The sequence below is a fragment of the Notothenia rossii genome, assembly GCF_949606895.1.
Source record: "Notothenia rossii genome assembly, chromosome: 5".
Lineage (NCBI taxonomy): Eukaryota > Metazoa > Chordata > Actinopteri > Perciformes > Nototheniidae > Notothenia > Notothenia rossii.
In genome coordinates, this window is record NC_136903.1 from 50781639 (window position 1) to 50925817 (window position 144179).

The following is a 144179-nucleotide window of genomic DNA, read 5'->3' on the forward strand; positions in this document are numbered from 1 at the left end:
AACTGGTATTACAATTTTGGGGACTGATTGGAAAGTGGGGCGTAGTGTGTTGGAGGAGCCTGTAGTGGAGTGGTAGGGCAAGGTATAGTATAGTTTGCCAATTGACTGATATACACAGTCAGTGTGAATACAGGGCTAGTTCGCACCTTTTCCGTGACAAAGGCGACAATGTTTTAGAAGAGTCTCTTGATTGGAGCTTGCAAATCTGCAAAATCTGCACTGCATGTGATCCAGCCCTGAAACACAAGAAAAACATATAGGACATTCAGTTCAGTCAGCACTCGCTGAGATATCATTTTTGAAACTTTTAATTTGTTAGTTTTCATCCTTATATATTTAGTAGGACTTAACAAAAAAACGATTTAAAACTCAGTTAATGGGGTTAATTTTTAAATTGCTTCAGTTTATCATCGTAACAGATCAAAACGTTCGGATTCATTTTAAAATAAATCAATAAATGGTATTCTTCTACAAACAAAAAACAAAACAATGAATACATTTAAACAAACCACTAATAGTATATTAACTACTAGGGCTGCACGATATTGAAAAAAACTGACATTGCGATATTTTTTTCCCCTGCGATATATATTGCGTTTTTTTTAACTATATTTAACCGGATGAAGGATTTTAGTCACGGACGTCTGGATCTTAACTGGTTGACTCATCATACCTTAAGTCATGATCTAACACGTCATGATAATGCATGTTGCTTACCCTCAAATAAGGGGGTTCATCTGTGAATGAAGAGAAGAACCTTTTTGTATCCAAAATAGTTCCAGATGGCAGATGTTGCTTTTCTTTTTGGAAGTAAATCTTCATTCTCGCCGGTATTGTCCTCCTGTTCCTCGCTAATTTGTTACCGGTGTTTTGATGGCCTGCTGTGATCTGATCAAGGATGATTGTGATTGGTGGTTTGCTGTGCATGCAGAGCCTGCAATTTCACTCACTCAAGTACCCCTGACATGAGAGCCGCGCAAGTTTTCCTTTTGTAGCAAGCAGCAAAATAATCGTAACATGATATTTTCGAGTTCATTTACCTACTTAATATCACACGTCCTAAAAAAATAAATAATAATAATAATAAAATCGCACGTCCCTGCGATGTGAATATCGCGCATGCGCAAATCGTGGTTATCGCCATGACACGATATATCGTTCAGCCCTATTAACTACGTTATTCAAAATTATTAATACAAATTAACTTTAGATAATAACACTGGTATAATAAACGGAGCGCTCTCTTTTCCTCTCTCTCCCTCTCCTGACAGCCCGTCAGTATCTCATGCAGCTCGCTACTCCAGTAATGAGTGACCCGACAGTGAAGAATAAACAAATGTATAACTAGTTTAGCTAGTTCCAGAGGTAGATAAAATAGCTACGTGTGTTTGGTCTAACTTGAAACGTGTGTTTTGCTCCGCTCACCGGTCCGTTACAGCGGCTGAGCTTCAGGTGATCAGGGAGCTGGGTTACCTAAACAATAAGTGTTGCTTGGCAACGGGGTGTGGCGGCAAAGTATATATTTTTTCTCTCAAGTTTGAGATGTTTTTTACCCTCAACCAAACAACAAGACCTGTAACACAACGTCAGAGTCACCGGCGGCCGGCTACCCCAATAAACAGACGTTACTAACCGCTTAACAACAATGCCCACCCCCCCCCCCCCCCATTCCGTGTATCCACACAGATACACAAGTTCTTTATAAATCATACGAACACGGCTCACAGCGAAAATGTATAACACATACATTTCCGCCATGGTCTACATGCACTTGCACGTCGCCGCCATGTTTCAACGGGGAAATCGCATTCAACCCAACATCGGACAAGGCTGCCGCTGGCCTGTAAAAATACATGTCAAGGCTAAGTTTCAACACAGCAGCAACGTTGTCATATCCCAATCAATGCTGTGTGTAAAGTTATAGCGTTATACGTCTGGCTCGGTTTACTATAACACCGGTCGTCTCACCATCAATATGCATTATAAACTAAGGTGACCAGATTTTCAAAATTAAAACCGGGGACATTTTGAGTTTTGCGGTCAATATATCATTAACATATCCAATTTTCTTCACTGTTAAAGAAAAAAGGGGGACAATTCTGGTTTAATGTAATTCGAACATTTGAACTGTTGGATACAAACAGAAGGACGATAGCTCATATATGAGACTTCAAAGGTCTTTTATTTTAAAACTGAACATCAGATTGTCCTGATTCTCTCTGAGTGACTAGATGGGGTGTCCTGCTATCACCCTGAAGTGAAATAAGTATTTGATTGACTTTGAATGACTCTTTGATTATGGACGGTTTCCATTACATAATAATCAAAATATAGGTGGACAATAGATCTAATTTGAGATTTTAAACAGCATACATTTTAAATTGTGCTTCAGAAAGTAATGTTATTTTAGGAGTGTTGTGAGATGGTGTCAACATCAATTGAAATTAGTCACCCAGTGGAAATGTCCGATGTCTTCATAACTGTATCCTTACATTTTACATTCACCCAGTTATAATGTGGTAGTTACATAGTTTTAATTATTATTGATCACATTATATAGTACATATTTCTTAATTTAAGCTCCAGTATATATGAAATGAATATATTTGTTGTGTTTTTTAAACAGTAAACGCTTTTATTTTGAAGGCAGTTTTTACAGGCCTCTATCTATCTATTCGCGCACCGCAATACAACGTGCGGGCTGGCTTGACTGTGTTTTCCGAAGTTGGGGCTGGCTAAACCAGTCTGTTTACCCAGTGTTTCCTGACATGAAACGTTTTATTTCACTTTGCTATGTGTTTTTAACGTATATTAAAAAACAGGGAAATTTCCGGGGGCAAGTTTCAACCGGGGACAGGCCAATACAAACGGGGACTGTCCCCGGAAAACGGGGACGTCTGGTCATCCTATTATAAACGCCTTCACGCGCTTGAACATATAAATTTGACGCCATTTGTAGCTAAGCTAGCAAAGCTAACTGTGGCGGGTAGTTGAACTCATCTATCTTTTGGTTTAAATAGTACAGTGCACTTTACTGTTAACATTCCTTGTTAGGTAAAACACACACTTACCTGATTATGCAAACGAGGCAGACAAATGCTCCAAGAATCCCCAACTTCACATCCAAATTCGGCCACATGTCAATGTTTCTGTCCGCAAAATGTCCGACAAATTCGCTCAACCACAACCAAAAATAAACAATTTAACCAAAATCCAATGTTGAATTAATGTCTTTTGCTATCTGGATACTGTAGTGATCTCTACAATAAAACTGTTTAGTGCAGGACGTCCAAAGATATTAACAGGAGGATGTCCAAAACAGACAAACTAATAAGGCTTTATTTAAACATTAAAGAATACTTTAAGTTAAGGTCTTCTTTTGAAAAATAAAAAAACGTTGGGATTCCTGCCTTTTTCTGTAGCTAAATTGTATCATTCTGGTGTCTGTGGTTATTTAAACATTCCCTGCTACACATTATTCAGCGTCAATAAATGAGTGCTAATCCCAGTGTGCTCAGTGTACAACATCACATGTCATTTCACCTTGGTTCAAGGTTTGAAATCGTATGATTCCGCCAGATGCTAAATGCTAACCAGAAGTGACGAATTTTCAGAATAAAAGTGTTAAGCTAATAGTGAGAACTTCCGGTTTTTCAGAATAAAACTGATTTAAATCAAATAGTGTATTTAATTCAAATTACGCCATATCAAGATTGATTTGAATTTCTAACAATCCCTCCTTACATACCATTTAAGGTATGTAAATAATATTGAAATCAATGAGTTCTTCATCCGAACATTGCATGGTACATAACTCATAAAAGTAAAAAATACAAATAAGAATACATATTCATCATAAATATGAAGTATTTCATTTGTGCATAACTTCTATCTTAAACCTTTAATGTCACTTCGCAAAATAGCAGCAATTAGCTTGGTATGGAAAACGTCTAACGCCCTCCTTTCACATCATAAATCATCTTCATACTGTATCTGGTGTAAAGGCACTTGTTCTTTTACAAAGTATAAGAAGGATTAAACTATCTAAAAATAGCTAAATATTACTCTTTATTTAAACAAGTCTAGCGCCATTCTATCGGTCTGTTTTTATCAAAGTGTTTGTGTCATCCTTTTATTGTGTCTCTGGTGCAATTTACGAATCTCTGCTGGCTCCAGTAGATATAGTTCTCCCCATCCACATTCTTGTTGGTTGTGGGACAGAGGAATAATAATTCAGAACCTGCTGATACTTGAATCTTACTACTTGGCATATGTTACAAAACAAAAAACATCTTCATGGTGAACTAAATAAAATCCTTGTAATCTTTCTCAAATCTAATATAACAATTAACTATTCCTGTTTGTGGTAAAAACACACTAACGTTATGTAATACAATTTCCTTATGATTAAAAAACAACTAAAGTCATGATGATGTCAGAGTGAATGATTTCCTGAGTGTGTCTTTCCTGTAAGGTACTTCATTCTCTGCTTGGATCGTGTGCAGAAATCCCATCGATTGCACCTGGCAATACTGCTTCTACCTATCTATTATCAAGCTGAAAAATGAATACAGACATCCAACATACTGTCATCAAATGTCTTTCTATTATGAATTTAAATGAAATGTATATCCCCATAATGACCTAAACAATAAAGTCTATGGCCTTTACTTCTTTTACCAGGCTAGTTACAAGATGTTGTCTAAATTAAATTCCGTCTCCTTACATTACTATGTTTTAGCTTAACTGTAATATGTTCTTTCTACATTTCAAACCTCAGGTACTTTAATATCTGTTGAAATATTACAAAATTGTTTCATTATCACAGGTCAACTTCTTCTGCATTCCATTCTGGAATTACATCTCTCACAGTAGCCCCTTGGCCACTGATTCTGCATCTGTGTTACCGGTTATAACTCAATCAATATTAGAAACATGTCAACATTCACCAAACAGTACATTATCCCTAGATATGGAGCAGGTTAATCCTAAAACTATCTTCAATGCTCAGTTTGAACATCTGGGTTGGGGCGGAAAGTTTCTTTCAATCCTTAAAAGAACATTTTTATTTGTGAATTTTACAACCATGTTGACATTTTATAAATTATACACACTCCCCCCTTTTTACACATGAACTCATGTGTAATAAAATCCTGTAATGGGGAGGGGAAACAACCTTCAGGTAAATATTGGTTAGGGACATAGCGAACATTCACAATTTGACATCCATTATTGTCATTTCCAAAGTAAACACTTCAGTGAAAATAAGTGTTTCTCTCCGTCTTTCAGTCCCAAAAGAAACAGAATCTTCAGATTTTAGTTTGAGTTTTACATTTGCAAACCGCCAACTCCTGTGGGAGTAAAATATCATCAAGTAGATTAGAAACGGGTAACATGTCCGGTTTCCCCTTTTTAAGGAATTTTTAGGAAATCTCTCGTTTCCCTTGGAGCTCCAAAATAATATGTTAGTCCAAAAACATGCTTGGTTAGTTATTGTTTTAGAATCATGCAGTTACACTGATCACATGCCGGCATTCATTCACACTCACACTGTCTGGTTGTCACGTCAGGTTTGGTCAGGTACACCCCAGAGTTAGTCATTGACAGTGCTTTTGTCACACTGTCAGTCAGGGTCAAAGGTAATTTGGTCTCGGTCTTTTGGCCATGTCGTGCTCTGCAGAGTCTTTTCAGAGGTATTTCAGCAAAGGCGGGTTCCCTTTATCTACAAAAATGTCATATGTGGAGCGCCATTCCTTATTCATTCACGATTTCAACTATGATTTTCAATATGGTTCTAACTTTCCATTTGGACTTCTGCCTCCCATCTTTCCTGAAACTTGGTACAAAACTCACTTCCTTATAGTACTACTACTACAGCAATTCATTTACACCTAATTAGTATTACAATGTCTAATAGATCTAATTCAGAAACTTGTGTACATAACTATTATCTTGAGTCAAACCATTACTAGGATCTGTGTAGCTCTGCTATGTATTTCATAGCTCATCTATCTTCAATTCTGGTCTACTTAAAAAACAATGTTAAACTCTTTAGCTGTGTGTGGAACCTTGGGTGTCCGAACATGTAACAATTACTCCCTCCTTTATCAAGGATTTTAAAACAGAAGTCATTTCATATTTCTATCTGAAAGCCCTCCTATGGTAATAACTATGCTACAATGGAGAAATCAATACTTTAGATTGGAATACTATATTTGGCTTGGCACTAGCTCTCCCTTTAACATTATCCATACAAATAAAGATTTGTCTTATAGAGTGGTTCCTAAAACTATCCTTTTAATGGTGATCAATATTGTAACAAATGAGATCACTACTTTATTCAGACGTGAATATAAATCTCTTAAAGAATGATTTGTTAACATGATGACAAGATTGAAGAATATGGTTCTACTCTGTCATGTCTCCCCCTTTATCCCTTAGTTTGTTTTAGGATGATTTTCTCATTTTACTTTAATAGTTTCCTCTTTACTGCTATTTTAATTTACCAATTGATTAATTCATGGTTAATAAATCTTTCTGTCTTTACATATTTATGAAGTTAATTCAAGTTCTTTAAATGTGCGTTTTGTGAATAAGCGTGTTTATGTGTAAACTCACTCATTCCCGTTTTCCTTTTCTCCTCTCCTGGTTGTCTGAAGCCGTGACCCCGGCCTCCTCACTTCTAATCGACCATGCCAACTCCTCTGATTCTGTCTTCTCTTCAGTCCATCAGCTCTTGAATCCATCCGCTGTAACTGTTTTAGGCAGCCTTTGGCCCAGTCACATCTGCAGCCCACATCATGCCACTGTTCTTGTACTGCTTTGCATTTCATCTCTTCCTTTACAGTCTCTTCGCTGTTATATGGAGGGCGGATTCTGCTCTCATGTCCCAAAACTCTGCTCTTGTGCCAAATCTCGTGGCTCAGCTTGGAACTTCATGTCCTGTCTGAGGGACTGATGAGAGCATCTCTGTGTATGTCAGCAAGTTGTTTGGTTCTGGATGCCACAGGTGGAGCTTGTTGTTGTTGTTGTTGTTGTTTCAGCTCTGGTTCTCTGTCTGTTCGATGGAGAAGGAGGAGTCTCCTGTTGGGTTAGGTCTTTTGTCTGCTTGGAGGGACGGGATCGTAGCATTTCTGACTCAGAGGAGAAGTCCAGGTCTCGGGACGCATTATCTATAAGAAATCTTTCGTTTAGGCCCAGCCAAAAACTCCAGCAGTGAGTCTGTAGCCTGTCCTCCCTTTGTGCAGCCTGGTGTGATGCTAGTTAGCTTGGTCCACCCAGGGACGCCAAATTGAAAGCAATTCTAGAACCCTGAAGGCAGGAGAGACTGAAAAGAGTCAAGGGAAGCTTATAAAAGTTAACAGCATTTAATTACACAAAAGATGCGGTGGTGTACAAAATGAAATGTGCGAGTGGAGGCGCTCTCCACATCCAACGACCGGTCAGTACGGGTCAGGGGATAGAAGAGGTCAATTCTTGGCTTGCTCTTCCTGTTGTCATCTGAGGTCTTCTCCTATTGGCCGGTGTCGTCGGGGGGCGGGTCCAATGCAATTCCTGCCTTTTTCTGTAGCTAAATTGTATCATTCTGGTGTCTGTGGTTATTTAAACATTCCCTGCGACACATTATTCAGCGTCAATAAATGAGTGCTAATCCCAGTGTGCTCAGTGTACAACATCACATGTCATTTCACCTTGGTTCAAGGTTTGAAATCGTATGATTCCGCCAGATGCTAAATGCTAATCGGAAGTGACGAATTTTCAGAATAAAAGTGTTAAGCTAATAGTGAGAACTTCCGGTTTTTCAGAATAAAACTGATTTAAATCAAATAGTGTATTTAATTCAAATTACGCCATATCAACATTGATTTTCATTTCTAACACTACATGACCGTATGATCGCCCATATTGAAGCACCTAATTCTTAAACTTCTAACAGATACAACATAAACCGATCCTTCAGCCTCATATGAGCTCTCAGACACGTTCAAAATTAAACCGTTTTTCGCTGTCTGAGCTTGCTGCTGTGTGCGCCATCGTGCGTTTACATCAGGTTTACATGCAGATGCTGGGATCCTCAACGGTGCAGCTGGAGCGCTGTGCCCGCAATGACGTCACACATAATTTGGCGGGACTTGAAGAATCCCAGAGAAGATCCAGAAAATGGTCAACATTGAAGGGCAGATTAATGGTTATTAAAGTACAAATATCCAAAACAGTTCAGTAACGGTTTTCAAGGAGACAATATTTACTCAAATTGATGGGTTTGGATGATGGGGGAAACTCGTGTCACAGGCTCTTTAACGTCCAATATATTGCATAGTTTATTTCGGCACTTGACAATCACCTTCCCTGAATTTGACTCATGTGTAACTAAAGTCTGATTTAAGGGTTGTTTATATTTCACATCATTAATCAGAATCTGCAAAGTAAGAAAAATAAATGTAGCGGAGTAAAAATACCAGGTTAACCTCTGAATTGTAGTGGAGTAATGCTTCTCAAACTTTTTTCAGTAATGTACACACTTTGAAACATTTTCTCAGCCAAGTACCCCCTGACTGACCCCAAACATTTTTGATCGAAAAAGCCTATATACATAATTACAATATAGTGATGTTCCCTCAGTGTGTGATGTATTAACTCCTTCGTGATATGCAATACAACAAACTAAGGATATTTTCATCTTCATGCATGAAAAAAAATAACATAACACTTTTATAAAACAGATTTTTCCAAGGAGTTTTTCAATTTAAGTAATATGTTATCATGAAGAACTATAAAATACAATACACACATTTGACATGTTTATATGAGGACCCCCTTGGTGGTTCTAGGAATGTTTTATATAAAATTGTGTTTTCTATTTAACTTATTGTACTAAGATTACTTTTTTTAATCATGCATGGTATTTTTCTTAATTAACCTTTTCTTTTTTTTAAATCTCACGTACCCCCTGCAGTACCCCAACGTACCCCCAGAGGTCCGCGTACCCCCATTTGAGAATTAATGGAGTAGAACAAAGTAGTATTTAACAAAAACATTTCCCAACTTGGGATCAATAAAGTATATCTTATCTTATCTTATCTTAAGATGATCGATGGCTACTGCCATATTTACAAAATGTGCCTCTGAACCTTGGCAAGTGCATGTTTCAGGCTTATCAATGAACAACAGGAGGGGTCACATACATAAGACCAGCTGTTAAATAAAGCTCTTCTGACCTTAGGTGTCATGTGGGTATATTAATTCACCCATTTATTAATTATATGTAGGGCCGGGACTCGATTAAAAAAATTAATCTAATTAATTAGAGGCTTTGTAATTAATTAATCGCAATTAATCGCATTTTTAATCACATATAAATATTTAACCTGAGAACAGTGAGAAGCAATTTTTTTCACATGGATTTTAGTATACCATTGAATAATGACTGAATACATAAGCTTAAGCAACAAAACATTGTTTATTTTTCTCAAGGTGGTACTTAACCAAGACCAACAGAAAAGTGCAATATTTGCCATAAAGTGTAGCAATAGCATATTTAGGAATATAGTACATTTCAGAGATTCAGGTAGCCTATAGGTAGGTAGACCTTCTGTGCCAGTTGCACCAACAACATAATAAATAGTTCAACATAAAGTGTACCATTTAAAATAAAATAAAAAAGTGCCAGTGATTGACCTCAATCCCTCCTATTCTTCCAATATCCTGATGAAAAATAAAATCTCTCTGTTGCATAGGCCACTGTTTGATCAACGCGAATTGGGTGTGGGTCCTTGTACTCCGAGTCGGGCTAACGTCCACGCTAGCTTCTACGCTAGCTGCTATATGTTTTGCATTGAGGTGATACTTGAGGCTTGATGTGCTGCGGTGATATGCGAATTCCTTTTTGCATAATTTGCAAACAACCGTGCTCTTATCGACGCTTCCATCCGTCCGTTTTTTAAAACAAAATGTCCCATCCACGGGGCCAACCAAAGCGGTCTCATCAGCTTCTTCGTTCATGTTTGACTATTGTTCACTGTGGTCTGTTGTTGTCTGAAGTCATGAACGTTAGTTGCTGCTCCAGTATAATCGGTACCCCTGAAACTCATCCAGTGAAAAACGTTCCGTGGTGCAAAAATAAGTGCGATTAAAATGCGTGAATTTTTTTAACGCGTTAATTTTTGTGTAATTAATTCATCTTAATTAACGCGTTAAAGTCCCGGCCCTAATTATATGTTTTCAATTTGATAACACCACTGTGTTTCGTATCCCCTAAACCACAGTTTAATACTGGCAACTTCTAATTGTGGGAAATACGAAAACGTCTTATGAAGAGACGTGCCATACAGTAGAACATGTTGCAAAACACACAATAGAGCTGTGCGACGCTCAGCTTAAGCTTGTCGCACTGCCACTCCAACATCCAATCACAGGGCTTGATGATTAATCACGGGGTTTGTAAAGCAAGGCGGATGTTGTAGTCCCAAACGATAGCTGGGGATTCTGGGTAGTGTAGTGTCTTCGGAAACTATAGTGTTTAAACTCAGAAAAAACTATTTGTTTCTCTGAATCGAAGGTTAAAAACACAAAAGCATTGTACACAATTTAAACAAATCAATATTGTGTAATTAACAAGAATAAACTGATGTTTTTTAGTGGATGAGTAATGCAGATATCACTGTGTAATCATTTGACAGTGAGGGGAATATATCCGGTTTTATTATGAAAACTTTGAGACCGGAAAAACTGTTTTAACCCACGCTAACTTTACATGGAAGCTGCATATACGTTATCCTGGCGAGACCTCAAATCATCTTCGTAATATCTATCAAACTATAGATCCTACACATCGACTGGACGTGGATTCTAAGAGTACAATATACACTTCTCGCCAGAAATCAAATCAAAAAGCATTTTAATGGCCAAACTATTCCACAATTTAGGATTTTCCAGAGAGGGTTATTTGTGAATAAACGTCCCTCCGGAGCGTTTGCAATGAACGGGCCGGGAGCATGTTGTTTCTTAAGGCCCAGATACACCGGCCCGAAATCGGCAGTAAATGGGAGTCAGGCCGAACATGAGCGTGGGCACGCCCTATTCGGAGTGGTGTGCGCCGCACCGTCGGGTCTTTTCTGCCGACCTGATGCCTTTTCTTGCCGATTCAACATGTTGAATCGGCGTCGAGAACACCACCGGAAGTCGGACAAAGGGATAACACTGATTGGCTGTTTAGCTAGCGAATAAGTGCATGAGAAGCGTTAACGGAAGTGAGGGAGGTAAACAAATGATTTAACCATAGGATTTAACACAAGCGTGAGTCCAAGGGCTGCTAGCTCCAGTACCTCCCGTTCGTCCTGCTCCTGTTCGTTCATGTTTTCAATGGACGAGAGTGAAAATGGAAAGAAAAATGCTGTTTGTTTATATCACGGAGTCTGTTCTTCTTCTCTGTCTTCCGGTTGTTCTGGTTGTTGCCTCTTTTGAATGATGAATACACACTACCGCCGCCTGCTGGTAAGGAGAGTTATTGCCACTCACGCATGCGCAATTCATACGTGCTCGGCTCGGATTTGCGGTGTGTTCCAGTGCGCGAAGTTGGCAAATATGCAGGAGAGTCCGGCGACGCAACAGTCAGTGTCGGCATCGGCGACTTCTCGGGTGACTGGCCGGTGTATCTGGGCCTTTACACGACCACTAGAGCACCTCTAGTGGTCGTGTAAGAAACAACATACACTTTAAAGCGTGTCTCTGGGACGTAATAAGGGCATGAACAATCGGCCTATATGGTCGTTTTTTGTAGGAGGACAGGCTGTTCTGAAGAACAGCCAACCTGCCAAAAGGTACAGTGAGGAGCCCTCTGTCTGAAGAACAGGGACTGAACAGGTATGAGAAGCCTGTGCTCTATCTGGAGCTTGAGAAAATGAATAAGATTATGATTATTCCTTTATTTTGAGCATGTTTTAAATATATAACTTTAAAATACATTTTTAAAACAACTTCAGCAGCCCAACCTTAATCTGCTCCATCGATTCCAAAGTGATATTCTCGTCTCTTATTACTTGCCTTTGGGTATAATGAAGTTGTATTGAATTGATTATGTATTTTAGGTCTATCAAAGTTTTATATTTTTCCTTTTATTTATTTGATTATGATCCTTCTTTTTTTCTATAATTAAGCAAGAAGAGCTTCTTACATCAGCCTGCCATTCATTTCAGTAATGCTCCTGAATAAGGTGTCTGTGTTTATTATCTTACCTAATCTTGACACATTTCTGACCGATTATATAAATATTTTAGACTGTAAGTCATTAAGGTTAGAGTGGTTTGGTTTTAAGGTTTTTTGGTTAGTGTGGGTTGTGTTTTCAGGTTGTATTTTTCTCTGTATTATACATGAACACATTCAATTTCTGATGTATTAATAATATGTAGTGTACATACTTTTTGTTTATTGTCTGGGCCCCTATTCTCAAGCTTCCTTTTGCTTATTTCCCATGTCTCTAGTATGTGTTATTGTACTTGTATTTCATTTAGACTTGTGAACAAATGAATTGAATGTTGTTCTGTAGAAACATGACACCCACCTAACAACCGCAATGATCCCAGGAACACCAGAACTCAGTGTTAACGCAGTCTGACAAAAATCAATGCAAGACAATGTCCCACTGTAGAAGGAAATGGAGCTAATTTGATGCTGCTGTCATCGTAGTGTGACGCCTCACCCTGCATTATGCCCCCCCCCCCCCCCCTCCCCTCCCTCCGGCCCTCTCTCGGGGCTTACACAGTGACTCTTTAATGAGCTGCATGAAGACACAGCAGCCAGACGCCAGAGGAGAGCCATTAGCTCATATCACAGCCCCCCCCGCAAAAAACATTTCACCCATAACCATCACCCCCTCCTCCCTCCACTGTCTCAGTATCTGGAATAAAATGATGGATTTGAAAAAGCAATGAACAATAACCAATAATATATTTATTTCATTCCTCTGATCAGACTTCAGTGTGCGCTGCAGGATCCAAACCGTCCTCATCATTAAGAGCTGACATCACTACTGTGACTGAGATTTATTTCCTTAACATATAAAACCAAATAGGAGTTAAATGTAGCACACGCCTAAAACAAACAGGTCAGTCAGTGGGACATGAAGCGGCCTCAGTGGACCCTCAGGGGCCCTGGAGGCAATTCTGGGGGTCTGATAAATAAGTAAATAAATGATAAATAATTAAGTTTTACAACACCTTGATTCCTCTGAAATGATCCCATCTGGGATATAATATAATCACAAGGCTTCACTCTCATCAGTCAAAACTCCAAAAACAATGTAGATACTGCATTTTTAACACTATGATTACTAACACTGTAAAAACATTTATATTTGGATCAAATCTGATGAAAGGCTGTTTGTTGCCTAATAACTATTAATTATAGGTGTGACTACATTAAATGTTGTGAAACGTGACAAACCCAAAAAACAGCCCTTAAAGGCCCCTACGCACCAATCTGACACCAAATAACACGTCCCGACGGACCCGACTGTTGTGTCGCCTCACGTCTCCTGCGTCTTCGCCAACAGTTGCACTGGAACACACAGCAAAGACTTCAGCCGACAGCCGAGTAGCACGTAGGAACTGCGCATGCGTGAGTGGCAATAACTCTCCTTACCAGCAGGCGGCGGTAGTGTGCATTCGTCATTCAAAAGAGGCAACAACCGGAAGACAGACTGTGTGATACACCGTTTGATACACATCTCAGATTTGCCTTCTTAATCGTTTGTTTGGGTCCCTCACTTCCGTTTCGCTTCTCATGCACTGATTCGCTAAGCTGAACAGCCAATCCGAGTGATTTCTTTAGCCGACGAAAAGACACAACGGGGTGGGACACACCAATCTGAGTAGGGCGACAGGACGCTCATCGACGGCCCGACATCTACCGACATCTATTGACGGCCAAAATCGGCTTGGTGTGTAAGGACCTTCAAATGTAAAATAAAGGCTTGATTTGCTGATTAATGATTACAGATTCAACTGTATTGTCTTTGTGGAGAGTACTGAGACAATAAAATGAAATTAGCTTATCACCAGAAGAGCAAAAGAGGCAGTGTAAAGTGTCAATGAAACAATCCGTCCTTTGCAATTCAAAAAAGAAACTTAAAGAAAACACATAAAACAAAGAAGAAAATATCTCAAGCATGTTCAAATGAAACAGACGTGTGGTTGCAGTTTAAGCTGCAGGTCGTCAGTCTTGCTGTTGCGCTTTAAACACAAACATGTGGCGCTCAAAAGCTCCCAACTAAAAGAAAGCAAGAACAACTAAAACAAATAAAAACGAACAAATCATAAAGTCAATTTCAGTCAGATAAAGTGGCAGTGCCTAGGTTAGTGACATACACTCACTACATTTGTAAGGTATTTACATGTTCCTTTATACACACCAGTGCATGACATTAAGTATTTTGGGAGATGGCCCTGTGGGCCATCTAAGCTAATTTACAGATGGCCCTGAGCCCAATAGAGATTGCCCTGAAAAATGCGCGCGGACGAAATGACACACGAAGGGTTTGGGTGGCCTCCCCCTAGAACATTTAGATTTTTGCAGGCCTTAGATGCTGTCTGGTGCATTCTCTAGACTGAATTATAAGATGAACCACCACAATATTATATTGTACAATTTCAATGTTATTCTTCATTTCACTTTTTGTTTGCTCTTGTTTGTGTTTGCTCTTTTGCATGTCCTGCATAGCTATAAGAAATACTTAAGTTGTTGGTCAAGACACTTTCCATCTGATGAAGGCAAATGCCTTCCCAGATGTAAAAAAGTAGAAAACATTACATTCAGTTGTAACTGCCAAAACAAACAATATTTACACTATTATGGCCCCTGTTAAAAATGTTTGTAATGTTATCTACTGTAAGTTGGTCGAACGAATGCCTCCTCATCCGGAAGCTGACCGAGCAGACCCGAGCCGCAGTCGAGAGGAGCCGAGCGCATCCGCGAAGCACACAAAATGGCGACGTCAGAGTTCCAGTTAGCCGGCAAATCTAAATCTCTTCGGTCAAAATAATTTCCCTTTAGCGCAATACCGCTTCAGTTGCGCCACTTATGTGACAGACAAGAATAGTCAATTCTAGTGTCTAACACTTAATGTGGAGAAAGAGATGTGCTGTATGGGTTGATTGTGCGTTGATCTGTTGGTAATGCCTCGGGGTTCCGGTGGGCATGTAAACAAATGCTGCGCTATACTGTGTGGCCTCACCCAGTTGCATAGCGACGCTTATTGTTTAGGTGTCTTTTAATAAGCAGGTAGTCCTATCATTAGCTAGAACTAGCTTGATCTGATCGATATGGACATAAACGCGAGTGAAGTCTAATCTGACGGGAGAGAGAGTCAGCTGCTGCTGACGAGTCGACACGCAGCTCTGCATGATCACATGCAGCGGTGAGCGGACAAAACACACACTTCAGGTTAGAATATCACACGTAGCTATTTTAATTACCTCTCAAACTACCGTAACTAGTTATAAATATGTTTAGTTTCACTGTCGGGTCACTCATTACTGGATCCGCAAGCTGCATGACACTGGCATAATAGATTGCCCGATCGGGCAACCAGCAGGTGAGGCTTCATTGCCCGGGCTAAATACTAGATGGCCCCGGGCCATCGGGCAGCCCTTAATGTCGAGCCCTGCACACATACTGTATTTTATTTTGACTCACAGAATATAGTTCCCAACAAATACATCATATCAAATTGTTTTCATAGGTAAAGCCTCAGTGACCGGCTGCTTTATGAAATGACTCCGGCTTTAGAAGAAAGGAACATATACTTGTAAGCTGTTTATTTCAATCTTCCACAGGATCTGATGGGATTTGGGCTGAGAGCCACAGACCATTGTTGAGGTATACTAAAATAGAAAAATAGTGTGCAATTTTCCAAACTCACATTGGTTTCGCATACAGCATCTCTGTAAAGTCTGTGTATTCAGCAGTATTCACTTTCTCCACTAAACGGCTCGCTGCAGCTCCTCCCCCCCCCCTCCGTGATTTCCTTGTATAGCGATACACAGCCAAACTCAACCTGAACACACACAAAGACACAGCCGAAATAAAAACAATAAGTGTGGCTTGATATTGAGTAAGAAAAAGGTTTATAGGTTGATAAACGCTGTGAGAACTGTCTGTTATCAGCCTGCAGCACGGAGCAGAAATCAGCAGGGCTGCCTGCACTGAGTGTGTGTGTGGATTGTTCAATTTGGACCAATCAGCGGGGGCTTAACGTAACGGCTCCGCGGACGTAACGTAACGGCTCCACGGATTGGCCCATTTAGTTCCGGGTACGTGCTTTCGTAAGCACGTACCCGGAAGAATCAAATGGATGATCAGGTCATGATGACGTTTCACCAACGAGGCGTTATGGGGAGGTATTTTCTGTGTTAGAGTTTTACTCGCTACAGGGTGTACTTTGAGGGTTTTGACTCTGCACACCGTTTACATGCAGAAAAACCTTCATAACGCACAAGGGGAAATAACCGGAATAGCATGACATGTGACCTTTAAAGTCAAATCACTCCACTCTGCTCCTTGTTGGAGATTTGGAGGATGTTTAAAACCAACCTCGTCTCCGCGTGTCGTTTGATAAGCTGGGTAAATTCGTAAAAAGGAAGGGATTAAGAAACACCAGAATGCAAGTGAAACAATAATCTTGTTGTAATGATACAAGGTAACAAAACAAATACAAAGGAATCACGAAGCACTCTGCAGAGTACTCCGGGCTCAGGTTCTACCACGTGTGAGACAGGTCTCAGGAACGGCCGGTCAAAAACAAGAGCGCGAACCAAAGGAAAACACAGGCTTTCATACTAAAACACAGGAGGAGGAGGTGTACGTGCTTTCCCCCAGAGGTCATCTTATTGGCAGAGACCAACACATGGCCTGTCGCACCCAATCAGTGCGACACAGCAGAAGAAACCCGGAAACAAAAAGTCTCTTTCAGTTTGACGAAGACCAGACACCTTTTGGTGTCTGGTACGAACCTGCTCTCAACAACAAGTTTCCTTATCTTATTTCACATCTTGTAGCCAGCACACACACATCCCCTTTATGGCCCTTTGTCCCTGAGTCCATCTTCCCGCCTCAGGCTGCCACACACAAGTTAAAAGTATGTTTTAAGATATAGTTGTTATAGTTGGCTAAATATACGTAATACATGTTAATTACTTTCATATCAATAATAACGAGGAACACATTACCTGTGCTCTTAAGTAGTATTAGAGATGCTTTTCAAATAGTCAAACTTCACACAGGCCTAATATAGAGAACACACTCATTTGTCCTACAGCCCTTCCATTTGTTTGAGCTATCGTTCACATCTTTACTTCAAATAAAAGGTTTCACATTGCATATTTCCAGCTTCCTTTACACATACTGTTATTATTAATACAAAGTAATTAACCACACACATCTATTGAAAACAAGTAGATTTCCCTGATAATTGACATGCTGAAAATGCTCTCTCGTCCCTATCATAAAAAACTGCTTCCATTTCATAGAGTAATAAAACATGTTTAAGCTAATTTCTCCACAATGTTTGTAGCCATTTAGTACCCACACATGAAAGAATAAGAACAGAGGTATAGTTGAACAGTAATCATGTAGCACATATATTTACTGCAATGAAAACACACACACATTTGCCCTAAGCATGTGTAACGCACACTCTTCTCTTATGAGGGAAACATTCCAGAGTTTTGGAGCTATCCCCAAATTAGGATGTCCCCTGCTTGCATCCCTCTCTAAACACAAAGACTTCACCTCAATATATTGGGGAGGGAAAATATACTTTGTCCCTTCAAATTTAACACACATTCTATATAAGGTGACATTAAAATGAATATACCAGATTTAACTTTCCTGCCATAACACGTTACTTTAATACTTCAAATAATTCAAATAATCCTTCAATTCCCCCTTTTTGGTCTCGCCTCACGAGACCAACACACATACGACATTTGAAACAAACTACTGTCATTCTTTGATACTGTGTCTGTCCCCCTTCATTAAACCCTTGAGAACAGAAAACAACCTCCAATGACAGTGAAGAAACTATCAGAGTGAGAGCCTGAGTGCCAGAAAGCAGCATCCTTGCGTGTTGTTGAATCATCAGGGCCCCCCCCCCCCCCTCAGCGGAATACGCCAACAAGGGCAGCTGATAGGGAGGGGGAGATGCGGCCTTTCCTTCAAAGGTGGAACTGATTAATCTGATCAGAGAGAAGTAGACTCCTCTGCTGCCTCGAAAAGTCCCCCAGCCCGCTGACGCCTCCTTCCAAGTCGTCTGCTGTAGGGATGTCCGCGAGGTCCTTCTCCTCCAGTCCGCTGATGCCTGCTTCCAAGTCGTCTGCTATAGGGATGTCCGCGTTGACGATAGCCAGGTCCATCCTGATGTCCTTCAAGATCCTAGCCGGAGTGTTCCTCGCCGCACACTGGCTCCAGTAGTACCAGATGTCCCCCTTTGCTCCTCGGCGGACGGCATGAGATGTCCTCTGGGTCACTCTGTAGAGGCCGGAGAACCTGGGGTTGAGTCACGTAGGCCTGACGACCTTCAGCCAGACGAACTCCGCTGTGTCGGCCTCCTGCTCCTCGGGTCCCCCTTTTGGCGTCAGCAACCTGTGTGGAGAAATCTGATACCCACCCCTCAAATCTACGCTCAGGGCTTCTGGGCCCTCAGGTGTTTGACCCACCACTGGTAGGCCACTTCAGAATTCTAATACTTGGCCTGTGTCAACAAAATAAACCCCAACATCTTCAGGTGAACTAAATAACATATCTCAATAGCTCTGAATTCCTGACAAGCATCTGTGTTATTATAAATGAAATCCTTGAGATCCCATTTAAAATCTAAATATAATATGAACTGCTAATGTCTCTGGTAATGGAACACACTAATGTTATGGATTAAAAACAACTAAAATCATGATACTGACAAAGTGAATAATTTCCAGGCGAGACTGCTTCTACCTGTCACTGCTTGGATATTATCAAGCTGAAAAATGAATACAGAAATTCAACATACTGTCATCAAATGTCTTTCTATTATGACTTTAAATTAAATGTACATCCCCATAATGATCTAAACAGTCTATGGCTTTTACTTCTTTACCAGGCTAGTTACAAGATGTTGTCTAAATTAAATTCTATCTCATTACATTACTATGTTTTAACTTAGCTGTAATATGTTCTTTCTACATTTCAAACCTCAGTTACTTTAATACCTGTTGAAATATTACAAAATTGTTTTCATTATCACAGTTCACCTTCTCATTCTCATTCTGGAATTACCTCTCTCTCAGTAGCCCCTTGGCCACTGATTCTGCATCTGTGTTACCTGTTATAACTCAATCAATATTAGGAACATGTCAACATTCATCAAACAGTATCTTATCCCCAGATATGGAGCAGGTTAAATCTAAAACTGTCAATCAATGGTCAGATTGAACATCTGAGTTGGGGCGGCAGGTTTCTTCCAGTCCCTAAATGAAAATATCCCACACTCCCCCTTTTTACACATGTATACATGTGTAACAAAATCCTGTATGGGAAGAAAACCTTCAGGTAACCAGTGGTTATAAGAAAATAACAAACATCATTCACAAAAGTATATCCATCATCTTTCACAGTAAACACTCCAGGGAAAATAAGTGTTCATTTCCAGCTGGCAGTCCTAAAAGAAACAGAATCTTTAGATTTTAGTTTGAGTTTTACATTTGCAAACCGCCAACTCCTGTGGGAATTAGAAACGGGTCACATGTGCGTTTTTCCAAATGTGTGGAATTGTAGGAAACCTGTGTTTCCCATGGAGCTCCAAAATAATGTATTAGTCCAAAGACATGCTCGGTTAGTTATTGTTTTAGAATCATGCAGTTACACTGATCACATGCAGAAATTCATTCACACCCACACTGTCAGGTTTTAAAGTCAAGTTTGGTCAGCCCCAGAGTCAGTCATTGACAGTGCTTTTCTCAAGTCACACTGTCAGTCAGGGTCAAAGGTCATTTGTTCTCAGTTTCATTGGCCATGTGTCGTGCTCTGCAGAGACTTTGATATTTCAGCAAAGGCCAGTATCCTTTGTCTACAAAAATCAGTCATATATGGAGCGCCATCATTTATCAATTCACGATTACCACCTTAAGTCAGATATCTCTAACTTGTCATCGGGACGGCTGCTTCCCACATTTCCTGCAACTTGGTACAAAACTCACTTCATAATAGTACTACTACTACTGCAATTTATTTACAACTAAGTAGTATTAAAATGTCTAATAAATCTAATTCAGAAACTTGTGTACATAACTATTATCTTAAGTCAAAACATCACTAGGATCTGTGTAGCTCTGCATTTCATAGCTCATTATACTAATTTATCTTCAATTCTGGTCTACTTAAAAACAATGTTAAACTCTTTAGCAGTGTGTGGAACCTTGGGTGTCCGAACATGCAACCATCACCCTTTACTTTATCAAGGATTAAAAACAGTTTCCATCCTAAAGCCCTCCTATGGTAATAACTATGCCACAATGGTGAAATCAATATTGTAACAAATGAGATCACTGCTTTATTCACACATGAATAAAAATCTCTTGAAGAATAATTTATTAATATGATGGAAAGATTGAAGAATATGGTTCTACACTGTGCTACTCCAAAACACCCCCTGCTTAAAGTGTAGTGCATATTTCCCTCATGTCTCCCCCTTTAACCCTCAGTGTGTTTTTAGGATGATTTTCTCATTTTACCTTAATAGTTTCCTCTTTACTGCTATTTTGAATTTACCAATCGATTAATTCATGGTTAATACCTCCTTTTATCTTTATTTATTTATCAAGTCAATTCAAGTTCTTTAAATGTGGTGTCTTCTATGTGCGTTTTGTGAATAAGTGTGTTTATGTGTAAACTCACTCATTCCCGTTTTCCTTTTCTCCTCCCCTGGTTGTCTCAAGCCGTGACCCCGACCTCCTCACTTCAAATCGACGATGCCAACTCCTCTGATTCTGTCTTCTCTTCAGTCCATCAGCTCTTGAATCCATCCGCTGTAACTGTTTTAGGCAGCCTTTGGCCCAGTCACATCTGCAGCCCACATCATGCCACTGTTCTTGCACTGCTTTGCATTTCATCTCCTCCTTTACAGTCTCTCTGCTGCTTCATGGAGGGCGGATTCTGCTCTCATGTCCCCCACTCTGCTCCTGTGCCAAATCTCGTGGCTCAGCTTCATGCCCTGTCTGAGGGACTGATGAGAGTATTTCTGTATGTCAGCAAGCGGTTTGGTTCTGGATGCCTCAGGTGGAGACGGTTCAGCTCCGGTTCTCTGTCTGTTTGATGGAGAAGGAGGAGCCTCCTGCTGGGTTAGGTCTTTTGTCTGCTTGGAGGGACGGGGTCGTAGCCTTTCTAACTCAGAGGGGGAGTCCAGGTCCCGGGACGCATTATCCATAAGAAGTCTAGCACACTGAGATTGAATCAATCCAACCCTTTCCACTCTGTCTCTTTCTAATCATACTATCTGTCTTAGTTGCTAAATGCCATCTAAACAACACCATTAATGTATACTAATGATATTACAAAAACTCCCTCTATAAATCGTTTCATCCATTGTTACATATCTACCCAACCTGACTCTTTCAGGAAACCATTTTCTTCCATAAATTGAAATACCTGTTTCAAGCATCACATATTTCACACACTACGAAAGAACATCTCCATACTTTCTCCAATATTTTAAATCCCACTGTTACTTAGAACAATAGTAAACCTGCAGAGCAGACTGATCAGATCACAGTAATATAATTTGACTCAAGTGTAGGCCCATGTCTACTTTCCATTTTACTTATTACTTTTGGTGAATATTTATTTATATTGTCTAAATTCGTTGTCTATGATGTGCAAAAAGTTAGAGTGTAAAAATGTGTTTTTCTCAATGTATTTACACTCCACGGATTCTTGAGTTTACTCATCTCCTAGTGTTGTCGTTCCTAAAAATGTTAGCAAACACAAAACTCCCACTACAACATTTATAGATAAATTGATCTAGCAAAATGAACTCTTTTCTAATTCAAAATGTGACAAAAGAACAATGATTTGTCTTTCACAAGATGGTGGTCTAACAGAATGACTCTTGACCTCATGGGGTCAAATAGATTTAGCCCTGAGGCGGCTGACTTTAAAATGAACTGGGACAAAGAAACCACATGCATGTGAGTACATTATAGTCTAGAAATATAACACAAAACAACACTACTTAAAAATAATAACAATTCAAATGACTTCTGGTGAAAAGCATGAAGAACAAAACAACTTAATCTACTCTCAATGTTCATGTACACCATCACTGTGTATTTAATCAGTAGTTACCGGTTGTATCCTTAATCAAACTATTTCACCATCTTCACTTATTTTAGGTTACTCATTCAACAATATGACATTCTCCCGAATAGTAGTTAACTTTATATAACTTTTACTCTCTATATTTTAGCAACAACCTTACTTTTCTCTCTCTCTCTGTCTACTTTCCAAAACATCTCATTTCTCCTGACCACAAGTTTCTCATAAATCACCCCTTTGTGTAACCGTGTGAGATGGCTGGAGCAAAACCTCGTGCAGGACCTCTGTCATGCTTAAACATTAACAGATTCCCTCTGACAAACTTACAAAAACCTTCTCTTTACTTTCTACTATTTTGTTCCTGTATTTAATATAATTTTCCCCTTGGAATATAATTAAGTACAATCCTTAGTTAATGACAAATACCATGAAATTCACAACGCAATGCAACGGTATCAATCAGTTCTCAAAGACTATATTTAAATAGCAGCAAATCATTGTTTCTTATTTATTTCAATATATCTACCACTTCAAACCACACCTTGATCTGTTAATTTTCTATGTATTTCACTCCAACTTCAGATCACTAGAGAAAAAAGCAAGCAGACACGCTCCCGGCTGCTGCTGCTGCTCTCGAGAGGAAAAAGGGTGGGGGAACTCTCACAGACAAATACTGACACACCCTTCTCTTTCCCCCGCTGTAGCTCTCAGCCTCCTTTGGAAAAGGGGGGCTTCTTTCAACAATTAACACTTCTGCTATCCTTTTATTCAATTTTTCTGCTTGAACCCACTGTCCTCGTAAGCTCTTAACTCACGCTCCTCTCGTTGAAATTCTCCCTTCATTATGACTTCGTATCTATTCATCTGACTTAGGATGTTTCTGTTACCAGTAAATATTCACAGACTTCATATCTATTGATCTGACTTACTGTCCTTGTTACCAGTAAATATTCACAACACACCAAAGGATATAGTGAGGCCCGGTCACTTCAGAATGACTTTCTGAAGTTTGCGTTACTCTCCTTTGGATCACTTATAAAAAATAACTCATCTCCAGCCCCGTCGAGCTGTGGATTCGTTATTTTGAGTCAGTCTTATATGGAGACTTAATACAACCAACTGACTACTCTAGACAGTCTAACTGTGGGGACTCAATACCTCCACTTTTCAAGCCAGGGACTTTAATACCCTTCTGGCCTGTCGGAACTCAATATCCGATTTTAACTGTGGGGACTCTTATACCTCCACTTTTCAAGCCCGGGACTTCAATACCCTTCTGGCCTGTCGGAACTCAATATCCGATTTTAACTGTGGGGACTCAATACCTCCACTTTTCAAGCCCGGGACTTCAATACCCTTCTGGCCTGTCGGAACTCAATATCCGATTTTAACAACTAAAACACGCATTTGCATTGTTACTATAAAAAACACTGTGAACTTCATCTGACAACCCTAACATTTGGAATATGGTCAAATCACAGGTTTCGAATTAAATCGTGTCTGCTCACCTGGTAGCCTATCGTACAGAGCTCTGTTTTTAGTTGTCAGAAGAGGCCGAGATGTTTAGCCCTGGACTATTCCGTCCGCTTGCTGCTGGTGGTCTCTTCCCCGAAAACACCCCACTCAGACACGTCGGGTCACCACTTGTTGGAGATTTGGAGGATGTTTAAAACCAACCTCGTCTCCGCGTGTCGTTTGATAAGCTGGGTAAATTCGTAAAAAGGAAGGGATTAAGAAACACCAGAATACAAGTGAAACAATAATCTTGCTTTAATGATAAAAAGTAACAATACAAATACAAAGGAATCACGAAGCACTCTGCAGAGTACTCCGGGCTCAGGTTCTACCACGTGTGAGACAGGTCTCAGGAACGGCCGGTCAAAAACAAGAGCGCGAACCAAAGGAAAACACAGGCTTTCATACTAAAAGACAGGAGGAGGAGGTGTACGTGCTTTCCCCCAGAGGTCATCTTATTGGCAGAGACCAACACATGGCCTGTCGCACCCAATCAGTGCGACACAGCAGAAGAAACCCGGAAACAAAAAGTCTCTTTCAGTTTGACGAAGACCAGACACCTTTTGGTACGAACCTGCTCTCAACAACAAGTTTCCTTATCTTATTTCACATCTTGTAGCCAGCACACACACATCCCCTTTATGGCCCTTTGTCCCTGTGTCCATCTTCCCGCCTCAGGCTGCCACACACAAGTTAAAAGTATGTTTTAAGATATAGTTGTTATAGTTGGCTAAATATACGTAATACATGTTAATTACTTTCATATCAATAATAACGAGGAACACATTACCTGTGCTCTTAAGTAGTATTAGAGATGCTTTTCAAATAGTCAAACTTCACACAGGCCTAATATAGAGAACACACTCATTTGTCCTACAGCCCTTCCATTTGTTTGAGCTATCGTTCACATCTTTACTTCAAATAAAAGGTTTCACATTGCATATTTCCAGCTTCCTTTACACATACTGTTATTATTAATACAAAGTAATTAACCACACACATCTATTGAAAACAAGTAGATTTCCCTGATAATTGACATGCTGAAAATGCTCTCTCGTCCCTATCATAAAAAACTGCTTCCATTTCATATAGAGTAATAAAACATGTTTAAGCTAATTTCTCCACAATGTTTGTAGCCATTTAGTACCCACACATGAAAGAATAAGAACAGAGGTATAGTTGAACAGTAATCATGTAGCACATATATTTACTGCAATGAAAACACACACACATTTGCCCTAAGCATGTGTAACGCACACTCTTCTCTTATGAGGGAAACATTCCAGAGTTTTGGAGCTATCCCCAAATTAGGATGTCCCCTGCTTGCATCCCTCTCTAAACACAAAGACTTCACCTCAATATATTGGGGAGGGAAAATATACTTTGTCCCTTCAAATTTAACACACATTCTATATAAGGTGACATTAAAATGAATATACCAGATTTAACTTTCCTGCCATAACACGTTACTTTAATACTTCAAATAATTCAAATAATCCTTCATCCTCCATCCCATTCTTCCCCCATCCCACTTCCAAATCGCTCCCCCCCAACCCCTCCTCCACCTCTCTGTGGAGCTCCTCATGCCGCATGGTTAGCAGACCCCAGCCCAAACACTGGGTCCCAGCTGTGAATAGTGCTGAGTTCTGGCTATGTGTCTGGGACAGGGTGGAGTGGCTGGAGGAGAGCGGAGCAGCATGGGTGCAGGTTAAAACAACCCCATCTTTTATTAATTGGGGGGGGAACCTTAAGTGATCTTCATTAATCATTCACATACGTTTAGTTACTGCCGCTCTCCCCTCCCCTCACTCTGTGGCTTGATTTAAACAGGGCATCAGGGTTATGTTTTTAGCTTTCATTAAAGCATTGAATGGTTTAGGGCCAAAACACATTTCTGATCTCCTACTACTTTTTAAATCATCCAGAACTCTCAGGTCCTTTAGGACGGTCTGTCTGTCCCCAGAGTCAGAAATAAACATGGAGAAGTTCAGTTATTATGCTCCAAATATCTGGAACAAAGTCCCAGAAACTTGCAGGTCCGCTGCAACTCTGACTACTTTTAAATCCAGACTGAAGACTTTTCTTTTTGCCGCTGCTTTTAATTGAACAAATCATATCTTACACTAAATTGTAAATTGTATTCATGTTTTATATACCTGTGTTATTCTTGTTTTATGTTTAATTTATTATCTTTGCTTTTTAATGACTGTTTTTAAATGCCATTTTATAATGTGTTTCCACTGCACTATTACTTAATATAGACCCTCCAGAAAAACGCGGGCTAAAATCCTTGATTATGCGGGCAAAAATCCTTGATTATGCGATTGAACATGCAGGGTTTTTATGTGATTTTATGCGGTGAAATTGCGGGAAGTTGCGAAATATGCGGAAAGTTGCGAAAAAGAATAGATTTTTTTTTAAATATTGGGTTGTCTTATTTATTCTCTCTCACACAAAACCTGCCACTAACGTTAAACCCCTTTCCTATTCAATTAAACACATTCAATGTTTATTTATTGTAAAAGCAATTGGGCTATTTTAATCTCTCTCTCTCTCTCTCTCTCTCTCTCTCTCTCTCTCTCTCTCTCTCTCTCTCTCTCTCTCTCTCTCTCTCTCTCTCTCTCTCTCAATTCAATTCAAAGGGGCTTTATTGGCATGAAAGTTAAATTAAACAATGTTGCCAAAGCATTACAAGACAAAATAATTAACAACATTAACATACATTTCAAATGTTTACATATTATTGATGATATATATATATATATATATATATATATATATATACAGTGATACAATTACATTTCAACACGTGTGTGTGTGTGTGTGTGTGTGTGTGTGTGTGTGTGTGTGTGTGTGTGTGTGTGTGTGTGTGTGTGTGTGTGTGTGTGTGTGTGTGTGTGTGTGTGTGTGTGTGTGTGTGTGTGTGTGTGTGTGCAGGGCTCGACATTAAGGGCTGCCCGATGGCCCGGGGCCATCTAGTATTTAGCCCGGGCAATGAAGCCTCACCTGCTGGTTGCCCGATCGGGCAATCTATTATGCCAGTGTCATGCAGCTTGCGGATCCAGTAATGAGTGACCCGACAGTGAAACTAAACATATCTATAACTAGTTACGGTAGTTTGAGAGGTAATTAAAATAGCTACGTGTGATATTCTAACCTGAAGTGTGTGTTTTGTCCGCTCACCGCTGCATTTGATCATGCAGAGCTGCGTGTCGACTCGTCAGCAGCAGCTGACTCTCTCTCCCGTCAGATTAGACTTCACTCGCGTTTATGTCCATATCGATCAGATCAAGCTAGTTCTAGCTAATGATAGGACTACCTGCTTATTAAAAGACACCTAAACAATAAGCGTCGCTATGCAACTGGGTGAGGCCACACAGTATAGCGCAGCATTTGTTTACATGCCCACCGGAACCCCGAGGCATTACCAACAGATCAACGCACAATCAACCCATACAGCACATCTCTTTCTCCACATTAAGTGTTAGACATTAGAATTGACTATTCTTGTCTGTCACATAAGTGGCGCAACTGAAGCGGTATTGCGCTAAAGGGAAATTATTTTGACCGAAGAGATTTAGATTTGCCGGCTAACTGGAACTCTGACGTCGCCATTTTGTGTGCTTCGCGGATGCGCTCGGCTCCTCTCGACTGCTGCTCGGGTCTGCTCGGTCAGCTTCCGGATGAGGAGGCATTCGTTCGACCAACTTACAGTAGATAACATTACAAACATTTTTAACAGGGGCCATAATAGTGTAAATATTGTTTGTTTTGGCAGTTACAACTGAATGTAATGTTTTCTACTTTTTTACATCTGGGAAGGCATTTGCCTTCATCAGATGGAAAGTGTCTTGACCAACAACTTAAGTATTTCTTATAGCTATGCAGGACATGCAAAAGAGCAAACACAAACAAGAGCAAACAAAAAGTGAAATGAAGAATAACATTGAAATTGTACAATATAATATTGTGGTGGTTCATCTTATAATTCAGTCTAGAGAATGCACCAGACAGCATCTAAGGCCTGCAAAAATCTAAATGTTCTAGGGGGAGGCCCCCCAAACCCTTCGTGTGTCATTTCGTCCGCGCGCATTTTTCAGGGCAATCTCTATTGGGCTCAGGGCCATCTGTAAATTAGCTTAGATGGCCCACAGGGCCATCTCCCAAAATACTTAATGTCATGCACTGGTGTGTGTGTGTGTGTGTGTGTGTGTGTGTGTGTGTGTGTGTGTGTGTGTGTGTGTGTGTGTGTGTGTGTGTGTGTGTGTGTGTGTGTGTGTGTGTGTGTGTGTGTGTGTGTGTGTGTGTGTGTGTGTGTGTGTGTGTGTGTGTGTGTGTGTGTGTGTGTGTGTGTGTGTGTGTGTGTGTGTGTGTGTGTGTGTGTGTGTGTGTGTGTGTGTGTGTGTGTGTGTGTGTGTGTGTGTGTGTGTGTGTGTGCGCGTGCGTAGCCAGCCAACCAGGTAGAACATGGCAGAAAAAAGAAAAAATCATGTATTCAACCCAGTTCAGTGTATTCATACGTGTATTGCTCTCCTGTGTAGAATGATGTGGTGGTGACAGTGCAGACTCAGGGAGGAGGCAGAGAAGGAGAGAAAGAGACACAAGAGTTAGAGGTAATGGAAATATCAGTCAGCTTAAAGTGTAGGATAACATAACAAATTAAGACACAAATACTTGGATAATATATTCCCCCCTCTCTCCCTTTCTTTACAGAGTAGCATAAAGATTGTGTATTCAAACCAGTTCAGTGTACTCATAAGTGTATTGCTCTCCTTAATGTAGAATGATGTGGTAACTGTGCAGACTCAGGGAGGAGACAGAGGAAGTGAGAAAGAGACCCAAGAGTTACAGGTAATGGGATATCAGACAGCTTAGTGTAGGATAACATCCCTAGTCAAAAATGCTATAGGAATCTCTATACGTTTTTGGAACCATATTGGAATCCTTTAGGATCCCATAGGATTTTGAGACAGTTCTGTGCTCTATTGCAGGAAATTGCACGTACAGGTGTTCATTAAATTAAAAAAAATCTGCCATGGAGGTGGTCGTGCCCGACCCACTCCAAACCACCCCTTGCCTGCCAGTTACTAATCTTGCACCCCCACTTTCAACTATAACTAGGCTGCACAGCAGCGCACCAGCAGCTTGCAGCTTGAACAGACTAGAAGGAAAATGTCCTCTACAGCTCATGAATCAGGAGCTCAGAAACGAAAGAAAAAAGGTCAGCAAGAGGAAAATAATAAAAGAGGTCGACAGCTAGTCACCAAGTATTTTCACAAGAAAGGTATTTATTCACAGAACTTGTTTTGAAGTAAACAACAGCTTGGCCAACATTTTGTGGCTGACGTTAGTTACCTGTTGCTATTAAAAATTAGATGAGTATAGATGAGCCCAGTGAATTTGTATCCAGCAGCTATGCCCTTTGGCTATGGCTAGCTAACCTAACCTGTATAATGTTACATGCTAATCACATCTGCTCTAATGCACAGATGCGGCTTCAGGATCAGTACCCCTTCCCTCAGTCCAGCTCCCAGTTGAAGGAGAGGGAGGTAAAGCAGCAGGGCTTAGGGTTAACAAACAGATTTTAAATATGCTTACCATGCATTGAATACAACTTTAGGTAATATTCAAATTTAGTTACTCTAGTTCAGTGGTCACCAACCTTTTTAAGCCCAAGATCACCGACATCGGCCTAGGTGAAAGGCGAGATCTACCTATTGCAGAATTGAGTGTAAAAGACGGCCCAGACAGTGCTTCCAATTTGAGGCCTTTTATATAGGCTAATTGCATCCGAATTACTGTTACAATGAAGGCTCCATAATCAGCTCACGGCGTATAGGCAGGGGTAAAGGGCTATTGGGGGGCGGACCTCACCTCCTCAAGGGGGGTCCGGGGGGATGCTCCCCCGGGAATATTGAAGTTGAAAGCATCCATCTGGTGCACTTTGAGAGCAACATGAAGAGATCTATGGATACCTCTCTCAGCACCCATATGAAACAGAACTGTAAACAGATTTTCTTTTTCTTTATGGATATTTTACAAATCACATTAAACTGTATTCTTGTTTTACTGCCATATAGTAGGCTATTTCATACCTGTTTTTCATTTATTCTCTTATTGTTTGTATAACTATAATGATCATATAAAGGTGTGCCGCGGAAATAATCTTTTGAATAATTTGTGACAAAACTGTTCAAAACACTCAAGAGTCCTTTAGCTCACCTGAGCTCCTCAGTCTGACAGGAGAGGACTCTCCTCCAGCTTGTTGTGGAAACAGCTCCTTATGTCCATTAGTGCAGCTAGCTAACCAGATGCTAACATCACTGTCCCCGCTAGCACCGGTCCCTCTCTCTCCCTCACTCCCTCTCTCCCTCTCTATCACACTAAATACGCTATCGCCACACACACACACAGAGCCGAGTTTGAATGACACAAGCACACGTGTATTTCCATGCAACTCTCTGATTGGTCTGGTGTGTTGCCACTGTTGCGTTCAGTGAACACGGGAAATTACAGTCCTGCCGTCGTCTCTTGTGTCATGATGAGGTTCACGTAAAGCACGGTTAATGTATTATATTATTGAGGTGTCTCAAATATACGTCAATCAAGTGGTGGATGATAGGTTTACATCTAAAAACGTATTTTTCAAACATTATTATTTTAATTTTCTTTTTTCTTTCTTTTGTTACTTTTTTTTTAACGGTCCGCTATCTACCCGCACCACACTCGATCGCGATCGACTGGTTGGCGACCACTGCTCTAGTTCTTCCAGTAATTGCAATACCATTGACCACTGGCACATTAAATTGAGGTTGTTACAGTAGCTATAGCTAGATTTGAGCAATTGGAAAATATCTATAAAAATGATTATTATTATTATTATTATTATTATTATTATTATTATTATTATTATAACAATTAAGAGATAGCTCGAGCTGTACTGTGTTATTACTATTATAGGGCATTTTATAAATTATGTACACTATGGATACTCTAGAGCCAGGGCCCTCGAGCAAGGCAGCCAATGAGGAGAGCAGAGGTGAAGAGGCAGAAGTACCAGTACAAGAAGAGGTCGGGGTCCATGAAAGCAGCACAGATGAGGAGGAAGCAGCTATGGACAGTCAATGTCAGGGACAAAGTGAGGCTCCGACACAGGATGCCACAGATACTGAGCCACCTGTAGTGGTGTCTGAGGTAGAAGATCTGCTATCACTTGACCCAGGGTTGTTCCCAGCTAGGATGAGTGACAAGGACAAGGCAACTATTGTAAAGAAAATAGCAATGCGAGAAACAGATCAAGAATTTCCACATGATTCAAAGGGAAAGAGATTTCCAGATTACTTGAAATACACCAAAGCAGATAAGGGTAGGGGAAAAGTGAAAAGGGACTGGTTGATTCACAGTGAAAGTGCAAATGCACTATTCTGCATACCATGTGTTCTTTTCTCCAAGGAGCAAAAAATACCCTCTCTTAGTGCTTTGAGTAGTGACCAGGGATACAAGATGTGTGACGTCGAGTGGCGTCGCATGTATGATAAATTCCCAAGCCATGAAACAAGTAGGAATCACAGGGACTGTTGTTTGCGATGGAAACACCTACAGTGTTCGGTTATGACTGCATGTGGCGTTGATTATCAGTTGCAGAGAGAGCTACAGTCTGAAATTAAGAAAAACAAAGCTATCTTGCAGAGACTCCTTGATGCCACTCTGCACTTGGCAACGAGGAATTTAGCTTTCCGAGGTAAAACGCATGCTTTGGGCGATGTCCACAATGGAAATGTTGTAGGTACGCTAGAACTTTTGTCACGATATGATCCACTCTTGAAAGACCACTTAGACAAAATCAGGACATCCAAAAAAGGAAGCCAGCTAACTCATTATCTGAGCCCAGACCTCCAGAACAAGTTTATTGAATTGTGTGGGGGAAAGGTTTTAAAAACCATTCTGACGGAAAGGCCATATAATATGGAATGATTTGTGATGCAACGCCTGATATTTCCCACACCGAGCAAAATGTTGTGCTCATAAGATATGTACATTATAATGAAGACACAGGCAAATCGGAGATCAGTGAAAGATTTATTGAATTCAAAGATTTCAACGGAAAAACAGGATCTGAAATAGCAGGCATGATGGAGAGTGTGTTTCTGGATCTAGGGATAGACATTAGTGATTGCAGGGGGCAAGGGTATGATAATGGGGCGAATATGTCAGGGGAAATCAAGGGAGTCCAAGCCCAAATACTGAAAAAGAATAATCTTGCTACTTTCTCACCTTGTGCCTCCCACACGTTGAATCTGGTAGGTGTGCATGCTGCAGAATCGAGCCCTGAAGTGTCCAACTTTTTTGGTTACATTAACCACCTCTACACATTTGTAAGTGCCAGTCCATGTCGTTGGTTTATATACAAAAAGAAAACAGGTTGCTCTGTACATACGCTATCTGACACTCGCTGGAGTGCGAGAATTGATGCTGTGAAACCTGTAGCAAAGAACCTACCTGGTGTCATTGAAGCCCTTGCTACCATACTGAGCTCATGCAGTCTCACAGGTTAGGCCAGATCTGAAGGTGTTGGTCTGAGGAACTACCATGTCATTTGATGTCCTTCTCACCATTTGGGTGAAAGTATTGCAATCTATTGATGACAGAAATGTGATACTCCAGTCAGGGAAAATCTCAATAGAGGTGGAGGCAGGTAATGTTGCTGCACTAAGAGATGAGCTGCAGACTCTCAGAAATGGATGGGATGCTATTCTGTCTGAGGCATCAATGGTAGCTAAGGAAATGGAGGTTCCATCTCATTTCAAAAAATAACTTTGCCGTGAGAGGAGGAGGAAGAGGTTTCATGATGAAACTGCTGAAGGAACAAGTCAGGAGGATAGGCCAGAAACAACATTCCGTAACACTGTGTTTTTCGCTGCCATCGACCAGATCATGAGTGACTTGGACACTCGGCTCCAAACAACCGCAAATATTGTTGAAGAATTTGCTGCCATACTTAAAATTGGGAAGTTGAATGACAGTGTCATGGCTTCTGTGTGTCAGCCACTGTGGGAGAAATACTCACAGGATCTCACAGATAAGTTTGAGAGTGAGATAAGGCATCTCAATAAAATATTTTCTGCCACTTTCCCCCCTGATTGTAGCTCTCTTGATCTACGGAATGCAATATACAAGATGGAACTCCAGAGCATTTTTTGAGACGTTTGCATTGCCCTCAGAATTTTCTTGACGCTCTCAGTTACCGTAGCTGGTGGTGAAAGATCATTTAGTAAGTTGAAACTTATCAAGAGCTATTTAAGATCTACCATGTCGCAAGAGAGGTTGAACAGCCTTGCAATGTTATCGTTTGAAAGCAAGCTGGCTCTGTCACTTGATTTCAAAGAGCTCGTAAAAGATTTGGCCTCCAAGAAGGTCCGGCGATTGGCGTTGGGGATTTAGGGATAAAAATCCAGTCTATGACAGGATTGTGGGATGTTTCCCTATAGTAAGCTGACAGGCTACAGCCCACATTGTGAACAATTACTATCTGATGCATAGTCCTCAAGCACTAGATTTTTCATTGCTTGCTGTAAGTGTGTTCATGTCCTGAGAGTTTATTGTTTTATAATTGTGTTCAAATCTTCAGTTAATTTATACTTTTGTCTTTGTGTTGTTCAAATCTTTTTTTGTTTGTTCATTCCTGTATTGGGTGTAATTTTCAATTAAATAGACAGAAGATAAAGTTGATAGTCAGTGCATGTTGATTTCTTGCAGTCCATTACAGTTCATTAACTTCAAAAGGGTTTTCGAGGTTCGGTTTCATCGTGTCGTTTAGGGGGTGGACGCAAGGTCATGACCCCACCAGTATCCAAGAATCCTAAATTGTCCCCACCAATAGCTCAACACTTGTCACTCGCGCCTCCTCGAATTACTTGCGCGTGTAACAGGTAGGGCTTTAGCACTCTGCTGAGAAAGGCAGCAACCCGGCCGCTACAGCAAAAAAGCTAGTGCTTTGCCCGCGACAGTTCAAAATCTGCTTCGTAAAAGGTATATCGAAGCAGGGAACGATTGTATACTTCAGAGCACATCAAAATGTAAGTGTCTGTCAACCTAATAGTGTGCTTGAGTAGACTATTTGTGTTGGATATGGGATTACAGAAAGACAGGACAAGTAACAGCTTTTGTATGTTGAGTATCAGAAAACATTGTCACAAGAATAGGGGAAAATATGCCTAGCTAGTGCGACTCAAGGTTTTTTGGTAGACTATTGTATTGAAGATGAACGCAATGCGACATCCTTTACTAGGCTCACCCACCAACAGTTCAGGTGCTGAACTGCTGATCCGAATGTATAGGTAAAAACCATAGTATGTGTTTTCATCAGTAAATAAATGGCCACATTTTTTTTAGTGTGCGCACTGACGCGCACTCGCATGGATTGGGGGCCCACAAATAGATACTTTCATGGGGCCCAGAATTTCCAGCTACGCCCCTGCACACACACACACACACACACACACACACACACACACACACACACACACACACACACACACACACACACACACACACACACACACACACACACACACACACACACACACACACACACACACACACACACACACACTTCTCCGCCTCATTCTATTTTAATTTACTCGTTCGTTATCTGACCAGCTTCAATCTTGTAGGCTACTCACTTCGTTTCTTGTAGCCCTCGAAAGGGTTTTGGAGGTTGATGCCTCGGTGAACGTGAGTTGGATTTCTTGTCCGCAGCAGCAGAAAGCATTTTCGAATGTTTGAATGAATCAAAGTGGGTTGTCACCGTCGATTTTCTCTAAGAAAGCTTAGGAAGCTAAGGAAGCTCCAACACACAGTTGCACGGGGTGCAGAATAGTTTCCCCCCACTTTCGTGAAAGACATCGGGGTACTGCTTTGCCCGGTCTTTAGCAGAAATGTTCGTCGTTAAATTAGATGGATCAGATATTTTCATCTTGGTGTTTTCTCTCGTGTGAGTTCCACACGTTCACTCTACGGTGTTGTTTACCTTCTATGATGCGCGAGCTGAGGACGTCACGTCATCATCATCACTACTTCACGTCAATACGAGAGTTAACTTTTTTTTTTCTCAACTTTGTATGGAAAAATGCTGGGATTATGCATTCTTTTGTTAAATATGCGGCCTTTTAAAAATCTGCGCCATTTTGCTGATTATGCGGTAAATTCTGCGATCACAGAATCGCGTTTTTCTGGAGGGTCTAGCTCTTAATGTCTTTCATTTTTGTAAAGCACTTTCAATTGCCTTGTGTTGAAAGGTGCTATTTAAAAACGTGCCTTGCCTTCGTTATTTGGACCATGGAATGCTTTGTTTGTAGTTTATTTTCTACAATTATTGAAACAAAGATCTACAGATCTTTAACATCTGTGGCAAAATTCACACACTTCATTTTACCTGTATGATATTTCATATTATTGTTGCTACATGGTGGAGCAGGCTTGTCATTAACACTGAATACTTCTAGCTGATGACCTGACAAAAAAGAACATAAACGGTTGTGTAAAGTGGCCATTACTTCCCCAGAAAACAGCTGGTTAAATTGATTTAAAATGTTTGCAACCCACAACACGAATTATTACCCTGATACCAAATCCTGCCAATTTTCTTTTTCAGCCCAAGCAGTGGTTAGCCCTTACACATTGTGATAGGAGTGCAGGCCACAAGCGGGCTAGTAACTGTCACAACATCAATGAGAGAGACCATTGTTTAAACTAAGTAATTTATTTAAGGAAAATTCACTCGAATACTACAACATAAAAACATAGGTATACACATATATACACTGCACACTAGAAAAATGTGCAAATTAGTAGTTTTAAAAAAGGCAATTAGTGTGAGTTCAAAGGGCAAAGAACAGCCTGCAGGGGATCCGCTGTGAAATATGTGTCATGTCCGTGACAAAATCAGACAACATTCAATGTTGCCATGAATGTCCAGTCCAAGATCTCCTCTACGACCAGCAAGAGGATCAAACTGTGCGGTGACTTGCTCCATGTCCTCATCGCTTAGCAGGTGCTGATTTCGAGGTACGGTGAACCTCTCTGGCCAGTCCAATGCAACATCCCCTGCATCAGCTCCACCCTCTCTTTCTGGCTCCTCCTGAGCATCTCCTTGTCCTTCACCAAATAGGCTCTGCATGGCAGAAGTGGTCTGGCCCTGCCATTCCAGGCAACCTTGGACAAAAAGTTGTATGGGACTCTGGTGTCTTTCGGTCCTCAACCTATGATTGTTCCACTGGTCCAAAAAACCCTGTAGGTCATGGTTTATGCGTGGGAGATAGACATAATGCAGGGCCCACATGTGCATTTCATTGTCTACGTCTATTATGCCTTCACTTGTTGAAGAGGTCCTAATAGACATTGCTCACACCTCGCCACAGGTCACCCCAGAGCCGTTCTATTCTCTGGTTGTGAGTGCTTCTACCCAGGAGAGCACTGCCTCTGTGAGAGCCTCTGAAGATGTTCATAATTAGGCAGACAGCGTTGTTTTCGCCCGCATGGTCGGTTCTGACCCTCGAGGGCACACCATACTTGGCCACCGCGTCCATGAAGCTCGCCATCACGGTAGTGCTCCTGTTGTTGTCTGAGGCCCGGAGGAAGATGACCAGGCAGCTATACCCATCAATACCCCCATGAATGACAATTACACTTATTAATTTATTAATATTTTTAATAAATTCTGGCTAGGACAACCACACAAACGGCAGCAACTTTCCCTCTGCTTCATTATTTTCTCCTGTTCAACAGGCTTATTATCTGACCAGCTCTGATTCACTTAGAAATTATATCCGTTTTCTTCACAATCAGAATCTGTGTATTCACACTTCCTTTCTAAAACGGAACAAAGAACACAGTGCCCCTTTCACACCAACGCGGTTCCCGTTCTAGCTCCGTGCTAGTGCTCTTTTGGTTCGGAACCGGTTCTTCTTTTCAGCCCCCAGTTCCATCCCCTGAAGAAAAGGCATGTGTCATAGTAGAAATGTGCAGCCCAATGAAAGAAGGAAGCATAAAGCTTGTCAATTTCTATAACCCGTGTAAAGATCTTCACATTGAAACTTGACAGACAATAGCAGGGACGGCTCACAGAAGGGAAGTATGGCGTGGTGACTTTAATGCTCACAACAGCCTATGGGGAAGCAGTCAAACAGACAGTAATGGGGATGTTGTAGAAGAAAAAGGAAAGATCATTGTTTTTGCCTTAATGATGGACAAAAAACAAGAATAGAAGTGAATAGGGGGACACAATCATGTTTGGACCTCACACTTGTGACGGATAGTTTAGCTAAATCGTGTGAATGGTATGTAAAAAGTGACTGTACCATAGGAAGTGATCGTTACCCAGTTTTCACTATCATCAACACAAATAGGAAGTGAGTATATTTTCCAGGTGGTGCTTTGGTAAAGCAGACTGTGAGAAATGTAGACTTTGCCGTAAGGATTCAGCACAATTGTTAGCATTAGAAGGAAGTATAGAGGAGTGCTCAAATCAAATCACAATGCACATTAAAGAAGCAGCAAATAAAACTATACCAAAAAGAACAACAGAGGGTAGGAGGAAAGTGGTGCAGTGGTGGAATGAGGAATGTTTGCAGTTCATAAAGTCACCACTAGGAGTGCTAATGGTATTGTTATCTTGAAGTTTGCCGTTCTTAGCCTCACTTCCGGTTTACGGTATCGCCACTTCCGGTTTAGCGTTAGAGAAACGGCATGGTCCGAGAGAAGAAGAAGAAGAAGACGACAGACACATGGCAGCAGCTTTCCCTCTGCTTCATTCATTTATCCTGTTCAACAGGTTAGTAGTGTGTACTGTGTACACAGATTATGTCATATTTCGATCTAAGAAGTGTCTTTGAAACTGTTTTATGTGTAGTTTAATGTCATGCTGTGAGCTACGCCATTAGCGTGTGGCTAATGGCGTCCGCTAGCTTCTTTAACACAGGCTGTTGCTCCCTGAATAATGTAGCTCTACTATGTTACTATGTGTATCAGTCCTGTGCACTAGTCTGGCTTACATTTCAAGTTTATTCTGTTTTTATAAATATGTGAAATGCTGGTCTGAGGTCATAATTTTTCATATTATTTAAATGCTAAAGCACTAGTGCTATGCTAATATTGTGCCTGTACAACAGCCATGTTAAAGTGAGTACAGTCATGTACTGTGTGTGTTATCTGTTATCACTGTATTATACTGTAAATGAAAAAGGCTTTAATCCTTCATGAAAGTCATAATATGGCATGTGGATTTATGTCCATTTTTGATTAGAAAACGAAATATGTCAGACATACAGTTATTTTGATTGGCTAAATGTATTTTTACATTCTCAGTTAGCTTCAGGCCTCACTGAGGAGAAGTATTGAGGTAGAAAGCTGGTGAAGCCATTTCCTTATATTCTGTTTGCACAGATAATAAACCTGGTTGGCAAGAAGGAAGTCATATTAAGTGCTTTGAGCACCAGGAAAAGTGCTTTATAAATGTAATGTATTATTATTATATTCATTCGACCACACAACACAATGCAGAGATACATGTGGCGTCAAACCAGAGAATGATTAGATAAATAGAGAAAACGGATATAATTTGTAAGTGAATTTATTAATGTGTTTAATAAATTCTGCCTAGGACAACCACACAAACGGCAGCAACTTTCCCTCTGCTTCATTCTTTTCTCCTGTTCAACAGGCTTATTATCTGATTACCAGCTCTGCACAGCGGACTTGTAACACTAGCAGCAGTGGAGATGGAGCATCAGAACCTGGAGAATACAGCAACAACAACAAGGATCCATTTGAAGATAGGTAAATGTAAATATTACAGTAATAGTGTACTTTCATTGTGTGGGTGTAACATACAGGGATGCAAACTTGTCACCTTTCCTGTATCGGTTCCTGTGACAGCGGAGCTGCAGCAGTCTGTTGGAAAAGGAGCTCCTGTCTTTCCAGGTGGGGGGGGGTTTATCTGTCTGTCCAGCTGCAAGTGGAGAGGATGGGTGGGGTTACCCATGATGGAACCAGAATAAGGTTTTTTTGGCTTACACGCCTTTCATCGTAGTGGAAAATGTTGTCATATGCAATATGTTTGGATAGTTTCACCATTGAAATGCGTTTGATAACACTAGGTGCTCTAGTGCCAAAGTTGTGGCCCTAAAAAAATATCAACTATTCATTTGTATGGCATCCAGAGCTTCCACATTTTAGGGAATATGTTTTTTGATTTAAAATATCATCAATGTCATAAGCAATGGTTCAGGGCTCGACATTAAGGGCTGCCCGATGGCCCGGGGCCATCTAGTATTTAGCTCGGGCAATGAAGCCTCACCTGCTGGTTGCCCGATCGGGCAATCTATTATGCCAATGTCATGCAGCTTGCGGATCCAGTAATGAGTGACCCGACAGTGAAACTAAACATACCTATAACTAGTTAGGGTAGTTTGAGAGGTAATTAAAATAGCTACGAGTGATATTCTAACCTGAAGTGTGTGTTTTGTCCGCTCACCGCTGCATGTGATCATGCAGAGCTGCGTGTCGACTCGTCAGCAGCAGCTGACTCTCTCTCCCGTCAGATTAGACTTCACTCGCGTTTATGTCCATATCGATGAGATCCAGCTAGTTCTAGCATTGCATGACATCAAGGATTTTGGGAGATGGCCCTTTGGGCCATCTAAGCTAATTTACAGATGGCCCTGAGCCCAATAGAGATTGCCCTGAAAAATGCGCGCGGACGAAATGGCACGAAGGGTTTGGGGGGCCTCGCACTAGAACATTTAGATTTTTCCAGGTCTTACTGTAGATGCTGTCTGGTGCATTCTCTAGACTGAATTATAAGATGAACCACCACAATATTATATCGTACAATTTCAATTTTATTCTTCATTTAACTTGTTTGTTTGCTCTTGTTTGCTCGCTTGCATGCCCTGCATAGCTATAAGAAATACTTAAGTTGTTGGTCAAGACACTTTCCATCTGATGAAGGCAAATGCCTTTCCAGATGTAAAAAAGTAGAAAACATTACATTCAGTTATAACTGTCAAAACAAACATTGTTTACACTATTATGGCCCCTGTTAAAAATGTTTGTAATGTTATCTACTACTGTTGGTCGAATGAATGCTTCCTCATCCGGAAGCTGACCGAGCAGACCCGAGCAGCAGTCGAGAGGAGCCGAGCGCATCCGCGAAGCACACAACATGGTGACGTCGGAGTTCCCGTTAGCCGGCAAATCTAAATCTCTTCGGTCAAAATAATTTCCCTTTAGCGCAATACCGCTTCAGTTGCGCCACTTATGTGACAGACAAGAGGAGTATGTGACAGACAATAATAGTCAATTCTAATGTCGAACACGTAATGTGGAGAAAGAGATGTCCTGTCTGGGTTGATTGCGCGTTGATCTGTTGGTAATGCCTCGGGGTTCCGGTGGGCATGTAAACAAATGCATAATGCTGCGCTATACTTTGTGGCCTCACCCGGTTGCATAGCGACATTTATTGTTTAGGTGTCTTTTAATAAGCAGGTAGTCATATCATTAGCTAGAACTAGCTGGATCTTATCGATATGGACATAAACGCGAGTGAAGTCTAATCTGACGGGAGAGAGAGATCAGCTGCTGCTGACGCAACCCAGTCTCATGGCATTTCGTGTTCACCAACACGATTTTTTATCTATTGATTCGTGTTCACGAACACGATTTTCTCCTTTTTTTCGTGTTGCACAGCACGATTTTAAAAGCAATGTATTTCTACTGGTAATGTGTTTCGTACCTGCAGCACGTCTTTTTCTCCGGTCGGGTCGTGGAAGACCGGAAGCTGTGTGGTTCATAAAAACATGTTCTTACTCAATATCAAGCCACATTATTGCTTTGATTTTAAATCGTATAATTTCTGACTTTTGTTTCCGTCTGTGAGGAAAATAAATGGGGCTCAGAGCCTCAGAATACTGAAATCTGTATTTTTAAATCTTTTTTTCCTTCTAATTTGTTATTCTTTTCAAAATAACACACTGTTATTTACTCACCAATAACACACAATTATCCTTGCTTTTATTTATTGGTTTAATTCCATAATCTCGGGCTTTGTTGGCGTCCTTGAGGAACTGAATTTCAAAATAAAAATAACCGGAAACAGACGTAGGCATTTCGAGCGCTTACCCAAGATCCTCAGCTATGATTTAAGCTCGCTGATTGGATGTTTTAGCCCCAATGCATGCTGGGATTTGGTGTTTATATGATATGAAATCCGGAAAACATTTTAAAAGAATAAAATAATACTTAATTTCCGAGTGTTCTTGCTTTTCTCTTTGAAAGTCATCACATAACGGCATTGTAATACACGGTCCGGCTGCATTACATATTACAGATCTGCCGTAGTTCTTTATTTATAGAGCCCTGATGAGAAGACCTTTGGAAAAACTGGAAGAAATGCCGCCGAAACTGAATACTTAACGTGGATCATAAATATATCAACAATTAAACAACATCTTCAATTTCTCTTCACACAATACGTCTCGCAATACGTATCAACCTTAATTCGGCTGACTTTTATATTTGATCTAATTCGTAGATAGGTTATATTTACACCATAACGGTGCACAGCTGATATAAAAGGACTTTGATTTTCTTTGAATATAAGAATGTAAATACTGAGTCTGAAATAGTATAGCAATATGCTATAAAATTATGTGAAAACATGAATAAAACTACACATCTTCAGATGTTGTACATACATAAGTGTCCTACACTGATAATACGAAGTTATTATAGCTGTATGTACCTTGTGTGCACCGCCTAGTGGTTAAAGCACGTTATTGGATTATTGTTTTTATGTGTTATATTTGATTAAAAGAATATTAAGAGTACATACTTTCATAGGGGGAAAGTAGAAGGTCTGTGATAGAAATATAAAAACTGAAGAAGATACTGTAAGTGATCTCTACAATAAAACAGTTTAGTGCCAGATGTACAAAGATATTAATAGGAGGATGTGCAAAACAGAAAACTGAATTAACCTTTATTTAAACGTTAAATAATACTTTAGATTAAGGTCCTCTTTTAAATAAGAAAAAAACTTTGGGGGTATCTACAGATAAATATTAAGCCTGACAAAGTACTTAACGTCTAATATATTGCTTTCCTGCAATGTTAACTATGTTGAAGCACTTATTTTAACTGTTATTATACATATGAATTATACTCTTATGTATGTAGATAGTATAAGAAATGTGCAGAATATGACAGTTTAATGGTGGAGGTACAAACCCATGTTGATAGATGTCTTGTAATGTGCTGTTGAGGAACCTGTGACCCAAGATTTTCATTCATTGCATACACCGTAGTTTTGTATATGATATGTCAATAACCTTTGAAAATCTTGAAATCTTGAAAGGGATGTGCAAAATAGCCATTATACAGTCTTTAATTAACTATTAGTAGAGAATAACGAGTAATGAATATACTTTATTACTCGTTTCCATTCATGTCAATTGCAGATAAATGTTTAGTGTTCTCAAGCACCAACTATCAAATATCTCTCCTGATTGTTGGCACTTGGCAATCAGGTTAACCTCTGAATTGTGGAGTAGAATTACAAAGTAACAATGAGCTGTCATGTGGGTATATATTAATGCTGCGCATTATGGACACAAGCGATTTTCACCCATTTATTAATTATATGTTTTACATTTGATAACACCAATGTGTTTAATACTGGCAACTTCTAATTGTGGGAAAAACGAAAACGTTCAGTAGAGACGTCCCATGGAACATTTTGCGAAACACAATAGCCAGCATGTGTAGTTCTGGGGGGGGCGTTCGAGTTTTGGATAGTCTGGCGTGGTTTTGTTCCATTTCAAACAGCTGTTTGACGCTCGGCGTAACCTTGGCGCACTGCCACTCCAACATCCAATCCCAGCGCTTGAAGATTAATCACGGGGACTGTAGTCCTAAACGATAGCTTGGGATTTTGGTTAGTTTAGTGTCTTCGGCCATCCTAAACTCCTAGAGGCCTACGTCTGTTTCCGGTTATTTTTATTTTGAAATTCAGTTCCTTACGGACACCAAAAAAGCCAGAGATTATGGAATTAAACCAATAAATAAAAGCAAGGATAATTGTGTGTTATTGGTGAATAAATAACAGTGTGTTATTTTGAAAAGAATAACAAATTAGAAGGAAAAAAAGATTTAAAAATAAAGATTTCAGTATTCTGAGGCTCTGAGCCCCATTTGATTTCCTCACAGACGGAAACAAAAGTCAGAAATTATACGATTTAAAATAAAAGCAATCATTGTGGCTTGATATTGAGTAAGAACATGTTTTTATGAACCACAAAGCTTCCGGTCTTCCACGACCCGACCGGAGAAAGAGACATGCTGCAGGCACGAAACACATTACCAGTAGAAATACATTGCTTTTAAAATCGTGCTGTGCAACACGAAAACAAGGGGGAAATCGTGTTGGTGAACATGAATCAATAGATTAAAAATCGTGTTGGTGAACACGAAATGCCATGAGACTGGGTTGGCTGACGAGTCGACACGCAGCTCTGCATGATCACGTGCAGCGGTGAGCGGACAAAACACACACTTCAGGTTAGAATATCACTCGTAGCTATTTTAATTACCTCTCAAACTACCTAAACTAGTTATAGATATGTTTAGTTTTACTGTCGGGTCACTCATTAGTGGATCCGCGAGCTGCATGATACTGGCATAATAGATTGCCCGATCGGGCAACCAGCAGGTGAGGCTTCATTGCCCGAGCTAAATACTAGATGGCCCCGGGCCATCGGGCAGTCCTTAATGTCGAGCCCTGTCTAGCTAATGATATGACTACCTGCTTATTAAAAGACACCTAAACAATAAGCATCGCTATGCAACTGGGTGAGGCCACACAGTATAGCGCAGGATTATGCATTTGTTTACATGCCCACCGGAACCCCGAGGGATTAACAACAGATCAACGCACAATCAACCCATACAGCACATCTCTTTCTCCACATTAAGTGTTGGACATTAGAATTGACTATTCTTGTCTGTCACATAAGTGGCGCAACTGAAGCGGTATTGCGCTTATGGGAAATTATTTTGACCGAAGAGATTTAGATTTGCCGGCTAACGGGAACTCTTCTCCACATTAAGTGTTAGACATTAGAATTGACTATTCTTGTCTGTCACATAAGTGGCGCAACTGAAGCGGTATTGCGCTAAAGGGAAATTATTTTGACCGAAGAGATTTAGATTTGCCGGCTAACGGGAACTCTGACGTCGCCGTTTTGTGTGCTTTGCGGATGCGCTCGGCTCCTCTCGACTGCTGCTCGGGTCTGCTCGGTCAGCTTCCGGATGAGGAGGCATTCGTTCCACCAACTTACAGTAGATAACATTACAAACATTTTTAACAGGGGCCATAATAGTGTAAATAATGTTTGTTTTGGCAGTTACAACTGAATGTAATGTTTTCTACTTTTTTACATCTGGGAAGGCATTTGCCTTCATCAGATGGAAAGTGTCTTGACCAACAACTTAAGTATTTCTTATAGCTATGCAGGACATGCAAGAGAGCAAACACAAACAAGAACAAACAAACAAGTTAAATGAAGAATAACATTGAAATTGTACAATATAATATTGTCGTGGTTCATCTTATAATTCAGTCTAGAGAATGCACCAGACAGCATCTAAGGCCTGCAAAAATCTAAATGTTCTAGGGGGAGGCCCTCCAAACCCTTCGTGTGTCATTTCGTCCGTGCACATCTTTCAGGGCAATCTCTATTGGGCTCAGGGCCATCTGTAAATTAGCTTAGATGGCCCATAGGGCCATCTCCCAAAATCCTTAATATCATGCACTGATGGTTGCATTAAAACCCTCCTATTGTATTCGTTTCCCCCCCTTACTTTGGTGTTTGCGGTCAAATTTGACCGGTCCTGTTTTAACTGCTATAAGATTAACACAAAAACCATGAATCATCACCAAATTTCATTAATTTCATCAACATTGTATGTTGAGTTGGCACCTCAGCTCAAAACATACAAAAACACAGAAGAATAGAAAGTTAACCCATTGAAATGATATGAGAGCAGTGCTACAAACTATAATTCCCATTAGATACGCGCCCAACAATCGTTACGAAGTACACAGAGCTGACATATTTGTAGTTCTTCCGGCGTGTGTGCGTGGACTCGTTCGACTTGTCTTGCGTTGACGGCCGTATAGGCTCCATTCCCTTTCAGAAATCCGTCAATCGGGCACGATCCGAAACCAAACCCTGTGTTTAAAAAAATATAAAATACAAATTTGCACTTTTGCCTCCTTAGCAACGGCAGTATCGTTTGGGTGGCGATCTGAGTTCGGGTACCGTATCTGTGACGTGACAACGTGGTGATGAGATGTGGATAACTTTCCAGATAAAGACCATCCTGATACTCGAGTTGTGGTTTTCAATAAGTGAAAAAGAAAATTCAAAGTTATCACTACCATTTTAATATCTCAAGCATTTGTCCCCAAAAGCTTTCAAATGTAGTAGCAAAACCAGTGATCCAGATCAGGATCATTTTAATTAGGCCTATAATTAAATGATATAATAATACATTTTATTTTTAGAGCGCTTTTCTGAAACCCAAGACGCTTTATATGCAAGCCTACCTCCAAAGCGTTATACTTCGGAAGTTAACCAAATTAGATAAGGCAGTGGATGGCAAAGTACCAGATTTCACACATGAATATGCTTAAAATAGGTTATGGTGTTCCTATCCCTGACAATGAATTCATGTAGTATTTCAACTGTAATTTCCTAAAAAGTCAAATGCATTTTGGTGGAGGTTTTCATCTTATTTCTAATAGAAACATATTAAATATGACTCAAATGGAGCATATAAACAAGAGAACTAACGTGCAAAAACAAAACTGGTGTTCAAATAACAGATTTTATTTGTATGCATTATCCCGGAGAATTCTTCGGCTGCCAGGAATGAGCGCACTCCTTGCCACTGAAAACAGAATGGAATAATGTTAGTTACAGTTACTGGTTTCGTCTTTCCGAAAAGCATAAACCATGTGTGAAGCAAACATCTTATAACTCAATTTATATATGTAAATGTTTCATTTACCATTTAGAAAAAGTGAACATAGAAATGAAAACAAATGTTCTAACAAACAATAAAAACAAACTAAAACACATACATTAACAACAATGAAGTTAAACAATCATTTGTTCCTACACTACTTCAGCTGCTTCAGAATTACAGCAGTGAAATATATAAGAGGACTGGTGGTAGATTTGGATGTTTTGCATTTGTTAAATATCATGTGTTTGTTCTCCAACATGGGACTACATCAGATGACATGAAGCCAAGTAACTGGAAGATATATACCATACTGGACAGGGCTCCCACTCACCAACATTTCTGCTTTTCCCTATCAAGAGAAGAAAACAAATCTCTAATTTCGGAAAGACCAAACGCATATTAGCTATTTAGCAAACAATTGTGTTGGAAGTTTGTAAATCATAAAGCACACCCTATGCATTACTTTTATTCCCGTCTAACCTTTCTCATTCTTTCTTTTATTACACTCCTGATGGGGAAAGTTTCTAGGCGAGTGTGGTAGGAGCAATCTGTGAACATCAAAGCAGGTTCCACATACAGTATTAGTCATATTAGAAATAAAATAAATACAACAATGAACACTTAAGTAGCAACCAGACTTGCACGATGAAAAGTGACCACACTGTTATCACTGGTCAAAAGTTACTGTATACATCATTGAAATGGAACCAAGCTGCTCTCAGTCCTAACATGGGATGCTTGTTTGAATGACCATACCACTGCTGAGCCTGAGATGACCAAAGAAAATACTGCACTGCTGCTTCCTTTACTGCCTAGCATTCTCATCATCACCTTATCAACTATGACTGTATGTATTTTAGTCTAATTAGACAATTAAAGCCCTTTGGATTTTTGGATAATGTATCAGTTATAGTTATTAGTCACAATATAGCATTGTTAACTCACTGAAGAAGCATCAATCACTGCGTTTACATGCACTTTGCTAAAGTACATGTCGATAGATTTATTAGAATACCAATCAATTCGACTCATGCAAATGTTTATAATCAGTCAAAATACTTAATACTGTTAATATACCTGACTTTTTCTTTTTGCGTCTAGGACCAAGTACTGTGTCCCTCACGGACCCTGTCCTGACAGCTGTGGGTTGAAGAAGAAATATTACTATATACATACAGTACACCAAGTTGAGCTTAAACTCAAGTTTCAAAATACATCCCACAAATGCAGCATCACATGATGCAATAGGTGTTAGGTACAGATATTTTTTTGTTATTGCGATTTAATTGAGGTTGATCTATGAAGTCTAGGTGTTTTGTTGTCTTGCCTATATAATTGACTCCATACTTTATGTGTAAGGAATAGTTTGATAAATATTAACATGTTGTGCTGTAACGTTAAATGAATTTAACTTTGATTCAAAAACCTACGTTTATTCCCCGTATGTTCATTATGGGACAGTGTCGTATCTGAATGCAGTTCTTGAGTATAAAGTTTAAATATGCTGCATGACGTTGTTGCATGAATTGCTTCGAAGTTTACCCCTATGGTCAGGGATTGCTTTAGGTAGACCACAATATTAATGATATCAACCTCTCGTACAATATATGGACATGACCCAAATCATTTTGATGTAATCGACCTACTGCCCAATGCTACAATTTAAGACCCTTTCTGTGTGTAAACCAAATCACATAGGAGTTTTATTTTGTGATTTATCAAATGTAAAGTAAGCCTGCTGTTGCTTTGCATTTTTGTGTGAAACAGGTATAACCATATAATAATAATAATAATAATAATAATACATAATATTTATATAGCGCCTTTCACGAAACCCAAGGTCGCTTCACAAGTCGGGCAGGGGGGGGGGGGGAGTAGGGGAAAAGAGGCAGACAGGTCAGGGAGGGGGGGGCAAGCAAGTAGCGGAAAAAAATAAATAAAATAAAATAAACCTATCAAACTAACTATATAGTGGGGAAAGCCTTGGTGAAAAGGTGCGTTTTGAGGGCTTTTTTGAAAGCTATATAGTAACCACATGTCTGTTCAGGAATGAAAGACTGTATTTTTCTAAACGTTTAATATTTATTTATATCCGAGTACCTAAGGATATACACATACCCAAGTATTGTTAGGATTATGTTTTAAACAGGACCCAGGCGCAGGCAATGACTGAAGATGTTTAAATGGTTTATTGTTTCGGAGACTCAGGCAGGTTTGGTGATTATGGAGGTCCGGAGTGGAGGTAGGCAGTGAGAGGCTGGACTGATTACCAGGCAGGCAGGTAGGATGCAGGAAGAAGCAGGCAGGTTGGCTGGAAGCTCTGGTGGATGATGGCCGAGGGATTGCACTGGAAACACAAGAGAAACTAGTTACAAAGAGTACGGATTTACACGCAGACAGGATAACTGAATGGGCAGCCAGGAGGATGTAATACCACTGGTGTAGAAAACAATCTGGTGGTGAGTTGCTGGGAGACTGGAGTAGATAAGCTGTGTCCTGATTAGATTATGAGGGACAGCTGAGTCGGACGGCCAGGTGAGAGCAATCAGGCTGCTGCCTGCAAGGGACACCACACCCTCTCCACACACACACACACACACACACACACACACACACACACACACACACACACACACAGGGGAACAAACAGGGACACAGTTTGGACTGTGACAAGTATCCCATTTTCCTTTCATATTTATGAAGTTGTAGGTGAAAAAATTGTTATTTAGATTAAGCTATTGTTATTATTATTTACCTATTGGAACAATCATTATTCCCAAAAATGCAAGAAGTGCAATTAGGTGTTTTGAGATATTGTAGAAGCATGACTTGTCAACAAGTTACCTACAATAATTTTTTAGGAAAATATCGGAAAACACTCTTGACTTTTATAAATATAAAAGCTGCAAATCTTAGAGAACAAATGTCACTGTGTGTGCTGTGTGCTCTGCATGTGTGACCATTAAAGAGGGTTTCATCCCTCAGATTCTATCTATCTATTTTATTACCTGGCCCCTCCGTGGTGGTAGCCTGTCTCACATCATCCCGCTGGGGCTGCTCCTCCTGCCCCACCTCTATGATGGTGCACTGCTTCACGAGGGTTGTCTTCAGCACCTCCACCTGCACGGTGCTTGTCTCTGGCACCTGGCTCTCTGTGGTCCCTGCCTCCTGCCAGTTGTTTTCTGGTTCAGATGGGTCACAGGGTGTGAGGTTCAGCGTGACTGTCTCTTCCTCAGGATCTTCCGCAACCCCCTGGCCAGTGGAGTCCTGTGTCCAACCTGTGCAAGTTAAACAAATGTTGGTCTTGACTTGCTTAAGACAAAGAGGTTAACTCATATATCTAGAAATAAGAAATACAGCGTGCTTAAGGTATGTTTCCAGACAGGGTCAAAAATATACTCGTCATGTCATAGGACTGTGTGCAGTCAAAGTTAATAGCAGAGAAATAGTGGTATTTATCCAGTCAACCATTTATGGTTTTGTTTTTGCAATATTATTCTTTAGATTTGTGTCTACATTCCATGTGATGTGACATGTCAATTTGTCGGTAGACAACATATAGACGTGTGCATGTATGTTCCCTTACATTATTTACATCCACACATTTTGTTCAGAATTTATGAGACTGACGCAAATGTGTTTTGCATAAGTGCAATCAAATAAGTAGCAAGTCGCTTTGGATAAAAACATAAATGTAATTTAAAGGGACCTCTGGATGCACCGGATAACTGCTTTTTTTTTACAACCCGAGAAACATGAGCTTAATACAGAACTGCCAAACTGAATATGTGGTCAACTGGGATCGTCTTCATGTATTGTGCTCTTACCATTAACCTCAAAATATTTCTCCCTTTTGGGCGTTGATAAAGGAAACCGTTTAGGAACGGTTTGCTAAAAGGAAATTGCTTAAGAGATGGCTCAAGCCTAAACATACATTTCAGTCATCAAACCTAACTACCTTGACATTAACAACTTTACAACTTTCAATTTGTATACAATGAATGCGCAAGTGGTAGCACAATACCCCAAAATGTTTTTTCAAATTCACGTAAACTTGCCTAACTATTTCCTGATAAATAACAGTTAAATGTCCACAAGTCCCCTCTGCAGAGTAAGCCATGTCTCATTAGGCTACATACTAAGTGTTTAAAAATGTATTTATTGTATGTAGTTTGCTAAAATAATAAACAGTCAAACGTTGTCCATAACCCTAAATATTAATTACTTTCAACTTTTGTAATACTTTGCAGCTAAAAATAGTGACAGTTAACAGGTAGAAAGGATGTGTGTTAGTTGTCTCACAGAAATATAGTTTGCCAAACCCAAATAAATGGCTCGAATGACTGCTTTCTGGCTGTATCAAAGGATAAATACTGGATCAAGTTGTTGTCCCACAAGATTTGGATGGATTGAAAACAGTCGCTGTAAGTTGTTGTTAACTTAACTGACTTTAATAAATGAGTTGATCCAAACTCATTCCATATAACTGTGTTGGTTATAAGGAAATGTTAAGCTCTCCATTGATACAAACATTTTGTGGACACAATACTGTGCACTGTGAAGATATACAGGACTGTCTCAGAAAATTAGAATATTGTGATAAAGTTCTTTATTTTCTGTAATGCAATTTAAAAAAAAAGAAATAAAAAAAAAAAAAAAAAAAAAAAGTCATACATTCTGGATTCATTACAAATCAACTGAAATATTGCAAGCCTTTTATTATTTTAATATTGCTGATTATGGCATACAGCTTAAGAAAACTCAAAAATCCTATCTCAAAAAATTAGAATAGTTCCTCAGACCAAGTAAAAAAAAAAGATTTATAACAGCAAAACACAATCAAACATTTGAAAATGTCCATTAATGCACTCAGTACTTGGTTGGGAATCCTTTTGCACGGATTACTGCATCAATGCGGCGTGGCATGGAGGCAATCAGCCTGTGGCATTGCTGAGGTGTTATGGATGCCCAGGATGCTTCAATAGCGGCCTTTAGCTCATTAGCATTGTTGGGTCTGGTGTCTTTCAGCTTCTTCTTCACAATACCCCACATATTCTCTATGGGGTTCAGGTCAGGGGAATTTGCAGGCCAATCGAGGACAGTAATGCCATGGTCAGTACACCAGTTACTGGTGGTTTTGGCACTGTGGGCAGGTGCCAGATCATGCTGGAAAATGAATTCCTCATCTCCATAGAGCTTTTCAGCAGACGGAAGCATGTAGTGCTCTAAAATCTCTTGGTACACAGCTGCATTTACTTTGGGCTTGATGAAACACAGTGGACCAACACCAGCAGCTGACATGGCTCCCCAAACCATCGCTGACTGTGGGAACTTCACACTGGATTTCAAGCAACTTGGATTTTGCTCCTCTCCAGCCTTTCTCCAGACTCTGGCGCCTTGACTTCCAAATGAAATACAAAACTTGCTTTCGTCTGAAAAGAGGACTTTGGACCACTGTGCAACTGTCCAGTGCTTCTTTTCCTTAGCCCAAGTCAGACGCCTCTTCCGTTGTCTTGAGTTCAGAAGTGGCTTGACCATGGGAATACGGCTATTGTAGCCCATTTCCCGGACACGTCTGTGAACAGTGACTTTTGATACCTGGACTCCAGCTTCAGTCCACTGTCTTTGAAGCTCCCCCAAATTCTGGAAGCGACTCTTCTTCACAATGCTGTTAAGGCTGCGGTCATCTCTCTTGGTTGTGCAGCGTTTCCTGCCACATTTCCCCCTTCCAACAGACTTTTTGTGGATGTGCTTTGAAACTGCACTCTGTGAACAGCTTGCTCTTTGAGAAATTTCTTTTTGTGTCTTACCCTCCTGATGGAGGGTGTCAATGACGGTCCTCTGGACAGCAGTCAGATCAGCAGTCTTCCCCATACTTGTGATTTAGTTTACTGAACCAAGCTGAGTGTTTTTCAAGGCTCAGGAAACCCTTGCAGGTGTTTCGAGTTAATTAGACGATTCAAGTGATTCGTTGAACACCCTACTAGTATACTTTTTCATGATATTCTAATATTTAGAGATAGGATATTTGAGTTTTCTTAAGCTGTATGCCATAATCAGCAATATTAAAATAATAAAAGGCTTGCAATATTTCAGTTGATTTGTAATGAATCCAGAATGTATGACATTTTTGTTTTTTTAATTGCATTACAGAAAATAAAGAACTTTATCACAATATTCTAATTTTCTGAGACAGTCCTGTAGTGCAAGCATCTCACCTTCACAAAGGTACTCATAAAAAGTGCCTATCTTGTCAAGGTAATCCTGGGCATAGGCGGTCAGTGTGCAGCGAGGGGTTAGGATTTCACATTTGACGTCCTTCTTCCTGGTCTCCTTGCCAAGAAGCAGCACTGGTTTAAAGCCAATGGCATGGAGTTTCTCAAGCTATAATGACAAAATAATATATTTACTGTTTAAAGAAATGGAAAGGAAACATCAACAATAACTATATAACTACAACTATAACATTACTGATGACAGCATCTAGTTGTATGTCATTCATAAACCTAGATGCTGAGTTAAGCTTTTGCAGAATCATGTATTTACCAGGAAGGGTTACACAGTAGAAGCAGAAAATATTTTATAGACAAACACAAAATACAAATAAATCAGTATCCTGAGTCCCAGTTCAAACCCTGATAATCTTAAAATTAAAGTACAATAAGATACAAATGTGTGACCACTCAACAATTAACACTTAACACTTACAATGACTATTGCATTATTAAAAATGTAACACAATCCAAGCATAGCTTGACACTGTTGAAATTGAAATTGCGTGCTACGATGTAAAACGTTCCCGTATGTTGTGGCTGCAGTCGTAAGAGTAATATAGAGTGGTAACATACAATTATGTAGTCTTATTAAAGGTGGGGTAGGTAAGTTTGAGAAACCGGCTCGAGATACACATTTTGTTATATTCCATGGAATGCTCTTAACATCCCGATAGCAATTAATATCTTAAGTGCTTTGACAAAAAATCCATAAAAAAATGTCATCTGTGGAAGCCGTAATACTGTAAAAAGCACGACCAATCATCTGAGCCGGCCCGGCTAAAGTAACTGGATCGCCTACCTGCCTGTCAGCCTTCCATCTGTGCACAAACTTATCTCGTGCCCTCATTGGTCATGTGCGCGTTCGTGTGTGTTGGAGGAGGGGCTCTATAAGGAAGTGGCAGATTTTCTCCGGTTGCGTATTTTCAAATTTTAGCGATCTCGAGCCGGTTTGTCAAACTTACATACCCTACCTTTAAGGTCTAAAAGTGCAGTGTTTCCCCTACCATTGTCTTGGCGGGGCGCTGCGCCCTGCCAACGGAGCCCCGCGCCCTGCCTGAAATTCAAGGTGTTTTTATTTTGTTTTTTATTTAAAAAAAAAAAATATATATAGCACCAAATTTCTACTGAAGTCATCTATCTACGGTCACTTTTCCCATTGAACATGTGCTCTTTTATTAAATAAACTAAACGCCATGTTATTTATCCAATGTGTTCATGTTTCAGTGTACACTGCTTTGCGTATTCACATTCTCCCTCCGCTCTGTTTCTGAAGGGCGGGGCTCACACACACACACACACACACACACACACACACACACACACACACACACGAATGCACACACTCGCGCTCACAATCAGAGACAAGAGCGGAGGAAAGGAAGAGAACAACAAAGTGTAAAAAAGTCAAACAAATCTGCTTTATTGGCACGAGCTCTGCTGTCTGCCCGTTTGTGTCCCCCCCAAGTTTCAAATTCGTTTATTATTCTTTTTTAACCGCAAGCCGTTATCGTCACGGGAGAAGGACACACACAGCCTGCCCAGGTGGACGCGCGCGAACGCATTCTAAAAATAGCTCACAGATGGAGCAGGTAACCCGGTTTTGAACTACAGTATTGAGATGTGAGTTGGTTTATTCAGTAAATTAACTCAGGATAATTGGATGTTCTGTCTACACCTGTTGATGTGAGGCTAATGCAGGACTTGCTAGCTTGATGCTACCGGCATTTAGCGGCAGTGACTCAACAAATTGCCACTTAAAATGTATCGTCAGCAATGTATGACAAGTAGACTGCTTGTTTAATGTTACACTAACACCAATAGCTCAATATGATCATAACACGATTGCTTTCATATCAGAGATCAGACGAGGTGGAGCTGCCTCCAGCAATAGAGGATGAGGCAGAGAGAAGCAGCAGCAGCACAGGGTTGCAGCAGGTATGTTATATGCTGTAGTCAGGTGATTTAAATGTATCAATGAAAGGAAGAAGTGTAGACAACATGATAAGAAGGGAATACAGTTTAAATTAAAGTAATACAGTATAGTGTAACACTGTACTGTATTACTTTTTAATGTCCAAATACATTTGTTACTGTACGATATCGATAACAATAATTCACAGCTCCTCTCTGCTCCAGAGGATAACAAAAATGTGGGCGCCCCGACATTTGTTTTCGAGCAGCACCCTGCCAAGGCAGTAAACCTAGGGGAAACACTGAAGTGTGTACATAAGCAAGAATGGAACACAACATGGAAGTGAAGGAAGTGCTCTGTTTATTTAAATGTGTAGTTAAATTAAAATAGTGTCCCTTGGCTGTGAAAGTTAAGATAAGAGTAGTTTTAAAATTGAAAGAAAAGAGAATATTAAATAATACCTTTGCAATAATATCTATATTTGAAGTTGATATCAAAGTGTATATTGGTTAATAAGATACAAACATCATTAAAAAATAAAAGTATATAAAAACAACATTCAACTTGATCCTGGCCCAATATATTGGCAAACAGTCAGGGTCGTCTGTGTCGGTTCTTTGGTGTCAGCTTGGTGTGTCCGGGCCTTAACATACAGTAAAAAGTGTACATACCAAGACAATGGCTTCATCCTTGATGGAAGCAATGTTGTGGTTCTTCTTCCGCCCTGACACCCAACCCCCTCGCTTCTCATCAAACCTCTTGAGCTTCTTCTCAAGGCGCGGCTTTTTTGGCTGCTCCTTAAGGCAATGTCCACAGATCTTCTGTGCACAAAATAAAATGTTCTGACAGAAGGGACATGTCTTTTTTGTAGACCCACCTGGCATGATTAACACGGGATTACAAACAAACAGACAGACTGACAAACACAGGAAAGTAGAGAAGTACACAGCATAGATAGAAGGGTGAATAAAGAAATAGATGATAGATATAAGAGAGCTAGATAGGGAGATAGGTTGAGTTTGGCTCTTAAAAGTGCCGTTGGTTTTATGATGGTGTAGATCATTGTATGGGTTTGTGGTGTGGGTACAGGAGCTGCAGGAGAGAACAGAAAAAGTGAATTATGTAGTGAAACTAACTTTTTAAAATGCAAATTGTGACGGTTTAACTACTTTAGACAGACTGAGTTCATTTACGTGTTAAGTAAAGGCTTAAAAAAAAGCCCTGATTATTAAATCTAAGCAAAACATGTATCAGACTTTAGTGACCCAACTTACTTTGTCAGAGGATGGATCGCAATGCTGGTGGCAGCGTCTTTGGCCAATAGGTGGTGCTCTGAATGATGTAATTTCCTGTACCGATTATACAATAAAATATTAATACATTTCCTATATTTTGACACGATAACTCTTTAATAACCAAAGTAGCCTACGGACAAAAACAAAGAAGTATATATTGCCTTATAAAATGCAGAAAAGCTTAAATATCTAACATAATAATAATAAATAAAAAATAATGATATCTTAAACCAAAATAAATCAAATGGAAAATTAACGGACAACAACAATTTAACATAAATAAAACAAGGATTAAAACAAGGATAAGTTTGACTCAATGTTGTGTAAAGTACCCGTTATGGTTAAAACAACTTTTTTAATTTTTTAATGTTTTGAAAATAATACAGCTTCCCGAGACACGAAGAGGAGACACAAACAATTCTTCCACTTGAAATGCGTTTAAACTGTGTCAGAGAGATGTTTAATCGGTTCATTTTAATTGGTTAATAATTGGTGTTTAATACTGACAACTTCTAATTGTTGGGGGGGGGCGACGTTCGATCCAGTTTCGATTCCGTAACCTTGGCGCACTGCCACTCCAACATCCAATCCCGACTTGAAGTTTAATCACGGGGACTGTAGTCCTAAACGATAGCTGGGGATTATGGGTAGTGTAGTGTCTTCGGCCATCCTAAACTCGATGATGCTCGAAATGTCCCTTATAGGCCTACGTCTGTTTCCGATTATCTTTATTTTCAAATTCAGTTCCTGAAGGACGGCAAAAAAGCCAGAGATTATAGAATTAAACAAATAAATAAAAACAAGGATAATTGTGTGTTATTGTTGACTAAATAACAGTGTGTTATTTTGAAAAGAATAACAAATTAGAAGGAAAAATGAGCCCCATTTATTTTCCTCACAGACAGCAACAAAAGTCCGAAATGATACGATTTTAAATAAAAGCAATAATCGTGGCTTGATATTGAGTAAGAACATGTTTTTATGAACCACACAGCTCCCGGTCTTCCTATAACACCTAATGCCGTGAGACTACCAACAGAAATACATTGCTTTTAAAATCGTGCTGTGCAACACGAAAAAAAAGTGGAAAGACTACCAATAGAAATACATTGCTTTTAAAATCGTGCTGTGCAACACGAAAAAAAGGGGAAAATCGAGTTGGTGAACACGAATCAATAGATTAAAAATCGTGTTGGTGAACACGAAATGCCGTGAGACTGGGTTGAAATCTCATGACATTTGTGCCTATGATTAAGTCGTCTCGTTGGCCAGGCACCACAAGGACAGGTACGATACAGCTCTCCCCATACAGTTTCATTTCCACTTCGTACATACACTTGGGTTTGCTAAGTGTCCCTCCACAGCCTATTAGCACAATCTCTTGAGTCAAAGGAATGTATTCTGAGAGCTCACTCAACATCTTCTGCACTGCCTGCTCGATGAGAGTACAAGCCATGGAACCAGAGTAAAGCATCCCCTGCACCTGAAATGTGTTGTTAATGCTAACAGGGGTGTAAAACAACTAATCAAAAGGGCCCACTCTCTGTGTATTTTGCACTATTACCTTAGCATCAGCTGGTGCTGCTGCGCATGCTTTTATATAATGAGTTTCAATATCACCACTGTTGAGGGTTTCTTCTCTGTTTCCCACACATTCCCTCACTAAAAGCGGGCCAGTTAGTTTAAAGGTTGAGAATTCTGTGGCGGGAAAGCCGGAGAACCTCGGCCAGCCTGACGGTTAGGACAGTTCTTCTTGATGTGGTTTGGCTCGAAGCATGCTAAGCAGAGGCGTTTCTGCCTGAAGTGTGCAAGGGTGGAATGATCTAGAGCAGTGGTTCTCAAACTTTTTTCAATAATGTACCCCCTTTGAAAAAAAAAAGCAGCCAAGTACCCCCTGAGCAGCGCAAAAACAATTTGTTAGGGACAAAATGCCTATATAAAGAGGTACAACGCTGCACCATCAGTGTCTGATTTATTGAAACAACAACCTTGTAACTGAGAAACACTTAAATGCTACATTTCAAATGTTTGAAACCCATCTCTGAATTCATGGCAAACCAATTTCAACATCATGCAATAACACTAAGACGACATTAGTTGCATTGAACTGATCTTTTTAATAAGTTGTACTTACAATTTAGTGAGAAATACGGGCTTGTGCTTCACTGAGGTCCTTTGTCATTCTGACATGAGGCAACTGCAGTTATTACACTTCGCGTTTTGAAATATGTGTAACTCTATTAACATAAAACCCACACTGCTCAAACTTTGTTACTTTTCCTAAAATTGGTATATTTATTTATTTTTGGGGCGTGGGGAATGAAGAGAAAAAAATATGAGGATTTTATGAGCATGGGATTTTGACCCCTCATATAAACCGGATATGGTTTCTATATAGTCTATGATATAAACATAGGCCTAGATGCATAATGCATGAGCTATACTTTGCGGCCACACGCCGTTGCTAAGCAACACTTATTGTTTAGGTAATTTGATAAGCAGGCAGTCATATCATTAACTATAACTAGCTAGATCTGATAGATTTGGACATAAACGCGAGTGAAGTATAACCGGACGCGAGAGAGAGATCAGAGATCAGATCAGCTGCTGCTGACAGAGAACACGCAGCTCTGCATGATCAGCTCCCCCGCTGTGACGGACCGTTGAGCAGAGCAAAATACACAAGAGTTAGACCTAACACACTTAGCTAGTTTATCTACTCTGGAACTAGCTTAACTAGCTGTAAATATGTTTATTCTATACTGTCGGGTCACTTATTACAGGTTCAGCGAGCTGCACGAGACTGACGGGCTGTCAGGAGAGGGAGAGGAAAAGAGAGCACCCCATTTACTTTTTCCATTTTATTATCCAGAATTACTGTAAACTTTTGAATGAAGTAGTTAATCTACTAAGTAGTTTGTTTAAATGCATTAATTATGGTTTTTTTTTCATTAACATAAAATAAATCTCACGTACCCCATGCAGTACTCCAACGTACCCCTAGGGGTCCGCGTACCCCCATTTGAGAACCACTGATCTAGAGATTGGCAGACCCTGCAGGCTTTCTGTTGAAATGGATCAGAGGGGAGTGGTTTGTGTGTAACCTGGTTGTTCTGTGACAATGCTCTGTCAAATAAACTGACTAACATTTTCAAACAGTCATCATTACAAGAGGGCTTGGATGCTGTACTGTTCTCACCTTGCATAGATGACTCCCGTGGGTGACATACTGTCTCTGGAACGTCAGGTGCGGAAACCTGGACATGAACTGTCACTGGTTTAACTCAATTTGATTTGGAAAGCACCTGCTCTTTCATTTCAGTTTGGTAGCGATCAATATGCTCTTGGATTTCACTAGCTGTCCACTTATCTGGTGCCTTAAACTTGAAAACAGCAGCAAGGGTGGGATCTGGGCAGTATTTGACAAACATCATTGCTACTTCTTGACAAGAATCCTCCATCTTCCGCCCTAGCCTCTTCAAGCCCTCCTCTGCTGCATCAACTGCCTTGTTTAGCCGAAGCCAGTACTCTACGGGGGACTCTCCTGCCGCCGGAACTGTACTGTAGAAATCAGCCATGGGCATACATGAATAGGTCACATCACTAAAGTGTTGTCAGAGGATGTCATAGATCAATTGTGGGTTATCTTAAGGCTTCATGGATGGGCAGCTCCTCAGAGTTATCCTCACTATGTCTTTAGCCTTGCCCATTAACTTAGACATTATCTCAATGTGCTGTTGACTCAGAGGTGTGGCTCGTTTCCTGAAATACACTCCCATTAACTCTTCCCACTCACAGACTGTGTTCTTGTCAGATCCATCTCCTCTGAAGACTGGAGGCTCTCTCACATCTGACTGCAACACTAACTTTGCACCAGTCAAGTTGAGGTAAGTGTGGTCACTGGGTAACTGGCCAACACTGCTCAACACCCCTTTCTTCACATTCCCCCCCTTAACTGATCTCTTATAGTCCGTTCTACCTGCTGAGCAATGTGTGTTATCAGGTTATTTAAAGCTGCATCATTTGTATCTGGAAGGCTTGAATGTGAATCCTCCTCCCTCATGCTACATGACCTGGTATGCAAGTAGAACAAAAAGCTGGTGAATCTACATTAGCTTTACCTCTGACTGGGATAAAAGGGTACCCGCTGATGGGTTTCCCTCTTCCAAAACCGAAACTAAGACCATCAGTTAGAACATTGTCCTCATCCATTTTACCAGTAACATATGTCAATTTTAACTCTGTATACCAAACTTCAAAATTCAGTATACAATAAAATACAGAAATGACAAATGTACTCTCTAAACAATGAATGTAAAATGATTACAGAGAGAAAAAAGAAAAAGAAAATGTAATTCCTTTTCTTCAATACATGAAAGTAAGTGTAAGGCGTGTAGCAACCTCTGGTGACGAAGCTGGTGTTGATCCACAGCCTCAGGAACGACGGTAGAACAGTCTGAAGCACTGTGAATCCGGGTCACGGCACCACTGTAACCGGTCACCACATGTGATCTCTGCGTTGTGTTGTGTTGTGTGAATGCAAACAACTTCTTTCTTTCCAACCAGGATTTATTCTTTCTCCTCAGTGGGGCCTGAAGCTAACTCAAGAAAGTATATAGAGTTCTAAATAATACAATTCAGGGGTAGACATTAAGGGTAAAAGGCCACTGGCCCTCCGGGCCGGTGGAATTGTATTATCACTGGCCCCACCATTGTAACCACTGGCCCGGAGCATTCGTCCAAAAAAAATCGACTTATAATGAAAAAGATTAACACATTTGTTGCAATAGTAATTTATGCACTAACTACATTACTACTTGTACTACAACATTTGAATCATCAGTTCTTCCTCATTTTCCTCAATTGTTCATATTTGGTTTATTAAAATAATGATATATTGACATTGTTAAAAAATGTCTGCTATTATTATTATTTGTATAATGCGCTTTCTGCCTTCCTGTCATTAGGAGTTAGAAATGTAATGGCTATGTAATAGATTAGATTAGAACCTTCATTATCCTAAACTGCTGGGACATTTCCCTATAGCCAATACCTTTATATTTTCTACTCTTCACTTACTTGTCAGCATAGGTCGGCATTGATGTACAGAGCCGACAGAAGACCTTGTTTACATTGGCATCATATTGAGAGTTGCAGTGACGCGTCATAAAACCAGGGAGTAAGCTGCTGGTTCCCTCCAACCACAGAGCCGACAGAAGACCTTGTTTACATTGGCATCATACTGAGAGGTGCAGTGACGCGTCATAAAACCAGGGAGTAAGCTGCTGGTTCCCTCCAAGCGGCAAACTCTGGGGAAGAGCCGGGACGCCAATGCGGAAGTGCCTCAAACTGCAGTTCATCTAGTGGCCAGTAGGAGCAGTCTGCAGAAGGGAGCCATTTCCATAGACCCCAATGTTAAAATGCCCAACTTTAGAGCAGAATTAAACATGTTTACATCGTGGTTCAAAAAACCATATTCTCTGTATAGTTAGATCCCCCCTTCATGAATATGGATTGGGGGGGTGAATTTTTTCTCAAGTCTATGGTTCCCTCGACAAAAAGCAATGGGATTTCTCCACAGGGTTTTGGAAAATAGCTGGAAATAAGCCTGTGGAAAACAAACCTGTTTGATAAATGCACGTTTTGTTCAGCCGGATAATCTCCACATTTTGTTACCCTACTTTTATAATTTTCAAATTATAAATCTAATCGATAGATCATAAAAGGGTTTTAGGACGCGTTACAGTGTGGCTAAAACCTTCTCTCCCTCTTCTTCTCATACTCCCTGTCACTCTCCTTTAACTCCTCTGGTGACTTTCTTTTATTTGAAGATTGTTTTTTGCCCGGCACTTGGCCGGTTACCGCTGTTATTCAAAACCTTTAGGCGAATGGTTAGGTGGCGCGATAGTCTGTAGTGAAGAAGGAGCGCGCTCCCGCTCACGGGAGCCTGCTCGCGCTGCGCTCCGCAGCAAACAGCTGTTTGCTTTTCACCCAACAACGACAACCGCCTCACGAAACGCTATGTTGTAGCATTAATAAACGAAACAATTTAACTAAATTGCTTGTCAAAATACCAATACCACAGGACCATTTTTTTTTTTTAAAGCAATATTTTTAGTGGCCCGAGCGGGCAAGTGGAAAGTACGTTATGCTGGCCCGGGGTGTCTAAATAGTGCTTCCGGGCCAGCGGGCCATTTACAATGTCGAGCTCTGCAATTAACAGATATACATTTATCCATGGTGGCAAACCGGTTTTTCTTTGTAAATTAACATATTCAAATATAACCATTAATTTACACTTACATAACAAACAATACAATTTACAGTTACAAAACAGAAAGATAATACCCACATACCTGTGCAAAACAGAATATAATAATTAAAGCAGGAAATGGCTTCATCAGCTTTCTAACTTCACACAGTGGAAGAAAACACCCACATGTTAGGTTAGCATATAGCTAAACTTTAGAAAGTTGCCAAACATTGTTTGAAGCGCTGCACATTATATAAACTACAGTCACTGTCGTGGTAAGCGTAAAGTAATACAGATGGTTTAGAGCAGGGGTCCCCAAACTTTTTTCTCTGGGGGCCACATTATCGTTCCTGACTGTGATGAGGGGCCGGGATCGATCATGTGGGCTGTATACTAGGCCACTGCCTGTTATAGCCATAATTTCTAGCACAAAATAGTTCATCATTACAAGTGATTTGCAAAAGAAGTGAGTACTTCACATGTTTTTCAATTTGAAATACCACAGGTATTCCTTTTATTTTCTAATAACAACCATGTCAAAATAGCAAGGAAAGGTTAGAAAAACATGGTGATTGACAGTTTATGAGTGATACAATATAAATGGTAGGCCTATATTACAGTGAGATGAGAAATCATCAAGACAAGAAACTTGGTGAACAATATATCAACTAACCAACTCTTATTTGTATATTCAGGTGAGATTTTTTTTGTTCAAGGTGAAAATGCAATGAGCACCCAAACACTTTTACAGCACAATTATCATCCCTTTGAAATAGGAGATTGAGATGAGGGGCAGTGCATAAAGAGGAGAAAGAGAGGAGAGAGAGAGAGGGAGAGAGAGAGACAACGATGGAGAGGCAGATGCTGAGAGAAGAGATTGGGAGGAGAGACTGAGCAGTAAACCCTCGGCAGGTTAAACTAGAAGAGAGTAACAGAATGGGAAGTCAGCAATATGTGCAGTAGGTGAACTGAATTGGTACTTGTAGCCAGGGTGGAAGGAAGGATGGATGGGCAGTGATCTTTGAGGTCAGCAGTTGCAGTCCCCTCTCTTGCTGCCTGGAAACCTGGCATAAAGGGATGACATTGGACACATTCAGTAAATTACATAAATATGCTGCCTGTTGTTCCTTGTGATGTGATTTTACAAATACAGTGTAGCATTATTCATTAAAATTCATTAAAAACATTAATCATATTTCATCAAAAAATCATAGTTCATGTTTACAGCCATATAAAATTGTAATAGTTAAAATCAGTATATTTACCATATCAGTGTGAACTGTGTGCTTGCTTCTGGCTGGTGAGAAGTCCGATGTCTGGGTGTAGCCTAGTGGTTGCCAGTCTCAAAGTTTGATGCAAATGTTCATCTGAGAGTCTGTTCCTCGTTGGATTTTTTATTTGCTTCATGCGGGAAAACGTCTGCTCGCAGGTGTAGGTGCTGCCAAAAACGGTACACATCTTCAGAGCATGTTGTTTAATGTTTGGGTAAGTGCCCTCTGGTAGCTCAGCATAGAACTCAAGGAGGTGGTCAGGCTTGAATGCGTCTTTAAGGACATCACAATTCTGCAGCTCGGCTAGTTCAAACTGAAGAGAGGGAAGTGCGTCGTCAATGTCAGCAGCAAAGGGGTTCTGGAACAGACTTATGTCTTTGTTGTTGACATGAAGCTCGCGGAAGCGCACACTGAACTCTCGCTGCAGCATCTCCAGGGCATCTTTGCACTTCGCGACTGGGAAAGGGGCGGCTGGTTTCTCGGCGCAGTAGCTTTGGGTGGCAGGGAGATGTGTGAAGTCCAGCTTTTAAACCTGTCGCACAAGGAGCTGCAGTTTGACCTCGAATGCTTTTATGTGGGAATACATGTCGCTGATGAGATTCCCTTTGCCTTGGAGCTGTAGGTTGAGGTGGTTCAACAGTTCAGTCACATCAGTTAAAAACGCGAAGTCCCATTTCCACTCCGGGTCGGTCAGCTCCCGTACCGTTTCACCTTTAGACTGGAGGAAGGTGTTGATTTCGGGCAGCAGGTCGTAGACACGGCGCAATACTTTGCCTCAACTTAACCACCGGATTTCGGTGTAGTACAGCACATCCTGGTGAGCAGACCCCAGCTCGGAGAGAAAGGCCTGGAACTGCCTGTGTTTCAGCCCATTTTTCCGGATGTAGTTGACACAGTGCACAACCACCTTCATCACAGACGCCCACTTCAAAACTTTGCAGCACAGCGCTTGCTGGTGAATCAGGCAGTGGACTTGAATCGGTGGGGCGAGACCTCGTTCCTCGAACTCGCCGTTCAAGCGCCCTACTAGACCCCTCGTAGATCCGACCATGCTAGGCGCACCATCTGTAGTGACACTGGCAAAATTAGCCCATTGCAGACCAAGTTCGCCCATTGTTTTGCACACTTCGACAAAAAGGTCTTCTCCAGTTGTTGTGCCTTTTAGGCTTCTCAGTGATGCCAGCTCCTCTGACACTTCAAAACGTGTGTTGACTCCACGAATAAAAATCAACAGTTGTGCCGTGTCCTGTACGTCATTACTTTCATCCATGGCTAAAGCAAAACACTTGAATTCTGCGGCTCTCTCTCTCAGTTTGTCAAACACGTTTCCCCCCATCTCCTCAATTCGTCTCGTCATCGTTTGTGCTGAGAGACTCACCCCACGGAAGGCATCTGTCTTCTCGGGACACACCTCCTCGGCATAGGCGGAGTATGACATTTGCGCTTGGGGGGGCAAACCTTTTTTACTGACGTCACTCAGTACACAGTCCCAACTATTTTGTGCTCACCGCACTGAGTATGACTTTTCCACATACGAACACAACTCGTCCCGTCATGCACGCCTCATGCCCGCCGTACACACACACTCGTATGGAAGGGGCGGTCTCTCCCCCCAACAACAGTGCATTACATAACTGTAAAAAACGTATCAAAACTGTGCATATCTTATACTTATTTGATAACTACTATATCCCTTGGTGTCCTACCTTAGTTCAGAAGTAGACGCCGTTTTTTACGTTCCGCATATACGTCCACTATCCCCTCAGGTGACAGCTGTGCGGTTATGTTGTCCTCAATGTGAAGAACCGCAAGTGAGGAAAATCTTGTTCCTCCCATCGTTGACCGCAGCCAGTTCCGAATTCTCCTCATTGCAGAAAAACTTCTCTCAGAGGTGGCAGATCCGATAGGCAGAGTCAGTGCCAACTGGAGCATCTTGTATAGATTTGGATAGCTCTCCTTTTTAACAGTCTTTCGGAGATGCACAAGTGCAACAGGTGCGACAGCAGAGGCTTTAACAAGGTCCATCTCTGCTCCAAGAAGGAGAGGGTGAATTTTGAGCAGCTGTGCGTATTTTTGTACGAGAGGTTCAATTCCTTTTTTCTCACATTTAAACACTGCTCCACATGCTCGTGCCAGCTCTATGGACTCTCCCGTGAATCGTCTGTCTAGTTCGTTGATGAGGGTGTCCAGCACAGGGAGATAGAGGTGCTGCTGAAATCCAGCTGTATCACTCTGTGACATTTGTGCGCCACTTTCATCAGTTTCTCTTTGGCCCAAAGTAGTTGTAACCAGGAAACTGTCGAGGGAGGTCGGGGGTTTTGTAACCCGTTTTCTTTTGGGTGCAAGGGGACCCGGAGTCTGACACTCAACATCTGCATCCCCAGGTACTGGCACGTTGTTGTCCCGGCAGAACTGTTTCACTGATCCCCACATATTGCTCCACGTATCTGCTTGTCTCTGAGATTTGAAGTGCGCCTTCAGGTTGTCGGTAAGCGCTGCAGCTTCGGAGAGTGTGCAGCTGGAGGACTGTAGGGCCTTGTGCGTGACATGAATCACACGCAGTATGTCTTCCAATACAATAACACATGTAATGAAAGACATTCTGGTCATGTGGGCATAAAGGCCACTGGCCTCCACAGACCACTTGTCTCCCTCGTCACTCATTTCTCTCAGGCACCCTATAATTGCAGAGTAGTGAGTTTTAACGGAATTCACAGATCGCCACTTGTACGCCCATCTTGTCTCACTTGGCTGTATTATTTCAGTTTGTTTCAGATTCAGTGATTTCTGCATTTCAATGAATCGATGATGGTTTGACGGCTCTGCAAATACAGAGTAGAGTTTGTCAATGACGTTCAGGAATGTTTTCACGCTGCGGTTGACAGCACAACACTCCACAAGCACCAGATTTAGTTTGTGTGCCATGCAGTGCACGTACACTGCGTATGGGTGGGTCTCTTTGATGCGCTGCTGCACACCAGAATCGTGACCAGAAATGACGGAGGCACCATCGTAACTCTGGGCAACAATTGGGATATGTTTCAGTCCACACATCTCAAGTCCTTTTGTTTATTGCTTCCACAATCCCAGCCGCGTTGCGAGATGCTGAGCAATCAATAAAACACAAAAAACGCTCCTTGATTTCAAGCTGCTCTGCATATCTGATACATACTGATAATTGTTCCGTTTTGCAAGACCTGGCCTCATCTGCAATTATAGAAAAAAATCCAGTATCCTGCACTTTCTCTTCAATTTCTGCACGAACTAAGTTAGCGCATATGTCAATGACTTCGTTCTGGAAATCCGGGCTAGTAGCATTGAAATAGTTGGACTGCATGTTTTTAAAAGCAGAATCATACTTGGAGAAAAATCCACAAACCTCAAGAAAATTCCATCGCGACTCTGACTCGCTTCCCTCCCGATGCCCACGAAAAGGCAATCCGAGTTTGGACAACAGCCTCACAATATCAACAATTTTGCACAAATAAGATCTGTTCTTCTCAACAGAATCTTTGTGGCTTCGGGAAAGTTTCGCTGCAATAGATCCAGAAGATGCAGTCACTTATAGTTATCCCATTTAACCATGCAGTTCAGATAGGCCTGGGATTGTGCATGTTTCTCCAGTTTGCTGCTTAGTTTTTTCCAGTCACTCAGGCCCTTTCTAAAGGAATCCTCCACACCGCTGTCAGTCTGGAAGTGGCGGCATGAAAAACAGAAGACGGCATCAATTCGTACTGAATATTCCAGCCAGGGATAGTTCTTGTAATAGTACGTGGAAAATGATCGTTTCGTTTCCCAAACATTTTTGACGGGAAATCGGATAAAGTAGGCTGCTTGGGACAGCTGTGCTTTTCCCCAAGATCATCATGACCCACTGACGGCCCCGGTGCCGGTGGTCTCCCTCCTGTGGGGTTAATGTTAGCTGGTCCTGCTAATCCAGAGCTCTCCGCTGTGGGGCTAACGTTAGCTAATCCAGAGCTACTCGTTTGCGTGTCTGCCACTTGACATTGTGACGGCTGCTGGTTGGTAAAGTTAGGCTCAGTCGGTGGCTCTTCTGTTGTTGAAGCTGAAGACGAAATTGGACGTTTTAAAAATCGCCGAATAGCCATTACTGCTAATACAATAGCTGAATCACTTGGATACAAAAAAAAGCGAGGGAACTTTTGTCCTTAACCTCACACGTCACACACACACACACACACGTCACAACCCTTTATATATACGGTCTATGGTCACAACATGCGACTGCTCAAAAATGAAATTATTTCAAACAAAACATGATATTATTCAGATTTGTATTGTAACAATCATTTTATTACATCTATTAAAATATTTATATATACAAAATATTTGTATTGGAACAGTTTTAGACTTAGTAATGCTATAACATATTATGCCCCCCCTGCCCCCCCGCAAAATCCGCCTATGCTCCTCGGCCACAGCCAGCATCATGGCCTTCCCGAATTCTCCGTCTGTGAACGGCTTGCCGTGGGTAGCCAGTAGGTTAGCTACTTTGTAGCTAGCTCGGACAGCAGCCAGGTTGACCCGGGATTGACGAAGGAAGGCATCCTGTTGAACAGCTAGTCCGCCTTTCAGACGCCGAACCTTATCATCTCTCGCTAGCCCGCTCAAGCTAGCATACTCTCTGTGCCGGGTTTCGTGATGGCGGCGAAGGTTGAATTCTTTAAACACGGCCACATTTTCTTTACATATAATACAAATGGCACGGTCCTTCCATGGAACAAAAAAATAATCCTTGGTCCATTGTTCTTTAAAAACCCAACACTCTCTGTCAATTTTCCTCACTTTACTGCACGCCATTACACTGCTGTTCAACTGTAGCATCATATTTTCTGCGCATGACTTCGATCAGCTTGTAAGGTGGCGGAAATTCGGTCATAAACATACGTCATATAAATAATACAGACACACATATTAAATTATATAAAATATAAATGGTTAATAAAAAAATATTTTAGTGTTAAAAAAACAAGATGCAAATGTAACAGATGTCAACCAGAACGTTACATAACGTTGCTTTTAAAGCGTGATAGAGGCGCTGGCGATCTGATTGACAGTTCCACTGTTTGGCTCATGGCCACTACCAGAGCCGCTCTGGCCACTACATACTGACGGCCTCGAGTTCTAATCTCAGGTGACGGAATGAACAGCGATTACCGCCCTCGTTTGGAGAGTCATGTTATTATTTCACAAAACAAGTTGGACAACTAAAATAAAATATTTTAAAAAATATTTTATAATTTTTTTCTTTTTTTTCTTCTTCTTTGGGCCAGTTCAAATGGTGAGGTGCAGAGAGGTGGAGGGCCGGTCAAAGGGGCGTGGCGGGCCGTAGTCTGGGGAACCCTGTTTTACAGTATGTCAGACCCCCAGGTGGCATATGGCGGACAGATAGACTCAGCGCTCCCTCAGGCTGCGTCCATCCGCTGTTCAGAGAGCACGGTCAATACTACCGATGTTAATGATGGCTTAAAGCCTGCTCAGAAACCCGAGAGCTTCTGTCAGCCCGGGGCCTTCACCATGGTGGGCCATGAAGACCAGCCTAAAGAGAGTCTGAGTTTTAATATCTGTTTCAACTCAGATTTAGCCCCATATTTAGCCCCAGATTACACCCTGCTGCAAATATAATCTGTAGACGTTGAAGAAGCTTCATGCCCTAGATGAGAACTCCCCCTCCCTCATGTATACAAGACCTTTGACACGTTGAAGGTTGAACAGCAGCTGAAGTGGCCGTGATGTGATACAGTTTGAAAACGCTTCTTTGACAGTATAGAGCAGTGGTTCTCAAAGGTTTCTCAATAATGTATCCCTTTTGAAAAACAATGTCAGCCAAGTACCCCCTGATCAGCACAAAAACGATGTGTTAGGGACAAAATGCCTATATAAAGAGGTACAGTACAGCCTTGCACCGTCAGTGCTTGATTTATAAAAACAAGAACACATGAGAAACACTTAAATGCAGTGGCGAGCCGTCAGGGCCCTCTAGGCCCTCTGTGAGGACCTAAGGTATTCTACAAAATAATATTTAAAAACATTAAAAATATATATTTTTAAATATTTTTTTAATATATTTAATATATTTTTTTAGTTGTATTTTTTCATTAGTTTTACCAAAATAACTTGATTTAGTTGTATTTAAAATAACATTTCCAAATAAATAAATCCTTCGAATCTGCCTATTCAGTTTCTGTTGGAATGTGAAGGGCTAAATGAAAGAAGCTCGTCTCTGCGAGTTACTGTGAAGAGAGGAGCTGTTGGACGTCCAGGCGGTCCAGCTATGAATTCACAGAGGGCCCAGCTATATTAACTGAACGAGAGAGTAATGTCAAATGAAAGTACAATTGACCAATCATATCTTCCCTCTAAATGGGTGGGTGTTATTATCGCGGATTTTATGACAAGTTCCGCCCGCTGTGACATTTTTCTTGTTTCCATAGCAACAACTTCCTGTTAACAGCGTTAACTCGCCTTCAAAATAAAAGCATGCCAAATTACACTTAAGACATACAACTGTAACGAAAGTAACAAACACAATGCAATATCCTTTTCAATTTCAAAGGAACACAAATAGGGTTATTTACAGGTGTTGTTTTCTGTGAGGTTCGCTTTCATTTATGCGTTTTGCACCCCGGGCCGTTGTTTTGATATTCCGCTGAAGTATACGCTGTGACGTAATAACTCGAGGGAAGGGGTGGGGGTCAGAGGGCCTAGGTATAAAAGTCACGGCTCGCCACTGTTTAAATGCTACATTTTAAATGTTTACAATCCATCACTAAATTCATGGCAAACCAATTTTAACATCATGCAATAACACTAAGATTACATTAGTTGCATTGAACTGATCTTTTTAATAAGTTGTACTTACAATGTAGTGAGAAACATGGGCTTGTGCTTCACTGAGGATCTTTGTCATTCTCAGTGACAGGGAGGCAACTGCAGTTATTACACTTCGTCAAATAAAATAAAAATAAATCAAAACAACTGTACATTAATTAAATACATTTGACATTTAGCTTGAGCTGGCTTTAATACTTTCTTTATGGTAGAAACCTTTACCCATGTATTTAGCTAGTTCTGAAAGAATAATCAACATTGTGCATGACAAGATAAAGCACTAAAACTCAGGAAAACAGAGCACATGGCACCCAAGGCGCTTCTCCAGAAGGTTGGTGACTTCATCCTCGAGGTTGACGGCTGCTCCATCTCCCCATCTCCTGAAGCCCGCAACCTGGGCGTCATCCTCGACTCCACCTTCTCCCTCCACTCCCACGTAAAGTCTGTGACCAAATCGGCCTTTTTCCATCCAAGGAACATTACAAGACTCCGACCGTCACTCTCGGAGTCGGTTGCCGAAACCCTAGTCCATGCGTTTGTCACCTCCCGCTTGGACTACTGCAATGGTCTCCTGTTTGGGGTTTCCAAAAAAATCCCCACATGCCCCTCCAGGGTTTCCCACACATAGACTATACTTGGGCGGGCCGCCCAGGTATATTAACGGCCGCCCAAGTATATTTCGCGACCCATTTAGGTATTTTAATTTTTAATTTTAATTTTTTTAAATAATTTTTTTTTTTTTTTTTTTTTTTTTTTCGTCCGTGACCACGACGCCATCTGCGATCGATTAACTTGTGGACAATGATCCCTCGCTCCCTTGCTCTGATCTCGCCTCCTTCTGGCCTGTTAAGTGGCCTGCCTCACACAGGGTGACTGGCTGTCTACATGATGGCCTGTGGCCTGCCGACATGGCCACTGTCATACAGATCATAAATCAAAGCCCTTGATTGGTCTCTGTGTCATTCAAGCTCGGGATAACCTCAGCTCAGTTGAGGTAAAGGACTCTGAGTGTTTAGATAGTTAACTTAGTCTAAGTTCTCAGTGGGTCTCAAATGGTGTGGTCACCATTTATGTAAACACATATTTCCATTTGAGAGGGTAGTGATTGGTCTAATGGATAGTGAGGTGGGCTGAAGATCGGAAGGCTGTGAGTTCATTCTAGTTTGCCCTTGAGTAAGGCACTTAGCCCTTAGTTACTCCAGGGAGAATGTCTCTGTAATCGGTCATTATAAGTCGCTTTGGATAAAAGCGTCAGCTAAATGAAATGTCATGTAATGTGATTAGTAAAATATGCATGAATAAATAAATAAAAAGTTAACTAGGTGAAAAAAGGTAAGATACACTTTTAAAACTTGTTGAGAGCTAAAACTAGGAGAGAGGAGAGAGACAGGAGAGGCTGGTTCAGGAGCACAGACACACTCATAACTATAAGTTTCAGTGTTTTTTTCATATTGGAAATGGTATGTTATTGGTTATGGCCATGATTTTATGATTATTGAAATGTATACAGTTCTGTTTAATATAGGTGTTTCCATAGATCTAGTCTCTTTATTTTCCCCTCAAAAAGCACCAGATTGATGCATTTAACTCAAATTAAAATCTTACCGGGGGAGCATGCCCCCGGACCCCCCTAGAGGATTTGAGGTCGACCCCCACTTATAATCACATGGATAGGTTCCTAAATACATTTATAAATACTTTTTTTTTTTTAAATAGTAACCCATTTCCATATGTTTATGTGTGGGTAGTAGATTTAAACTATAGGGCTATCATTATGGGCCCTGCCTGTACCTGTTCGCTCTGCCATCGCGTGAATGGTCTGCTAACAAGCGAGCAACAGAAAGGTTAATGTTGTTGCACGTCACCTCAACCCCCCATCCCCCCCCCGCTACCACCACCCCCCAAGTATATTTCAGATCTGTGGGAAACACTGCCCTCCCCGGAACCTGCCGTCTTCAGACTCTGGCTTGCTTACCACCCCCCGCACCAAATTGCGAACCTTCGGGGACAGAGCCTTCAGCGTGGCAGCCCCCACCCTCTGGAACGCTCTCCCTGCCGAGATCTGCGACATCCCCACGCTTGACGCCTTCAAAAGGGCCCTCAAGACCCATCTGTTTACTTTGGCCCCTAATCTATTTGTTGTTTTTGTCTGTCGGACTGTCTTTTTTTTTGTTATGTTTGTTTTGCCCTGTTCTTCCTTGTAAAGCGACCTTGGGTCTCATGAAAGGCGCTATATAAATCCAAGCTATTATTATTATTATAACACCTCTATCAGCTGACGCCAACAGGCAGGAGCATAAAACCCTAACACCTCTATCAGCTGACGCCAACAGGCAGGAGCATAGAACCCTAACACCTCTATCAGCTGACGCCAACAGGCAGGGACATAGAACCCTAACACCTATCAGCTGACGCCAACAGGCAGGAGCATAGAACCCTAACACCTCTATCAACTGACGCCAACAGGCAGGAACATAGAACCATAACACCTCTATCAGCTGACGCCAACAGGCAGGAACATAGAACCATAACACCTCTATCAGCTGACGCCAACAGGCAGGAACATAGAACCATAACACCTCTATCAGCTGACGCCAACAGGCAGGAACATAGAACCATAACACCTCTATCAGCTGACACCAACAGGCAGGTCAGGGTGTGTGACTTCCACAGAACTGATAAAAACACTCACACCCATAAACACACATGATGCGTGGACTCATTTGGCTTTGTTGATTGTTTTAGCATGAATTCAGTATCATTTTACTTGGAATATGACTCCTCCCAGGTAATGGTTGCACAATGACCCACAGCATCTCTGTTCTCTATAGAGGGATGTAATATTCCTAGTGTGTTTTTTAATACAGTTGCAAATACCGAGGAGTAGAGCATGGTACGATGGCCCTGAGGTTAAAAACACAACAACATTTGACAAAACACAAAAACATTTCATAAAACATAACATTTTAGTAACCAGAAATAAATATTGGAGGAATACAGTAAAAGATAAGAGAATATACCATAGCATGTACTGTGCCAAATCCACATCAGGTCTGTAGTAAGACCTACTTTTCTTTACTTAACTAATCAAGGAAAGATCGACCAGACACTTTCTTCATCAAATGCGTCAGAGAAATTAGTTATTTGAAAGTTAAACTTGAAAATATTTTTGAACAGGCATCTTGCAGACTTGCTTTCAATATAAGGTAAAAATTCTAGTAAATGTTATTATTTGGGCAGAAGAGTCTCGATTTTTTTATAATAATGTTGAAAGAGTTGTTAAATATCCTGTAAACTTTTTCCAAAATGTGAATTCTATTGTATATTTTTGGGATTTTAAACAAATCTATGTTATAGAACTACGACATGACTGGGGGGCAAACATAAAACCCTGAATCACCACATCGCTCATTTTCAGGCAAAGTGATTCAATGACACATTGTATCCTGTCACCTTCAAGTAAGCAAATACAACTGATTTATACATGCACCATGTGAGTAGGATAATACTGAAGGTCTTCAAACTGTAAATAGGGCACACTGGACCAGACAGAATCCAATCAAAGAGCCTGTCCTTTCAGTGTAAAGGTTTTGTGAGGGGTTTTCCTGTAAACAGAATCATGTTTAAGTTGAGTGTTTCTCACCAAAATGCCTTTTTTAGTCAGTTTGTATTGAAAAGAGCTCTAAATACTACATTACCCATTAGACTTAGCTCCCGTTGCTACACAAAAAAGTCTCTGTGGCGTGAGAAAGAGCTCTAAGCCTAGAAAGTGACCCCTTTTTATGGAGGTCTCATTAAGCATAGTGCTTCAAGGAAATCATTTGTTCCTCTTCTGACCTTTTAAGATTCTAAACAGCATTCAGACCAACACCTTAACTCATACAACATTTTACACCCCCACGCCATATCCATCTTGCTCAGCTCGTTGCTGTCTCAGCAGCTTGTAAACAACATACAGTAATAGGCATATGGCAGCCACATAAACACATCTTCTCCTGGTCCCCAGAGAAGCTTCCAGCACTTCATCTCCATCTTCAACCGTCAGGCAGTGAGGAAGAAGCACTCAGATATTTGTCTTGAGTAAAAGTAGAAATACTACGGTGTAATAAAACTAAAATACTCAGTTACAAGTAAAAGCCATGCATTTGAAATATCACTTGATTAAAAGTACAAAAGTATTGTCATCAAACTTTAAGTACCAAAAGTAAAAGTACTAATTGTGTGTAATTTTCCAATTTAGAATAATTTGTATTCCTGGATTCAGTGTCGGCTGGTTGAAATTATTTTAGGTGGGGCTATTGTAATGGTGAATAAACCACACGGGGAACATTTTGAGATTACCCCTTAAATTAAATTGGCTACACTATTTCATCGTTGCTGTTGTATGATTGGTGTTTAGCTACGGTATTTAGCGCCCCTATAGGCCGGCCGCCACTGCCTCGATTGTTTTTTTGATGCATGAATGTCTTCATTAAAGCTTTAAAAGATGGAGCTAACTTGAATTACTTTATACTGCTGCTGGACAAAAGTTCCTACTTTAAGATACTTTGGGAGCATGCATGTCTGGACTTGGCGTGGCCAAGAATCCCAGAACGAATGTTGTTCCAACCGCTCAAAGCTGTCATTATCACTTCAGTGGCACAAAGCAAAGAATGCCCTTACATTAAAATGTGCCGACAGCGCAAGGATTTCTTCATGAGATACTCAGCGAATAGCACACAGTCTATAGACGGCTCACAGGAGAAATAAGTTCTGTGGTTGACACAAATTGAAGAGACGGATCATGTTTTGTCCTACGACATTAAATACATCAGCAGTGACCCCACTGAGGATTTTTGAAGAGTTTACGTGTCTGTAAAACGGTGGATGTTAACAAGTGGCTGAATAGGACTGCAGAAGTCATCGAGGCCGTTGTAGGTCATTACGCCGAACACGTAAACACTCCCGCTAACTTTGTTTTGCCCTGTTCTGCTTGAAAGCAAGTACCTGCGCTCCTGCAAACTGTTAACACAAATGCTTCAACTTGTAGCATTTAGAATCTGTAGTTTTTAATATTGATCTTAAGTTTGCGTGACGTTGAAGCAGCGACCCTGCTGTAGTTTGTTTATAGCATAACGTTAGCATTTTGCTTGTGGCGATTAGATTTATGATCCGAAAATTATAAAAGTAGGGTAGACATGTGGAGATTATCCGGCTGAACAAAACGTGCATTTATCAAACAGGTTCGTTTTCCACAGATCTTATTTCGAGAACAAACCCTCTGGAGTCTAAGGGTATTTTCGCAATTTTTAGATGTTTTCTTAAATCACCTTTTTAAATGTATTTCTTCTAACATGACACCCCATGTGTTACATATCAAAATGTTCAGGACAATGTCTGGTATTGCTATATATACAAATTACTCACATTAGAGCACTGGTTGATGAGATAAGTAGCTCAAAAGATTAAAATGTGACTTCCGATTTTCGGAAAATCTTCAAAACTCTTGTGAAAACACAAATTTACTCATGTGATCGCATTATTTTGGTGTTTTAGATTTGGTTACCAAAGTCTTAGGATCACAAAAGCAGTGAAATATTTGAATTACACTGTATATAAATGTGTTATTCATGTCTAAAATGAAAAAAATTAAGTTCAGATTTTGAGTAAAATAGGTGTTCTTTCTGTACTTTCACCACAGCAGGGACTGAGATACATTAGGACTGAATAATGACTTCATATTACATACCAAGGTTCATGTGATGTGTACAAATACAAATTGAGCATTCAAACCTTTTTTTCAACCAACAATTTATTAGAAATATGTTTTTTTTCAACCAACTATTTATATAAATATAAGAAACTGGAAAATCTCAATATTTACAATATTGAACATCAGAACTTCCAACTAACTATTTATTATAAATGTCAAGACAGTGTCAAGGTCTTTGTCTGTCTTCCAAGACAGTGGGTCTGGCTGCTGTGAAGGTGGGGGTGATGGTGCATGCTGCTGTGTAGGTGGGGGGTACAAGTGCTATACGAGACCTCCACGAGACCTCCTTGCTGGCTGGGTTGATGGTGATGGCTGTGGTGGAGCCTTTGTGCTGGGGTGTATCTTGACCTTGTGGCAGGCACAGATGGAGGTGGAGGCAGCTGTAGTGATGCTGGTCCTCTGGTCCTTGGTGGTGATGGCTCTGGTGAAGGCCCTTGAGCCACGGTAGATCTTGACCTAGAGGCAGGCACAGATGGATGTTCTGGCTGCTGGATAAACGCCGCCTGTGGGCCACTAGGCCCAGGCAACTGTGAAACATCTCTGTAAAACAAATAAAAATTTAGGACAATAATTACAACTAATTTAATTGAAATAAAGTTCAAGTAAAATGTTGCTCAAGCACAAATAACAATGCACACATAAAAAGAAAGTTTGGGAGGTTTTACAGGACACACACACACATACAGGTTTATACTACCCCGTGGGGGCCCCTGACTGTATACAGCCTGATGGGATCCAGCCTTTCTGAAGGGTCTAGAGACATGATTTTAACTGCTAAAATCGTTAGAATTTTTTGTTAACACAAAAATCACTTGACATTTTGCAAACTCTCAAAAAAATAAAGAAACCTGAAATCCCTCCCCCCATGGGGACTGGTCCCCATGGGGGGAGGGATTTCAGGTTATGTTCATTGGCATACCATCAACACTACTGTTAGGCACTGCACCGAACCAAAAGAAAGCAATACTTGCTTGCCTTTTCAAAATTAAACATTAAAGATGTTCTCTCAGCAGAATGGTGACCTTTATACCAATCAATTAAAAACTATACACTACCTTTCACTGTTTAGATTTCAATAGTTAAAGGTTGAGGAGGATCATTCGACTTTTACATTTATTTCAATTTGTTTGCACTGTTTATTTGACACGTTGCAAATAAAACAATAAACAAATTAAATACCCACCAGACCTGCTTTATGACTTTTTACTGTCGCTGATGATCCTAATGACCAGAAACTATGTTAAAGAATGGTATACCTATACTTCCTGTACAAAAAAGGAGACACAAATTGAGTTCATTCATTTTCACAAAGCTTTCATTTCAAACAGACAGCTGTTGCATTTTATTTTAAATATTTGTCCCCTAACATCCTACATGCCTCTCACATGTATTCTAAATTATAAAAACAAAGTAACGTTTTAGCTTGGCGACACAAAAAACAGGGTACTGTTACCCTCTGTTTATTTCAATCTTGAATTGTCACAGTCTGTCGGTTTCCTGTTTTACTTTGAAAGGTGTTCACCCTGTCTGTCATGTCTGTATTAGTTTCCTGTCTGTGTTTTCCCTCCTGTCTGATGATCTGATTCTGTTCACCTGGTCTCTTTGTGTTCTCCCTCCCTCCCCAACTCTGTCTTATCGTTTTGATTGGTCATGTATGTATTTAAGATCTGGTTTCCTGGGTTCTTTTTGCGAATTAAGAGGGAAAGAGAGTTATTGTCTGTTTTGCACATCCAGTCGTCTTGAATAAAGGTTATTTTCAGTTTAAACATGTCTGTCAGCACTTGGGTCCATCCTGCGCTGCTCAATCCTGACAGAAAGAACCCACCTTCTGTCAGGATTGAGCAGCACAGGATGGACCCAGGTGCTGTGTTAAACCAAGAATAACCTTTATTCAAAGTGACTGGATGTCCAAAACAGACAATAACTCTCCTCCTTAATTAGCACAACAACAAAAACAGGAAACCAGAACTTAAGTACATACATGACCAATCAACACGATAAGACACAATTGGGGAGGGAGAACACAAAGAGACCAGGTGAACAGAATCAGATGACAGGAGGGAAAACACAGACAGGAAATGAATACAGACATGACAGACAGGGTGAACACCTTTCAAAGTAAAACAGGAAACCGACAGACTGTGACAATTCAAGATTAAAACTGAAAACAGATCGTAACGGGTACTCAATAACTCTACCCGTTACCCTCTATGCCTATAGAAGGCTAAAATCAGCAATGATTTAGAACCATTATTTAAAATGTGGCCAAACGGCACAGACTTTACATTTGTCCTCGCCAAATGCATTAATGTAACATTGTACTAAACAAGCCTACTCACCAACTGGTGTAGGACGGTACCTAGGAGCTCTGAGGCTCAGAAGAGCAGGAGAAACAACACATTTTTAAAAACACGCAGTGTAACAGTTACAACAAAACAGGGTACTGTTACGATCCGTTTATTTTCAGTTTTAATTGTCACAGTCTGTTCAGTCTGTTCAATTCAAGATTAAAACTGAAATAAACAGTTACAACAAATGCAAGGAGCACATATTAGTATTTGTTCAGTAAATTCTCCTGGCACTTTCACGTTGAAGGGCAGTGATCCTATTTTTCACGTAAAACTTCACCGCTGTCCAGCTTCTTTCAATCAGTGCTTCTGGAGAAGCTGTAATGCAAGCAATGCAGTCAAACTTTCCTGGTACTTTACCAGATTTTATGAAGGTCATTAGTGTGTTTTCAACAGCTTCGACCTCCGCACGAGTCCAACTCCTCTTCTTTGTGGTTTCTAGTGAAAGAAAGAAAAGACAATCAGGCATACAGACAAGTGACATAAAACATTATTGAGGGACCAATGAGCTTATTATTTTGATCAAAGGTGTAATTTCTTAAAGAAATATCTTGAATGCCTATATTCTGACACCAGGTCAAACATACATTTTTAAAACAGCATCAGTTGTATGACTGATTTGGTAGCCAACCTGATATGTATTCATCATTAACTGGAGATTTAAAGAATTAAAAGCTAAAGTACCCATCCCAAGAAGACAGCTCTAATGCGTCTGTTTACATCTGCCATTAGAACACGCCTCCACGTGCCTCTTGAGTGATCACTTTTGGATCAGAACTAGGGTTGCAAAATTACGGGAATTTTCAAAGATGGAAACTTTTCATGGGAATAAACATGAATAAACTGGGAATTTTCTAAATTGAAGGTTGGCTCTTCATAGGGAACTTAAATATAGTTGGGGAAAGTATATTTTAGCATAATCTTGACTAAAACAAACAGATGCCATTCAAGTACACTTGAATATCCATGCCATAGCACACTGCTTACTGCATGGCTATTGAGACCACACAAAGGTTCGCAACAGGCTCACAAATGTGAGAGTGGAAAAACTGGTTGGCCTTCGGGCAAACCTTTGAGCCTGACACAGAGCCATCCTCAACAAGGCTGGACAGTGACACTGAAGAGGAAGACTCAGAGTTGGATGTTGATGAGGCCCAGGAAGAGCCCATTGACTGAAAGGGTTTAGCCAAAATGCAGAGGATTGCTTGAAGGAAGATTTACATGTTTAATGGGACTTTTTGGAGGGAGAAGGGCTCTTTTCAATTAGAATTTTGAATGGGACTTTGTGGGGATTTTTGGATGGGGGGTGCATTTTTTAATGAGTGGGGTTGGGGGGGATGAGTAACATTTAACTCAACATTCCTGTTTTTGTTCTTCAATGAAACAAATGATTGTTCAATAAAATAATTAAAATTTGTTAAACATTTTTAAATCTGTTGAATGTCATGTTTTTTGTTTAATTTTGCATCGAATATTTCTAAAATTCCCCAGCTTAACTTCCCATGGAAACTTTCCGCCCCTTTGCAACCGTACTCAAAACCCATTCTAAATGCAAATAAACTCGTAATCAACGTAATATTAGAAGAATATCCGTTGTAATATTCTACATATTCTTTGATTTGGGTACATTATATTACATAAAAACAAGAGGTTATTGTTTACCGGCAGTGTTTGGTAACCTCTGTGCTGGCGACACCGCAACCTTTCCTGCAGTAGCAGGCTTATCAAAATCCTTGGTGGTCCGCTGTCCTCGACTGGATCTTATCGATTTTCCTATCAAAAGAAAAAATAAAAATAAATGTATGAACAAAATATAGATAGGTGACAACTATGGAATACCAGGAGAAGCAAATGTGGAAAAAAAGGATTACATTTTCCAACAATCGTGACAGTTTTGCCAAAAAGAAAATCTACTTTTGTAGCACGTTAAGGCACTCCAATGCAGTTAATTTTGTTTAAAAATAATTATAATAATCTTTGAGATTTCAATACCAACTCTGTTGGTGCTCAGCCCTAATAATCTGAACAATTATGATTGCAATACAGAGCATGCTAAGTGTATTTTAACAAATTGTACTCAACGTATAACACATAACTAAACCTGGTCAAAGAACCAGAAACAAGTAATCAATAATAATCTCATATACATGTCAATACTGGAAAATGCTGGACAAGCGTTAATCTGAATGGCTGCTTCTGCAGCAGCTCTCGCATTTGGCTGAGACTCCAGCCGGCAGAGGTAGAGCCCGGCTGGGGCTGTTCCATCATAGTATCAATTTAAATTAAAGCAGTTGGTGTATATTTGGTAGAATATAAGGACTCGAGCATAATTATTGTAAAATTCCACAGGTTTTGTTAAAGCAGGTCATTTTCAAATAGCAGGAGTGCATTACCTGTTTTGGGGTCATCGCTGTCAGACTCTGTTTCTCTTCTTCTCTTCTTCTTGTGGGTTGAAGAAGTTGTGCCTATAGACGTAATGTTGCCATCAAGCTCCTCAGGAGTCAGCAGTCTTCTGCGAGACCTTGAAGATCCTTTGACAAAATAAATAATACAAAAATTGGCATATGGTTGATCTCAACGCTCATTCAGCCGCACAGTAAGCAATGCCTATTGTGTTGGAGGGTAAAAACTGTGAAACATGTAACCAGAGGTGGGAGAAGTAATCAGATCTTGTACTTGAGTAGAAGTATTCAGATATTGTACTTGAGTAGAAGTACTCAGATCTAATACTTGAGTTGAAGTAAAAGTATTCAGATATTGTACTCGAGTAGAAGTACTCAGATCTTGTACTTGAGTAAAAGTAGAAGTACTCAGATCTTGTACTTGAGTAAAAGTAGAAGTACTCAGATCTTGTACTTCAGTTAAAGTAGAAGTACTCAGATCTTGTACTTGAGTAAAAGTAGAAGTACCAGAGTGTAGGAATACTCTGTTTCAGTGAAAGTCCTGCATTCAAAATGTTCCTCAAGTGAAAGTAGAAAAGTATTCTCATCAAAATATAGTGAAAGTAGCGACAGTAAAAGTAGTCATTGTGCAGATTGGTCCATTTCAGAATAATATATATGATATGTTTTATAATGATTGATCATGAAAGTGTTCTCAAAGCTGGTAAAGGTGCAGCTAGTTTGAATGACTTTGTATACTGCAGGGTAGCTTGAGGATTTACTCCAGGTGGAACTAAAGTCTGATTTAAGACTTGATTATATTTCACATCATTCATCCACATCTGTGAAGTAACTAAAGGTATTAATACATGTAGTGGAGGAGAAGTACACCATTTACCTCTGAACTGTAGTGGAGTAGAAGTACACAGAAGCATAACATGGAAATACTCAAATAAAGTACAAGGACCACAACATATTAATTAAGTACAGTACTTTAGTAAATGTACTTAGTTATACCTTACACCTCTGCATGTAACGCACCTGATGATGATGGAGTACCGAAAGACAAATCTTCCTCTGCCCCCGTGTCTGAAAGATCACTTTCCACAGCTTCTGGCAGTTCCTCTGAAAAGCAGGGATAACAAAACCAAATATGATAATAGAAAATACATTAATACTGAAAACACATAAATATATATATATATATTTACCATTTGGATCGATTTGGATTTGGTCCAGGCTCATTCCCTTGAAGTCTGCAAGTCGTCCTTGTTCAAGTGCTAGCAGCACTTTGCTAACTTTAGCTAACTGCAGGGTTCCCTCTGGTAGTCTGTAGTACTGTCGATGGACGCGGATGTCATGGCCAAGAAAATTTGCGAGTATGTCCATTTCATTGTCTTTCAAGTTGAGAACAGTTGAAAGTGTGGATATGTGCTTTCTCAACTTCGTTGACGACAGGGTTTCAGGATGCTTCGCCCCACATTCCTTCGCAATCCGTCTGATTGCATCAGATCCTCTCAAATGATTCTCTGTCTCGGGTCTGGAGAAGAAATAGGGATTTTCATCAGGAACACCAGCGGCACGGCGATGTGCAACCAGGGCTTCCATCGATGACATCATGTCCGGCGTTAAGAGGATGGGTACTTTATTGTTTCTTTTCCCCCTTATTTCGATGCGTTGGAAATGCTTGCAGAGCTTTTGCTCTAACTCTGAAAGTCCTCCTGCCAGATCAGAATGTACACTAGACGTGTCTCTAAGGGTGAATGCACTCAGATGCATTTTGGAAACCTCACCCTCTCTTCTGCGATTAAACAGAATGATTTGACAAAGGGTCAAATTGGCCAACTTGACCCAGTTACTTTTATTTGGAACTTTGTCAAGGTGCAGTTTGTACTCTTCACTGCACTTGTCAAGGTATATGTGCATATTCTTAACGTCTTCCGTAAAAGGAAGGAGCTGAGGAGCATTCCATTGTGCCTCTTTAAGTGTCTGTAGGGCACGTGACGATACACACACATTCCACTTCTTTTCATAAAGACTACGACTCCTCTCCAGGTTCCGGAGAAACGCCTCATTGTCCTCATTGTCCGATTCTGCCATCTTGGCTTCACACTCCAGAATGTCTGCAATCTTCTTGAGACTATGACCAAGCTTTAGAGCTAAGGATGGAGTTTTGTAGGTGTTTTTGTCTCGATCAAAGCCAGCAACATCATTTACTGCTTCGACCACAAAGTTAAAGTTGGAAGGTACAAAGAAGTCCTCAACTCTTCTCAGCCGGCCATTTTTGCGTGATTGCCGAATCAATCTTCCGATTTCTCGCATTTTTTGTCTTATGTACTCATGTTTGGTCTTGTCATGTCCATGCTTGGCGTACAAATGTTCTCCAAGTCTCAAGATACTTTTCTCCTGTCTGATGATGCCTGTGATTTCATCTTGATGCATAGCATTTACCAGCTCCCAAACCTTTCTGCTCACACCATCAGGGACAGCCTGTGCAAAGGCACAGATAGATTGTATTCGACTTCTCCCTGGTTTGGTTGAGCTGCATTTTTGTGAAAGTCTGCACCTTGACATGTGCCTCCATAATGATTTTCTTTTAAGCAAAGCCTCACAATTTATACAGTGCATGTAATCACTTGCTTTGCCTGGTTTCCCAGCTTGCTGACTTGGGATTAGTGTTCCACTACCCGTCTTTAGGACTTCATTATTATGGGCTCGGTTTCCTTTGTTTCTAATGAGGTCTAAATGCAATTTTCGTTCCTTTGAGTTCAAAGGAAGAGTGATAGCTTTTGCTACAGCTATTTCATTTTTGTGCTTACGCATTAAGTGCCTTGCCATTTTATGGCATTGCATGGGACAGTACAGGCAATAATGTTTTTTACTGTAAACTCTGGCACCATCCTTCTTTTTTTGCAGCTTCATTACTGACACTTTTCCCAGGTTTGTGTCAGAGTTTTCACTTTCTTCTCTTCTATCTTTATCCAAAGAACTTGTCTTTCTTCTGTAAGTCCTCTGTGACTTCTTCAGGTTTTTGCTTTCCGTTAATGTAACCTGGCTTTGAAGATGGGACGATTCCTCGGAACTGCTTCCATGTAGGGACCTTTTAGACGGAATATATTCATCACCACTGCTCATCGAGGTTTCTGGTTCATCTGAGACCTTGGAGATTGATTCCAGGTATTTTTTGGTGAGCTGGAAATTAAATAAACAAGACCATTTAATCTAAATGATCTGCAAGAAGCATAAACCAGGTATACATTTTTACATTGTCTTTGACTCCCCTTTAAACCTAGACAATTTAACCCGACAATCAATCCACTATACAGTGCTAGGGTAAGGCTATGAAATGCTCTGTCAGAGTTCAAGTTTAGGGTTGATGTTCTTTAAAAACATTTTGTATGATATGTATTGAAATTCTTATTAAATCCTCCCAGTAATTTAATATTTGATAAAAATAAAAAACGTATTGTGTGGCTGTGGAAGATCAACAACTGTTCGGCTTTGGTTACACATTAGGGCAGCCACTAATACCATTTTTTTTTAATATCCCAAACTAAGCTGATGTACATTACAAACTTATGTAATCAGGGATGCAAACTCATAAGGTATGAAAAAGGTGACAAGGATCGAGCCCCCGACCCCCCAACCCCACGGAACATCGCCCTTAAAATTAGCTATAACAGAGGATTTTAGCAGCCAGAACAACTAAAGCAGCAGTGGTAATAATAACAGAAACCCCAAAGAGTTAAATCTAATAGAAATATATAAAAGCATTTATTTTAATTGTGTAGCAGTCAGTTTATATGAATGATTTATATGAATGATGGTAAATATAATCAAGTGTTAAATCAGACTTTAGTTCCAACTGGAGTAAATTCACAAGCTACCCTGCAGTATACAAATGGCGCATTTCTACTACAGCGTGGAGCTCGCTTTAAGCGTGGCGAGCCGTGCGGGGCCCGTTTTTGGTTGCTTTTCCACTTAGCGTAGTACCGGCTTGCGGGTACTTTTTCACCTTTTTTCTGCCCCAACAAAATCGTGGTTCTATCGGGCCAACAAGCGAGGCCAACAACCGGGCTGCTGAATATGCTAAACTGACGACTGAAAACAGAGAAGCTTGTGTGAACATATTTGACCGTGATTTAATTGTAATACACGTTTCTAAATGATGCCGAAGTAACAACATACTGATACCGGTTAGTAAAAACCATGAATTAATGCTTTGACAAGTCTGCAGACAGACGGCAGGAGAGAAACCTATTAGAATGCGTGTTGTCTAAATGGGGTTCGGCTAAGCTAACGCACTATATGCTCCGACTGTCCACACTCACACCAACGGCCTACAGACAGAAATAAAGCAGCGACTGTATTCACCATGACACAGACAGGCTGTGGTTTGTACTTGTTTAACTTTTGTCTAGTTTCTGAACAGATATGAGGAGCTGTGAGCTCTGAGTGCTAACAGCTAACGGCTGATGTTGTTTTTCTGGGGTTCGCATTGAAGATGACGCCACGGCTCCGCCTACACAGCGTTACTATAGTTACTGCCCCAGCTACTAAACTGTAATGGAAGCGCAGCATAAAGTGAGCCTGGCCTAACCAAGTCGAGTTAAGTCGAGATAAGTCGAGCGAGGCCTGCGGTGGAAATGAGCCAAAAGTCATTCAAACTAAATGCACCTTTACCAGCTTTGAGAACACTTTCATGATCAATCATTATAAAACATATCATATATATTATTCTGAAATGGACCAATCTGCACAATGACTACTTTTACTGTCGCTACTTTCACTATATTTTGATGAGAATACTTTTCTACTTTTACTTGAGGAACATTTTGAATGCAGGACTTTTACTGAAACAGAGTATTCCTACACTCTGGTACTTCTACTTTCACTCAAGTACAAGATCTGAGTACTTCTACTTTTACTCAAGTACAAGATCTGAGTACTTCTACTTTTACTCAAGTACAAGATCTGAGTACTTCTACTTTTACTCAAGTACAAGATCTATACTTATACCACCTGTTTATAGCCTATGAAAAAAACAATTACAAAATGAAGGCTAAAGCTAACGTTAGCAGATAGTGACAACGTATGCTAGTTAGCTAGCTCAACGATTCCTTAAATAATATTGCGACAGAAAAACTTTTCAGTTCACATCACGCACTGCCGCTCCGACAGGGAGCTCTGCTCTGAACACCTGAACGGCCCGTTCTAACAGCTGTTCACCAGCGGTCCAGTCTGTGCCACAGTGACTCCGGACCACACAGTTACTGTTAACGAAAGGTAATGTAGCTGCTGTAGTTAGACACTCATCGCGGAGCAGCAGAGTTCAGCTGACAGACAGGAAAACTCGAGCTCATAGCTCGCGCTTCATTATAATATAAAACAAAATAACACCATGCGCGATGGCACAACACAGCTCGCGGCCGCAGATTACTCCGGGTCCCAGACCCCCCCCCCCCCCCCGGCCGAAAGGTGACAAGCTGGCATCCCTGGTAATTGTATAATGCAGCATTAAAGAAAACAAAGTACGCTATGCTCCCCATTATTTGTCCCACTTTCATTATGCAAACTTACGAATATGCTGTCAGTCCTTCTCAGGGGGGGTACATCTGGGTCATCAGCTTCACCAGGATGTGATCCATCAGCACTTATGTCTGTGTCGCTTTCAAAATCAAGGCTTCTTTCCTAAGGGTGAAAAACAATACACATAACTGGCACTGCCGACTGAAGTGAATTGAAGTTGGAATGAAGCTTTGCATGTCTGTAGTCATATTACGGAGTCATGAACCTAGAAAGAAACTTAGCGAGTTAGTGTTTTTTTATTACATATTTTTCAAGTCGACTTCCTCATTGAATTGTCCCAATGTATACATATACAGTATTATTAAGTATCGGACTGATGACTCTGTATGTGCCTGTTTGATGGAGAAAAAGAGGGAAAGAGATCGGGGAATGGGGATTTTGAACCTAATGTTCCTGCTGGTTGTTGATAACTTATTGGGAACACTGGAATATGTGTGTGAAGAAACCAATTGTCAATATATGTAAATATTTAGTAGGTGGTCTCATTTAATTATGTAGGTCATATGCAGACATCAGAAATGAGACAGCTTTATGACAAGTTGAACGTTTCTCATATTAACCTTAAACAAATACACCATTTTATTTGTTCAATGAAATACTGACATATTGTATTGTTATGTTGTAATACTTGATTGACACTTACTAATCTCTTGGAAGCTGCAGGTAGCTCAGATGGTAGTTCTGGTGTTGAGGATGTCTCCCCCTCTTGGTTTGGACTTCCTGAAGACTAAACATCACAGACGGAAGCATTCATCACCATTTCTCCAGAACATGAGGTTTACAAAGAGCCTGAGAGCATTAACACTACACTCCTAAACACATTTTCTTTATTTTACGTTTGAGTTATTAACTCAAACATATGATGTAAGAAGCCCACTTGTGATATTGATCACATTTGAAAATTAGACCCACCATCCTTACCTGTTTTAAGTGTTCCATGTGCCCGGATAAGCATTTCTTGTGATGCTCCCTCAGGCGTGTTCTGCGTGCTTTCCACCTGGTGGATTGTGTTCTCCGACTGTAGGCGTTAAATAAAAAACAGTTGATGTAACATCTGTGTCCTGCGCCTACCGAGCTTAATCCTGAGCAAAGCTAGACTGACAGCAACACAAGGCTAAACTTTTTTAAGACATAACTGTAGTTCTTTTTGCTGTTTTCTATGTAAAACTATAATACATTAATAAAAACATAAATCAAAATACAAAAATGTCTACATGCATAAGAGAGTAGATAAACATAAATAAACTCCTATTAAAAGTATCAAGCAGTACTTCAAGTCGAACTAGGCTAGAAATAAACACATGTGCTAGCACCAGAGCCACAGAGCTAGCTACTGCTAATAGCTAAAAGAGCACATTACATACACAAAAAGGACGGGGCACCCCTTGTAAATGCAAAACAAGCTAATTGTGTACATAAAACACTTACAGACAACTGTCTCCGGAGCAAAGGATGATATTTTTTAGTTCCCCGACATTTTGTCTCCTCTCTATGTGAAACGTGCGCTGAGATATTACAAAACACAGAGCGCTCACTCTGGCGCTTTTTCATAGAACGAAAAACGATATTCCGATTACATTAAGCTTATAAAAACGGACAAACTAAATAAAAAATGTTTTAACCCCTGAACATTTGACCGTTTGTTACATTCTGACAACTTTTCGCCCTTCTAGAATGCTAAGTTACCAACATTGGAACCTCATGTCTAGCTAACTGATAGCTGCAGCATGTCAAAATGTATTCCTCTTTCCTCTCCTTAGCTCACCATTACTCCTGAATATTACAATAATACATCATCTGAGTTCAGTCAAGTAAAAGTAAGCGGCAAAAAAGGAAGTCCATAACTTAAAAAAAATATTAATGCTGTCAAACAATCGCTGGTGACAAGCTACGTCTTGCTAGCATTAGCAGGACACTTGCTAGCATTAGCACTGTAGGCTGCAAACACGTTAGCCTCAGTTCTTGGTCTAATTCATAAATAGTAAAACAGTTCAAAATTTGATTTTCTTTTGTATTTTCTTACCTTGTTTCCATGTATTCTCCTTTCCTCTGCCCTTAGCAATCATTTATCTTCATATATCGGTCTCTGTGTGTAGGTGCTGCTGCCCTCTGTGCCACGCCAGTCTATAATGAAGAGCACGTGCTGGTCGAGGTGAAGGTTAGCTCCGGGTGGGGGATGGGCATGGGTCCATTGGGGACCGTAAAAGTCAGGAAGTGTGTATTTTTTACTCAGGTCTTTGACTCAGTGCTGAAATGTGAGCATTGCATTAGGGCTGCTCAATTAATCGTATTTTAATCGCAATTACGATTATGGCTTGCAACGATTACGAAAGCAACATAATCGAAATAAAACGATTATTTTTTTATTATTATTATTACTTTTTTTTTTATTACTTTTTTTGTTTTTTTTTGTTGAATTATACTTAAAAGGGACCTATCATGCTATATTTAAATAATATATAAGGTATATATATATATATATATATAAGGTATATTAATACGTTTTAATTTTCAAAATACGAAACAGATCATGCATTTTAGCCATGCCTCATTTTGCCTCACTCCAGCAACTCATAGCTTCAGTTTGTGGGAATAACAGAACACTGCTAACTCATAGCTTCAGTTCAGTCAGACAACTCACGTGTTCCTTAATATGTTTATTATAAGCAGCATATAGTTTGAGTTTGGCGTCTAGGATGAGGCCTCATCACTCCACAGATTTACAAAGAACATTGAGTGATGATTAGATAACTATCCCCCGAGCCTACAGGTGGAAGCTGGAGTGGTGGTGGGTCAGGCGAGCAGCAGCAACATGAAACAGGACCGTGGACAAAAGTGCCCCAGATCAGCCTCTTAATTTACCCAGGGCCTAGTTCTCGGCTTTGGGCATAACAATTCAGGAAACTCCCCTGAGTATTTTATAAAATATCTCAACTTTGGAGAGGAGTTGGGGGACAAACGACACATCAAATCACATCTCCACATCAAGCCGAAGCTAATTCGAATACTCTTGACTGCCTAGCCTGCGGGGAAATTGGTGTGCCGTATCACCATAAGAGTGAGAGTGAAAACAGCCTAACGGAAGGCTTTGTTCTGTTTAAAGCCGTAACGTTACACATTATGAGTAGCAGAGGGATGAATCTGCATGTACTCTTCGAGGCGATTCCAACGAGACCAAGCTCAAAGCTATCGGACCTTCCTTTGTGCCGTGTATAGAGTACTGAGAGCCATGACAATGTGACTTTTAATCTTAGTTTGCGACCTGGTTGAAGGTCACAGCATTCCCAAATTTAGCAAGCAGCTTCCACTAAAGTTAAGCAACACACTCTCAAATGCGCAGAGCACTAAGCACATTTTTTAAAATGTCTTCCCCTCTCTCACCAATGCCACACAAGGGTGTCTGATCCTTAGCTTATGAGAAGATTTTGTGATAAAGTTTGACATTTAATTGAATAAAAAGTTCTGGGTTGGTTGCGGTTTCCCATATTTCAGATTCCTGATCTGGTTCCCCCTGAAGAAAAATTATCCCTTTAGCCCTTTCCAAAGTCAGGCATCAGGCCCTCGTCCCCCCGCAAAGTGGGAACCGGTTCTCGCGACATGTTCTGTTCATGTTTTAGTAAAAACAAGGCCCCTCTGACCACCTACTCTCTGAGACGATTCCAGGGATACCTGACTTGAGTTTCTAGCACCAGGGAAAGTGGACAAAAGTTCCCCAGATCAGCCTCTTAATTTACCCAGGGCCTAGTGCTTGGCTTTGGGCATAACAATTCAGGAAACTCCCCTGAGTATTTTATAAAATATCTCAACTTTGGAGAGGAGTTGGGGGACAAACGACACATCAAATCACATCTCCACATCGAGCCGAAGCTAATTCGAATAATCTTGACTGCCTAGCCTGCGGGGAAATTGGTGTGCCGTATCACCATAAGAGTGAGAGTGAAAACAGCCTAACGGAAGGCTTTGTTCCGTTTAAAGCCGTAACGTTACACATTATGAGTAGCAGAGGGATGAATCTGCATGTACTCTTCGAGGCGATTCCAACGAGACCAAGCTAAAAGCGGTCGGACCTTCCTTTGTGCCGTAAAGGGCGCCGTACGGCATTAAAACCTGACCTCTGACCTCAGTTTTGACCTTGTTGAAGGTCGCAGGGGCCCCACATTTTGCAAGCGGGTTCCACACAAGTTAAGCAACACACTCTCAAAGGCTCGGACGTCCTAGAGCAGGGGCGGGGAACCTCCGGCCCCTGGGCCATATACGGCCCGCGAGACCATTTGATATGGCCCTTGAGGTAATTTATAAACACACGCAACAAAAAAATTGAAAGAAATCTAGACCGCAAAATAATAACAAAAAGCTAGTGCCTGTTTTTCCTGGCCAAGGTCAGGGTCCTTGAACACAACACGAGCCTAATGTGTCATCACGTAGTATTTGTCTCGTCTGACGGGGGTGCAGTTCTGACGGAGAGCACCAGAACACCGCTCCGGCAAAAATTGCAGTACCCATAAGGAGCCGTACACATGCCGCAGTTTTTGCGTGGCTGTGTCTTTAGTTGTAAGCCCAGTGGCGATCTGTTCATCTGACATACTGATCATGAGTTAATAACTTCTTTGTTATTAGCATCTGGTTAGCTAGCTATGCTAACGAATATAAGAAGCTTTTTCTACAACCAGTGAGGTAAAGGCACATCTTTATATGATCATTATAAGTTATAAACTTATTAATAAACAAGACTACAGTTTGAAAGGGGAGTGATTTGTAAAATATCCATAAAGAAAAATAAATCTGTTTACAGTTCTGTTTCATATGGGTGTTGAGAGATGTATACATAGATCTCTTCATGTTGCTCTCAAAGTGCACCAGATTGATGCTTTTAACTTCAACATTTAAAAAACAAATCTTCCCGGGGGAGCATGCCCCCCCCCCCCCCACTTAAATCATGTCCACTAGGAAACTAAATACATTTGCACACATCTTGTGTCCATATCTTTCTGTTTTGGTGGTCATGCCACAGCCGTGCACGTGCATGCATGCGCGAGTCATGGTGAGATATCTGGATTAAGAGGTTGCTTTTTCTTTGCACAGCATGAAAGAAAGGCGAAATGAATGGGCTGTGATTTTAGTATTTTGGATGTTGTAAAAATTGAAATGGCCCTTGAGAGGAAAAGGGTTCCCCACCCCTGTCCTAGAGACTCGGGGAGGGGACCGTTGTGTTTCCATTACAGTTTAGTAGCTGGGGCAGTAACTATATTAACGCAGTGTAGCGGAGCCGTGATGTCATCTTCAATGCGAACCACAGAAAACCAACATCAGCCGTTAGCTGTTAGCTGTTAGTACCCAGAGCTCACAGCTCCTCATATCTGTTCAGAAACTAGACACAAGTGAAACAAGTACAAACCACAGACTGTCTGTGTCATGGAGAATACAGTCGCTGGTTTATTTATGTCTGTAGGCCGTTGTTGTGAGTGTGGACGGTCGGAGCATATACTGCGTTAGCTTAGCCAAGCTCCATTCAGAAAACACGCATTTTAAAAAGGTGTTTCTCCTGCCGTCTGTCTGCAGACTTGTCAAAGCATTAATTCATGGTTTGTACTAACCGGTATCAGTATGTTGTTACTTCGGCATCATTTAGAAACGTGTATTACAATTAAATCACGGTCAAATATGTTCATCTTGTTGTAGTTGTAGTCCCCTTGCCAGCGATTCTCTCTCTAGTTTAGCATACTCAGCCCGACTCAGCCTGGTTGTTGGCCCGGAAAGAACCTCGATTTTGTGTTACGACTGACTATACGGGTAAGAACTCAGATGCACAACTCTCACAGGATTTAACAAAAAAAGGTTTTATTCAAACCAAAGTTCATCGATCAAGGTACAAAAAACAAAGTCACTCTTAGAGAAGAAAAAGGCACAGGGAGCAAGGCTCAACTGTTCTGGTATAACATAAACAAAGTCACTCTTAAAGAGGAAAAAACACGATTCAGAGTCTCCCAGAAAGTTTGTTGGATGGCTACACCATGTACCAATCATTGTTTCTTAGTATCTGGGAGCGAGATTGATACTCTGATGGTTTTTAGTTGTTGTAGTACTGGTGCATTCTTCACAATTATTTTCTTCATTAGCATTTTGATTTAATAGTTACATTTGAACCGTTTTTTGGTACAAAATAGACTTTTTATTTATTTAATTATTGTATTTATTGACAAATTATTGTAAAAACGTAATTAATAGATCAATATATATTTTTGTCTAAGTCATGTCAACCTAAATGTTATCAACTGTTTCTTCCAAAATGGCTCTGAAAGGAAGTGTAATCATTAACCGGGTTCCCTTTTTGTTTTTAGAAACAACAAATACAATAAAATAAAAGCCCGGTCATATTAAAGTTCTTAGACTAAATAAATATTCATTAAATATAAAGATTATATGATTACACACATTTACGCACTTACACACTTTGTCAGGTTAAGGACCCCACCAGTGCAAATTCACACACCGCAATACCGTGTGTGACCACAAGAGTACACACAAAAGTCTTGAAAGTCGACCTCCAGGGGACAATTTTTTTCTCTCCAAAAAAACACCACCAGGCATATCAGGAAGCTGTTTTCTATTGAATGCAATGCTCGTGCCCGTGGGGACCAGGATTCGGTCCCCACGGGGAAAATGGGTCCCCACGGCGTGAGTGATATGTCAGGTCATGGACCCCAGCGGGATGGCAAAACACACACACACACACACACACACACACACACACACACACACACACACACACACACACACACACACACACACACACACATTTCCAGTTACTTTACATTCAGTATAAAATCACAGACACACATGTACATAGGCTACATCTGATTACAAAGTCTCATAAAAATACATCTATGACAGCCTCATCTGTACAGAACAGTATGATACAAATAATCACAGGCACACATAAATAAATCTATGACAGCCTCATCTGTACAGAACAGTATGATAAAATAATCGATGGCAAAAAAAATTCTATATGTAACCAATGTATAACTTCACTTGTTTATATTTCAGTAAAATCATTTTTGTCCATACTTTATTTGTAAAACTTGTCACTTTATTTTTTAGATGCTTTTATTTTGAAAAGTACATTTTATTTTGGTACTCTTGGCACCAGCACATTTATGCGGACTCATGCTACTTTCCTCAGTTAGCTTCAGGCCCCACTGAGGAGAAGTAAGTAGAATGAGTGGTGTCATAAATGTTGTATTTTATATGTAAATAGATTGTTTAATGTTACACTTCACACAAGGCTAACCTATTTGCAGTTAATATCTATATTTTGCCATGTGTGACTGTGGTGTTGGCTGTTATGCTTTTATTGGGATAGCGCTAACAGGATGTATGAGACCGGATGTGGTCACAACTGGTCATGCTACTACCAAATGACATGGAGAGTACAAGCCTTAATAAAGTAACCACCATGCTCTAAACCGTCTGTATTACTTTACGCTTACCACGACATGGTGTTAGAATGTGGGCAGCGGTAAAGAGCTAGGTTGAAGTTGGAAAGAGAGTTGTGGAAAGTTAACGGATGTTAGACAGCGGCGGAGCTGCAGCCGCACCGGCTGCACAGCCTCCACAACCTCCCCAGCTACAGGCTAATGCTAACGCTGCTCCGAGCGCTACGTTCACCATCCAACCACCTGAAGCATTCGACTTTGCAAAGCCTCAGGACTGGTAGCGATGGATACGCAGGTTCGAGAGATTCAGACTGGCCAGCAACCTCCATCTTAGCACAGAAGCTAACCAGGTGAACACGCTGATCTACTGCATGGGGGATGAAGCAGACGACATCCTACAGGGTCATGATTTATCCGACGCACAGAGACAGCAGTACACTTCGGTAAAAGCCACAGTTGAAACGTACTTTGTGCCTAGAAAGAACGTGATATATGAGAGGGCAAGATTCAATCAGAGAGTGCAGCAACCAAACGAGGCTGTAGACGCTTTCATTACTGCATTGTATGCCCTAGCAGAAAACTGCAAATACGGAGCACTCCGCGACGAGTTAATAAGAGACCGGCTCGTAGTGGGGTTGAGAGACACCAGTCTAGCTGAGAGGATGCAGTTAGACAAGGATTTGACGCTCGAAAAAGCAGTCAATATGGCCAGACAGTCCGAAGTGATTAAAAGGCAGCAAACAGACCTCAGAGGAGGGGGTAGAATGGACATTGATGCAGTAACAAAAGGCAGAAGACAAAACCCATTCACCCAAAAGTCCCCTCATCAACCAATGCACCCATCAACAAAACCACAGCCATCATCTGATCGCCAGTCATGCAACAGATGTGGAAAGTCCCCTGGTCATGCAAATGCACAGTGCCCAGCCAGAGAGGTGACATGTCATGCATGTGGAAAGAGAGGTCATTACAGTAAAGTATGTAAATCTACCCTACCCCTACATGCTGTAGAAACAGAAAGTTGCTATGGTGATGACAATGACACTCCCTTGTTCCTAGGCTCAGTAGATGCAGGTTTAGACCCATGGTATGCTGATTTGACTATAAGGGACCATAAGGTCAGGTTTAAGATAGACACAGGAGCTGATGTCTCAGTTATTCCAGCCCAGACCTACTATGCCATTGCTGAGAGCAACACACAGTTAGCTAAGCCTGACAGACCACTATTTGGCCCAGGTCGCATGCTTCTATCTGTTTTAGGCAGATACAGAGAGTCACTATGCAAAGGAGAGCAGGTGATACAGGAGGATGTTTACGTTGTCAATGACTTAAACGTAGCCTTGTTAAGCAGACCAGCAAGTGTAAAGCTTAAACTAGTCTACAGAGTAGACAGCATAGACAAGTCAGAGATGGAAGAGTCCTTCCCAAAGTTGTGTCAGGGTTTAGGTATGATGCAGCAGCCATACACTATTAAACTCAGGCCAGATGCTATTCCCTATTCCCTGGCCACACCTAGACGGGTCCCCATCCCTTTACTCGACAAATTGAAAGAGGAGCTCAAAAAAATGGAGGACATTGGGGTCATCTCCAGAGTTGAAGAGCCGACCGACTGGTGTTCGAGCATGGTTCAGGTGCCTACAAAGACTGGCTCAGTGCGCATCTGCGTCGACCTCACCCGCCTCAACGAAGCAGTTCGCAGAGAGAAATACATATTGCCTTCAGTTGAGCAGACAATTGGATCTCTGGCAGGAGCCCAGATCTTCAGCAAGTTAGATGCCAACAGAGGATTTTGGCAGATTCCATTATCCCCCGAGTCGTCACTGTACACAACGTTCATAACTCCCTTTGGGCACTTTTAATTTAACAGACTGCCCTTTGGAATAGCGTCAGCCCCAGAACATTTTCAGCGGCGCATGTCTATGATTATCGACGGGCTGCAGGGGGTTGTATGTCACATGGATGATGTCCTCATCTGGGGGAGAGATCAACAGCAGCACGACATCAGACTACACACTGTCCTCAACAAGCTCCAAGACGCCAGGGTCACACTAAACATGGAGAAGTGTGAGCTAAGCAAATGTGAAGTCAAGTTCCTAGGTCTAATTCTGTCAGCTGACGGTGTGCAGCCAGACCCAAACAAGGTAAAGGCTGTCATGTCCATGAGAGAGCCGTCCAACACAGGAGAGGTTCGCAGTTTCCTGGGAATGTTAAACCAGCTGGGAAAATACATTCCAGGTCTAGCCGAAAAGGACAAGCCGCTGAGACCTTCTCTCAAAGAAGTATCAGTGGGTCTGGGGCTGTGCACAACAGAAAGCGTTTGAACCAGCTGAAAAATGATCTCACATCAACTCCAGTGCTGACACTTTACGACCCCAACACAGAGCTGAAACTGTCTGCGGATGCCTCTTCCTACGGACTGGGTGCGGTCCTCCTACAGAAGGAAGGAGAGCAGTGGAAACCAGTCGCGTACGCATCGCGCTCTATGACAGAGACAGAACAGAGGTACGCCCAGGTGGAGAAGGAGGCGCTAGGATTGACATGGGGGTGCGAGCGTTTTAGAGACTTCCTAATTGGGAGACATTTTGCCATGGAAACTGACCACCAGCCACTTGTCAGCCTGCTAGGTCACCAGGCACTAACTGAGCTTCCTCCCAGGATCCAGCGGTTTTGACTCAGACTCATGAGGTACAGTTACACAATCTCACACACACCTGGCAAAGCCCTGTTTACAGCCGACACTCTCACGCTCACCTGTCAGTCAAAACTCAAGTTCAAAACTGACAGAGAACGACTTAATGGAAGACACAAACATCTATGTGGATGAAATCATCAATAGCATGCCCGCCAGCTCAACATAAATGGCACAACTGAGAGAGCGACTGCAGGAAGACAGTGTTTGCTCGGAGGTCATGTCATACTGTCAGAGAGGATGGCCAGCTCACAGGTCCAGTTAAAGCTTGCTGGCCTGATAGAGCTGTACTTACTGTACATAATGGACTACTGCTCATGGGCTCCAGATTTGTCATTCCCACAGCGATGCGCAACACTATCCTCGATGCACTGCACGAGGGACATCAGGGGATGACCAGGTGCAGAGAGCGGGCCAGAGAGACGGTATGGTGGCCTGGCTTGAGCGGCCAACTAAACGAGCTGGTGAGAAATTGCAAAACATGCATCAAAGAGCGTGGCAATCCTGTGGAGCCATTAATGTCCAGTGAGCTCCCAGAGAGACCATGGCAAAAAGTAGGTTCTGATTTATTCACACTCAACCATGATAACTACCTAGTAGTAGTGGACTACTACTCTAGGTATTTAGAGATTGCCAAACTAACTCCCACACGATCTCAGGATGTTATTGTGCATCTCAAATCAATATTCTCTAGACATGGGGTCCCAGAGAATTTTTTTAGTGACAATGGCCCCCAGTACTCCAGTCAACAGTTCAAGGACTTTGCAGTAGCCTACGGGTTCAAACATGTCACTAGTAGCCCTATGTTCGCTCAGAGTAACGGGGAGGCGGAACGTCACGTTCAGACTGTGAAACAGCTGCTAAAGAAAGCTAAGGATTCGTATCTGGCTCTGTTGGCCTAGAGCTACACCACTTGCTAATGGCTACAGTCCTGCCCAGCTCCTCATGGGCAGGAGACTGCGCACTCCAGTGCCCCAGCATCCCTCTCTACTCACCCCAGATCTTCCAGACAGCACTGTTGTGGCAGCTAAAGAAAGGGAGAGGAGGGTGAAGGACACTGCAAATTTCAACAAAAGGAGAGAGATCTAAGTCAGCTCACACCAGGTCAGCCAGTGAGGATTACAGATACAAAGTCTCAAGGCACAGTGGTTTCGTCGCACTCAGCTCCACGTTCCTACATAGTGGATGGGCCTTCAGGCACCATCAGGCGGAACAGACACCATCTTGTCCCTTTTCCAGAGACTGTACCACACACACCTCACACTCCAACACCCAGCACACCACCCCAACCAGGTGAGCCTACACTGGGTTCTCCAGAACGCCCCGAGTCACCAACACAGACTCCCAAGGGGCACACACCTGTCTGTACACACACACACGGCCCTACCACTAGGTATGGCAGAGTGGTGGTAAAACCTCACAGACTGGACTTGTGAACTGGGGGGGGGGAGACAAATGAATGTGAAAAAAAAGACGATGTGAAAAGGGAAGAATGTTGAATAATTTTTTGTTTTGATGTTTAGATCACTTATGCTCACAAAGATATTGCCTGACTCAGTGGTTGTTTTTGTTATTTTTCATGAGAAGCCTTAAGAGTGCCATGTTCTATTTTTGAGTAAATAGCTATGTGATTGTGCAGAAAGAAGTGTGATGACATGTTCTGAGGTTCTTGCAGAGTTTTCAGTTTATCACCTGATTTTGCATTTTCTGAGTCACAGTATATAAATGTGACGGTCTGTTCTGTTTTCTTAAGAAAGGGAGATGTGGTGTTAGCTGTTATGCTTTTATTGTGATAGAGCTAACAGGATGTATGAGACCGGATGTGGTCACAACTGGTCATGCTACTACCAAATGACATGGAGAGTACAAGCCTGAATAAAGTAACCACCATGCTCTAAACCAGGGTTCCCCAGACTACGGCCCGCGGGCCGCATACGGCCCGCCACGCCCCTTTGACCGGCCCTCCACCTCTCTGCACCTCACCATTTGAACTGGCCCAAAGAAGAAGAGAAAAAAAAAAAAAAAATTCTAAGATATTTTTTAAAATATTTTATTTTAGTTGTCCAACTTGTTTTGTGAAATAATAACATGACTCTCCAAACGAGGGCGGTAATCGCTGTTCATTCCGTCACCTGAGATTAGAACTCGAGGCCGTCAGTATGTAGTGGCCAGAGCGGCTCTGGTAGTGGCCATGAGCCAAACAGTGGAACTGTCAATCAGATCGCCAGCGCCTCTATCACGCTTTAAAAGCAACGTTATGTAACGTTCTGGTTGACATCTGTTACATTTGCATCTTGTTTTTTTAACACTAAAATATTTTTTTATTAACCATTTATATTTTATATAATTTAATATGTGTGTCTGTATTATTTATATGACGTATGTTTATGACCGAATTTCCGCCACCTTACAAGCTGATCGAAGTCATGCGCAGAAAATATTATGCTACAGTTGAACAGCAGTGTAATGGCGTGCAGTAAAGTGAGGAAAATTGACAGAGTGTCGGGTTTTTAAAGAACAATGGACCAAGGATTATTTTTTTGTTCCATGGAAGGACCGTGCCATTTGTATTATATGTAAAGAAAATGTGGCCGTGTTTAAAGAATTCAACCTTCGCCGCCATCACGAAACCCGGCACAGAGAGTATGCTAGCTTGAGCGGGCTAGCGAGAGATGATAAGGTTCGGCGTCTGAAAGGCGGACTAGCTGTTCAACAGGATGCCTTCCTTCGTCAATCCCAGGTCAACCTGGCTGCTGTCCGAGCTAGCTACAAAGTAGCTAACCTACTGGCTACCCACGGCAAGCCGTTCACAGACGGAGAATTCGGGAAGGCCATGATGCTGGCTGTGGCCGAGGAGGTGTGTCCCGAGAAGACAGATGCCTTCCGTGGGGTGAGTCTCTCAGCACAAACGATGACGAGACGAATTGAGGAGATGGGGGGAAACGTGTTTGACCAACTGAGAGAGAGAGCCGCAGAATTCAAGTGTTTTGCTTTAGCCATGGATGAAAGTAATGACGTACAGGACACGGCACAACTGTTGATTTTTATTCGTGGAGTCAACACACGTTTTGAAGTGTCAGAGGAGCTGGCATCACTGAGAAGCCTAAAAGGCACAACAACTGGAGAAGACCTTTTTGTCGAAGTGTGCAAAACAATGGGCGAACTTGGTCTGCAATGGGCTAATTTTGCCAGTGTCACTACAGATGGTGCGCCTAGCATGGTCGGATCTACGAGGGGTCTAGTAGGGCGCTTGAACGGCGAGTTCGAGGAACGAGGTCTCGCCCCACCGATTCAAGTCCACTGCCTGATTCACCAGCAAGCGCTGTGCTGCAAAGTTTTGAAGTGGGCGTCTGTGATGAAGGTGGTTGTGCACTGTGTCAACTACATCCGGAAAAATGGGCTGAAACACAGGCAGTTCCAGGCCTTTCTCTCCGAGCTGGGGTCTGCTCACCAGGATGTGCTGTACTACACCGAAATCCGGTGGTTAAGTCGAGGCAAAGTATTGCGCCGTGTCTACGACCTGCTGCCCGAAATCAACACCTTCCTCCAGTCTAAAGGTGAAACGGTACGGGAGCTGACCGACCCGGAGTGGAAATGGGACCTCGCGTTTTTAACTGATGTGACTGAACTGTTGAACCACCTCAACCTACAGCTCCAAGGCAAAGGGAATCTCATCAGCGACATGTATTCCCACATAAAAGCATTCGAGGTCAAACTGCAGCTCCTTGTGCGACAGGTTTAAAAGCTGGACTTCACACATCTCCCTGCCACCCAAAGCTACTGCGCCGAGAAACCAGCCGCCCCTTTCCCAGTCGCGAAGTGCAAAGATGCCCTGGAGATGCTGCAGCGAGAGTTCAGTGTGCGCTTCCGCGAGCTTCATGTCAACAACAAAGACATAAGTCTGTTCCAGAACCCCTTTGCTGCTGACATTGACGACGCACTTCCCTCTCTTCAGTTTGAACTAGCCGAGCTGCAGAATTGTGATGTCCTTAAAGACGCATTCAAGCCTGACCACCTCCTTGAGTTCTATGCTGAGCTACCAGAGGGCACTTACCCAAACATTAAACAAAATGCTCTGAAGATGTGTACCGTTTTTGGCAGCACCTACACCTGCGAGCAGACGTTTTCCCGCATGAAGCAAATAAAAAATCCAACGAGGAACAGACTCTCAGATGAACATTTGCATCAAACTTTGAGACTGGCAACCACTAGGCTACACCCAGACATCGGACTTCTCACCAGCCAGAAGCAAGCACACAGGTCACACTGATATGGTAAATATACTGATTTTAACCATTACAATTTTATATGGCTGTAAACATGAACTATGATTTTTTGATGAAATATGATTAATGAATTTTAATGAATAATGCTACACTGTATTTGTAAAATCACATCACAAGGAACAACAGGCAGCACATTTATGTAATTTACTGAATGTGTCCAATGTCATCCCTTTATGCCAGGTTTCCAGGCAGCAAGAGAGGGGACTGCAACTGCTGACCTCAAAGATCACTGCCCATCCATCCTTCCTTCCACCCTGGCTACAAGTACCAATTCAGTTCACCTACTGCACATATTGCTGACTTCCCATTCTGTTACTCTCTTCTAGTTTAACCTGCCGAGGGTTTACTGCTCAGTCTCTCCTCCCAATCTCTTCTCTCAGCATCTGCCTCTCCATCGTTGTCTCTCTCTCTCCTCTCTCTCTCCTCTCTCTCTCCTCTTTCTCCTCTTTATGCACTGCCCCTCATCTCAATCTCCTATTTCAAAGGGATGATAATTGTGCTGTAAAAGTGTTTGGGTGCTCATTGCATTTTCACCTTGAACAAAAAAAATCTCACCTGAATATACAAATAAGAGTTGGTTAGTTGATATATTGTTCACCAAGTTTCTTGTCTTGATGATTTCTCATCTCACTGTAATATAGGCCTACCATTTATATTGTATCACTCATAAACTGTCAATCACCATGTTTTTCTAACCTTTCCTTGCTATTTTTACATGGTTGTTATTAGAAAATAAAAGGAATACCTGTGGTATTTCAAATTGAAAAACATGTGAAGTACTCACTTCTTTTGCAAATCACTTGTAATGATGAACTATTTTGTGCTAGAAATTATGGCTATAACAGGCAGTGGCCTAGTATACAGCCCACATGATCGATCCCGGCCCCTCATCACAGTCAGGAACGATAATGTGGCCCCCAGAGAAAAAAGTTTGGGGACCCCTGCTGTAAAACATGGACACTGGGGGACTGGGTTCATCAATACAAGGTGCCAATGATGGTAATGAGTTTCACCCTTGGATGTGACACTGTCTTAACAGATGCTTGGAAAGGTTATGCAAAATATTTGTTTCACTGTACTAAGTGTAGATATATTGTTGGTAGAGCAAAGGCGTCTTGGTAACCTCAGTAATGTCTGCATTTCAGTAAGGGTCCAGCTCCAGGGGCCCGCTACTGTTTCTGCTGGTCATCAGATAAGATATATTGAAAACCCAAATAAAACACAGACCACATTAGTGATTGTTGTATTGCAGTCAATGCAATCCAAGGATTCAGGGACAATGACACAATTAAGATATACTGTAGGTTCTTTGACAAAGCTGGGCCAGTTGTTCCTTGTACGGTGGCTCTGCAGGTCAAAACACATAAGGGGCAGGAATCATTGTTCCAATATGTACCGAGCTCTTTTGGTTTGACCAACCTAGTGTTTTCTCTTTTGCTGATGTGTTTTTGCTGTCAAAATCATAGCATTAACGGCGTTAATTAATTTTTTGAATGAATTGCGTTAAAATATTTAACGCATTTAACGCATGTGCAGAATGGCCCGCCCCATACATCCCACCAGTGGCAGCGCCAGGGTATGGCTGGGGTAGGCTACACCCATACCAAGAAATGGCTTAGCCCCACCATGACAAATTATGTTAAAGTAAGCAAAATAAAGTCCGCCAACTCGCGCCGAGAATTGCACAGACAGCAGTTAGTAAGATTGATTTCAGTAGCCACTTGTCTGGAAATACCGAAGACCAGAAACGGTTTCGAAAACTTTTGTCACTTAGTGATCGTCTTCTCAATAGTACATCTTTGATAATTTCTTCTGGCCAATCAGAATCAAGATAACAGCGTGGTGTTGTTGCAGGAAGTCCCGATGGGGAATACTTTTGCTGTACAGGGGTGCACATAACTGGTACGCAGGTTATCTGCGTAATCTGAAATGCGTACCTTCACTTGTGTCACAAAGCACATTTGCGTACCGACATACTTGTGAAACTTTTCCAGAAGGCGGTTAGATCACCGGACGACAGAGTCAGTCTCCGTGTGCACAGAAAGGGCTGCTGTTAACGTCGGTCTGTACAACGGAATTGTGCCAAAACTACGCCAACCGGCTGCGGAGGGAGACTCCCCCCCTTCACTGGAGAACTGCGCTAAAACAGCTGATCACAACGTTCACACTCTGTGGTCACGAAGTACTCCACTAGCACCCCCCCGTCGACTTTCCTGAAGTACTCCCCCGTTGATAGAAATCAACACGTAATGAATTAAGACCCCACGGTTTGATGATTGATAGGTGTGTGGGCTGTCTTTCATTTTGACACACAGAGAAATGTTATAATAAACATACTTATATTGTATGTTAAATGGATATATCCGCCTTCTTTCATTTATCTTTCCATTCCCACAACAATATACATAAAGAAATGGCATATTTTGGACATGGTTCAAATGGTGATTAATCATGATTAATACATTTTTAAGCTGTGATTAATCTGATTAATAAAAATTGTAAAAGTTTGACAGCCCTAGTTTTTTTCTTTTTATTATTTTGTGTTTTGTGAATTATTTTGTAAAAGGTTTTTGTGTTTTGTGAAATTGCATCTGTGCTTGCTAAAATGTTTAATGTTTAGTGAAATTTCATTGTGTTTTATGACCAATTTTGTGAAGTGTGTTTTGTCAAAGGTCGTTGTGTTTTCCGAAAGGTTTCGTTGATGTAAAAACGTCATCATGTTTTACTCAAAGTCGTGTTTTTGAAGAAAATATTTTTCTGAGTTCTTAGAGGCCAATAGGCTTAGAGGTTTTTTGTGTTCTAAAATGTGGTGTATAGTGAATATTTTTGTGGTTCCTGAAATGTTGTTGTGTTTTGAAAAAAATGGTGTGCGTATTAAATGTTTTTGTGTTTTGTAAAATGTTGTGTTTTGAAACTCAGGGCCATGCTCTACTCCTTGGTATTTGCAACTGCATTAAGGAACACATTAGTTAAATGATCTGCATACTGTCAAACAGGCGTCTTCAAACTTTATCACATCATGGCCACTTCACACAGTTTTACTGGGGGTTTTCCATTACAGCACATATTCAATTCAGCTGCTGTTGCTGCACATCACTCTTCTTTGTAAACCTCATTTGATTTACTGTATATGATACACACACACACACACACACACACACACACACACACACACACACACACACACACACACACACACACACACACACACACACACACACCAGCTTGGGGAAGATGACATGTGACAGTTGGTGGATGATTTGTGTGCTTGCGGAGCCCAAATGAAAATGAATAGGACGGCAGGGAGCACAGCGCGGACAGACAGGGGAGAGATGCTTGGGTGGGGGCTAAAACATTGATGGGGGAGGGGATGCTGATGAGTGTGTCCCTGGTAACTAAATGCCAAGAAGACGGGGAGGGGGTTCCAGAGTGGGGAGGGGGCTGCTCCCCAAACACCGCCGAGGGGTGGCGGTGTTTGGGGCAACGAGGACGGCTGCGGCTGCTCCGCCTCCGTGGGCGAGGCGGGCAAAGCCGGCGAGTCGGGCGTTAGTGCACGACAGTGGCCGCGGGTAACGTAATGTCCCTATGATCTGAACTGTTATTACCTGCAGTAGATGCAGTGTTGCTGCTGGCGATAAGGGCTGGTTGTTTTGACCATTTTCTGATGTCCATCACTGACTGCTGACCTTGCAGATGACGAACGCGTAGCGGAACAGGTCACGCGCACCTGACATAACGTTACTTACCGTTTAAATTGACCAAATAAATGCAGCAGACAATGTTATTTAAACACAATTACAATTTATTTTATTTCAATTCTTCTTCTTATTATTATTTTTACTACTATTATTATCATTGTTATTATTATTATTATTATAATTATTATATATGTAATATTTTTCACTTTTCTTTTTTTTTCACTTTTCATTTTTCAAATGAGAGTGCATAAAAGCTCAACTGATGGTGCAATGCACCCTTATGCACCCCCGTAGATCCGGGCCTGCAATAATTAAACAACATCTTGCATTTCTTTTCACAAAATACGTCTCCCTGCAGTATCAATAGTAATTCGGCTGACTTTTATATTTGATCCAATTGGTAGATAGGTTATATTTACACCATAACGGTGCACAGCTGATAGAAAAGGATTTGTAGTTTTTAAAGATATTAGTGATTTTCTTTGAATATAAGAACGTAAATACTGAGTTGAGAGAATAGTCAGGGGATTTGGGTGATGGGAGACACATATGGAATCACAATTTCAATAGCTTACCATTAAATGACGGATATACCTTTCTGTCTGTGATATTTTACAAATCAGATATTAATGTGTAGAAGTAAAACATGAGAAAGGTGGAAGGTGCAAATCTCATTTCGGCAAACATTTCAGGGCTTTGTGGACTTAATCCATGACAAACCGGAGTTGAGACCAGGAGGCGGAGTCGCAGTCTTACACGCTTCTCTGCGCTCTCTCCTAGGCAGTCATCCATAGGAATCCCGAACCCAATAAAATACCCAATATTAACGGTGTGTGTGTCTGCCCAAGGACAATTTAAGGTAAAACCTAATAGAGGTGTCGTACATAATAACCTACTAAAAGTAAATGTAACAACTACTACAGTGCAACAAAACAGGAAGATTAAATGTGGTCTCTTAAACATAAGATCTCTAGCATCTAAAGCAATACTGGTAAATGATTTAATATCAGATTATAATATTGATATATGCTGTCTCACTGAAACTTGGTTGAGACATGAAGAATATGTCAGCATAAATGAGGCCACTCCACCCAGCCATATCATTACTCATATTGCCCGAGGCACGGGCCGAGGAGGTGGAGTTGCAGCAATCTTTGACTCAAGTTTACTTATTAATACTAAACAAAAATAAAATTATACCTCCTTTGAAAGCCTCGTTTTCAGTCTTACGCATCCGACCTGGAAAACTTTGCAGCCAATCTTATTTGTTACAGTGTACCGTGCACCAGGTCCTTATTCAGAATTCTTATCAGAATTCTCTGAGTTTTTATCAGCTTTGGTACTTAAAACAGATAAAGTAATTATCGTAGGTGACTTTAATATTCATGCTGACGATGATAAAAATAGCCTTACTGTTGCATTTAACTCTATATTAGATTCTGTTGGTTTCTGTCAGTGTAAATAAACCAACCCACCGCTATTATCACACTTTCGACCTTGTTCTGACTTATTGTATTGAAATTGAGCAACTATTAGTCGAACCGCATAATCCTGCTTTATCCGACCATTTCTTAGTAACTTTTGAAGTACTGTTACTAGACTACAAAGCATTAGTCCAAAGCTCCTGCAGCAGAAACCTATCTGTTAGTGCTATAGCCAAATTTAAGGAAGAGATTCCACCAATACTTAACTCGATAGCATGTCTGTATGTAAGGGAGGAAACTTATACAAAATGTACACCACCCCAAATTGATCATGTTGTTGATAGTGCTACAGATATGCTGCGAATAAAATTAGACTGTTGCTCCTTTGAAAAAGAAGAAAATAAAACAACATAGATTAGCTCCATGGCATAATGCCGAAACCCGCAAAATAAAGCAAAAGTCGAGACAACTTGAAAGGATATGGCGTTCCACTAAACTTGAAGAATCTCGTTTAGTTTGGCATATTACTCTCAATGAATATAAGAAAGCACTGCGTAAAGCGAGAGCAGCCTACTACTCTTCATTAATAGATGAGAAGAATAATGCAAGATTTATTTTCAGCACTGTAGCCAGGCTGACAGAGAGCCACAGCTCGATTGAGCCTTCTATTCCCATAGCACTCAGTAGTAATGATTTTATGTGCTTTTTTAACGATAAAATTGTTACTCTTCGAAACAAAATTAATGACCTCTTGCCTTTGACCAGTATAGTGTTATCAACAGCTCCCGGAAACGTAAGTTCTAATATTACACTAGATAGTAAACTAGAATGCTTTTCAGCCATAAACCTTGAACAATTAAATTCAATGATTCTCTCTTCTAAACCATCAACATGTATCTTAGACCCGATTAAGCTGTTAAAAGAAGTTTTTCCATTAATTAACACTTCTTTATTAAATATTATGAATATGTCTTTATTATCCGGCTATGTTCCACAATCATTCAAAGTAGCAGTGATAAAACCGCTTCTTAAAAAGCACAACCTCGATCCAGAGGTTTTAGGCAACTGTTACGTCCCAACTAGGGGAAGAGGAATGCAACACACACCAGTATGGAATTGGTATTAATTATAAGTGTTTATTTAAAACAGCTGTAAACAAAATAGCAGGCAAACAGCCTGAAACAAACAAAGGAGCCAAAAGGGCACAGGTTGACAAATAACCAACTAAAGGAGGACTCTAAAAAGGGAGTCTAAAGACATACAGGGAAAATAAATACTATACTAAATAAAGAACAAAACAAAACCTCACTCTAAAAGTGGTACAACTAACACAGAGAATCTATACAACACCACAACTAAACTACAGGCAACCGTCACCGAATCCTAAACTATTCTAAACACTAACTAAGCTACTCTACACTCTAACTAACCACACAAGTTTAACCCCAGAACAGAGAGCAAGTAGCGAGAGGCATCTGTCCACATACAGAGCCTCCAGAATGAGGATTGTCCCCAAGCTTTGTAGTCATCTCCAGCAGGTGTGCGCCGGCTGTGCGCTGCGATTGGAGTGCGTCGGGCCCGGCGTGCTCCAATCGCAATCTTCAGGAGGCGGACCAGGAGATGGGAGCCAATACCGGGAGGGCAACCGCACAGCTCATTTACATAGAACACACAGCTGAAAACACTCAGACGATCAGGAAGGCAGCAGCCGTAACAGCAACTATAGACCTATTTCTAATCTTCCGTTCCTCTCAAACATTCTTGAGAAAGCAGTCGCAAAACAGCTGTGTGATTACTTTAAAAACTATGATTTATTTGAAGATTTTCAGTCTGGCTTTAGAACACATCATAGCACAGAGACAGCTCTGGTTAAAGTCACAAATGACATTCTAATAGCCTCAGACAAGGGACTTGTCTCTATTCTTGTTTTGCTCGATCTCAGTGCTGCATTTGATACTATCGACCATGATATCCTATTGCAAAGACTGGAGCACTTAGTTGGCATACAGGGAACTGCTTTAGGCTGGTTTAGGTCCTATCTATCTGAACGCTCTCAGTTTGTACGTTACAACGATGAATCTTCCACGCAAACCAAAGCTAGCCATGGAGTGCCACAGGGCTCAGTGCTCGGACCTATTTTGTTCACATTATATATGCTTCCGTTAGGCAATGTTATAAGGAATCATTCTGTAAACTTTCATTGCTATGCGGATGATACTCAACTATATTTATCAATCAAGCCTGATGAAATTAATCATCTAAATAAAATAAAAGACTGCCTCAAGGACTTAAAAACGTGGATGACCTTACATTTTTTGATGTTAAACACGACCAAAACTGAAGTTATTGTACTTGGCCCGAAGAATCTACGAAACAAATTATCTAAAGATATACTAACTATGGATGGCATTAATTTGGCCTCCAGTGAGACTGTAAGAAATCTTGGTGTTATATTTGATCGGGATTTATCCATTAACGCCCACATAAAATCTATTTCAAGGAACGCTTACTTCCATCTACGTAACATTGCAAAAAACAGGCATATCTTGCCCCAAAACGATGCAGAGAAACTAGTCCATGCATTTGTTACTTCAAGGCTGGATTACTGTAACTCCTTATTATCAGGGTGTACCAAGAAGTCAGTCAAGTCGCTTCAGCTGATTCAAAATGCTGCAGCTCGTGTACTAACCAGAGTTAGGAAAAGGGACCACATTACTCCTGTTCTGGCTGCCTTACCAGGGTGTCCGCGCGGTAGTAAAAGGTAGTAAAAGGTAGTAAAAAGAATCTACCCAAATTAAGGCCCTTGAAAGGTAGTAAAAGGTAACAAACGCAATTTGACTTGGTAGTAATTTTTTTAAAACTCTGCCTCAATATATAATGAGTTTCCATTGTTTGCTTATTATTTGTGTCTGCATGTTTGAATTTCATCTAGCCTACGTAGTTTAAAAATATATACGGTGCTAACAGGACCTGAGTGAGGCGTAGTTGATAGCAATGACGTAGAGGTAACCTGTGTGGACTTCATAGCCTATCAGCGACGCTTACAACATTTTCCGCCTTTTTCCAACAATTGACGTTAGCAGAGCCGCCTTTTGCCACAGTTGCAGTCTACTTTTTCTGATGTTAGCAAATTCGAGCAAATTTAGTGTGAAATGGGGAAGTGCAAGTTTTCGCAATTATGGGTTGATGACCCCTTATATAAAGACTGGCTTAAACCCGTCATAGGAAATGACCGTGAAGCATTTTGCAGTGTCTGCAAAAAAACTATAAATGTTACCTGGAACGGCATTACTGCTATCAAGTCCCACAGTGGATCGGCTATACACCAGCAGCGGCTTCGGGTGAGGGGGGGACAGCTGCCGATTTCGTTGTTTTGCGATGCTAGCAGCAGCACCACACAGATCGCGGCAGATCATGCCAACTTATCAGCAACAGTCGCACCACCTCGGCAGCAAACCAGTGCCACCAGCACCACCACGGCTGCGATAGCCAAACAGCAGACGTTACCGCCACAAACATCAGCCCTCAGGGCTGAGGTTCTCTGGTGCCTGAACACAGCAGCTAACCATCATTCATTCAATTCGAATGAGGGCATTGGGGAATTGTTCGAAAACATGTTCACTGACTCCGACATAGCCAAAAGTTTTGTTTGTGGCAAAGATAAGACATCGTATATCCTTGGATTTGGCATTGCTCCACATTTTAAGAAGCTTCTTATAAATAGCATCAATGCTTCTGGGCCATATGTTGTCATGTTTGACGAGTCTCTGAACCAGTCCGCCAAGAAGAAGCAAATGGATATTCACGTTCGGTTCTGGAGAGATGACCGCGTGACGTCTTCATATTTTGGGTCACAGTTTCTTGGACATGCAAGGGCTGAAGACTTGCTGCAAAGCATTAAAGTGAGTTGATATTTTCTTGTTTGTTCTTTCTTATTGTCGTTATATGCCCATTTGAAAATGTTTATGTCATAGTTAGCCTAAGCTTTAGCCTACACGACGTGTGTGTCGGGTGTGTTTTGTGACCCTGCAAGGCGATATCAGTCGCTTTGCGCTCAATGCTATTTTGAGAAAATCCACGGTAAACAAACATCCGGGTTAAAATGTTGAATTTCATGTTTTCGCATAATTTGACAGTATACAGTCTACATATCATTTCATATCGTGGACAAATCACGGAAAAACATACGTTTTGACTGTTAAGCCCGGTGAAGATGCAACACATTAGCAGTCATACCATTTGTCAACGCCGCTTAAAAAGGTGATTTTCTCCTCTTCTAGCATTATCATGACAGGAGAACCATGCCACTTTGGATACAGTTATCTTAACGATTGTTCTAGCAATAGCCTCAATATACATATCGTTGGAAAGCTTAGTTTATGGCCGTTCATATGAGAACAATAACTTAGTTTTGTACATTTTACCAAAGCGACTGGTTTCGCCTTGCAGGGTCACATTTTGATGAAGGATTTGGTTAATATTTCTGAAAGATGCATACTGGTACTACAAAGGGGGAAACACGTTTGACTTATACTTACTGGCACTGTATTTACTGTCTATCTATTGTCTATTTTATGAATAACCAAAAACCACAGGACAGATTAAAATTTTCAATAAACTTTGTTTTTTGTGACAATTCACAGGAATGTGTTGCACAACTCAACTTGAGACACCTGCTGTCTGTCAGTATGGATGGCCCAAATGTCAACTTCAAGCTGCTGAAGCTCCTTCAGAACGAACATTCAGAGCTTCATGGGGATGCACAACTCATCAGTGTTGGCAGTTGTGGCTTGCACACCCTCCACAATGCCATGAAGGCAGGATTCGCAACATGGCAGGTAGACAAACTGTTGCGAGCTATGCACTACATCTTCCACAATGTTCCTGCCCGTAGAGAAGATTACACCGCCACCACAGGATCTTCTACCTTTCCCCGATCTTTCTGTGGCCACAGATGGGTGGAAAATGTCCCTGTGGCTGAGAGAGCTGTCGACATTTGGCCTGTGCTTTTAACATATGTTGATGCTGTTCAGAAGAAAAAGGTGACAAACCCAAACACGGCGTCATATGATATCATTTTGGCAGCACGGGATGATAATTTGATAATTCCAAAGCTCCAGTTCTTCTTGTCAGTTGCACGAAGCTTCAACCCCTTCCTGACCAAATATCAGACCGACGAGCCTGTGCTGCCCTTTTTTGCTAAAGATCTGAAAGAACTCCTGATGGTAAGAAATGTAATTCCTGTAGAGTAACTGTCTTTATTTGAATGTGATTAAACTGTATCAGTTGACAGGTGTGACTTGATTGCTAACAGTTTTTGTTGTTCTTTTAAGGCTTTACTGCGGCGATTTGTTAAAAGGGAACTTATACAGGACCGAAGCCCACTGCAACTTATCACAATCCAGGTGTCTGAGGAGAAGAACTGGGTGGCTCTGAAAAATGTGGACATCGGCCTGGGTGCTGAATCTGCCATCAAGGTAATTACTGCAGATACTTTCAATGTCATACATGAAATGTGCTGTCGGCACAAATAAATAGTTACTTCGAACTATTAGGGTAGAAAATGAATGAGTAACATTGGGCATTATTTAACCACCTCTGTGGTAAGCAATATAGCTATCGTAATTGTGTGGTTGTTAATGGTTATCTTTCACCACCAGGCCTTTGGCATTGAGGCTTAAACTGAACCACAGCCATGAGGATATACCAAACCTCTTTCTCACTCTGGTTAAATTGTTAGGATTGTTTTAAATGTGTAACTTGTCATAGTTTAATTTCCAATCATAGCAGTGAATGTTTATGCATCCTGAACTCATCCTGAACTATACTCACATATCCCATCACTCCCCCACCCACCCACACACACACACAAACACACCCACACCCACACACACACACACACACACACACACACACACACACACACACACACACACACACACACACACACACACACACACCCAGAGAGCAGACAACCAACATCTTTTCCCCACAGGTTTTACACAAGTATCTCTATATATGTGACAAATAAATATCCTTGTATGAACATTAATGTTCTCTATTTGTTAGGCCCTTCAGAGCAAACCAGGAGGCAAGATAGGGGAGCTCTCTCTGCTAACCTTCAGGAAAGAATGTTTGCAGTGCCTTGTTAAGGTTGTCATGAAATTGCAAGACAAATCCCCCCTAAAGGTTCCAATGGTTGGGCACATTGCATGCCTTGATCCCACACAAATCCACCAAGAACCGGAGTGGTGCATCAAGCAAATGAAGAGTGTAGTGCAGACATTCCTTCAGGGAAAGAGATTGACAGGTGGCATTCCAGCTGGTAAGAAAAAATACAGTATGTCTAGGGACAGGGAAGGTCATTCAAATGAAGGCCATGTTCTAAGGGTGTTCTACTTTGAAATGTACTTAAATGTCATTAATGATTATGTTTTTGTCAATATTGTAGGTGATGTTATCATTCAACAGTTCGAATCGTTGACCTCTGTGGAAGGACGGGATGAACGTTTCCTGGCTTTCAAGCCACTGAAGGACCGCCTTGATGTGTTCTTCTACACAACCCTCAGCAGGCCTTACCCTGACTTGCTGCAGTTTTGCCAGAGTCTCCTCCTTCTTTCCCATGGCCAAGCCACTGTGGAAAGAGGATTTTCAGTGAACAAAGAGGTGGAGACATGCAATCTCCATGACCGCACACTGGAATCACTGAGACTAGTTTGTGACAGGATCAACAGTTGTGGTGGTGTTTTGAAAGTGCCCCTCACAAAGGAGCTCCTTGCCTCTGCCTCATCAGCTAGATCCCAGTACAGACTGTACCTTGACAGTGAAAAGAAAAAGAGAGAGAGTGCTGCCCATGCTCTGAGGAGGAAGGCAGTGGAGGAGGAGCTTCTGGACCTCAGAAGACAGGAAGAGGTACTTCGCCGTGTTTGTCACTCACTGGAAAAGGACGCGGACAAGTTGGCCGAGCAGGCTGAGGGAAAGGCTGGTTCCAAAATGGCTGAACTGATAATCAAGTCCAATACCCTTCGCAGAAGGCAGAAAGAAAAAAAAGAAGAGCTCTGCAAATTGGAGAAAATAATTGAAGATAAGTCCTCACAACTGAGACTTCTGTGACTGTACACCCCTCACAGTTATTGTTTTAAATGTTTCTCTTAGATACAATGTAGATTGCAACAACTGCACACAGGCACACCCACAGACGAATGCAGGCACACGCACACACAAACACACACACACGTACACCCCTACAGTTATTGTTTTAAATGATTCACTTAGATACAATGTAGATTGCAACAACAACAACATCCATACAAAGGCGCACCCACAGACATGTGCATACATGCACTCCTCACACACGTTATTGTGTTTAAATATGGTGAATGTTATATTGAAGCAGATCTTTGAAAGCTGTAGTCCTCAGAGCATATTGTTCATTAAAGTTATTTATTTGATTGATTTTCAATTTTTTTCATTAATACGCATTATTAATACGCACCAGTAACTGCTTAAGTGTGTGTGTGTGTGTGTGTGTGTGTGTGTGTGTGTGTGTGTGTGTGTGTGTGTGTGTGTGTGTGTGTGTGTGTGTGTGTGTGTGTGTGTGTGTGTGTGTGTGTGTGTGTGTGTGTGTGTGTGTGTGTGTGTGTGTGTGTGTGTGTGTGTGTGTGTGTGTGTGTGTGTGTGTGTGTGTGTGTGTGTGTGTGTGTGTGTGTGTGTGTGTGTGAGAATGCGTGTTTGTGAGAGAATGCGTGTTTGTGAGTAAGTGTGTGTGATGTGACACTTTATTATTAATATTTATAGTTGTTAAGTGATATGTGTTTAAGAAGTGTCAAGGTTATTACTCACTTTATTAGGGCTAAGGGTCAACTCAACACTACAAAAAAAAACACAATTGACAATGACAATACTTAATGATCACAATTAAACATTAGTGTACCTGATATGTATGACGGGTGTGACAGTGTCACACTAATACCTTATAATTAGTAGTCCAAAAAGGGCTGCTGCTTGATGTCGTGTTGGTAGTAAAAAATATTGTGGAGGTAGTAAAAAAGGTAGTAAAAGGTAGTAAATTCATCTCTATGAATCCTGCAGATACCCTGCTTACACTGGCTCCCTATAGAACACAGGATATAATTTAAAATTCTTCTTCTCGCCTACAAAGCCCTTAATGGGCAGGCGCCATCTTACCTTAAAGAACTCATTATACCCTACTGTCCTACTAGGGCATTGCGTTCCAAGAATGCAGGGTTGTTGGTTGTTCCTAGAGTCTCTAAAAGTACAATGGGAGCCAGAGCCTTTTCTTATCAAGCTCCACTTTTGTGGAATCAGATTCCAGTTTGTGTTCGGACGGCAGACACCCTATCTGTTTTTAAGAGTGCGCTTAAGACCTTCCTTTTTGATAAAGCTTATAGTTAGGGCTGATTAGATTCAGCCCTTAGTTTTGCTGATATAGGCTTAGTTTGTCGGGGGACATCTTACTTCTTCCTTCTCTCTGTCTATACCTGTGTACTCTCATGTTCCGATTAACCCAGCTTCCCCAAATGTCTTTCTTTTTGGTGTCTATATACGCCGGGATCCGGAGTCATGGATGATCCTGCGGTCCTGTGTCATGGATCGCGAGTCCTGGATCTTGAGTAGTGGCTGTGGTCCTGGATCATAAGTCCTGGATGGATATCCTCGTGGATTCATCTTCCTATTATACACACATGCATTTACAAACATTTGGGCTACCTATGTTGCCAATGTATTATCTTTTCAATTTACACACGGCATCTATTGCATGTCTGTCCGTCCTGGGAGAGGGATCCCTCCTCTGTTGCTCTCCCTGAGGTTTCTCCCATTTTTCCTTTTAAACTGTGGGGTTTTCTCCGGAAGTTTTTCCTTGTACGATGTGAGGGTCTAAGGACAGAGGGTGTCGTATTGTCTGATATTCTGTACAAACTGTGAAGTCCACTGAGACAAATGTAACATTTGTGATATTGGGCTATATAAATAAACATTGATTGATTGATTGATTGATTGATATAGCAATATCCTGCAAAATTATGTAAAAACATGAATAAAACTAGTCAACTACACATCTTCAGATGTTATACATACATTATTATTAGTATGCTGTGTGTACCTTGTGTGCACCGCCTAGTGGTTAAAGCATGTTATTGAATTATTTTTGTTGAATAATGTTATTTTTGTTGAATAATGTTATTTGATGGAAAAAATATTAAGAGTACATACTTTCTTAGGGGGAAAGTAGAAGGTCAATGATAGAAATATAGAATATAAAAAATCAGAAAGATACTGTAAGTGATCTCTACAATAAAACAGTTTAGTGCCAGATGTACAAAGATATTAATATGAGGATGAGCAAAACAGACAAACTAATTCACCTTTATTAACACATTTAAGAATACTTTAGGTTAAGGTCTTCTTTCAAATAAGAAAAAAGCTTTGGGGGTATCTATCTACAGATAAGCCTGACAAAGTACTTAACGTCTAATATAATTGCTTTCCTGCAATGTTAACTATGTTGAAGCACTTATTTTAACTGATATTATACACATTAATTATACTCTTATGTATGTCGATAGTATAAGAAATGTGCAGGATTTGACAGTTTAATGGTGGAGGTATACACACATATTGATATATGTCTTATAATGCACTGTTGTACAACTACACTGAAGTTTTTGTATATGATATGTCAATAAACCTAAGGAAATCTTGAAAGGGATGTGCAAAATAGCAATTATATACAGTCTTTAATTAACTATTAGTAGAGAATAACGAGTAATTAATATACTTTATAGAGATCTGCAGATAAATGTTTAGTCTTCTCAAGCACCAACTATCAAATATCTCTCCTGATTGTTGGCACTTGACAATCACCTTTCCCTGAATTTTACTCAGGTGTAACTAAAGTCTGATTTAAAGGTTGTTTATATTTCACATCATTAATCAGAATCTGCAAAGTAACTCAAATAAATGTAGTGGAGTATAAATATCAGGTTAACCTCTGAATTGTAGTGGAGTAGAATTACAAAGTAACAATGAGCTGTCATGTGGGTATATATCAATGCAACACGTTCTCACTCCCAACCCGTCACATATTGGCGGACGGTCAGGGCCCCTCCCCGTCACTCTATTACGTACAGGGTACCCCTTGGAAGTCAGTTTTCAACGGGCAGGGCGTCCCATTGACTTGCATAGAGCTCCCTGAACGTTGGTAATAGAGGAGTTGGGATCGCAGCAAAATGCTCTCCGCAGATCCATTCTCACAGCGTTTATCAACCTTTTTCTTACTCAATATCAAGCCACACTTATTGTTTTTACTTCTTTATTTTAATTGAATAATGTAGGACTTTTGTTGCCGTCAGTTATGGGGAGAGTAGGGGCTCACAATACTGAAATCTGTATTGTTTAATCGTTTTTTCCTTCTAATTTTGTATTCTTTTCTAAACCTCACACTGTTATTTACTCAACAATAACACATAATTATCCTTGTGTTTATTTATTTGTTTGATTAATAAACACAAGATGGAGTCCGTCAGGACCGAGGGTCGGAGCTGCTCATAGTATAGTTGCTTTAGAGAATTTTACACCCGGAAGTAAGTATTCTCTCCGCTTCGCTTGACAAACCCCGTGATAGTCCTCAAGCTCTGTAATTGGATGTTTGAGTGTGCGCCGAGGCGGGTTACGCCGAGCGTCGAACAAAACTTTGAAATGGGATGGAAGCACGGCAGACTATCCAAAACTGGATTTGAAAGGGTCCACCCCGTCCCCCCCTCCCCCACCTCGTCCCCAGAACTACACATGCTGGCTATTGTGTGTTTTGCAACATGCTCTATGGCAGTTTTTCCCAACCGGGGGTACGCGTACCCCTAGTGGTACGCGAGGGAACTGCAGGGGGTACGTGGAATTCCAAGGTGACAAGTAAAAAAAATAATAATCCCGTCAAAAATGATAGTGCGCGATTAGTTTCCCCAGGGAGACAATAGTCTGTGGCACAACCGCGCCAAAATCCCACAATGAAAACAGCTGCTTACGTGCAGCCAGAAAAATACTGGTCGGTCTGCGCTATGGATAAATGGCTAAAACGTCCGCTCGCTCTGGATTCAGGCCAGGAGGAGCCCGCAGAGAAACGTAAGAAAGAGGCCAAACTGAAACCAAGGCAGTACAGTGAAACATATATATTATTTGGATTCATTTCTACTTCTGCAGACCCACCGCAGCCTCAGTGCTTCTTTTGCGGTGAAGTCCTGGCTAATAGTGCGATGATGCCAGCGCATTTACAGAGACACCAGAGCACCAAACACTCGGGAAGTGTCGATAAAAGTGAAGAATTTTACAGACGAAAGCTGTCGGAATTTAAGTCGAGCCAGACAGTAATGATGAAAGCCACGAATGTGTCAATGAAAGCACTCGAGGCATCTTACGCCGTGTCCCTGCTTGTGGCTAAATCAAAAAAACCTCACTCTATTGTTGAGGAGCTCATTCTCCCTGCAACGACTGCGTTGGCCGAAATTATGATAGACAAGAAAGCAGCCGAAGCACTCAAGAAAGTTCCCCTGTCGAATAACACCGTATCCCGTGGGATCAATGATATGTCTGTTAATATAATTGGACAAGTGGTGGACAAAATAAAACTAGCCGGTCAGTTCGCTTTGCAGCTGGATGAAATGACAGACGTGAGTGGAGAAGCGCAGCTCCTGTCCTTCGTGCGTTACAAAGATGCGTAAGACATAAACGGGCATATTTTATTTTTCAAAACGCTGCCAGGAAAGACAACTGGGGAAGAATTGTTCCAGGTTATCGACAGCTTCTTCAGAGAACATGATCTGCAGTGGAAAACCTGCAGCCACATCTGTACTGATGGAGCAGCTGCGATGACGGGGCGTGTAAAGGGACTTTTTGGGCACGTAAGAAAGGTAAATCCCGACATTAAATGGATGCATTGTATTATTCATCGTGAAGCACTAGCTAGCAAGAGGATGAGCCCTGATTTAAGTGCTATTATGGATGATGCTGTGAAGATGATAAACTTCATCCAATCTCGGCCATTGAATCACAGGATATTTGAAACTCTTTGTCATGAGAATGGCACAGAGCACGATCAGCTATTGCTTCACACAGACGTGCGCTGGCTGTCTCGTGGGAAAACGCTACTGAGACTTTATGAACTTCGCAATGAAGTTTTTGTGTTCTTGACGGAGCATATGCATCCTCTTGCTGTGCAGCTTGAGGATGACAAGTGGGTGGCGCGCCTGGCATATCTTGCTGATGTGTTTACCAAACTCAACGAGCTCAACCTATCACTTCAGGGCAAGGAGTCACATATCCTGAAATGTTATGACAAAGTTCAAGGATTCACAAAAAAGCTCAAACTATGGGAGAGGAAATGTGATGAGGTTGACGTGAGCTGTTTCTCACTACTCAATGCCCATCTTGCCACAACTGCTGTTGCCAGGGGTTCAGTGGTCAAACTGGTGCAAGCACACCTGTCCAAACTCTGCACTGATTTCAGCCATTATTTTCAGGACATTGAAAATAAGTCAGAAAGACTGGATTGGGTGAGGAACCCATTCATTGTGAGTGAGAGCAGCAACAGCCTTCCAGCAATGCTGCAGGAGCCTCTGATGGAATTATCATCTGACCGTGGTCTGAAGATGGCATATGCTGAGAAGTCATTGACTGAGTTTTGGTGTGATGTGGAGAAGGAATATCCTGAACTGGGAAAACATGCACTGATTGAACTTTTGCCGTTTGGTTCTACTTATTTGTGTGAGGTGACCTTCTCAGCTTTAACACACATCAAAACCAAGCAGAGGAACAGACTGGATGTGGAGACCAGCCTGGTCACAGCTGTTTCCACACTGCCTCCAGAACTATCAAAGCTTATGAAAGACAAGCAAGCTCAAGTGTTTCATTAAAGCTCACATGACTGGTGAAAAGAAACTGCTAGGCCTATACTGATTCTGGATATTATTTTGCTAAGTGTTTTGTTCCCAAATTAAAGTTTAAATGCCTGTTTAAAGGGGACTTATTCAAAGGGGCTCCAGGTTTAAGCCTAAATGTTACAAGATATATATATAGTAGGGCCGGGACTCGATTAAAAAAATTAATCTAATTAATTACAGGCTTTGTAATTAATTAATCGCAATTAATCGCATTTTTAATCACATATAAATATTTGACCTGAGAACAGTGAGAAGCAATTTTTTTCACATGGATTTTAGTATACCATTGAATAATGACTGAATACATAAGCTTAAGCAACAAAACATTGTTTATTTTTTTTTCAAGGTGGTACTTAACCAAGACCAACAGAAAAGTGCAATTTTTGCCATAAAGTGTAGCAATAGCATATTTAGGAATATAGTACATTTCAGAGATTCAGGTAGCCTATAGGTAGGTAGACCTTCTGTAAACTATAACACTTTGTTTTTTAAGTAAAACACAATACTTTCAAGTATATTCAGAACATTGGAAACCCTGACTATTAGAAAACATCTCTGTTGCTTCAGAGGCCATAACAGACTTTGTTGATTTACCAACAGTTGATTTAAAAAATCTAATACATTTCAGTCCAACTCTCTCAATAACCTTGGCCAAAACAATAAACAGTTCAACATAAAGTGCCAGTTGCACCAACAACATAATAAACATAAAGTGTACTGTACCATTTAAAATAGAATAAAAAAAGTGCCAGTGATTGACCTCAATCCCTCCTATTCTTCCAATATCCTGATGAAAAAATAAAATCTCTCTGTTGCATAGGCCACTGTTTGATCAACACGAATTGGGTGTGGGTCCTTGTACTCCGATTCGGGCTAACGTCCACGCTAGCTTCCACGCTAGCTGCTATAGGTTTTGCATTGAGGTGATACTTGAGGCTTGATGTGCTGCGGTGATATGCAAATTCCTTTTTGCATAATTTGCAAACAACCTTGCTCTTATCGACGCTTCCATCTGTCCGTTTTTTAAAACAAAATGTCCCATCCACGGGGCCAACCAAAGCGGTCTCATCAGCTTCTTCGTTCGTGTTTGACTATCGTTCACTGTGGTTTGTTGTTGTCTGAAGTCATGAACGTTAGTTGGTGCTCCAGTATAACCGGTACCCCTGAAACTCATCCAGTGAGAAACGTTCCGCGGTACAAAAATAAGTGCGATTAAAATGCGTTAATTTTTTTAACGCGTACATTTTTGGGTAATTAATTAATCTTAATTAACGCGTTAAAGTCCCGGCCCTAATATATAGCAAAGATAAGTTGATTATTTTTGATTTCATATGTATTTATTTGATTATATTATTTATTTTCAAGGCAACATATTCATTTTTATTGAGTGATTTAAGTTAAAATTAAGAAAATGCCTGAGAATTAAATGTTCAAATTAAGGAGATGAAATAAATTTATTTTCATTCAATAATCAGTTACGTTCTACTTGTGAAGGATCATCAGCACGTATGAGTGAGGGGGTACTCATGGTATGACAAAAGGCTCAGGGGGTACACAAGACAAAAAAGGTTGGGAACCACTGCTCTATGGCACGTCTCTACTCGGAATTTTAGTTTTAAAAGACGTTTTCGTATTTCCCATAATAAGAAGTTGCCAGTATTAAACTGTGTACATCCCTGGAGGTTTAGGGGATAGGAAACACTCAAATTTAAAACATATAATTAATAAAGGGGTGAAAATGGCTTGTGCCCATAACGGCCCCTACACACTGCGGCGTGCATTGCCGCTTCAACGCTTATGCACATTCACTTTGAATGGGGTGACGCCACGATTCGCCAAACTGCATTGTGGTAGCAAAGCGTAGCTTCTCTCGCGGTGCTCGCTGCAAAAGTAGAGCAATGTTCTACTTTTGCCGCCTCAACAGAGGCGTCAGCCAATCAAATCATATGCCAGTACAAGCTCTAGCCAATCAAACCATGTGCTTGTGTGTGTGGGGCGGGAGATTCATGTGATTGGTTGTTGGTCGAGTTTCAGCCCCCCCCGCCGGCAAGCGACAACGCACGCCGCCGTGTGTAGGAGCCGTAATGGGCAGCATTAATATATACATGACAGCTAAGGTCAGAAGAGCTTTATTTAACAGCTGGTCTTATGTCTGTGACCCCTCCTGTTGTTAATTGATAAGCCTGAAACATGCACTTGTCAAGGTTCAGAGGCAAATACGGCAGTAGCCATCTATCTTCTTACATTGCATTTAGCTGACGCTTTTATCCAAAGTGACTTACAATAAGTGCGTTCGACCAACAAGATACAAACTTGAAGAAAACAGAATCATATAAGTACATCAGGTTTCATAGATGTTCTGACACCATAGTGTATTGGCACCCCCTTGTGGCAAAATTCGGTACTGTAGCTTTAAGGCACCAGATAGCGCGACTCCCCTTCTTGTGTTTTAGTTTACACAGCAAAGCCATGCAGAGCACATCGTAGCTCAGTTCTATGCCACAGATCATTTTGTTTTAATCCTAGGAGTAGATCTGTCTGTAAGTATACAAAGTTGTGCCAAGTTATGTTTCAAAAATGTGGTTTAATTGATTGTGTGGTTTCAATGTGTAGATATGCTAAGCTAACTAGCTGCTAAGCTAACGGACATAGCTCATTCTTAGCATAGGCTGTTGATTATACTGCACTCTATTTGCATTATGTTGCACATGTATTATTTAAATTATGTAACTTGTGTTGTATGTTTCTGTTTATTCTTGCAGTTTTACAATTTCAAGCCTCATGGTCAACTCAACAACTGTCTTCTGAGTCTTTGTTCGCTATCTGTTAAGCTATGCAGTGCGATGCATACGCAAGGGCAGAATAGTCAAAATACACTACTCAGCTGGAGCGAAATAATTCTGTGATCAGCACGCTACTACTTCATGCTAAAGACTCATTCATCAGACAGCAGTAAGATGAATGAACAGGAAGACGAACTCTGGTCTGTGAAAAAAAATAAAGGTATCCTTCGCAGAAAGGGAGGCAGCCATGATGAGGCAGAAAGCAGAGTTGGAGGCAAACCTTTATGTTTTGAAGCTGGAAAGTAAAGCTGTGGCCGCATCTAAAGAGGCAGCCATATTTGAAGCAGCTGCAGCAGATTTGGAAGAAGGGCATCTTGGTGAGTTACAGGATGTAGCTCAGGATGATCCAGCAAGACGCACAACAGAATACATTGATAAACCTTCATTTTTACAAAACATTCACCAACAGTTTCAAAACGTGGAAACACAGAAACTCACTTCTCACAATAACGGACAGCAGGGAAGACATTGGCCACACAAGGGTGCAGATGAGCACAAACCCACTGAGGACCTACACTATGCATCGCTTCCTGTCTCTCCAGCATTCGTTCCAAATAACTACTCAGCTCCAACTCCTCATACTCCTCATCCTGATCTTGCTCAGTATCTCGTGAGAAAAGAGATGGTGAGTTCTGGGCTCCTTGCCTTTGATGATCGTCCAGAAAATAACTGGGCATGGAAATCATCATTCCAAGCAGTTACAAGGGAGCTGTATCTGTCTGACCACAAAGAGCTCAACCTCCTTGTCAAATGGCTTGGACCGGAGTCAGCAGCACATGCAAAGCGGATAAGGTCAGTGCACGTTCATAACCCCACAGCAGGTTTCGGTATGATATGGCGGCGCTTAAAGGAATGTTATGGATGCCCAGAGGTGATCGAAAATGCCCTTCTAAAACGAATAGAGACATTTCCAACCACCTCAAACAAAGACATCCACCAGCTCAGAGAGCTTGGTGACTTGTTACTGGAGATAGATGCCGCTAAATCTGGTGTATTTCTGCCTGGCCTAGCATATTTTGACACTGCAAGAGGTGTTAATCCAATAGTGGAAAAGCTTCCTTACAGTCTACGAGAGCGCTGGGTAACGCAAGGTTCCAGGTATAAGGAAGATTATCTTGTGCCTTTCCCACCTTTCAGCTTCTTTGTGAAATTTGTACTGTACAGATGTAGCACTGAATTTCAGACTCCAGCTTACAGCTTCCTGCCTACGACCTGCCAAAGACCAGTATAGAGGAATGTTAAGCCCTCCCACTATTTTCCAAGAGGGCGTTGCCAGATTTTCAATTTCAGGTTTTAACCAGGAGATGGCGCTTCATTCACAAATACAGAAAGACAAGTTTCATGGACTTTCAGTTGTGTTTTGAAGAGCATTTGAACACATCAATATTTTAGATCAGTGGTCGCCAACCAGTCGATCGATCGCGAGTGTGGTTCGGGTAGACCGTTAAAAAAAAAAGTAACAAAAGAAAGAAAAATCAAATTAAAATAATAATGTTTGAAAAATACGTTTTTAGATGTAAACCTATCATCCACCACCCCGTTAGCAGGTGCCACTTGATTGACGTATATTTGAGACACCTCAATAATATAATACATTAACCGTGCTTTACGTGAACCTCATCATGACACAAGAGAGGACGGCAGGACTGTAATTTCCCGTGTTCAGTGAACGCAACAGAGGCAACACAACAGACCGATCAGAGAGTTGCATGGAAATACACGTGTGCTTGTGTCATTCAAGCTCGGCTCTGTGTGTGTGTGGCAATAGCGCATTTAGTGTGATATAGAGAGAGAGAGGGAGAGAGCGAGAGAGGGAGAGAGAGGGACCGGTGCTAGCGGGGACCGTGATGTTAGCATCTGGTTAGCTAGCTGCACTAACGGACATAAGGAGCTGTTTCCACAACAAGCTGGAGGAGAGTCCTCCCTGAGGGGCTCAGGTGAGCTAAAGGACTCTTGAGTGTTTAGAACGGTTTTGTCACAAATTATTTAAAAGATTACTTCTGCGGCACACCTTCATACGATCATTATAGTTATACAAACAATAAGAGAATACATGAAAAACAGGTATGAAATACTATATGGCAGTAAAACAAGAATACAGTTTAAAAGGGGAGTGATTTGTAAAATATCCATAAAGAAAAACAAAAATCTGTTTACAGTTCTGTTTCATATGGGTGCTGAGAGAGGTATCCATAGATCTCTTCATGTTGCTCTCAAAGTGCACCAGATTGATGCTTTCAACTTCAATATTTAAAAAAAAAACCTTCCCGGAGGAGCATCCCCCCAGACCCCCCTAGAGGAGGTGAGGACCTAGAGGAGGTGAGGACCCCCCCTAGAGGAAGTGAGGTCCGCCCCCCACTCATAAACAAATAGCACTTTACCCCTATCTATATGCTGTGAGCTAATCATGGAGCCTTCATTGTAACAGTCATTCAGATGCAATTAGCCTATATAAAAAGCCTCAAATTGGAAGCACTGTCTGTGCCGTCTTTTTCACTAAATTCTGCAATAAGTAGATCTCGCCTTTTACCTATGCCGAGGTCGGTGATCTTGGGCTTAAAAAGGTTGGTGACCACTGTTTTAGATCAACTAAAGTATATCTAATCTTGTAATTCAATAATATATAGTCTTTATATATTAAATAATCATAATAATAATGTAAATGTTTACATTACACTTCTTTATTTGTTATGCTCATACTTTTACCTTTACAATTGTTTGCTTTAATATGCAGTATATTTTTTGTATATTTTTGTGTTTGCTTCCTCCTGCTCCCTTTCGGACACATACTGTATGATTTATTATTATTATTATTAATATGAAGATATTATTAAGATAAGGTAAGATGTTACTTTATTGATTGAACATTTTAGTTTAGAATGTGCTGTCCCACGGTAATTCAGAAGGCTCACAGGTCACATTCCGACCATTATTTAAAACAATAGGTGCTTTCACACCGTCTACAGTTTGATTTGTATAAAGGGAGCTCTCTCAGTTTTCGAATTACCCATTTGCTTTCGGGGAGCCCTATTTTTCAGAGCACATCCTGATACTAAATATGTCGCACGCACGCTCTGTTGACTGGCGCAGCAGCGCGGATGCGATCAATTGCTATAAAAACACTCTTCTACTAATACAGACGGTGTCACTATGCCGGCGGATGTGGCCGTTGTTGAAGCCTCTTCAGGCTCCGCATCGGCAGGCCTCTCCCTCGGTGTGGAGCTGTCAAGCTCGACCCTAACGCCGCTTACAGCCGGCCAACTAAAAGTTGTTTTCCGTTCACGTTGTCATTTTTAGACTCCTTCGCTTCTTTGCTTGTGGATCCAAAAGCCGTGACGCTTGGCTGTTTTCATTTTGCCATATTTTTTATTACAAAGGCAGAGTTAAAAAAATATCAATATGAACATTTCAAATACCGCGCCGGCATCACCGCCGTAACCATAGCAACGTAAGTAAGAATGCAGCGCCGCCACGTACAGATGGCAACACCAAGACATATTCAAAAATATAAAACAAATATTCAGAAACTGTAATGAACAATAACTATTATTTATTTCAAGAACTGTTATTTACAGAAACTCAACATTTCTAATCTGTGTGACACAAATATGCACGATTGTTTTGGGCTCCCCCTATTTATCTCAAAGTCAGCCTTCGGGGGAGCTCCCTCCCTCTTCGGGGGAGCCAAGCTCCCCCTAGCTCCCCCCCATTTCGAACAGTGTCTGTGGCTGAATGGCCAGCGATTAGGTGCGGCGCATTTATCATAGGTGATCAGAGCTAACTGCCTGCCGTCAGATTTCATTTAAAAAACAGATCTGATTTTAAGACTATTTCTGCGCTCATAAAGAATGATAAGAATAAGAATAATGCGTATTGAACTGGTTTCATTAATTAGTGAGTTTATTTAACCCTAGAACCGCCAATCGGGTCAATTTGTGTGATGTGTGATGTGTGTGTGCAATGTAACTTATTTTCAATAAAATATTAAAGTCTCCCAGTCCGTGACTTTTCCTGAAAGTGTGTTATGTAGCACCCTATGTTGTTAAAAATTGCATTCTAATAGCGGGATTTGACGGGTTTAGGTAGGCCTATACAAAAACCTCTGGCGGTTCTAGTGTTAAGGTAATTAGGTACAGTAGAAGCCCTTTTTTATCAGTAACGAATTTAGCAGTTGAACATAAAAGTCAACTAACTGAGGGTCACTTGCAATGACAGTGTTGTGTCTAACTGTAAGCTTGTCACTCAGAGTAACCTACAATTAATTTAGCTGCTGGAGAAGAAAGATCAAGGGGGGAGGGGGGGAGAGAGCTGTGGTTGATGGGCCATTAGTTGTGCAAATACACAGCTGAGAGCTGCCGTTTCATTCAGACTTTTTAAAAAACGGTAACAACGGACTATTTTTCTTAGCGGATGCATGTCAATTTAAATCAATACACACAACTATTTTTTAAATCAATACATAGAACTATTTTTTTAATCAATAAAAACATTTTCTAAATCCATAAAAGCATTTAAATTAATATTGGGAGTCATGTCGTTACTTTGTTGAGAATGTGGCCGTGTAATAAGCGGGATAATTTGCAGCGACTTGTTCCTTATGGGGAAAATAACACCCGTCATGTGTGTGTAGAGGTGTGTGTGGTTAAAACACTTTCATGAGGTGAAGGAATTTCCTTCTATAAAACAGCTGTGGGCAGCAGTGATTGTCACGGACATGAATTCATAGATCAAGGCAGACTGGTGCACACACTCTCCTGTCCTGCTAGGCGACACGCCCGTTCTAAGCCGTGTCCCTCACTCACATCCCAAGCATCCCCAAAAAGTGTATTATTTTGTTATATCTCAGATGTTATGTTTCAGTTGTGCTCTGTCTATGTTCAGTGATGCAAACTTGTCACCTTTCAGCGAAATTCGCCGTTTTGAATCCAAAATAAGTCGTTTGTGTGATTCATGTAGATCTGCAATAAAAATATTTTTGGGGTATGGGGGGGTCTTGGACCCGGAGTAATCTGCGGCCGTGAGCTGTTATGTGCCATCATGAAACGCATGGTGTTCTTTTTTTATATATTATAATGAAGTGCGAGCTGTGTGCTCGAGTCATTCAGACTGTTTAAAAAACGGTAACAACGGACTATTTTTCTTAGCGGATGCATTTCAAGTCTTCCTGCCTGTCGGCTCTGCTCATGGATGTATAATAAGGCTCTGCTGCTCCGAGATGATGGTCTAGCTTCAGCAGCTACATTACCTACGGGTGCGTTCATTAATATTAACTGTGCGTCCGGAGTCACTGTGGCACAGACTGGACCGCTGGTGAACCGCTGTTAGAACGGGCCGTTCAGGTGTTCAGAGCAGAGCTCCCTGTCGGAGCGGCAGAGCGTGATGTTAACTGAAAATTTTTTCTGTGGCAATATTATTTAAGGAATCGTTGAGCTAGCTAGCTAGCATACATTGTCACTATCTGCTAACGTTAGCTTTAGCCTTCTAATTCTAATAGTTTTTTTCATAGGCTATAAACAGAGGTGGTATAAGTATATATATATTGTACTTGAGTAAAAGTAGAAGTACTCAGATCTTGTACTTGAGTAAAAGTAGAAGTACTCAGATCTTGAACTTGAGTAAAAGTAGAAGTACTCGGGTCTTGTACTTGAGTAAAAGTAGAAGTACTCAGGTCTTGTACTTGAGTAAAAGTAGAAGCACACAGATCTTGTACTTGAGTAAAAGTAGAAGTACTCAGATCTTGTACTTGAGTAAAAGTAGAAGTACACAGATCTTGTACTTGAGTAAAAGTAGAAGTACTCAGATCTTGTACTTGAGTAAAAGTAGAAGTAGTCAGCTCTTGTACTTGAGTAAAAGTAGAAGTACCAGAGTGTATGAATACTCTGTTACAGTAAAAGTCCTGCATTCAAAATGTTCCTCAAGTAAAAGTAGAAAAGTATTATCATCAAAATATAGTGAAAGTTGCGACAGTAAAAGTAGTCATTGTGCAGATTGGTCCATTTCAGAATAATAGATATGATATGTTTTATAATGATTGATCATGAAAGTGTTCTCAAAGCTGGTAAAGGTGCAGCTAGTTTGAATGACTTTGTATACTGCAGGGTAGCTTGTGGATTTACTTCAGGTGGAACTAAAGTCGGAATCAACACTTGATTAGATTTCACATCATTCATCCACATATGTGAAGTTAAATACATTTAGAGTAGTAAAAGTACAGCATGTACCTCTGAACTGTAGTGGAGTAGAAGAACAAAGTAGCAAAACATTGAAATACTTAAATAAAGTACAAGTATCTCAAAATTGTGACCAAGTATAGTACTTGTTGAGTTTATGAACTTAGTTACTTTACACCATGTGGCTATAAAGATAAAAAGACTAAGCCTTGCACAGAGGCATGAAAATACATTTTAAAAATAGTCAACAATGCTGCCAAAATTATAAACTGACTGCTACACAATTTAAAATAAATGCTTTTATATATTTCTATTAGATGTGACTCTTTGGCGTTTCTGTTATTATTAACACTGCTGCTTTAGTTGTTCTGACTGCTAAAATCCTCTGTTATTCCGTGGGGTGGGGGAGCTGGGGGCTCGGATCCTTGTCACCTTTTTCATACCTGATGAGTTTGCATCCCTGTATGTTAAAAAGCCTCAGTCACCTTAATTCATGTAATAAAAACATCTCAGGTCAGTAACACTCAAAGCTAAATGTGCAATACCATGTTCAGCTATGTTACTATTTATAATGTTATTGTTGTTACATCAGAAGATGTACATATTGGAATGATTTCTTAACTTACAGTAGGCTATTTTTTACAAGGTGTGTTGGAAGGATTTATTAAATTACTATGAATATTGTCATTGTTGAAGGCTTTTAGAGAAGGTTGAACTATAAGCCTGAATTACATAACATTTTATAAATATAAAATATAAATATCTTTGGTGAATTACTGAGTTTAGGCACGTTAATAAAGTTTTAATGAAGTTGAATACAGTATATTCATATGTGCCAGTGATTTCATGTCAATTCGGCGAACATAAACATAAATGATCGTGGTGAAGATGATGATTAAATTAGGATTAAAAATCGAGAGCCGGGCTGCATTTCCTCCTGTTCGTTTTTTTCGACTAAACAACATTATTTTGTTAAATAACAACATGGTGATGTTTTGTAAATGATTACATGTCTCTTATTTAGCACAGAATATGATATCTCTGTGACATATGGATCTTAACAAAGTTCCGCTGTACATCCAGCGTACTGTATCTGACTTTATTTCACATGAACTCCAATGTGGAACCCCACTGCACCCCCTGGTGGATCAATGATCCATTGCAGCTGGCTTCATTATAATTACATTTATCTATCACGGGGGCGGTCTCAAGTCAAACTGGAGGTTACCTTGAGCGAGGCCAGATCACGTACCAATCACGGCCCTCGCGTTTCAAACTGTCTGAAATGAATCGCTACATCTGTATGTGCCCAGGCAAAGATCAGAAATGGTCCAAGTTTTGCATTCAGTCTCTCCTCTTCCCAAAGTGACATTAGAGTGGATATAACACCTATATACACTCCCAGAACAGCTGTTTCAGTTAAAAAACTGAAGTGACTGCTTCTGCCTCACAGTCTAGCTCAGCTATCAAGACAGAGGAACCAGACAAACAATGCCCAGTGCATAACAAGCCTCATCCACTGTCAAAATGCCATTGGTTTCGAAGAAGACACCTTGATGAGAGAATAACCTATTTAAAGGAGAAATCCATCTGCTTTCGATGTTGTGAATCCACAAAGCATATTGCCAAAGACTGCGAGACAACACTTAAATGCAAGGAGTGTGAAAGTGACAAACATATCTCAGCCATGCATCCTGGTCCAGCTCCTTGGTCGTTTGGTATGTTCAGACCTGAGAATGAGCAAAGCGGAGAGCCAAGAGGACAAAGGACACCTGAAGTAACTTCCATGTGTACAGAAATCTGCTGTGGTGCTCCCAAGCCCAGATCATGCTCGAAAATATGCTTGGTGAATGTATACCAGGCTGATTATCCCCACAAGTCACACAGAGTGTATGCAGTGCTGGATGATCAAAGTAATCGGTCGTTAGCAAAATCACAATTCTTCAATCTGTTTGGCTTGAATGGCAATGCATCTCCCTATACTCTAACAACATGCTCAGGCAAAGTGGAGACAGCAGGAAGAAAAGCATGCAACATTATAGTGGAGTCACTTGATGGGAAAACTAAAGCAGCACTCCCTCCTCTGTTGGAATGTAACAACTTGCCTGACGACAGGTCAGAGATTCCCACTCCGGAGATCACACAGTATTTTCCACACCTCAGGCAAGTGACTGACAAGATTCCTCCCCTCAGCACAAATACTCCTATTCTCCTTCTGCTCGGAATAGAAATTCTGCGTCTACATAAGGTGCGTGAACAGTGTAACGGGCCTCACGCCCAGCGCCTTGACCTTGGCTGGGTCATAGTTGGAGAAATATGCCTGGATGGGACTCACAATTCAAACAATGTCAACGTCTACAAGACCCATGTCCTTCAAAATGGACGCCCATCCTTTCTTAAGCCGTGCACGAACAGCATTCAGGTGAAGGAGAGGTTAAATGGTCCAGCCAAGCATCATCTTCCAGCCCCATCTCACAGCCTGGAAAACGTCCTTAATGGAAATTATATTTTATCGGTGAAAGTGTGTTTCGAAAAACACCTGATGACGACAAACCAGCCCTGTCTGTGGATGACAAGATCTTTCTCTGAATCATGGAAAACGAGGTGTATATGGATGCTGAAAACCACTGGGTGGCACCACTGCCCTTTCGCTTCCCCCGCAAGCCCCTTCCTAATAACAGGGAACATGCCTTGCAGCGTCTCTCCTCTCTCCAGCGCTCATTCAGAAGGAGACCAGACATGAAAGAGCATTTCTTTGACTTCATGCAGAAGGTCATTGACAACCGCCAAGCCGAGCTAGCTCCACAACTTCAGCATGGACAAGAGTGCTGGTATTTGCCTACATTCGGTATTTACCACCCGCAAAAACCAGGGAAAATAAGAGTGTTTTTTTATTCCAGCTCTCAGTACAAAGGAGTGTCATTGAACGACGTTCTCCTCAGTGGACCCAACCTCAACAACACTCTAATTGGGGTCCTACTGAGATTCAGAAGGGAGCAAATCGCCGTCACAGCTGACGTAGAACGAATGTTCTATTGTTTCAAGGTCAGACAGGACCATCGCAACTTCCTGCGGTTTTTGTGGCACAGAGACAACGACCCAGATAAGGAGATTGTTGACTGCTGGATGACAGTGCACGTGTTTGGGAACAGTCCATCACCAGCAGTAGCAACATACGGGCTGAGAAAGGCTGCAGAGCAAGGGGAAACTGAACATGGCACAGACTCAAAGGAGTTTGTATTCAGGAACTTTTATGTCGATGATGGACTAATTTCAGTGTCAAAAGAAGATGAAGCCATTGATCTGCTACAGCGAACCAAGAGCCTACTGGCTTAGTCCAATTTGAGGCTTCGCAAAGTAGCTTCAAACAGTGCCAGGGTCATGGAGGCCTTTCCTCTTGAAGAACGAACAAGCGACTTTAAAGATCTGGATTTGGGAGCCGACCCTTTGCCTCCAACGGAGTCTGGGCATAAGCTGGGAACTCAATAATGACAGTTTCACCTTTAAAGTTTCACAGAACATTAAACCGTTCACTCGTTGAGGCATACTGTCCACTGTGAACAGTCTCTTTGATCCCCTGGGATTTGCATCTCCCATCACTGTGCAAGGCAAGGCACTGGTAAGAGAAATGTCTTTAGAGCAGTACGAGTGGGACGTCCCACTCCCACCAGAGAAGGAAGCTCAGTGGAAAGCTTGGACTGACTCCTTAACTGAGCTGGAACAGATTCCATTACCAAGACCATATACCCCGGTCTCAATGTCATCTTGCAAACAAACAGAACTTTGTGTTTTCTCAGACGCTTCTACAAGGGCAATTACTGCCGTAGCATACCTACGTGTTCTTGACTCTGATGGGAAATGGCATGTAGGCTTTGTGATGGGCAAATCAAAGCTAGCTCCTTACCCATTGCACACCATACCTCGCCTGGAGCTGTGTGGGGCAGTCTTGGCGGTTGAACTGGCAGAACTAATCAAGTCTGAGATTGACTTGGAGTTGAAGGCAGTCAGGTTATTCACGGACAGTCACGTTGTTCTTGGCTACATCTACAACAATTCAAGGCGGTTCTCCACCTCCGTAGCTAACAGAGTAGCTCGCATAAGGAACAGTACTAACCCAGAACAGTGGCTCTATGTGAAAACTGAAGTGAACCCTGCTGACCACGTAACAAGGCCAATACCAGCAGCTTGTCTGATGTCATCCAGTTGGTTCTTTGGCCCTCAACTTCTCCGTCAGACAGACACAGAGCAAGAAAATAAGACTGAATCATTTGAACTTGTGCAACCAGAGACTGATAAAGAAATGTATCCTCAAGTTCTCTCTCTTGCAACCAAGGTCACAGAGCAGAGCCTCGGATCACACCGGTTCAAACATTTCTCTACTTGGAAGGCTCTAGTAAGAGGTATGGCAACACTCATTCAGGTAGCCAAGTCCTATTCCAGCAAGTCTCACACTGTAGAGTGCAATGGATGGCATCACTGCAAACAGTCGAACACCTCAGGTCAGACAGAGGCACAAACTTTATTGGAGCATGCAGAGAGCTTCAGATAAACACGGACGATCCTGAGATCAAGGACTATCTGTAAGACCATGGTTGTACATGGATATTTAACGCACCTCATTCCTCACATATGGGTGGAGCTTGGGAGAGGATGATTGGTGTGGCTCGACGGGTCCTTGATGCACCGCTGTTGAAGAATAAGGATAAACTGACCCATGAAGTCCTGGCCACTTTGATGGCTGAAGTTATGGCCATCATGAACTCCAGGCCTCTGGTTCCCATCAATTACTATACAGACCTTCCTGAGATACTCTCACCTGCTACTCTTCTAACCCAGAAGGCGAGTGTGACACCCACAGCCCCAGGGGACTTTTAACTGGATCACCTATGTAAGGTACAGTGGTGCTAGGTTCAGAGCGTGGCGAACTCCTTCTGGAAACGGTGGAAGCAGGAGTATCTGGCAACTCTTCAGCCTCGGAGGAAGTGGACCGAGGAGCGGCCTAATCTCCAGGGCGGTGAAATTGTTTTGTTAAAGGACGTCCAAGCACCACGTAATGACTGGCCTCTTGGTGTGATAGTAAAGGCCATTCCAAGTTTGGACGGCAAGGTGCGAAAGGTCATGGTGAAGACCTTAGGTCAAGGGACAGCTAAAGAGTACCTTAGGCCCATCAGCGATGTGGTGTTACTGATACCAAGGGTAAAGAGATGTAAATAGTGGTAAAAAGGTTTACCACCGTAGTTTATTGGCACCCCCTAGTGGCAAAATTCGGTACTGTAGCTTTAAGGCACCAGATAGCGCGACTCTCCTTCTTGTGTTTTAGTTTACACAGCAAAGCCATGCAGAGCACATCGTAGCTCAGTTCTATGCCACAGATCATTTTGTTTTAATCCTTGGAGTAGATATGTCTGTAAGTATACAAATGTACCTGTGTGCCAAGTTATGTTTCAAAAATGTGGTTTAATTGATTGTGTGGTTTCAATGTGTAAGATAAGCTAAGCTAACTAACGGCTTAGCTAACGGACATAGCTCATTCTTAGCATAGGCTGTTGATTATACTCAGGGGTAGACATTAAGGGTAAAATGCCACTGGCCCTCCGAGCCGGTGGAATTGTATTATCACTGGCCCCACCATTGTAACCACTGGCCCGGAGCATTCGTCCAAAAAAAATCAACTAATAATGAAGAAAATTAACACATTTGTTGCAATAGTAATTTATGCTAACTACATTACTACTTGTACTACAACATTTGAATCATCAGTTCTTCCTCACTTTCCTCAATTGATCATATTTGGTTTATAAAAATAATTATATTGTGGTTATTGTTAAAACATTTCTGCTATTATTATGAGTATTATTATTTGTATAATGCGCTTTCTGCCGTCATTAGGAGTTAGAAATGTAATGGCTATGTAGTAGATTAGATTAGAACCTTCATTATCCTAAACCGCTGGGACATTTCCCTATAGCCAATACCTTTTATATTTTCTACTCTTCACTTACTTGTCAGCATAGGTCGGCATTGATGTAAAGAGCAGACAGAAGACCTTGTTTATATTGGCATCATATTGAGAGGTGCAGTGATGCGTCATAAAACCAGGAAGTAAGCCGCTGGTTCCCTCGACAAAAAAGCAATGGGACTTCTCCACAGGGTTTTGGAAAATAGCTGGAAATAAAGTCTGTGGAAAACAAACCTGTTTGATAAATGCACGTTTTGTTCAGCCGGATAATCTCCACATGTCTACCCTACTTTTATAATTTTCGAATCATAAATCTAATCGATAGATTATAAAAGGGTTTTAAGACACGTCACTGCACCACGACAAGCCAACTCCATCGATCAAGCTGGCTGAAACGTTATCTCCCTCTTCTTCTCATGCTCCCTGTCACTCTCCTTTAACTCCTCCGGTGACTTTCTTTTATTTGAAGATTGTTTTTTGCCCGGCGCCAGGTCCCAGCACCCATGGTCCCAGCTCCAGTTCCGGTCCCAGCAGCCATGGTTCTGGCTCCAGAAACGGCCCATACAGCCATGGTTCCAGCTCCAGAACCGGCCCACACAGCCATGGTCCACGCTTCAGTCCTGGTCCCAGCACCCATGGTCCCAGCTCCAGTTCCGGTCCCAGCAGCCATGGTTCCGGCTCCAGTTCCAGCCATGGTTCCGGCTCAAGTACCGGGCCCAGCAGCCATGGTCCCGACTCAGGTTTCAGTTCCAGTACAGGCTCTTCGGCCGACGCCAGCACTCCGTGTCCTGTCGGCATACAGGCCGACTCCGGCTCCTCGTCACCTGTTGGCTCTCCGGCCGACGCCAACTCCCCGTGTCCTGTCGGCGTACCGGCCGACTCCAGCTCCTCGTCACCTGTTGGCTCTCCGGCCGACGCCAACTCCCTGTGTCCTGTCGGCGTACCGGCCGACTCCGGCTCCTCGTCACCTGTTGGCTCTCCGGCCAACTCCAGCCCCTCGTGTCCTGTCGGCTCTCTGGCCGACGCCAGCCCCCTGTGTCCTGTCGGCGTATCGGCCGACTCAAGCTCCTTCTTCATCGGGGGTTCCGCTGACTCGAGGTTGCAGCCAACTCAAGTTCCCTCTTGAGTGGCCTCTCAAGTTCCTTCTCAGGTCCCCTCTCAAGTCTCCTCTCGAGTCCTCTTTCAAGTCCCTTCTCGAGTCCCCTCTCAAGTCACCTCTCGAGTCCCCTCTCAAGTCTCTTCTCGAGTTCCCTCTCGAGTCCCCTCTCAAGTCCCCTCTCGAGTCCCTTTCCAAGTCCCTTCTCAAGTCCCCTCTCGAGTCCCCTTTCAAGTCACCTCTCGAGTCCCCTCTCGAGTTTCCTCTCGAGTCCCCTCTCAAGCCCTCTCTCAAGCCCTCTCTCAAGTCCCTTCTCGAGTCCCCTCTCGAGTCTCCTCTCGAGTCCCCTCTCAAGTTCCTTCTCAAGTCCCCTCTCAAGTCTCTTCTCGAGTTCCCTCTCAAGTTCCCTCTTGAGTCTCTTCTCGAGTCCCCTCTCGAGGTCCCTCTTAAGTCCCATCTCAAGTCCCCTCTCCAGTCCCTACTCAAGTCCCTTCTCAAGTCCTTACTCAAGTCCCTTTCCAAGTCCCCTCTCCAGTCCCTACTCTAGTCCCTACTCAAGTCCCTATTCTATGTCCTGTCCCGTTGGGGGTCCCGCTGACTACTGTTCTGCCGGGGGTCCTGCCAACTCAATATCCTGGTCCGTTGGGGGTTCCGCTGGGGGTCCTGCCAACTCTGTGTTCTGTTCCGTTGGGGATCCCGCTGTCATTTGTCTTGACGGGGTTCCTGCCAACTCCATATCCTGTTTCGTTGGGGGTTCCGCTGAGGGTCCTGCCAACTCTGTGTCCTGTCCTGTTGGGGGTCCCGCCGACTACTGTTCCGCCAGGGGTCCTGCCAACCCCATGTCCTGTTCCGTTGGGGGTCCAGCCGACACCTGTTTCGTCGGGGGTCCTGCCAACCCCATGTCCTGGTCCATTGGGGGTTCCGCTGGGGGTCCTGGCAACTCTGTGTCCTGTTCCGTTGGGGGTCCTGCGATCACCTGTCTCGCCGGGGGGTCCTGCCAACTCCTTGTCCTGTTTCGTTGGGGGTTCCGCTGGGAGTCCTGCCAACTCCGTGCCCTGACCTGTTGGGGGTCCCGCCAACATCTGTTTCGTTGGGGGTCCAGCCGACACCTGCTCCGCAGGATTTCCTGCCAACACCAGATCCTGTCCTGTTGGGGGTCCCGCCGACACCTGCTCCGCCGGATTTCCTACCAACACCAGATCCTGTCCTGTTGGGGGTCCCACCGACACGTGCTCATCCGGGTTTCCTGCCAACACCATATCCTGTCCTGTTGGGGGTCCCACCAACACGTGCTATGCCGAGGGTCCTGCCGACACCAGGCCTTGTTTAATCGGGAACACCTGTCCCGGCAGCACCGGTGATTATCCCGCTGACACCTGTTCCGACGGGGGTCCTGCCAACTCCCTGTCCTCTCCTGTTGGTGGTCCCGCCGATACCTGTTCCAGCGGGAGTCCCGCCAAAATCTTGTCCTGTCCTGTTTGGGGTCCCGTCGACACCAGCCCTTGCGCCGTAGGGGGTCCCACTGACACCAGCCCATGTTCCGTCCAGGGTCCCGTCTACGCCTGAACCGCCAGGGGGTCCACCAGCTCCTGCTCTCGATCCCAGTGCTGTGGCGATCCAGCCAACCAAGGTAACACCGCCCACCTACAAAATACAAATAGAATAACAAGTTAAAATACAACAAAAAGACAATAAAACATACTTTATATTAAACATATTTTCTAGCAAAAGCTTTACATTAAAGAAGCTTAAAGGTAGGGTAGGTAAGAATGAATAAACCAGTTAGCAGCTGAAAAAAATCTGCCCCTTCCTTCAGACTTCCTTACAGAGCCCCTCCTCCAACACACACAAACGCGCACATGACCAATGAGGGCACGAGATGGAAGGCTGACAGGCAGGTAGGCCATCCAGTTATTTAGCCGGACCGGCTCAAATAATTGGTCATGCTTTTTACAGCGCCACAGCTTCCACAGATGAAATTTGTTTATGTATTTATTGTCAAAGCATTTAATGTATTCATTGCTATCGGGATGTTTAGAGCATTCCATGGAATATAACAAAAAGTGTTTCTAAAGTTGAAGAATAAGAAATTAGGAATGACTGTATAATGAAAGCTCCACTCGGAATGACGAACGTCTTGGGGTGTCGCTAAGAACACGGGTCCGTCTGCGTCGCATAACAGCTGCGCCACGGTTTTGGTCCGGCCTCCTCCAGCGTCATACCCTACCGGGCGCGTTTCAGAAGCATTTTAGAAACGGAGCGTCTTGCCTGCCGGCTCGCAGTTTTTGTTGATTTGGGCATATTTCCTGGACAGGCTACTTTGTACAGACAAAGTTAATAATAATTGTAATATCCCAGTTAGCCTATAAACGACATGAATCAAGGATGTGTTGCTGTATTTTAGTGGTACAAAAATGCATTTATCATCATAATTATTCTATAATTTACACAGTGCCTGTAAACCGGAGGAGAACGCTGGCATTTCTCCTCCTACTTGAAAGACCACGGAGGGATAGGGTCTGCAAATTAGTTTATTTGGGGGATGGGCCGAATGCTGTCACCGGTCTACTTCCTGCCCGCCGCCTCTGCAATGCCTCGCGTCCATGCTCGCGTCAATGCTCGCGTCAATGCTCACTTCGTGTCGAAAAATAGACTTCAATCCTATTTCAAGCGGAGCCCAGCGGCTTCATGGCGCTTCTGGGACGCTTCTGAGCCGTAACGCGGCGCGTCTGGTGGAATAGCACCCATTGACTAGGGTGGCCGCGATCCTTGCGGACGCCGCAGCGCAGCCGTAACGCGGCAGTAACGCGACGCAGACGGACCCGGTGGAATCTAGGGGTAACGGCCCCTATAAACGGCGGCTTGCGTTGTCGCTTGCCGGCGGGGGGGGTCTGAAACTCAATCAACAACCAATCACATGAATCTCCCGCCCCAGACACACAAGCACGCGGTTTGATTGGCTAGAGCAGTGACCATCAACTGGCGACTTGGGTGACTGTGGCGTTGGCGGAGTGGTTACTGCGTTCGCCCCCCGCCCATTTTTTTTTTTACAATGTCTCGTGAGTAAGGTGGAGTACCAGAGTCCAACAGAGAGGCAGCAGCTGCGGGACAGTAGACTGCCTACTGCAAAACCTTCCCTGCCTTGAAGAAGAACTGATCCTTCGTTGTGAACAGTCTTCTTTGTGCGCTCCACAGCAGCAGCCCCGCTGCGAGAGAGTCCAACCAGTGTTGCCAACTTGCCGACTTTGTCGTTAAATTTCCAAACCGTCCGGCTACTTATTTTTGTCAAAAGCGACTAACGACTAATCTAACGACTTGTAATGGTGTTATTAGGGACTTTTCTGGTGTTTGGAGACTCACGTATTGTTCTGCAGTTAACGATCTGCCGTGAGCCCCTCAGCCCTCCCATAGTACTCACAGGCGCACAGACTCACAGTTGCCTCCCGCAGCAGCTCAGCTGCAGTCAGAGCAGAGAGGAGACAGCCACACTCTCCCGCGTCGAGACAGCTTCAGTCACTTAATCACCTCGTCCACTGTGTGTGTGCCTCTCTGTGACAAGCTAAACATCCACGTAGGTCATCATGTCACAGTCTAAACTGTATTCACAAAAGTACATAAATAAGTGGGAATCAAACCTTGAGTTTAAAGGAGGGTTGAAGCCATTTATTGGAGATGACACACGGGCATACTGCCTTTATTGTAAGGGATATTTATACTAAAAACGACTACAACTATTTCTACTTTGTCTAATATAGACATTTCTGATCTACTGTCATCTGGATTTACTCTGGTGGTTTCAAGTTTTGATCCTTGAAGGGGGTGGAACGTTATTTTACTGCCATTACATGATATGCAAATTAGGCAATGACGTCATTTAGGGACTTCTGGCGACTTTTTGGACAGCCAATAGCTACTTTCCTTACTATGGCGTTGGCAACACTGAGTCCAACAGAGAGGCAGGAGCTGCGGGACATTAGCCTAGAAGCAGGGTTGGGTTGTAACGGAATATATGTAACAGAGTTACGTAATCAGAATACAAAAATCAAGTAGGCTAACTGTATTCAGCTGTCGTTACATTTGAAAAACGAGTAATCTGATTACAGTTACTTTTGTAAACCTGAAGTGAATACATTTTGGAATACTTATTGGAGTTATTGGTGGAAAAGTTTCCTCACAAAATGTAATATTCATTAGAGGCAGAACTGTGTGCACACTGCACAGCGCTGCAGCATGTCTGAGCGAGAAAAAGATGCAGCGTGTCTGTGAGGCCCCGCCCCCGCACGCAGGTGAGAGAGAGAGAGATCTCTTTTAAAATATATTGAAAGTTAGAAACGGAGATGGTTAGATAAAATGTGCAAGATAACGTTTATGTAGCATTTATTTATTGTCGAAATGATAACATTTCATAGCGGGATCAAATCAAAGTGAATGGCCTGCTGCTGCTGAATGCATGGGGCAAGTGACTGGAATTTTTTTTTAAAGTTATTACATCGTTTCCGATAATAATAATAAATAATAATGATAATTCATTCTATTTAGGGGCGCCTTTCAAAGCACCCAAGGACACCTTACAATTCATAACATATTCCAAGGACATTTTTTAAGACAGGACAAAGAATGCAGTCCGGGTTATGTTTTTTATGTGGGGTGCAGATGAGAGGGAGCTGTCCAGAATGACACCAAGATGTTGTGTTTGAATTCTTGATAAGCCATTAAAACAGTAAAATAAGTGTCTGCTGTTCACCAAAACATACCCATCTGTTATGGAAAAAGAAAGTATTCCAAAAGTATTCTAAAAGTAACCTGAATACGTAACTAACTGTATTCTGATTACTTTCAGAGCATGTATTCAGTATTCAGTAACTGATTACATTTACAAAGTAACCCTCCCAACCCTGCCTAGAAGTGATCCTTCGTTAGCGTGAAGAGTCTGCTGTCTATTGGATACATTTTGGCCCTTGGACAAATGTAGTTGGTGACCCCTGGGCTAGAGCTTGTACTGGCATATGATTCGATTGGCTGACGCCTCCATCGAGGCGTCAAAAGTAGAAGATTCATCTACTTTTGCAGCGAGCACCGCGAAAGAAGCTACGCTTTGCTCCCACAATGCAGTTTGTCGAATCGTGACGTCACCCCATTCAAAGTGAATGGGCAGAAGCGTTGAAGCGGCAACGCACGCTGCCGTGTGTAGGGGCCGTAAAGGTCCAGGCTGCGCTCCGTCGACATTACGTGCTTTTCTCCCTTTCTCCTAATAGCTGCGCTATATTGTGTTCCTAATAAATACACCAGTAAAATAAATGTAATTGAGTAAAAAGTACAAAATTGTCTCCCGAAATATATAGTAGAGTAGTTTAGGGTAGTATAAAACGAAAATACTTAAAATGTGTACATAAGTCTAGTACATTTTCTTAGTTACTTTCCACCTCTGCAGATTAATTAAGCGTAGGCCTATCGGTCTTTCTTGAGGCACTGTGATTGGGTGATAAGTAATTAGCTTGGAGCTGATGTGCTGCTCTGCATGCTGTCTGCTGCTGTCAGAGGCCTGTCTGTCTAATTGGTGGCACTGGAAGTGCCTCTCCTGCTTTAATGACCCTGAGGGTGAAATATGAAAAAAACGGGTCTGATCTGTGTTCACTACTCTCACACGTAGTTTTCTGTCTCTCTCATGAAACAGCTTTACTGTTTTTATGATACTGTGTTTTGTCTCTGAATGATCTGGATTATTGTTGATGAATTATCTTGTTTTCCTTTTACAGGTTGCGATTTTCAAGAGGCATACAAACATTTTAACAAAATACGTCTGTACATATGCTTAATTTTGTGATTTTCCACATACTCTCACTTTAATTGGAAACACTGAATTATATTTTCAACAAATCAAGTAACTGCAACTACAGGTGACTGCATAATTACACATTTTACATAATAGCATTGGCATTACAACGATGTATGTTTGTATGATTGCAGAGGATTCCAAAGATTGTCATTTATGCATCCTAACACTTTTTGTCAGGCTTATTATTACTTCATTACGCCATTACTGTTTTTATTTTTTAGTTAATTAAATTTTACCAATTATTTGTGTTTTTTCTAGATTTGTTAATTTGTGATTTGTGAATGCAGGATGGAAGGTAAAGCCGAGTCTTCAGATCAAATTAGAGACCTGCTGTAGATGTGATATCATATCATCCCAATCTATCTTCATGTAGGCTTTAATTGGAAGGGTCTCTTTCTCTCCGGGTCCCCGGGGAAAGGGCTGTGCAGCGGGGCGGGGAGCAGCACCTGCCCCCTCTGTGCCTCTCCTCCAGCAGCCTCAAACAAAAGGAGAAGCGAGGAGCAAACAACGAGGAGCTGCGTCAAGCTGCCCGTGCGGAGCGAGGACATCACCGGAAGTTACTCGAGTTTGCCTTCAAAATAAAGGTTTTAGGTTGACACTAGGAGACTTATGCGCGTTTGTGTGTGTTGGAGGATGGGCTCTGACGGGCAGATTTTTTTCGGATGCGTACTTTCAAAATCTAGTGCCATTCTTACCTACCCTACCTTTAAAGTCATACTTAAAGGGATGGAAGTTCAGTGGAAGTTAAAATTATAAGGGACGCGTTTAATTGTGCAATATAGAAACCGGAAGTCATTTTTGCTGTATTTTCGCGGGCTTGACACAAGCGAAAGGAGACCAGAAGGTGGTCCAAAGGAAGCGAGGATGCAGAGGAGAAGTAGAACAGAGAGAGAGAGAGAGAGAGAGAGAGAGAGAGAGAGAGAGAGAGAGAGAGAGAGGGAGAGAGAGGAGAGAGAGGAGAGAGAGAGAGAGAGAGAGAGAGAGAGAGAGAGAGAGAGAGAGAGAGAGAGAGAGAGAGAGAGAGAGAGAGACTGACTTTGAATGCGGCTCGACCACACTTCCACAGCGGAGAGAAGGAGAACCCAGGACCAGAGAAAGAAGGATCCAGAGAGCGGCTGTGAAACGCCTCTGCCATCTGAAAACGGTGCTTCCTTCACGGACTCAGCGAGAAGCACCCCTCCTCCTGCACACCTCCTCGGCTCCGCAGCGCAGAGAACACAGCCCGCATCCAGCAAGGTAAACAAACACGGACCTTTTAACTCAAACTACGTACTCTCTTCTCTGTAATTCCCCATATCTTTTTTATTAAATAAGCGTTGAAAAACAGAACGGCAGACCCATGTTTTAAGGAGGATGTTTATAGCAGGTTTCTGCAGGATGAACGGGATCCCGCTTCTGTTTGACGCAATAGACCAAGTGGAGGCTCGGACACACTCACTGTAGCCTGCGATTACAGCGTTTAGGAGGTCAACGTTACGCCAAAATCCACATTACATTTGGGCAATTAAAGAAATGTGACAATTGTATGTCACCTACACGACCCTCCACCTCATAATAACACGCAGGAGCTTCGTGTGGCGTCGGCTTGAATAAGTCGCATTTATTTAGTTACCCCTCAACAGGAATGTATTTATGTGTGTATGTGAAGGGAATACAGCAGGTAATAATGCTCTGCTTGCTGAACATGTCGATTATGCTAAGATTATTTACACGCTAGTTAATCTACATCTGTATTCTGTGTTTTGATGAAGCTAATTCCTTCATTGTTACCAGTTTGCTGAGAGGCTAAGAGACATGTGTTGTTAATATGTGAATGCTGGGAGCATTTCAGGATACTGAGCTGGAGTCAATTTGGCAGGAGGGTGCACACTCAGTGGGGGGTTCAGGGTCAGCACTCCTGCTGGTGCTAAGGCTGGTTTGGGGGCTGGAGCTGTGTGAGCAGTGCTTTCCAGAAAGGGATGGGGGCTGTAGGGGTGTGTTCGGAGGTCCTGGACAGGAGGACCACCGCTCAATGACCACTTTGATCAGGCTGCAAAGGATGAGTCCCCCCCTACTTAGGTGGTCCCTGTCAAATTTGACCTGTCAGTTGCTCTTACATTAAAGGTCCAATGTAATGGCCATTTCTACTGATCATATTTCCATTGTTGAGGTCTACTAGAATAGATTTAAACTGTGCAATTTTTCCAAAATCACATTGGTTTCTCATACAGCATCTCTGTATAGGATATTGAGTAAGAAAATAGGTTTATAACGCTGTGAGAATGGGTCTGCGGAGAGCATTTCTCTGCCATCCCAACTCGTCTATTACCAACCAGGGAGCTCTATGCAAGTCAATGGGGACTCCCTGTTAGTTAGCCAAGGGATCCTGGTGTGTGAGGTGCTCCGCGGATTGTTCCATTTGGGCCAATCCGGTCATTTGTTGTTGATTTGGGTGTTCACACGTCACAGAACCCAGGAAGTAAACAATGGAAAAAGATAAATGTCCAACGAGGCGTTCTGGGGCAGCATAGACAGGTCTTCTCTGTGTTAGAGTTTTAATCGCTACAGGGTGTACTTTGAGGGTTTGTGACCGTTTACATGCAGAAAAACCTTCATAACACACAAGGGGACGGGTAATAACCGGAAAAGCATGACATGGGCCCTTTAACAAAATAAACATTTATCATTAACATATTTTATTTACTACCATTTTAAGCTGTAAACAATGTCTCAGACCACTGGTACATGAATAACTGAAGTGAATATGAGTAGACTTTGAAAATGTATTACAAAATGAAAATGTTGTGGCTGTTTACTATCTGATGGATGAACATAATGTGGGGTTACCCATTCATTTCCTAAGGCAGGAACACAATAGGCGTAACAAAGTTGACTACCACTCATAATGTAATGAAAGTGGTGATCAGCAGCAGTTTTACACGTTTAAATGCCTACTTTATCATCAGGTCTTGAAGCAATTAAATGTAGAACACAATATTTATGATTGATTAAAGGAGTAAATTGAACACAACAGTACTGATAAAACTGAAACGTTGACTTTAATTAAATGTATTATGTCAACAAAGTTCAACCTAATACTTTTTATTTAAACTTGATATTATTGCTTTCAACTAACCTAATACAGTTATGTAAAATCTGTTGACATAATACATTTAATTAAAGTCAACGGTTCAGTTTTTTCTGTGAGGAGGATATATGAAGGATATATGAAGATATTTAATGAATTACCTATGTTTCAGCATTTCTCTTAATTTGGAGATGTGCTTCTAGTATCAGACAACGTCTTTTTCTTGTGTAGTTTTGATGCATATCTGCTGAGGAAGATATAATTACTGTGATAGTTGTGTACTGCCCACCCCATCAGTGACTAATGAAATCACCAAGCGTACACACATTGTTATCCAGTGTACTGAGTAGGCAGTAGGGCTGAACGATTAATCGATTTTAAATCGAAATCGCGATTTGAAATGATGCGATTATCAAATCGCAAAGCCTGCGATTTTTTTTAACATTTATTTTTTACAAAAATTTTTTTTTTTCTTCTTGTGTGTCATCCACACCAATCAGAAGTGCTGTGCTCCACATGTACCAGCCATTGTTAACCAATCAGAAGTGGCCCATGATAGAAGGTGATTGATCCAATCACCTGCCAAGTATTTTTGAAAGTGCCTGCCCTTTCCAAATGGCTTCCAATGGAGCTTTCCTAGATGGTTTGGTGAAACCATCTGAGTCAGGTTACTAATGCTCCATCACATGTTTCTATTACAGGGTGAATCTTAAACTGAAGCTTGACTTTAAAGCAACCCAAAGGATTCATGTAAGTTTAGTTCTTTCACTCGTAGCTCAGGCTGCGGGGGTGCTAGAGACGGGAGCACGTTGATACGACCTTCCTAGTTATGGCCACATTTTACAATAAACT

At 41.5% G+C, this 144179-nt stretch overlaps 6 protein-coding genes and 1 long non-coding RNA gene across 11 annotated transcripts in view; 3 read left to right on the forward strand and 4 right to left on the reverse strand.

Moving 5' to 3' along the window:
• Positions 1–24018: 24018 nt before the first annotated feature.
• LOC307039101 (zinc finger MYM-type protein 1-like) lies at positions 24019–72962 on the reverse strand. Of its 2 annotated transcripts, none has more exons than XM_079680901.1 (2): positions 64655–72962; positions 24019–24044 (listed from the first exon to the last, which is right to left on the reverse strand). In XM_079680901.1, exon 1 carries the CDS (start codon positions 66000–66002, stop codon positions 64656–64658), a length of 1347 nt encoding a protein of 448 aa, XP_079537027.1. In that variant the 5' UTR covers positions 66003–72962; the 3' UTR covers positions 24019–24044; position 64655. The 2 variants fall into 2 exon arrangements, 1 of the variants encoding a protein (XP_079537027.1); XR_013808137.1 differs by lacking the exon at positions 24019–24044 and adding an exon at positions 61423–62741 and having other exon boundaries at positions 62943–72962.
• Positions 44720–57553, reverse strand: LOC307039717 (uncharacterized protein). Of its 2 annotated transcripts, XM_079682056.1 has the most exons (8): positions 55404–57553; positions 54801–55221; positions 52161–52326; positions 48951–49220; positions 47020–47082; positions 46423–46490; positions 46249–46291; positions 44720–45864 (listed from the first exon to the last, which is right to left on the reverse strand). In XM_079682056.1, exons 2-8 carry the CDS (start codon positions 55011–55013, stop codon positions 45803–45805), a joined length of 885 nt encoding a protein of 294 aa, XP_079538182.1. In that variant the 5' UTR covers positions 55014–55221; positions 55404–57553; the 3' UTR covers positions 44720–45802. The 2 variants fall into 2 exon arrangements, with proteins under 2 accessions (XP_079538182.1, XP_079538181.1); XM_079682055.1 differs by having other exon boundaries at positions 54801–57553.
• Positions 72963–75515: 2553 nt separating the features above from the next.
• Positions 75516–88249, reverse strand: LOC307039098 (uncharacterized protein). 2 transcript variants are annotated; one of them, XR_013808136.1, is made up of 10 exons: positions 87894–88249; positions 86792–86888; positions 86514–86597; positions 85862–85972; positions 81493–83473; positions 81323–81406; positions 80294–80431; positions 79563–79673; positions 77892–78338; positions 75516–76092 (listed from the first exon to the last, which is right to left on the reverse strand). XR_013808136.1 is itself a non-coding variant. In XM_079680897.1 (9 exons), exons 1-9 carry the CDS (start codon positions 87902–87904, stop codon positions 78115–78117), a joined length of 2841 nt encoding a protein of 946 aa, XP_079537023.1. In that variant the 5' UTR covers positions 87905–88249; the 3' UTR covers positions 77391–78114. The 2 variants fall into 2 exon arrangements, 1 of the variants encoding a protein (XP_079537023.1); XM_079680897.1 differs by lacking the exon at positions 75516–76092 and having other exon boundaries at positions 77391–78338.
• Positions 88250–94822: 6573 nt separating this feature from the next.
• Positions 94823–103602, forward strand: LOC307039103 (general transcription factor II-I repeat domain-containing protein 2-like). The gene is made up of 2 exons (XM_079680902.1): positions 94823–100269; positions 100462–103602. The coding sequence occupies exon 1, from the start codon at positions 98829–98831 to the stop codon at positions 99735–99737; it is 909 nt and encodes a 302-aa protein (XP_079537028.1). The 5' UTR covers positions 94823–98828; the 3' UTR covers positions 99738–100269; positions 100462–103602.
• Positions 103603–108144: 4542 nt separating this feature from the next.
• LOC307039099 (uncharacterized protein) lies at positions 108145–112854 on the forward strand. Its single transcript, XM_079680898.1, has 5 exons — positions 108145–109305; positions 110047–110628; positions 110737–110880; positions 111473–111728; positions 111855–112854. Exons 1-5 carry the CDS (start codon positions 108556–108558, stop codon positions 112514–112516), a joined length of 2394 nt encoding a protein of 797 aa, XP_079537024.1. The 5' UTR covers positions 108145–108555; the 3' UTR covers positions 112517–112854.
• Positions 112855–112989: 135 nt separating this feature from the next.
• LOC307039104 overlaps positions 112990–144179 on the reverse strand; it is a 514347-nt gene continuing 483157 nt past the window's right edge. The window contains exon 2 of the long non-coding RNA XR_013808139.1: positions 112990–113502. This is a non-coding gene — a long non-coding RNA (uncharacterized lncRNA). The remainder of the gene's footprint in view (positions 113503–144179) is intronic.
• cntn2 (contactin 2) overlaps positions 140573–144179 on the forward strand; it is a 45839-nt gene continuing 42232 nt past the window's right edge. Inside the window, exon 1 of one of the 2 annotated variants that reach the window (XM_079680900.1) lies at positions 140573–141496. The gene's annotated coding sequence lies outside the window, so the exon portion shown is untranslated. The remainder of the gene's footprint in view (positions 141497–144179) is intronic. The other variant, XM_079680899.1, reaches the window with a different exon arrangement.

What these genes read in the sequence shown, in the direction of transcription:
- LOC307039099 (XM_079680898.1), top strand. Translation starts at nt 108,556, where the DNA reads ATGGGGAAGTGCAAGTTTTCGCAATTATGGGTTGATGACCCCTTATAT. An exon ending in ATCTGAAAGAACTCCTGATG is followed by an intron (nt 110,629 to 110,736) that starts GTAAGAAATGTA and finishes TGTTCTTTTAAG; the next exon opens with GCTTTACTGCGGCGATTTGT. An exon ending in GACAGGTGGCATTCCAGCTG is followed by an intron (nt 111,729 to 111,854) that starts GTAAGAAAAAAT and finishes TCAATATTGTAG; the next exon opens with GTGATGTTATCATTCAACAG.
- LOC307039101 (XM_079680901.1), bottom strand. Translation starts at nt 66,002, where the DNA reads ATGTGTGGACTGAAACATATCCCAATTGTTGCCCAGAGTTACGATGGT.
- LOC307039098 (XM_079680897.1), bottom strand. An exon ending in AATCCAAATCGATCCAAATG is followed by an intron (nt 81,407 to 81,492) that starts GTAAATATATAT and finishes CCTGCTTTTCAG; the next exon opens with AGGAACTGCCAGAAGCTGTG. An exon ending in CGGTACTCCATCATCATCAG is followed by an intron (nt 80,432 to 81,322) that starts GTGCGTTACATG and finishes ATTTTGTCAAAG; the next exon opens with GATCTTCAAGGTCTCGCAGA.
- LOC307039717 (XM_079682056.1), bottom strand. Translation starts at nt 55,013, where the DNA reads ATGCCAGGTGGGTCTACAAAAAAGACATGTCCCTTCTGTCAGAACATT. An exon ending in TACCACCACGGAGGGGCCAG is followed by an intron (nt 47,083 to 48,950) that starts GTAATAAAATAG and finishes TTCAACCCACAG; the next exon opens with CTGTCAGGACAGGGTCCGTG. An exon ending in TGGGAGCCCTGTCCAGTATG is followed by an intron (nt 45,865 to 46,248) that starts GTATATATCTTC and finishes TTCTGTTTTCAG; the next exon opens with TGGCAAGGAGTGCGCTCATT.
- LOC307039103 (XM_079680902.1), top strand. Translation starts at nt 98,829, where the DNA reads ATGATGCTGGCTGTGGCCGAGGAGGTGTGTCCCGAGAAGACAGATGCC.